Source organism: Ruditapes philippinarum, unplaced genomic scaffold (genome assembly GCF_026571515.1).
Source record: "Ruditapes philippinarum isolate M1 unplaced genomic scaffold, ASM2657151v2 ctg71_1_1_1_1, whole genome shotgun sequence".
In the NCBI taxonomy this organism is placed as follows: Eukaryota; Metazoa; Mollusca; class Bivalvia; order Venerida; family Veneridae; genus Ruditapes; species Ruditapes philippinarum.
Window position 1 is genome coordinate 28,172 of NW_026863691.1, and position 127,786 is coordinate 155,957.

General features: G+C 33.1%; 3 protein-coding genes and 1 long non-coding RNA gene across 8 annotated transcripts; 2 read left to right on the forward strand and 2 right to left on the reverse strand.

Annotated features, from left to right (window-relative positions):
* The first annotated feature begins 2,803 nt into the window (after nt 1-2,803).
* On the forward strand, nt 2,804-72,435 carry LOC132723010 (FYVE, RhoGEF and PH domain-containing protein 6-like). Of its 5 annotated transcripts, none has more exons than XM_060707659.1 (22): nt 2,804-2,957; nt 21,136-21,178; nt 28,597-28,700; nt 31,430-34,776; nt 42,861-42,956; nt 44,123-44,274; nt 45,359-45,515; nt 45,885-45,972; nt 46,933-46,983; nt 47,980-48,038; nt 49,089-49,160; nt 49,413-49,481; nt 49,835-49,915; nt 50,466-50,648; nt 51,141-51,182; nt 55,894-56,031; nt 64,633-64,732; nt 65,393-65,562; nt 66,030-66,155; nt 67,147-67,206; nt 67,669-67,766; nt 68,212-72,435. In XM_060707659.1, the coding sequence occupies exons 1-22, from the start codon at nt 2,948-2,950 to the stop codon at nt 68,246-68,248; spliced, it is 5,283 nt and encodes a 1,760-aa protein (XP_060563642.1). In that variant the 5' UTR covers nt 2,804-2,947; the 3' UTR covers nt 68,249-72,435. The 5 variants fall into 5 exon arrangements, with proteins under 5 accessions (XP_060563642.1, XP_060563644.1, XP_060563641.1 ...); XM_060707658.1 differs by lacking the exons at nt 2,804-2,957; nt 51,141-51,182 and adding exons at nt 9,650-9,778; nt 51,583-51,600; XM_060707657.1 differs by lacking the exon at nt 2,804-2,957 and adding an exon at nt 9,651-9,778.
* Nucleotides 72,436-72,620: 185 nt separating this feature from the next.
* Nucleotides 72,621-98,421, reverse strand: LOC132723011 (guanine nucleotide-binding protein-like 3 homolog). The gene is made up of 17 exons (XM_060707662.1): nt 98,310-98,421; nt 95,070-95,122; nt 94,566-94,617; nt 92,553-92,635; nt 92,037-92,165; nt 91,623-91,706; nt 90,928-91,063; nt 89,743-89,846; nt 89,084-89,228; nt 88,580-88,667; nt 87,989-88,100; nt 86,986-87,051; nt 86,138-86,280; nt 85,535-85,665; nt 84,659-84,891; nt 73,886-74,078; nt 72,621-73,116 (listed from the first exon to the last, which is right to left on the reverse strand). The coding sequence occupies exons 1-17, from the start codon at nt 98,401-98,403 to the stop codon at nt 73,016-73,018; spliced, it is 1,947 nt and encodes a 648-aa protein (XP_060563645.1). The 5' UTR covers nt 98,404-98,421; the 3' UTR covers nt 72,621-73,015.
* A 5,208-nt stretch (nt 98,422-103,629) lies between these two features.
* Nucleotides 103,630-104,489, forward strand: LOC132723013 (uncharacterized). Its single transcript, XR_009624687.1, has 2 exons — nt 103,630-103,744; nt 104,051-104,489. It is a non-coding gene; the product is annotated as an uncharacterized LOC132723013 (long non-coding RNA).
* A 2,611-nt stretch (nt 104,490-107,100) lies between these two features.
* Nucleotides 107,101-123,610, reverse strand: LOC132723014 (coatomer subunit gamma-2-like). The gene is made up of 18 exons (XM_060707663.1): nt 123,452-123,610; nt 120,687-120,736; nt 119,826-119,981; nt 119,046-119,125; nt 117,517-117,592; nt 116,823-116,915; nt 116,337-116,423; nt 115,862-115,978; nt 115,236-115,478; nt 114,690-114,800; nt 113,704-114,301; nt 113,268-113,399; nt 112,699-112,773; nt 111,105-111,247; nt 110,731-110,899; nt 109,961-110,058; nt 109,317-109,455; nt 107,101-107,801 (listed from the first exon to the last, which is right to left on the reverse strand). Exons 1-18 carry the CDS (start codon nt 123,489-123,491, stop codon nt 107,569-107,571), a joined length of 2,640 nt encoding a protein of 879 aa, XP_060563646.1. The 5' UTR covers nt 123,492-123,610; the 3' UTR covers nt 107,101-107,568.
* Between the last annotated feature and the right edge of the window lie 4,176 nt (nt 123,611-127,786).

Consider the following 127,786-nt stretch of genomic DNA (forward strand, 5'->3'; position numbering starts at 1 on the left):
CTATATGCCAAATTATTATAAAATCCATCAATGCACTTTTATGAAAAAATTCATATTATGAATTTGAAATACAACTATGACCTTGACCTTTGAGGTAGGGACCTGATTCTTGCATGTGACACTTCATCATTATGTCCAACACATTTATGTGTAATAATTTTTAAAACCATGGAGGAATGACAGATTTGTTGACCGGACACTAATATCAGTGTACTTTTATAAAAACTCATATCATGACTCTTGATATACATGTATGACCTTAAATGACAAAATTCATATGGAAGGACTGATGGTAGCATGATAGCTCATGCAGTTGGTTAGACCACTGGCTGTCACACCTGAGGTCCAGGGTTCGATCCTTGGTTACACCCTTGGGATTTTTCAGAGACACTTTCAGTGTTTCCCACATACATTTTTGTAAAGTTCTAGAAGTAACTAGAGGTGTACTGGTAAGAAATCCAGGTAATCATTGCATGTCTCAGTGCTATACACTGGGGAATTAGTAACGATTCGCCACACTAACGATTCGCCACATAACGATTCGCCACAGAGTAATAACGATTCGCCACAGTTAAATAACGATTCGCCACAGTATGATTATAGATCTAACAATGATTTTTTTAGTTATCAACAAACTTTTTCCTTTTGTTTTAATAATTTGACAATGGCAATAATTTAATAATGTTTCTTAATACAAGTAACATGAACTTAAAGCCCCCATCGCGGATTTTCAATTTATCAAAGTAACATTATTACAGGAGTACATTTACAAGAAAGTAATTTTATATGTTGATTAATCATAAACATAAAATTAATGTCAATAAATATAAGAAGAAGAGAAGAAATAGTTTATTTTGGTAACTTATACATTTACAGTATCTCGTTACATGCAATAATTACAAATATAATAATTCTATGGTCACATGACAAAAGCAAAGAAAAAAAGATAAGAAAAACATAAAAAGTTTAAACTAATGACATTCCTACGGAGAACAGACAGCTGCAAATAAAGGAACAAAGAACATCACAATATCATTATCATTCATAGAAATAAATATATATTTCATATATTATATATATGTCAAATATTAAAAAAAAATATTGCAAAAACATGTGAACATTACGAAAATTGATTTACGATAATTGATTAAAGAACGCATATCTAAAACATTTGTCACACCTTTTATTTTAACAAGCCAATCACCTTAAATTGTATAAATATTTAATTGACACCGAAATAATCCTTTAATTATCTGACAATGTGAGCAGATTTCAAAACAATGCGGCAATTTTTATGTATGTAAATTTTGTAATAAAATATGTTAGTTATATAAATAACTTATCTAAATTGTGTACATGTAGTAATGTAATTTTGGTAATAATATATATTTATTTTCATTTATTCAATTAAAGCTGTTTTCTTTTAATTTTCCAGTTTATATAAATAACGAAGTTTAACTTATAGATCTACAATGTGTAATGTAATTTTGGTAATAAAATATTCATGTGTCTTTATTCAATAAAAGCTGTTTTCGTATAATTTTCCAGTTTATATAAATAACGAAGTTTTTCTCATCTACAATGTGTGATGTAATTTTGGTAAAAATAAAATATTTATTTTCATGTGTTTTAATTTATTCTATAAATGTTTGTTATTATATTTTTCCAGTTTATAAATAACGAAGTTATAAAATGTGTTATGTAATTTTGTTAATAAAATATTTATTTCATGTGTTTTTATTTTATAAAAGTTGTTAGTATATTTTTCCAGTTTATATCAATAACGAAGTTATAAAATGTGTTTTGTAATTTTGTTAATAAAATATTTGGTTTCCGTGTTTTTTATTCAATAAAAGCTTTATTCAGTGTAATTAATTTATGTAATTAACAAATAAAATATAAAATGGAAAAAAGTTTTCCATCAACAATTTGAAAACAGGTGTGAAAAAGTTTGTATTTGAACACGTGGCGAATCGTTATTTAACTGTGGCGAATCGTTATTACTCTGTGTCGAATCGTTATGTGGCGAATCGTTAGTGTGGCGAATCGTTACATTACCACACTGGCAATGTAAAAGATCATGTGGTATATTCAATAAGAGCTAGGGACAGGTTCTCTGATTCCCTTGTATCTCATAGCTGTCTCTGGAGTGACTAGTCTAGAGTCATGTCTACATCCCCATGAGGGGTTCAACATTAAGGGAAGATAGATAGATGTCTGACCAAAGGATGGACACTACAAAGACTATATGCCACCCCATTTTTTTTTTTTTGGGGGGGGGGGGGGCTTTAAGTAAAGAGGGGGGGGGCGGGCCTTTAAGTAAAGAAGTATCTGGCAATAGTGCCAGCTAAAAACTCAAGCCCTATGTTAGTCATAATATAAACAGGGAATTCCTAACGGTGACAGGTCTGGACTATAATCACTAGCTGTTAATTGGTCTTTTGAAAGTGACGATTACTAATTTTAACATCGAGAAATTAAGAAAATGTGCTATAAACAACTTCTGTGATGTATGCATAAATGGAATTCATTTTATCAGTATGAAGATAAAATAAAGTTACAAAGTTGAAATAAAAACCACAAAAAAACTTTGAATAAAAATAGGTCGCGAAAAAATGTGTCAAATGATAAATGACAGTAATGGTCATTGTCATTGGAAGCTGTCAGAGGATATACATAATTGGATCATTTCAAAACCAAAGCTGTAATTCAAGTTTAACTTAGTCAACAACAAAATCTAGAGTACCTTCTAAAGTAAGCCTATGTGGCAGCCATTTGTAAACAATCTGTATCCTGATGACATCATCACAATTTTTGTCACGTGATACTCCCGGAAATGCTAAAATTATGAAAATAAAAGTTAAGAGACAGAGGTTCTTGCAAATGTAAGGATTTTCAGGTCCGGATAATCACTTTTAAATCAATTAAACATCAATGACAACAAAACATGGAGCAAGGTAACTAATATTTATTTATTAATCAGTCACATACGCAAAAACATTATACAATCGGTGTGTATTTCTAAATCGAATTCAGCAGTTCACTCTGTAAGTCTGTTCAGCAGATGAGGTAGACTTGTCATAGATGTATGGTGACAATTTAAAGTAGTTTCTTTAGAAGAAACAAAACCAAATTTTAAGGAAATATGTCATTGACAGAATTTTAATAGTTTTTTATATATAGATCTATAATATAAGATAAACCTTTCTCAATATTTCGAAATTTTACAAACTGATATTACATAGCTGTGATGGGTGACCATCTTTGATATAATATACATAGATATCAGTCTTTACTGTGAAGGGCTACCATTGCCTATATAATAAAAAGCCCTGGCGCACAATTTGTTGGGCTAGATTAACCAGTTAACCCTTTAAATTACCTCATTTATAGGCGAAACAACGCACTTTCGACCCCCCCCCTTTTTAGGCCTGAAATAGTGAAAAAATGTCCTATTTGGGCCCCAAACACATGTTTTCGTTTGAGAAATGTTGCTAAAAAAAGTGAGCCAATTTTTTTTTGAAAAGCCTTTGACTCTATCTCAATCCCTTGAGAAGTTGCAGCACTTTGAAATAAATTTTGATGGAAAAAATCGAGGCAAAATAGTGACTTTTGGCAATTTTGAGATGTCCCCTCGTTGCCATGGTAACAGGAAATTTAAGACTGAGCATATCGTTACAAAGGCAATAGTCCAGTCAACATTTGTGCCAAGTTTGATTAGTATTGAAGCATTTTTCATAGTTTCATAGCAGTTTGAACTTGTAAGAGGAGGCTTTTCAGTGAAAATGGCCATTTTTCACAATATGCTCATGGGGGAAAGGGTTAACTGATCGTTATTAAATTGATAAATATAAATTCATTAAATTGATAGTTTTTTACCAATCGTCAAAAGTAGTTATGTACATTTTTGGCCATTTATAAATGTGTCTAAGCTATACTGACTGGAAAAATCACTGAAAATCACTTCTTTCTAAAGACCATGAGTTTAAAATGAAAGGTAGATTAATGCTTGCATTTTACTCTCTTGTTGAATTCCTTAAGGGGATCACACTCCATACCTCTTTATGTGGACAATCAGCCCTCTCACCAAATATCTACTCCAACAGGTCCGCATGTTAAAAGCCATGTTTGTAGTCTCAATATTTTGACTGCAAGACCTACCAATTTTACAAACTAATATTACATAGATGTTGTAAAGTGTGACAATCGTACATATAATGAAAAACCCTGGGACACAATTTGTTGGGATAGCGTCTCAACAAGTTGATATATTACATTGATTATTTGACCTAAATCTGTTCGAAATTAAGGAGTTTGTCGGAATAATTCTCTAAATTTGACCCCTCTATGTGTCAAGTTATCCAGGTCACAAAATTTGAGAAAGGAAATCTCAAAATCTCTATTGAAGCCCAGCTAGAATTGGTTAGCAAAACACCTAGGCAATAATTGGATATTTGGCATAACCTGTCATGTGATGCTCAAAATCTCGGTCCATAAAGTCCAGACATTACCGTAATGCATCATTAGGCCTCACCATTAATATGGTTTTAAAATAAATAAAATGGAATTTCCTGAAAGTTCAACCTTTTGGATCAAGAAAGATTATAAATGCCTTTGATGATATACTCCACTCAACCCAAGGGCAAGGCTGTTGGTACCGTAGTGGCCTGAATGTAAGAGCACCAATTTTTATTCAAGGCTTCAAGATCCTTCTACAGTGAATCAAGAGCATTATTCTTTGGAAACTTTAACACCTTTTGCCATAACTTTCCGTGAATGAAGCATGCGCTGTTCAGCTTTCAGAAGAGTATAACTGCTTATTGAATTCATTCTTTAGAAAAGACACATTGGTATATTTTTCATCAATTTGTCTATAAAGTCACAGTATATTTTAAATATTTGGGAAAAAATCTCAAACCCGGTAAGATTTTATGTTAAGTATATTAACTAATAAGTAAAATTGTATTGATGCAAACTTTGATTGCTTTAGCAAAGTCTCTAAATTATAATGTTTATGTGTTGAAAATTTGAGGTTCTTTTGAGATAAATTTGTAGTGCCCTAGTTTTCAAGTTTTGTTTACATAAATCATTGTACAACTTCTTTCTAAAGTTCATGAGTTTAAAATTAAAGGTAAATTAATGCTTGCATTTTACTCTTGTTGAAGTCTGAGCAAAAAAAAATAAATGAGCCGTGTCACGACAAAACCAACATAATGGCTTTGCGACCAGCATGGATCCAGACCAGCCTGCGCATCCGCCCAGTCTGATCAGGATCCATGCTGTTTGCTTACAAATTCTATAACAAGTAGAGAAACTGATAGCGACCAGCATGGATCCTGATCAGACTGGGCAGATGCGCAGGCTGGTCTGGATCCATGCTGGTCGCAAAGCCATTATGTTGGTTTTGTCGTGATACGGCTCAAATTGATTTCATTTTATAAAAATAAATAATTTTTTTGAGCTTTATAATTGATTCAATTACTTATTACTTAAAGTTATTAAAATGATGGCTATATACTTATACTTACTGACTATATAATCATTCAAATGATCTTGTTATTCAGTTATGTGGTTTCCTGTTTAATTGTTTCACATATTTGTTAAAGAGATTAAAAGTGACTAGATTTAAATCAAGGAATAAAAATTAGCTTTATGTGCATAGTCTTATGATATTGCACAGTCCTGGTTTAGATGTGCATGCAAAGTAGCTTAATTGCTAAGGCCAGAGTTTATTGAAAAAAAAATTTGTTTGTTGGTTGAACTACATTCAAAGGAGAAGTCCCAGTAATTGATCTAACGTCATTTTGTAGTATTGATGTAAAATGATATTGTATATTTATGCACACTTTAGATCTTAGTCATTGTTGACTATTGAAATAATGTGAATCATGTTTAGAATGATTATGTTTTGTATCTGTTGAAAAAATTGAACAGTTTAAAAATGAAACTTAGACTGTGTCTTCTACCTGTAGGTCTTCACTCTCCGTGCCTGAAAGGGCGGATGTGTCCTAATTAAGCTAAGAACACAAACACACATCTCCTGATACCTGTGCCAGGACATTAAAAAAGCCTTAATTTTTAAAAAAAAATATTTATCTGTCCATATTTTGTATTTCTCTATGTTATTCGCATGGACTTTTATCTGCATTGTATTTTGTTAATTTCTGGCAACCCAAGTCATAATAATACAAGAGACTGAATAGTTCCTATAGAAATCAGAATCTTTAGTTCACTGAGTGGATGATATTGCTGTCTGATTAGACATTAATACAGTGGTGTAAGGCTACTTAGCTTGTCAATATTGAATCATTGTGATTACATGTACATATTTGGTTCCAATCAGAATGCTTCACAATTTAACCAATCCACCTGTTTAAATTTTTGACTAGGAAGTTTACAGGTGCATGTCATAAATATATTGTGATAAGAATGCCAAACTCTGAAAGTTATTTTACCACAACAAGTGTTCTATTTTTAGTATAAACCACATTGTACAAAGAAGTACAGTAATCTTATTCTTAGTATTTGAAAGGCCGACTAATAAAACAGGTTGTAAAATAGATCATTTCTTCTAATACTAAATAAATTCTTGTAAATTAGATCATTTCATTCTTATACTAAATAAATTCTTGTAAATTAGATCATTTAGTCATATACTAAAAAAATTCTAGTTAATTTATACTAAATAAATTCTTGTAAATTAGATCATTATACGCCCGTTTGAAAAACGGGACGTATTAATTATGGGAACGCCCCTGCGGGCGGGCGGGCTGCGTCCAATTTTGTCCGGAGCATAATTATCTCCTACATGTATGGAGGGATTTTAATGAAACTTCATAGAAATGTTCACCACTATAAGGAGCAGTGTCGCGCACATGAACCAGGTCTCTAGGTCAAAGGTCAAGGTCACACTTAGAGCTCATTGAAATATGCTTGTCCGGAGCAAAACTTCCACATGTATAGAGGGATTTCAATTTTACTTGGCACAAATGTTCACCATTGTGAGGCGGAGTGTCGCGCGCAAGATTCAGGTCCTTGCGGCCAAGGTCAAGGTCACACATAGAGGTCAAAGTTCAGATAAAAATATGAAGATGTGTATATGGACCATTTAGTCATCATTTATTGAGGGATTGTAACACAAATGGTCATTATCAAGACTATGGCTGTGATACATATAATTTAGGTCAATATATACAAGGTCAAGGTCACTTGAGATGATGAAATATCCAGATTTTGTCCGGAGCATATCTCCTTCACGCATGTAGGGATTTTAATGAAATTTCATAGAAATGTTCACCATTATGAGAAGCCATGTCACGCACATGAACTAGGTCTCTAGGTCAAAGGTCAAGGTCACACTTAGAGCTCATTGAAAAACGCTTGTCCGGAGCAAAACTTCCACATGCATAGAGGGATTTAACTTGGCACAAATGTTCACCATTGTGAGGCGGAGTGTCGCGCACAAAATTCAGGTCCCTGCAGCCAAGGTCAAGGTCACACATAGAGGTCAAAGTTTAGATAAAAATATGAAGATGTGTATAGGGACGATTTAATCATCATTTATTGAGGGATTGTAACACAAATGGTCATTATCATGACTACGGCTGTGACACATGTACTTTAGGTCAATATATGCAAGGTCAAGGTCACTAAAGATGGTGAAATATCCAGATTTTGTCTGGAGCATATCTCCTACAAGTATGGAAGAATTTTTATAATACTTTATGGAAATGTTCACCACCATGATATGTATTGCTCCATGCATGATCCAGGTCTCCAGGTCAAAGGTCAAGGTCACACTTAGAGCTCATTGAAAAACGCTTGTCGGGAGCAAAACTTCTACATTCATAGGGGGATTTCAATATAACTTGGCACAAATGTTCACCATTGTGAGGCTGAGTGTCGCACGCAAAATTCAGATCCCTGCGACCAAAGTCAAGGTTACACATAGAGGTCAAAGTTCAGATAAAAATTTGAAGATGTGTATAGGGACCATTTAGTCATCATTTATTGATGGATTGTAGCACAAATGGTAACTATCATAACTACAGGTGTGACACATTTAATTTAGGTTAATATTTGCAAGGTCAAGGGCACTGGAGATGATTAAATATCCAGATGTTGTCCGGAGCATATTTTCTACATGCATGGAGGAATTTTAATGTTACTTTATAGAATTGTTCACCACCATGAGACGTAGTGCCCTGCACATGAACCAAGTCTCTAGGTCAAAGGTGAAGGTCACAGTTAGAGCTCATAGAAAAAGGCTTGTCTGGAGCAAAACTTCTACATGCATAGAGGGATTTCAATATAATTTGGCACAAATGTTCATCATTGTGAGGCTGAGTGCCGTGCATAAAATTCGGGTCCCTTTGATCAAGGTCAAGGTCACACATCCTGTGCATATCTTCCCTACTGATTTGTTTTAAGGTTCATTTAACAACACAGTGCCAAGAATAAAAACTTGCTTGCTTGATAACACTTATCCATAATGCCCCCATCTCCGTAAACGGGCGTATTTTGTGACTATGGCACCCTTGTTTAGTCTTATTATAATAGATAAATGAATTCTACATTTAAGTATGCATACTGTTATAATTTCTTTACTTTGTAATTCCACATACTTGTATAAAATACTCAAAACTGTTCTTTCAGTATTTTAATAATTAAATTTACAGAGTTTTTCTTCCTCACACATGATTGACTAGTCACTGAGAACTAACTCTCTAGCTCTTAAAATCTCACACTTGAATAGATCTTTAATCTAAAATCTTGAATCTTAAATGCACTCCAGAAAATCTTGTACCAGTATTTATATGAAATACCTTATCTCTCCATATTTGGAGGTTACCCTAGTGTTAATTGACAAATATAAGCCTTCTATATTTATGACGACAAGTGTTGACCAAGTTACCATACCAGAAACAAACAGACAGACTGATTCCTGGAATATATATGATTGTTACCAATGATTGAGTTTCCTAAACACAACAATTGCGGGCCTCTTGTCCAGAATTTATGAAGGTAACCGTTGACAGAGTTACCATACTAAAATCTCCCAGTGGAAGTTTTGAAGTCATTTACTCTTTGATATTGGCTGTGACTTCCAAGATTTTATGATTTTCCTTCTTACCTATATTAAAGTGTGACATCCAATGTTAGTTATTTTGCACTTTATTACTTCCAAATTTTGGAACTTAATGGAAGCCCTAATGTACATGTTTACTGATTGTTAATGTACCTGTTTAGCTAATGATTTTTGTTGTAACTGTTTAAAATAAAAGCAGATAAGCTGCAGATAAGATATTCTCAGAATTTGCACATGTCATGTTTATTTTTCATTTTTGGTATGATGACTATGCCCAGTATGTCATTGACCCTGAGAAAAAAATATAATAGTGATGTAAATTGATGACTAATGATTCAAAATACAAATTCAGAGGACATTAGCAGCAGTTCAAGTGTCTATTATTAAGTTTATGACAGTCCATCAGACAATGACTGACGTAGTGGTTGTATACTTAATACATACTGTTTGAACTATGTCTTTTTACGGTAGTGTAACAATATCATATATTGAGTCAGTGCAGATATTTACATGTAGGGGAATAGAATAGTAACTGTTGTTGATTGATTATAAATCAGAATTGAGATTATCTTATTGATAAGAAATTTGATTGCAAAATTTAGGTTTGTGTTTTTGTAAGAATAAAGGGATTTTATGGTACAAAAATGCTGTTTGATGTAAGCTCTGGAACTATAGAAGCTGTTTATAAAGGTAATTAATGTTTTATTACAGATTCAAGTATAATATAAAAATATGCTATACAGTTATGATTAAAGGAGCTCCACTAGGTTTAAAAGTCTTAGAAATACATAAAATTTGAAATTTTTACATAGATCAAATGAAGCTATTTAAAATGTAAAAATATGCAAAGGATAATATAGAAATATAGTTAGAATTAGATTAAAAATTTGATATAAAATGCAGTTCTTAGCCTGATTTGAGTGAAAAGCCTTGCTACTCTTTACATTTCTGCATCATTTTGCATTATAAAAATGAGAATTCTGCAAAATAAAAGGGAATGAACTGAAAATTTACTCACAAACTATTGGTTCAGACCTACATAAAATGATACACAAATCTCGAAAAAAAATATTTACAGTCCCTTCATGTCAATAAATCTCAGTGGAGTCCCTTTAAGTTACACTGCCTGGTATTATAAAAATTAAGATTATTGCAATCTGATCAAGCTATCTTTAGGAAGCTGCATTTACATGTTTGTTAGACGAAGGTTACAGCTGTAAAGAGGTTCATTTGCTACAGCATTGAATTACTAATTGGAAGAAGGTGTTTGCTTCTCAGATTTATTGTTAGATAAAATTGTACATTGATTTTACCAATCTGCACATGTAATCCTACCTTGGTTTAATGAAGTCAAAATATTTACTTCTGTATACATGCATTTTCTTTTAATTACAACACAGTCCATTCCAAGGTTACTAAAGGTCAAGGACAATTACATGTTCTGTTATATACCATTTCGATACAGAAATACTCAACACATTTGTATATTGTTTGATCTTGCCTGAAATGTAAATATAAAATAACCATAGTCTTAAAATCTCCCAGGAAATGTCAGACATTAGATGAAGACCTTGCATACATGTAATATCAAGACTATCATACATGTAAATAGAATTGATTCTGAAACCAGGAAATTATTTGCGAGCAATAGCGAAACAAAAGAAAGAAATTGAATCCCTGTTTGAAGTAACAAGATCATAAGCTATGATTCATACACATATTTAAAGAACCATCAGGATACTCATTTCCATGTATGTTGTTATTAAAATGTATGCCATGAATGGCAGCATTGACTGATACAGATGTAACTTCTGCAATTCTGTTCAATCAAACTGTTTTCAATTTTGTCGTTTTAGGCATTCTGTAGGAATTCCATTTTTTTCTGCTACCCTCTTTTTATTGTTGACATTGACAGACTTTTGCTAGACCAATCTGCACAACTCTGCATTCTATTTTAGATTCTTTTAGTCTTTAATTACTGTAAACTTTTTATATTGAAATTCTGTTTACACCTCCCATTCTGCAGGACTCGGCCTCTTTTACTTATAACACTTTGATATTGAAATTATGTGAACCAACATTTTAGCTCACCTACTTAAGTTACCTGACTCAGACTCTTTTACTGGATTAATCTTTACTAGTCTACAATGCTTTGATATTTGAACATTTTAGCTCACTCATGTAACTGCTAATTTGTTTAACCTAAGGCTCTCAAGTATTTGGCTTTAGGCTGCATAATGATTAAACTTTAAACTAATAAGGGGAGAAAAGTTGATCATATAGTAACTGTCAAGATATACTGTTAAGTTGCTTTTTAAATTTTAATCAGACTGCACTTTTGGATTGGTAAAAATTCTCTCAACTTGGCTTGTCAAGTTATGGAATAGGAAGTTTAGAATGTAGGGACCTTGTATATGTATTACGTACTTGATCTTTCTATTTAGAGATGATAATATAGAAAAACTTAGACCTGTAACCTTTTTCTGCCCACATAAAAATATGTTATAAACATTGTCTTTATTGGTATACCTCAGGTTGATGACAGCTCTACAAACTTTTATTTACATTTACATAGTTGATAAAATCGGAATTTAAAAAATTAGCTAATAACTTCATGTTTTGTTATTAAGTTGTATTGATTATTGAATTTAATAATTTATTGGTTTTAAAATGCTTCTAAATGAGCGTGGTATATTGTATAAGTACTAAATATATATTTTTTCATTTCAAAAACAAACAAATGCATTCTTTAATTTATGATTGCTGATCCAGGGTTTTCAATGGCCCTCCACTGTCCTCTTCCAGTCCACTTTTTGCGTTGCATGTCCTTGAATCTGTGACCTAAGAGATCGAAAAATTCCACTCGTCCGCTGGTAATTACGAGTAGAGTTAACAGAACTCAATGCTGGATGAGTAAAAAAAAAGTTGCCTGCATATTGGATTTAGAGGCTACTCATCCTGCAGGATAAGTGACTCTGAAAATATTTTTTGATGCCTGCACCCTGCTCAAGCCGAAACCACCTGTACTCATACTGCACTAATACCACTCTTAAACAAGCAGGTAAAATAGATGTTTGACTCCATTTATATTGTTAATGAAGGAAATTAAATGAGTATTTTTCACTATCTTTCAAAATTAATCTTCAAATGACTAAACTTGTTATTGTTTTCTTTTCGTGAGAAGAATGTTTTAAGATAAATAAAGGAGGAAGGTAAATAGACAAGGTTTGTCAGACAACAAAGAATGAGGGCTGGTGTGTGCATATTTTCTGCTGAAACTGAAACATTTAACAACTATCTAAAAATAATGTACAACATTACAACTTAAATATTAAAATAGAAATGAAGGTAATATCTATATTGTAATAGGAATGATGTATGGTACAATCTATTTTTAAGGCCCTGTCACACTAGTCTGTACAATCACTGCCTTTGAACAGCGTTGTTAAATTTTAGTGCCTGAACTCACAAGAAAAATGAGAATTTTTGATGACATGGACACTTGTCTGCATTCGGACTGCACTTCTACTGTGTCTTTTTGTGCTTCCACTGCTCTTTCACGGCACTCACATGACGCTCACACTACACTGAAAGGGTAAATCTCCGTACAAGCGCCACACACACATAGTATAAGAGTGGTAGAGACGCCACACAATCTCTGTACAAGCGCCGTGGATTTGGCAATTCTTCTGCGATTCACAGCGCTCCTGTTGCGTTGTAGGAGATGCTTAGACTGAGTTGCTACGGCGTCCTTATTGCGATCCCCCTGCGCATGCTCAGAACAAATGCATCACTCAGGGTCCCATGCGATGCCACTGCGAAATTGCTGTAGTGATGCTTGCGAACTTACTGCACTCACCTCAGTATTCTGAATTTTCTTTAGATGCCGTGAGAACACCCCCTTGTGTGACATGGGTTTAATGAATCAAGTTTGAGGCTTGCATCCACTAAATATTGATGGTGCTGACCTTAACCTGCTGAAATTCTGAAATGGAATTGTCCAGCTTCAATACAAATGTATTTGGAACTATCCATTATCAATTTAGGGGATATCAAGATGAAAATGTAAAGATTGTCAGCCATCAGTATAGAGCCTGGTCAGACTGCAGGTATGTGCAGGTATGTGCAAACTGACCTGGCTCTGTGTTGATGGTAAAGTTTTATCATTCTTGGTTTTTGCATGTTATGGGTTTAGGGAATTCAATATCAAATTATGAGTATAAAAAATTGATAAGCAAGCAGCAGGTGTTTCATTATATTTTAGTTTCATTATATTTTAAAGACCCTGGATCATTCCAGCCAGAAAGGAATGTAAAAGAAGATTTTATAACCTATAGTAATGTATTTTTGTGGCCAATAACCAGTTATTGAGGGTTTTTTTCTACTCACATCATGATGAAAGTTTAATGATAGGCAAGGTTTGCCTTGATGTTAACTGGCATGCACATGGCATAGGTTTGCCAGAATCACTGTTATTACAATGGTTAACACCTGGGTAAATTTACTTGACAAGATGGAAACTAAGAAAAAACAACTTTTGCAATAAATTATTTGGAGTTCAGTGACTTTTGAAAAGATAAAAAAAGGCTTGAGAATAGGCCTTTTCCCAATTATCAAAATTGTTTTTTAAAAATCCCAATTTAATCATGAAAAGTACGAAACATTTGAAGCAATTTTCCCAAATACATGTAAGTTCAATTTTAAGAAATTAATGGCCCTGGCTTGTTAAGAAAAGCATCATTTATATAAGTGCATAATAAAATCATCTGAGAGAAAGTGAAGATAAGGTTTGTTATATTTTCCCATGATTTTCATATGGTTGAAATATGCTTAAATTTTCAAATTTTAAAGCCATTTAAAGGTATTGGTTGTGTATGCAAAACAGGAATACAATTTCTAAAGTTCTGATGTTGGTGGTATCGGTAGTTTTCACTCCGGGTCATGGCAGTAACTCATATTGTATTTACCAAAGTGCAGTTCAGCCACCACATTCTGGAGTACTCTTAAACCCCAGTCACACTAGGGCTTAAGATTACTTGCAAGCACCGGCGACTTGTAAAACTGACGATCATCAGCGATTGTCTGCGACCAAAACCATTTTTGCACGTATAAATTTACTTCTGCGACTATCGTAAGACCAGTCATCATTGACAATCGCACGACAGGTCATAAGCAAACGTACGATGGTCTCAAGATTGTGTGGGATTACTTACGACTAACCGTGACCTGTCATGAGATCACCTACAACTAGTCGTACAACCATCACACGATTACTAAGACTACTCAAGATTATCAGTGACTAGTGGCAATTTGTAAAGACTGTCGTAAGATTGTCGCACTTCTGAACGACCATCGTGCGACAGCCTAAGACCTTATAAGATCACTAGCGACCTGTTTGATCGCAAGGAGGTTTTTGTGCAAGCTCAAAAACCTCTCTACGACTGAAATTGGTCGTGGGACCTAAATAAGATAACCTGCGACTGTCAAAGATCACCGATGACCGTCGTAAGACGTTTAAAAGATTGTCCGCGACCAGAGGTCACTGGTGATCGTGAACTGGTCTTTACTGGTCGTAAGCTCTAATGTGACTGGGGCTTTAAATACATATAAGACAGTGATAAGGTTGAAGGTTACATTAGCATTCATAAGATCACAATTGCCAATTAAACCGAGCAGCTGAAATAAACTGAGCGTTGCACCAAATTTTACTCTTACCACCTTGGGAAAAATTATATCTAGTAAAAAATACAGCCAAAACGATATGAGAACTTTTTTTCCAGTCTTTGTAATAATTCCTTAGAGGAAATAAGGAAAAAAATGCTAGGGCCTGGGGCATTTTGAAGTGCTTTCTAAATCATTTTTAAAAAAAGGATATGTTTAAACCCACATCAAATTTTATTTTGGGTTTTCCCTGATTTTTCCCGCAATTTTGAAAAAATGCATTCCGATTGTTTGTAATAAAATTTCACTTTGGGGGGGAAAAAGTGAATTTTTTAAGGGGGGAAACTTAATGGGAATTTTTTGTTTTATATTATTGGGGGGATTAAGATTTTGTATGTTTGGTGGTTTTTTTTTTTCTTTTGGGGTTTGAAGGGAAAATTTAAAAAAATGAAAAAACATTTTTTTTTCTTGATTTTCTTAAGGGCGGGGATCTGAGAAAAAAAATTTTTTTTATGTACTTTAAATGGTATTTTTAAAAAGGATTCCTTTTTTTTATACCCCCACAAACGAAGTTTAGGGGGGGTATATAGGAGTCAGCTTGTCGGTCGTCGGTCGTCGGTTGGTCGGTCGGTCGGTCCGTCGGTCGGTCCACATCATGGTTTCCGGACGATAACTAGAGTTTGGAATGAGGTATTGTAATTAAACTTGGTATATAGCAACCTTATGTGGAAACTCCGGTTGGTATTGCATTTGGAACCCCTGGGGTCAAGGTCAAGGTCACCGTTACTAAAAATAGAAAAATGGTTTCCGGACAATAACTAGAGTTAGGAATGAGATATTGTTATCAAACTTGGTGTATAGCTAGCTTATATGAAGACCTGGCTTGGTATTGCATTTGGGCCCCCTGGGGTCAAGGTCACCATCACTAAAAATATAAAAATGGTTTCCAGACAATAACTTGACTTAGGAATGAGGTACTGTAATCAAACTTGGTGTATAGCAAGCTTATATGAAGACCTGGGTTGGTATTGCATTTGGACCCTCTAGGGTCAAGGTCAAGGTCACTGTTACTAAAAATAGAAAAATGGTTTCCAGACAATAACTCCGTCGGTCGGTCCACATCATGGTTTCCGGACGATAACTAGAGTTTGGAATGAGGTATTGTAATTAAACTTGGTATATAGCAACCTTATGTGGAAACTCCGGTTGGTATTGCATTTGGAACCCCTGGGGTCAAGGTCAAGGTCACCGTTACTAAAAATAGAAAAATGGTTTCCGGACAATAACTAGAGTTAGGAATGAGATATTGTTATCAAACTTGGTGTATAGCTAGCTTATATGAAGACCTGGGTTGGTATTGCATTTGGGCCCCCTGGGGTCAAGGTCACCATTACTAAAAATATAAAAATGGTTTCCAGACAATAACTTGACTTAGGAATGAGGTACTGTAATCAAACTTGGTGTATAGCAAGCTTATATGAAGACCTGGGTTGGTATTGCATTTGGACCCTCTAGGGTCAAGGTCAAGGTCACTGTTACTAAAAATAGAAAAATGGTTTCCAGACAATAACTAGAGTTAGAAATGAGATATTGTTATCAAACTTGGCGTATATCAAGCTTACATGAAAACCTGGGTTGGTATTGCATTTGGGCCCCTGGGGTCAAGGTCAAGGTCACTGTAAGGAAAAATAGAAAAATGGTTTTCGGACAATAACTAGAGTTAGGAATGAGATATTGTAATCTAATTTGGTGTAAAGGAAGCTTATATGATGACCTGGGTTGGTATTGCATTTGGACCCCCTAGGGTCAAGGTCACCGTTAACAGAGTTACTAAAAATAGAAAAATGGTTTCTGGACAATAACTAGAGTTAGGAATGAAATATTGTTATCAAACTTGGTGTATAGCAAGCTTATTTTGAGACCCCAGTTGGGATTACAATTAATTGAAATATTTCTTTGTACACAGTTGATAGTATGTGTTCAAATTTTTCTTCAGACTACGTTTTTTTCAAAAAGTCAAAGTTGCTGGTGGGGGTATTAATCACCTTCAGTGATAGGTCTAGTTTTGATCAGATTTTTGTTATATTTATTGGTTGTATATTAAATAATTTTTTATTAAAATAACATTAATTTTCAAGGTCACCTACAACTTTAGAATTATATTGATGATTATTGTTTTTATAATAATTTGCATTTTATGCTTTATTGTAAACAGAAAATGCTTCTTTTTTCAAATGCATTGCATTGAAGTCAAACATAACAATTACTCTTAAACTTCTGTATAAATATAGATATTTTCCAAAGATGGTTATAAACTTTGTCTTGTTCCTTTAAATGTTTCAAAATTCAAAATTTCATGTTAAATATTGAATTCTGCTGAAGCTAGTGCTAGGGGGCGCTTGCACTTTCCAGTACCATCCATGAACAGGCTCAAGCAAACATTTTTAATTTTACTGTTTTTTGGGCTCTTTAGGGATTCTATTTCAGTCTATTTTTTATTACTCTGTGAAGCAGTTTTGAAGTCTGCCTTGTTATCTGTTTTGCATGGGGGTAACTCCCTGTTCTCATAAGGAACAACCTGTTCTGAGTGGTAAACACATCAGACTAGTAATCTAATGATCTCTAGCCACATGGGTCAGAGGCAAGTCATTGTTTCCTTGAGCCAGAAACTTTTACACTCATTGCTCTGTACTGGTTGGTTCCAGGGATGGATTCGGAAGTGTGTCTATAAGCTTATAGCTTCCTACACAATTGAACTAAAATAAATTCTGTATAAACCAACAACCTGTTTTTGGAGAGAAGTTCATCTTAGAAATAAGATACAGTGGATCAATACAATACACTCAATATTGGCTATCAGGAGAATATCTTCAGTTTGAGAAATTATTACAGCTAATACACCAGCAATGCTCCCATAGAATATTTAACACAAACTTACTGAGATTATGTCTTTTTGGCAATAGAGTGTATATTCAATTTAATTTAATTTATTGCATATAACAATACATGGTAAAACATATTTGTAGCAAGTAATATATGAAATACAATGGAAAGATACACTGATTTCATAAAGTATTATGGTAATACATGTACATTGTATATAAAGCTGTCATATTTGTTACATAAATACAAAAGAGACTTCAAAAGCTCATTGCTTTAATAGATTTTTGCTTAAACATGAGACTAAAATGTGTATAATTTACATGTAGTAAGCTCATTTATTTAAAACCTTTGAATGTAATCAATAATGCCACCAGCATTGGGTTACGTCAGTCTGACCATGCTAACTCCATTCTACCCAAGTTGAGTATTTTGTTGCTGAAATACCTTTTATACTGGTAGCCTAAGAAATTGTGCAGGGCTCTTTATTATATTTACGATGGTCGCCATATGTTATATCAGTTTGTAAAATTGGTAGGTCTTGCAGTGGAAATATTGAGACTAACCTACTGGCAGCAGCAACTGCATGTAAACGAGTGTAGTGAAAATTTCTCTTAAAATGAAAAATAGGATTGTCCAGAATGAAAGATGGACAACTGATTATATATGAGCCGCGTCACGAAAAACCAACATAGTGCGTTTGAGACCAGCATGGATCCAGACCAGCCTGCACATCAGCGCAGTCTGATCAGGATCCATGCTGTTCGCTATCAGCTTCTCTACTTGTTATAGGGTTTGTAAGCGAACAGCATGGATCCTGATCAGACTGCGCCGATGTGCAGGCTGGTCTGGATCCATGCTGGTCACAAACGCACTATGTTGGTTTTGTCATGACGTGGCTCATATGATATTTTTTGCATGGGCTAAACTACTCTTATGGACTGATCCAAATTCAAAGCAGGCACTGATCCATTATACAAATTTAACTTTGTTGAGGTACAAGATCTATGGTAGAATTAGTCTAGAACTGAGACCAAAAAGTAATTTTTTTACAGCATTCTGGCATCCTGATACTCATGTTTAATGCTTCTGGATTGATAGATTTCTAACATGTTAACGTTTTGTTTTTCTTCTGCCAAGTAAACAGAATAAGAAAGAAATATAACTAAAAATAAAGAATTTAATGTCAAAATAATGTAGTTCCCTCATTAATTGAATTAAAATCAACTTAGTCATACAAAATATTAGATATATGTGTTTCAACAGTAGCATATTATAAAGCATATGTGACAATTGTTATGCATATAAACATTAAGCATGATGCTTGTAATACATGACTGTATCATGACAATATCGTTGTATTGTTTTTATTGACATGACTGATTAATGGTTGCGTGATTTTTCTTCTCACTATTATCTGACCACTGGTAGTCATCTGCATAATATTATACATGTTGTATTAATTGAACATCTTTCATATCAGTTACTCAGAACTTAACTTCCCTAAAGGCATTTTTTAGCTTTCTTTAATGTCACAATAAGAATTACTGTGCTCAAATCATTGCTTGTATTTAATTGGGATTTTTTAAAATATGGGTAAGTTATCATTTATATGTACTGTGAGAAAAAAGGATATTTTTGAGTGTGTAATATGTTTTGTGTTAAGTCAAGCCAACACTGCTAAGGTCATAATTGCAATTTTTTGGGTTAAATAGCGGAAAAAGACCTCAAGTACCCCTAAGGCAGAAGCGGGCCTTTGAGTAGAACAACCAATCATCTGTAAGCTGGCTTGAATGCATCCTCATATGATGAATGATGCCAAAGCCCGATTGGATTTGAACCCATTGAGAAACCTTAACTATTGGGTCATTGAGGCCTACTGAATATAATTATTTAAGGAAATATTTCTGACTTCTTAATTGAAGTTATTTTTCTATATGTTAATATATCCAGTATGCAGACAGCAGTAGGAAAATATGCAAAACTTATTTTTCTTTACTTTTTTGGGAAGTAGGGATTGGGATTGCTTTTTAAGACAAACTGATACAAGGTGTTATGCAGGTGTCTCTTCAGCTACATTGGAAGAGGTCTAAGAACTCTGATGCCTGTCTGTCTATGGATTATTTCAGGCCTGAGATTGTGAAAAGAACCAGACCTAGTCTTGCAGCTCATTGCTTGGCGACTTAACATAAAAGTTAAAAGTCCATTTCGATTTTTAAACCTCCTGCAGTCTTAAAAATTCTGACATTCCAATTATGTCATATGTTGGGTTTACATATTTTTTGAAGTTATTGAATTATTCATGAGATTTTGCCCAATTGATTGTAAAGGAATTTCACATATCACTGTCAGCTGACAATTTGTCCATACATATTTATCTGCATTAATACAAATTTTAGTATTTCAATATTAATGTTATTGTCCTGCATGCATTTGGCCTAAGGATTTATTGGTTAATATAACACCTTTCAATTGGTCATTTGGCATGTATACAATTAACAATGTAAACAAGAGAGCAGACAGTGGTGTTATTCAGTTCTAACTAATAGGGCAACAGTTTGATTCCAATTTTTAATCTAGGATTTCATTGTGACATAAATGGAGCTATTTAAAATCGAGTCATTACTCATTGCCCCATGTGGCGGAGGGGTTGTCTTTAATGGTTGAAGCATAAGAATTGCTGCCACCATTTATCCTTGCTTGATTGTAAAAGGCAACTTATAACTGGAGTGTAATAATAATGCATCTCCTCTTAGCTCCAGCAGGTGAGGTGGCTTTGACCCCTGGTGTTACTTTAAGTTTGTAACACCAGTGCTTTATTCATTATTATGATAAAATGTTTGTTGTCAATATTGTTAATGTGCAATAATTGAAATGTAATTGAATTGAAATTGATTATTATTGGATGTTTTACAGATGAATGTGACAAAAGCTATTTCTTTGATTAGTATTGGTGTTAATTAATTTAAAAAAGGATGACATTGTGCTATCCTCAGCCTGCAGATTTTATAATTATACACAATTGTTAAAAGCAGGCTCATTGTCCAGTAGTAACAACCAGGTTTATTTCCATTAACTTAAGTTTAACAGAGGACTAGATCTTGAAATTAAAACATCATGATCAAAGAATTACTTTGATGCTCTTTTCATATACATTGTAATACCTTTTGAGTGCAAGCTAGTTGTACATTTACATTGAAATTAATCATTAGACATACACAAAGCTCCATCAAAGGAACATCTTGTATGCAAATATCTTTCCTGGAGCCTTTTTACTAATGCACAGTCTTTCCTACTCATGAAAAAGTTTTGTGTTTGCTTGTTATCCAAATATTATATGCTGCATATATTATGTAGATGTACATCTTGTTGATGTTATATTGTGTATTTTAGCCGGTGGCCTAAAATTACATCACAATAAACTTGAAACTTTGTAAAAAAAAATTAATAATAATAATTACAATGTATAATATATCTGACATTAATTTTTTTTTGTGTATTTCCAGGTACTGACACACAGATGCATCCAAATGTGGCTCCTAAACCAAAGTAAGTTGCAATTAAATATTATTTATATAATTATAATAAAATTATTTGGATATTTATAAATCATTACACCCTCCTATGTATACTTTTTATAAACCTGTTTTAAAAAAGAACAGAACATGTAATAGATCTGTTTCTTGCGGGCTACATTCAGTTTTGCCCGAAGCATATCTTTTACATGCATCTTTTACATGCATGCAGGGATTTACATATCAGTTTTACTTAATGCAAATATTCAACACCATGAGATGTTGTGTTGCGTGCAAAAATCAGGGCTCGAGGTCAAAGATCAAGGTCACTCTGAGATGAAAAATAAAACTTATCCAGGAGCATAATGCCTAATATATATATCTAAATGCCTAAAGATATTAGATGAAAATATGAAAAATGTGTGTATGGATAATAAGGTATAAATTTGAATTGGGAATTTATATAAAAAAAATGTTCACATCTAGTCAACCTTATCTTTGTGAGTATATTGCAAGGCCAGGCCAACAGAGATGCTGAAATGTCTAGGTTTTGTTCAAAGCATTTCTTTCACATTAAATGATAGATTTTAGTATTACTTTATACAAATGTTAAAATGTTAACCATCATAAAACTTAGGGCTGTGCAAATGAAGCAGATCTGTAGGTCAAAGGACAATGTCATACTTAGAGGTCAGCAAGAATACTTGTCTGCATGCTTTGTGAGATTGTGAGGCAGACTTCAGGTCAGAAGACCAAGATCAGATTAGTCAAAATATATTGACCTGCCAAAACTATATTCTGATATATTTTTTGTTCTGGGTCAGAATCTCGCTTCTAGAGGCGAGATATTGACACAACGAAAATAGCACAATATCTTTGTTGCTCAGTACAATTTGTTGGACTTATGATCAGATAAGAAAACAAAAATGCAAGAATTGATCATTTAGTCATCATGAGTTGTGGGATTTTAAGATCAATGTTCATTTCTTGGAGATACCAAGCATTTGTAATGAGAATATTTTATGACAAATTGCCGATCTTTGTAATTTTAGGTTTGAATTTTTAAAAACTTGTATATGTATGAAAACATGCTATTATTTGGTACACGTTTTTATTCCATGTTTAAGATTGATTAACCTTTACTTAGCAAAATTTGTGTAATTGACATGCCTATTTTGAATTTTTTTTTAAGCACCTATTTGATATCAAAGTACTGAAATTAATTAAGCAACAAGTTAAGTGTCTACTGTAGCATTCATTCAGAGTTATAAGCACATGTTCTTATTTTGAGAAGGTGAGGAATGTATGATGTAGCTTATGATAATCATGTTGATGATTCTTCACATCTGCCAGCCCTGAAATAATACACATAAATAGTATAAACTGAAGAAACCCTCTTCTGAAAATCTGACTGATGCCATATGGCCAAAAAAAAGTGTTTTAGTGGCTTGAAACCCAACAAATCCAACAAATGAATTAATGTCCTCCTTGAAAATCTCTCCATGTCACTTTATTGTTTACCCTGTATGATAATACACACTTATATCCTGTAAATAATATACTAGATGTCATCCTCGACTGTGAGTAAGTAATTTAACAATTTAGTATGAATATTCCATTATCTTGTGATTATGTAGGGAATAGAACCCATTTGACACAATACAAGCTGTCTCAATATGATGGCAATATATGCTATAATGTGTTGGTGCATTAATCCTGAAAGTTATCCTAAAATAAATCATAGAGGAGAACTTCAACATTAACCCTTAAAAAGCTTGATGTTATAGACTTGTCGATCTTTTTATTTGGACAAAACCATTTATAATTTTTGATTAATTTCAATATATGTACACTTTTTAATTTAAGCAAAAACATTCATATTTTTTTTGTAAATTTTTAATACATGTATATGTATTGTCTGAATGGTGACCATTGCAGATCATAATCAGATGGGCTCATCTTGGTCTTTACTGGTTGTATGGGTAAATTTATTCACTACATGCTGGCTAAGAGTTAATGTTGGGAAGTAATGCTCTACAAGTGATGGTGTTAAAAATGGGATTTAACTCAATACAGGATTGGAGCTGTACCTCTAGACGCTTGCAGAAATCATGATCACAAAATAGACAAATATCGTTTTTTTCGCCGATTTTTACATTTTTCATTCATTATCATACATAAATCGGTGTGAAAAGATGAATTAGACCTATTTCAGTTCATTCCGTTGGGTAAAAAGGCAAGATTTTAGCATTTTATGATTCAAGCGCCTTGCCCGGTATGTACCGGAATACGGTATTTAGTGTGGTGCTCCAATCCTTTTTTTAGTCTCACTCTTAAAAATGTACTCAGGATAAAATAACCACTCAATTTTGTGTTTGGGAGGATTCTTTTAGTAACATTTAAGCCAAAATATTGCAATAAATACACAATTATAAGTGCATTTAGTAATAATAGAAAAGTACACTGTAGATAACTAGATATACAAAGTATGCTTGGTGTGTCTGGTATATTTCAAAGTCTTAAAAGGATTTATCTGAATCTTTAAAGGCAAAAAAAAATGTTTCTGGGGAAGAGAAATAAATTTCTTCTTAGATGTTGCTTTTCAGACTTTCCTGAAAACAAATTTGAAATTGTTTATTTAAGTTTTAGATAAACTGAGCTTCAATTGGTAGCCCGCAGTCACAGAATATTCATGAAATTGTTCCACTCTTATTGATTACAGAAACAAGTCATAAAATGTACAGAACATGTCCTCACCTTAGTGCAGTAACTGGTTAAATCCTTATATAATTTGATAGGAGTTAACTCATTTCTGCACAAAGGTGACGATTTGAGGTTATATAGCAGGGATAAACTTACGAAGAAAAAAAAATTAAGATGCAAAGAATTTCAAAATTAGATTAATTATTTGATTTTTGTGAATTACAGTATTTTAGATCTTAGTTTGCTTCAGGCTGGTAATAAACAGGTTTTTCCATTATCATTGTCAAGACAATACAAGTGTGATCAAAACTGCATTTCATGGAAATTTGAATTGCACAACATGTAAATTAAAGTGATTTCTGTATAGAATTGAACAGTTACTGATCACATATTTCTGTTGTAGTATTAAACAGTTATCAGTGTAAAATGATCACCTTGGATAAAATAAAATTTCTTTTCTTCTTTCAGATATGACTATTCATTTATTGATTGAGATTTAAGATTTGTTTAAAGAATGTAACTTGTATACATGTAGAGGCTAATAGTCGTGGGTCAAGGTCTATTTAACAGAGTTTTTTTCTCTACTGTTCAACAAAATTTATAATTGACAAACATTGTTTTGGCAAAACTTTTGCTTATTCTGATATTATTTTTGTGTAACAAATTGCTGAAAAGCTTCTTTTAATGCTGCATGCCTCCAGATGACCCAAAATATTTCAAGAAAATTAAACTTGGAAAAAACATACAAAAACTTTGAGAAAAGTGATCAAATTAAAGATTCAAGTGATAATTTATATCTTATGTGCAATTAATGACTGTATTTTGTCGTATTTATCACCATATTTCTACTGCGTTACTAACGCAGTAGGGGCTATTTATGCATATTTTGACCTCTTTTTGGTAATTTACGTGGATTTTAAGTGCCGATTGTAATGTGTCAAGTACTGTCTTTGTTCATTTCACAATATTTTACCTTTAAATACATTTTCAAAATTTTCATGAAAATTAGGATGAATCTGGAGGCGTGCTGCTTTAAATAGTAACGGAAGCCCAGGTTCTAGTAGGACAAGTTTTGAGAAATACATTTGTACAGTGATGTGTTAGCAGATCTATGGGTTAAGTTTATATTTGCATTTTTTTCCATCTTTTTAGCTCACCTGAGCTTGCTCAGGGTGAGCTCTTAGGATCGGTGAATGTCCGTCATCCGTCGTCCGTCCGTCCGTCGTCCGTCGTACGTCCACAATTGCTTGTGAACACTCTAGCGGTCACATTTTTGCCTCAATCATCATCAAACTTGGTCAGGATGCTTATCTAGTTGAAAGCTCGGATGAGTTCGAACATGGCGCATCTCGGATTAAAAACTAGGTCACAAGAGCTAAAAATAGAAAAACCTTGTGAACACTCTAGAGGTCACATTTTTGACCCAATCATCATCAAACTTGGTCAGGATGTTTGTCTAGGTGATAGCTCGGATGAGTTCGAACATGGGTCATCTCGGATGAAAAAGTAGGTCACAGGAGCTAAAAATAGAAAAACCTTGTGAACACTCTAGTGGTCACATTTTTGAACCAATCATCATCAAACTTGGTCAGAATGCTTGTCTAGTCAATTGCTTGGATGAGTTCGAACATGGGTCATCTCTGATGAAAAACTAGGTCACAGGAGCTAAAAATAGAAAAACCTTGTTAACACTCTAGTTGCTACTGTTTTGATCCAAGTATCCTGGAAATTGGTCTGAAAGTTTGTTTTGATGATTTCTAGGTCAAGTTTGAATATGTGTCACCTGGGTAAAAAACTAGGTCGCACTGCTCAAATATGGATAATCCTTGTTAACACTGTAGTGGTCACATTTTTGACTCACCTGTCATGAGACTTGGTCAGAATGCTTGTCTAGGTAATTGTTTGGATGAGTTTGATAATTCAGGTGAGCGATCTAGGGCCATCATGGCCCTCTTGTTTAACTTCACATACAATTCCCTGATGTTAATATCATACTTGCATGGCATATTTTTGGAATATTTTCTGAGACATTATTTATAATTTAATACTTAAAACTGAAATTCTTTTGCATATGTTGTAGTAGTTGAACAATAAACACATTGTCCCTTATGATTGCCAGGGGAGACCAAAAAACCACATTTCTTATCTTTTAATGTTTTATTATAACAATTGATGCATTATCATAGAGGGCGCCTGAAACCTTACAGAACAATAGTGCATTATAGTGTACAAAACGGCTGAATCCTATCAAAAATATATAATCAATGCTGCACTGCCTTAACTCAATGAGACAAAAAGAATAAGTTAGTGCCATTTTGCAATGAACTGTAAATTAATGAAGTTTGTTTTATCATTTTACAGATGGTTTTAAGCTGCTATACCTTCAAGCAATTTCTATTATATTTGTATAGGGATGAAAATTCCAAAATAAAATATTTATGAATATGGTGTCAAGTGTAGTCTGGCAGGAAGTTATAACAGAGCTTTACTGGAAATTTTGTTCTGTAGGAGGTATTAATATTGTAAATGACTCATTATCTATTCAAAGCCAATTTCCTGAGGGAGTGAATTTTCTGTATAACAGAATTATATTGCAGAATAAAAGATAGTTCCCGAATTTTACAGTATTTACCTCCCTTGTCAAAATTCACTGCCATTTTAGGGGTCAATATTCTCAAAAGTATAATTGACAAAGATGAAAATAAAAGAAAAATAATATAAACATCTCAAGTCAAATCAATATTTATTTATTGTCAGAAAGTGTGTAACAGTATAAAGTAAGCTTCCAACATGTGCAGCAAAATATTATTATAACACCAATATGTAATAGATTTTTGTCAGTTTTTATGAAGATGATTGGATTATGATGGATTTTTATCTAATGCTATGTGAAAAGCATCTATTGTCCAGAAGGTTTTTAAATCAATGAGTCTGTAATGAAATAACCTGTTAAATTTTAAAGTTTTCATTTTGCTGCTGTTACTGATTTTGTGTATTGAACAATTCTGGTTTTGCTTAGTGGTTAAGGTGTCTGCCTATCAACCCAGGGATTATGGGTTCGATTGATATAAGTTGCAAGAACTTGTTTTGCAATCCAGCTAAAATAAAAATGTTTGAAAACTAAACCATTCTGGTTTTGAATTGCCCTATACATGTATAGATTAAAACCATTTCAAAGTGGAAGAAAATATAAAGCGATTACACCATGGAACAAAAAGATTAAGTATATGAACCACTCATCACTTTTTATATGCCCGAAAGGGCATATTATGTTATACCCCAGGCGTCCGTCTGTCTGTCCGTCCGTCCGTTAGCAATTTGGTTTCCGGAGCATAACTTAAGTTCCATTTGGCCCACAATGTTCAAACTTCATAGGATGATTGTCCATATTGGGTAGAAGACCCCTATTGATTTTAGGGTCAAAAGGTCAAAGGTCAAGGTCACTATTACCTTAAAACTGAAAGCAGTTTCTGGAGCATAATTAAAGTTCCAATTGGCCCACAATATTCAAACTTCTTAGGATGATTGTCCATATAAGGTAGAAGACTCCTATTGATTTTGGGGTCACAAGGTCAAAGGTTAAGGTCATTATTAATCAACCTACAGCTGTGAAATTTTATAGGATGAACAGCTCATTCCCATGTCTTACAAATGCTTCATCCTTACTAAAAAATAAAACACTTTCGGGCATATAATGCTCCGCCTAGCGGTGCTCTTGTTATTTTTTGGGTCATTTTGCACAATGAAATTATCATTCAGGAGAAAGGGAGTGAAAGAATTATATAAAAAGTCATTGGTCTATACTTACTTTAAATGGTACACATAAATCTTGAAAAATATTTCCTGTCACTTCCTAGTAAAAAAAACATCAATGATCCAGTCCCTTTAAAATAGACTTTGGATCCAAGAGGCTTTAAAAGAGAAATTTTCTTGAGAAAATATGTCTTAAAATATAATCTACATGAGTTATTACCAGCATGGGCGGTATCTGAGTACTGTAATTTATTTCATCAGTTTACATCTAACAAGGCTTATCATATTGTAATGGGGCTTATCATACATAAAGATAACAGGGGGAGATATGCTTTATCATCTGCACAGAGCTTCATTCATGAATTATGCTAGATATGCCGCCATTTAAGCTTGATGGTGTTTAAATTGGATGGTTTATTCCCATTTAATAAGACCTACTGGGATAAAAGGAGAAAATAATAAATTAAATCAGACTGGGACTTCCCCTACTTGTAGTTTATTTTCAAAACTGTTTTTATACATCCGAAAGAATGTTGGGTATATTGTTTGAGAATTCATTTACATTGTCATTTTGATTCAGGTATTTAAACATTGCAAGATGCTTAGATGTTAATCATATACCGTACATATTTCTAAGTTTATTATGTACTAGTTGTTGATCAAATTCAGACCTAAATGTAATATACCAAATGATTCATCTTGGGAAATGGAAATCAAAAGATTGATCACAGATGCTAGTTTGATTCCCAAAAGGAGAGAATTATTTTATGTGAAGAAGCCAAGAAACCTTCTTTCACCAGAAAACTAGAAGCAGTCACTAAGACATGCCAAGTTATAAATGTAATAATTTAAAAATTATGTGATTGGGCCAGTAGAACTTCTGTAGATGGTAATTGGAGGAGCATTTTGTATTCTTATTGATTTGCAAAGTACTCTGTTTAATGGAAAGATAAAAAAAATATTTTCTGTTTGTTGAAAAATATTTTTTTTTTTCAGGCCACCTCCGCAGACTATGAAACCTAAACCCTCATTACCAAAGAAACCAGCAGTTGCCTCAAAACCTACTTCTAAGATTTTGGAGAAAAATCTCTCACAAAATGGTAAGTTACAAATGTTTGTTTTGTTTTGTCAGACACTGAAACTATTGATTTTCAGTGCATACAGGAGACTTTTATCTTCTAGACTTTTATTTTTTATTTAAAATCTTCAGAAAATTGTTCAACTTCTAGTTAAGTATTGAGCCTAAATGCTCAGAGATGAGCTTTTGTGATGGCTGTGTGTTCATTGTCAGTGGTCGTCTGAGTCTTCTGTCATTGGTCCACCTTTGTTTTCCACAGTTTCTTTAAACAACATCTCCTAATCTACTTTAAGGATTTTGACCAAACTTAATTGGAATGATCTTTAGGTGGTTATGAAAGTTAAATAAATGGTTACAGTCTGATTTATAAGTAGGGCACAGGAGTAGGGGTGTCACTTTTATCCATTTAAACGGGTATGGTTGATTTCCAGCTAAAAAACTGTTAGAAAATTCAATTACCCGTAACCAAGGTTAGTATTTAACTAAGTTTGTTTTGTTTGTTTGTTTCATTTTACGCCTTTTCCCAACAGTATTTCAGTCATATAGGCGGTTAGTTTCCTAACCATCATTCCTGGAGAGTTACACCAGTACTAGACTACCTTCCTCTGTGCTAAACTACCAAAGCATCTCCTCGGGATCGAACCCACGCCAGAGAGGTAACTTGATTAGAAGTCATCAACTCTAACCCCTAGACCACGGAGGCGGGTTGGAACAGTTTTAAATTGATTATGAATATAACCTTATTTTTATGACTAGATGTGACAATTGTTTGTATTTTAGTTGTACTCAACAATGAATTATTTTCAATCTGATCGAAAATGGTACGACCTTAGTGGAAAATAGATACTCCATATTCATTTTGAGTACAACAAAATATGAACAAAATGGCATATCTTGTCATAAAGAAGTTAATGTTGAAAATCTAAGGATTTTATATTTACAGTCGGTTAAACATTTAACACAGTTATTACGTCACCGTTTAAACGGTTAGCATTTTTTCTAACCGTGACATCCCTACACAGGAGATAGAATGTAGACTTTGAAATGTCTTATCAAAAACTACAATGCCCAGAGTTTTGATATTTAACATGTAGCATCACCTTGTGATCCTCAAAAGTTTTACAAATCATGTCCATGTAAAAAACGCTGAAAAAAATTTCTTCTCTGTAATTGTAATGCCAAGAGCCTTGTTACATTACCTTGTAGTCTTCTACAAATTTGTATAAATCATGCCCCTTGGGTCAAAATTAGCACAGCCCTTGGGTCACTTATTTTATATAGACTTGTATAGGAAAATACTTTTAATTCTTCTTTTGTGAAACTACATTGTCAAAAACTTAGATATTTAGCATGTAGCATTGCCCAGTGGACCTCAACAAAAGTTATATAAGTAATGCCCTTGGGGTCAAAATGGTCCTGCCCTGGGGGTCACTTATTTTACATAATCTTGTAAAGTAAAAATATCTCACTTATTTAACAGTTTATCAGTGTGAAAAAAGACAAACCTAAAGTGAACTCATTACTTGCTTAAATCTATTCTAGCAATGTATCTCAGGTGAGCTAACCAGGGACATCATGGCCATCTTGTTGTTTTTTTTTAAATAGATAATTAAGATGAGTATGACAAATGTGCTTGTAACTAATTTTCTAGATTTTATGTTTTAATAGTTCATTAATGGAACAAGTTGTTATAGGAGAATAGAATGTAGATTTCATCAATATATGTTTTTTCTTTATTTATCTGTTGTTAGCTTACCAGAACCGAAGGTTCAGTGTGAGCTGTTAGTATCAAATGGGGATACTCTGGTGTCCATTGTCATATGTCAACAATCATCTTCTTCTCTGAAACTGATGGGCAGATATACCTCAAATTTGGTCTGTGGCATCCTTTTGACAGTCACGCTTAAATTTGCTCATGTCATTTCAATTGGCCCCTTTTCGGGGTCAACAGAGCTAAAAATAGAAAAACCTTTATACATCTACTACAAAATTAAATGATGTATGATCACCAAAATTTGTCTGTAGCATTCTTAGATTGTTTTGTATCAAATTTGCTCATTTTAATTTTATTGGCCCCTTTTAGGGGCCCATGGCCTCTAAAGCTAAAAATAGATAAACCTTTGAACATCATCTCCAACTGAAATTATTGATGGATGATCATCAAACTTTTATCAAGTTTGCTCATATTAATTTGATTGTCCCCTTTTAGGTGCTGCTAATGCTAAAGGTAGAAAAACCTTTGAACAACATCTACTGAAATAATTGATGGTTGGTCACTAAATTTTGTCTGTAGCATTCTTAGGTAGTGTTTCATCAAGTTTGCTCATATTAATTTGATTTTAGGGGCCGCTTAAGCCCTAAAAATAAAAAAATTTGAACATCATCTTTTACTGAAATAATTGATGGATGATCACCAAACTTTGTCTGTAGCATTCTTAGGTAGTGTTTTATCAAGTTTGCTCATACTAATTTGACTGGCTCCTTTTAGGGGGACTTTAAAGCTAAAAATAGAAATTTCTTTAAAGGTCTGCTTCTACAGAACTAATTGATGGATGATCACCAAACTTTGTCATGAAAAGCAGTTGTTTCTGGTGAGCGACTCAGGGCCATCATGGCCGTCTTGTTTATTTAACCTCCTAGATATGCACTTCAACACAGTATAATTGCACAATCTTATTTTAAGAACTCTCTTTGTTTTGCTTTCTTTGCTTTCTATTACAAAACACAATATTATCCCATGTAATGTTTCAGGGTCAGACATATCAGAATCACAAACCCATAAACCAGATGTCCCAGAGAAAGTTGCATCTGCAGACCAATCTTCCCCTTCACAGAAGGCAGCTGCCCTACGGCCCAAAGAACCACCACCACCTTTACCTAAAACAGCACCTAAAGGATCAGTTGTACACAAAACTCCACCCACCATTCACAAGACTCCACCTCCAGATCGCAAAACTTCAAACCCAGTTCACAAAACCCCTCCTCCCTTACCTAAAACCACTCCACGATCATCAGTTAAACTTAAAGAGGGTTCACCTGATTTAAAAAAGAAGAATGACAAATCAAGATCATCTAACATTGGAACAAATTCTGATGCTGTTGAAAATATTCAAATTAACAATGCTGAAATAGTTTCTGGAGAAGAATCTAAACATGAAAAAGAGGATTTTACTTTTAGTAATTTGAAATCAAAATTTATTAACTCAAGTGAAAATATTGCAAAAGTTGCTCCTAAAGTTGCAACAAAGCCAAAACCTGTACCTAAAGGTAAACAAAAAGCTATTTCAGATACTAAAAGTGTAAACCAGACTGAAGATGAAAAACCTGTAAACAAGAATGGGTTAAATATAAAATCAGGAAACAGTAAATCAAAATGGTTTGTTAGTGATAGTTCTGCAGATAATGAAAATGATTTGCATCAAACAGCTGAAAACAGTGAATCAGCAATACAGTTCTTGAAAGGTAACAAAAGTTTTTCAGATTCAACTGTTTGGTTTAATAAGTCAGATGAATCTCCCAAACACTCTCCAAAACATTCCCCAGTTGTACCTCGTAAACCTCCACCTAGGACACCACCAAAACCAAGTTTATCACATTCTAAAGAGGATATAAGCATTTCAAATGAAAATTTCAGTTCTTCCAGTGATAATAGTCCAATAAAACAGCAAGAAAAACTTTTTGATACAAGGGGAAGTTCTACCCCACCAAAACTAAATTTAACACATTCTAGAGAGGATATAAGCAATGCCAATGAAATTTTTAGCTCTTCTTGTGACAATAGTCCAATAAAACAGCAAGAAAAACTTGTTGATACTAGAGGAAAATCTACCCCACCAAAACCAAATTTAACACATTCTAGAGAGGATATAAGCAATGCCATTGAAAGTTTTAGCTCTTCTGGTGATAAAAGTCCAATAAAACAGCAAGATTCAAGGGGGAAAGGAAATACTGAAGACAAATGTACATTCCAAAAACAATCTGAAGTTGATGTAGATAATGAGGATAATGACAAATGTGTACTAGGCTCTGAAGAAAATACAAAACCTGAGATTCAGAATATACAAAACATAGAATCTTCGGAAGATAAACCAAAGTGTAAAGGGAGTCCAAAACCTCCTCCGAAACCTGTACCTAGGAGACCAACCCCATCTGTAAGGCCAAGGCCAACTCCTAGAAAAAGATTGTCTATAAATAGACTGTCTGGGTCAGATGAAACATTTGGAACGGATTCTGAAAATAGTGAAAAGTATTCTGATGGAAATAGAATTACAGATGATGAGATAACAGACAAAAATGAGCTTGAGATTAATGAAGGTATAAAAAATAATAGTGATATTAAAAAAGACCATCTTGGCCAAGATAAAGAAAATAATGTTAATGTTGATCTTAGTGACAGAAATGATTCTGATGTGACACTGAGGCGCTTTGTTGATGATTCTGGTGAAGAGCAGCACTACAGGGCAATAGATAAAAGAAAGACAAAATCTCATATCACAGAACTTGAAAATGAAACAGATGAAAATACAGTTATTCTGAGAGAGAAAATTACGCGGGAGGAAAGTATAAGTGAAGAAATTACAATGGAACAACTTAAAAGCATTGAACATTTATTGGAAGCTTCTGATGATGAAGATGATACTCATAAATTTGTGCCAAAAGTTGACTTGCCTGTTACTGATTTAGGGCAGAAGAAAACTGAAAAACTTGAAGTGATGGATGGAAAAAATAAAAGACAGGCTTATGAAGTTGCATCAGACGATTCAGATGAACTAGATGACAAAGCTCTTCTAGAGCCATCATCTTTGTTGAATGAAATTGAAGACATTCTTACAAGGAGTTTTAAACATTCATCTTTGACAAGGTCAGGGTCATCACCAGAGAAAAAATCTTCACCATACCTACAAACTGACAGTGAAGCACTCGGTAGAACAGAAAGATCAATGTCAGTTGATGCTGACACACCGATGAGGCCACCAAGGCCTAAAAAGGAGCAGAAAAAAATGCGATCCATGAGTCAAGTTACTAGTATGTATGATTCTTGTGGAAGTGACACTGAATCATTACCAGATATGTCTAGAAATAGAGATTTGTCCTTTTGTTCAAATGATGCAAATGTTTCATTAACACTTGGAAAAGCAAAGCCTCATCCACCTAAACCTAAAAGAAACAAATTATTGAAAGTTCAAAGAAGTCAGTCTGATATTACAGCAATGAAGTCAGTAGTAGATTCAAAATCACCAAATAGAGAACGAATGGTGTCAGAAAAGCATAATACCAAAAACAAAAATGATTCACCAAAGAAAGGAGATGGATCACCTAGACAAGTTTCATGGAGGAAGAATCGTCCAACTCGTAAGGCACCCCCACCTCCTCAAAAAGTACCACCTCTAAAAGTAACACCGGCTTCACCTGGGATTACATTGGATTCTGTCGTTCCTCTTGATTCTAGAGTGAAATCTATGCAAATTACAAAAACCTCTAATAGTGCAAAAGATAAAACAGCATTCCATAATTCAGTAGGACCATTCTACCACTCAATAGATGATGGGGAAGTAGGATTATCTGACGGGGAACATGATTATCAAGATATTCCAGATGATAATGATAAAAACAGTAACATTAAGTATGGAGAAATGGTAAAAGGGAACATGAGCCAACGTGAAAAATCAGCATCTCCTCCAAAACTACCTCCAAGGAACTTGAGTAACTCTCATTCTTTTGATAATTCAAGTATGTCATCTGCTGGACATGAATTTGATAGTGCAATAACTGGAGGAGCAAGCTCAACTGAGGACATGTCTATTTCAAGCGGATGTTTTGAACAAGATGTTACTTCACCTGGATTTAAAAATCATCACATCATGAAATCATTATACCCTAAAACTTCAAGCCCTTGTGTTAAAAATAGACAGCATACAGGAAGTGATGAAAATATGCTTTCCTCTGGACTGGGTCCAAGTAATTCCTCTCTTTCTGATAGCACAGAAGATAAGAAAAGACGACCAGTCAGTGGATGTAGTATACAGTCTGACAGTTGGTCTGGAAGTCATGAAGCAGAACAGTCATCTTCAGATTCTGACTTAGATGATGAGGAAAAGGTAAATAATCACTTTTTTTTATAAAGTATTAAACCATCAATGAGATTTTCACTTTGAAAAGTATACTGTGAATGACATAATGACTGTTTGAAGGGACTTAACCTGTTACAATTGTTGTGTTTTGTCATGCAATATTTATTCCCCTTTAATCTTTATGTTCAATATCCATGTTAAATTAAGGAAATTTATGTGTGACTTGTTGTTTTACACAAGCAATTGTTTTTGAACTTATTTGTAGTATCATTTTAAAATGTTTAGTAATAATGATTAATTGTTTTTGATGAGAATAAATCAGTTTTGCTCTGTAATTGGTTTAACCCATTACTTCATAAGCATTTTGTGAAAAATTGCTGTTTTCATTGAAAAGTCTCCCGTTACAAGTTCAAATTGCTATAATACTATAAAAACTGCTTCAACACTAATCAAACTTGGCACAAATGTTGACTGGACCATTGCCCTTGCAACAACATGCTCAGGCTTAAATTTTCTGTTGCCATGGCAACGAGGGGACATCTCAAAATTGCCAAAAATCACTATTTTGCGTTGATTTTTTCCATCAAAATTGATTTCAAACTGCTGCAACTTCTCAATGGATTGAGATAGAGTCAAATGCTTTTCAGCGTTGGTTACACGTTACCTTATGATCAATCTGGGGTCATTTATAGCCTCTCACAAGTCCAAAATTTTCTTGGCGATGAGGGGGACTCCGCCCCCCTTCAAACCCCCCCAAACAGAAGGGGGCACATCCCCCTTCTGGCAACCCCCTGATGTACTTTTTGGTTGGGGGGCCGCGCCGAAAAAGAGGTCACTTTTTTTAACAACATTTCTCAAACAAAAACAAGTGTTTGGGGCCTAAATAAGGCATTTTTTCATCATTTGAGACAACAAAAAGGGGGGGGGGTGAAAAAGGCGTTAAAAGGCGTGTATATGAAGTAATGGGTTAATAGTAATATCAGAATGGGAATATCAAACGGTATTATCTTTGGACCCATGTGCTACAGCACCTAATGATTGTAGGTTTTTAGGCTGTATAAAGGTGAAGAACAATAAATTCATTTTCAATACAGCAGAAAAATTGGTCATAACAAAAGTAATGGCTGAAAACTAGTCTTCTAATGAATCTTAGCATAAATGTATATACATATATGCCCCGTAAATCTCACAATATGGCAACAAAGTCAAATTTTGGGTTTTGAATTGTGTCAGTTTATTACTTACAAAATGTTTTTCATGTTTTTTTTTGTTTTTAAGCCCCCACAGAGTGGGAGCATATAGCGTTGCACTTGTCCGTCCGAGTGTCCGACCGTCACGCCGTACGTCCGTCCGTCTGTCCGTACGTCCCGAAATCTTGTGAACGCAACTCCTCTCAAACCGGATGGCAGATTTTGCTTAAACTTCCAGTGATGAACAACCTTAATGTGTAGATGGTAGTAAAGGAAGGAATTTTTGCTGCGACCAAATTTAACAGAATTATGGCCCTTTGTTGATTTTTTCACTATATACTATGTAGAAATTTTGTGAACGCAACTCATCTTAAACCGGATGGCAGATTTTGCTTAAACTTCCAGGGATGAACAACCTTAATGTGTAGATGGTAGTAAAGGAAGGAATTTTTGCTGTGACCAAATTTAACAGAATCATGGCCCTTTGTTGATTTTTAACCAGGTTTTCCGAAGGAAAAAACTGGTTATTAGATTGAGGTATGTCGGCGGGCGGGCGGGCGGATAGGCGGACGGGCAGGCGTAAACAATTTCTTCTGTGCGCAACTCCTCCTACATTTCTCAACGGATTTTGACCAAACTTTCACAGAAGCTTTGTCATCAAGTGCCCTGGCGCATATTGTCGGGTTTTGCGATTAGATAATATTTGACCTAATTATGGCCCTTTGTTTTTTTTCCTTATATAAAATATATAGTGAACAATTTCTTCTGTGCGCAACTCCTCCTACATTTCTCAACGGATTTTGACCAAACTTTCTCAGAAGCTTTGTCATCAAGTGCCCTGACACATATTGCCAGGGTTTTGCGATTGGTATATATTTGACCTAATTATGGCCCTTTGTTTTTTTTCCTTATATAGAATATATAGTGAACAATTTCTTCTGTGCGCAACTCCTCCTACATTTCTCAACGGATTTTTGACCAAACTTTCACAGAAGCTTTGTCATCAAGTGCCCTGGCGCATATTGTCGGGTTTTGCGATTAGATAATATTTGACCTAATTATGGCCCTTTGTTTTTTTTCCTTATATAAAATATATAGTGAACAATTTCTTCTGTGCGCAACTCCTCCTACATTTCTCAACGGATTTTGACCAAACTTTCTCAGAAGCTTTGTCATCAAGTGCCCTGACACATATTGCCAGGGTTTTGCGATTGGTATATATTTGACCTAATTATGGCCCTTTGTTTTTTTTCCTTATATAGAATATATAGTGAACAATTTCTTCTGTGCGCAACTCCTCCTACATTTCTCAACGGATTTTGACCAAACTTTCTTAGAAGCTTTGTTATCAAGTGCCTGGCACATATTGTCGGGGTTTTGTGATTGGATAATATTTGACCGAATAATGGCCCTTTGTATATTTTTTCCTTATACAGAATATATAGAGAACAATTTCTTCTGTGCTCAACTCCTCCTACATTTCTCAACAGATTTTGACCACACTTTCTTAGAAGCTTTGTTATCAAGTGCCTGGCACATATTGTCGGGGTTTTGTGATTGGATAATATTTGACCGAATTATGGCCCTTTGTATATTTTTTCCTTATACAGAATATATAGTGAACAATTTCTACAGTGCGCAACTTCTCCTACATTTCTCAATGGATTTTGACCAAACTTTCACAGAAGCTTTGTCATCAAGTGCCCTGGCGCTCACTAAATTCCCATGTTTCTTCCAAGACATCATTCAAGTATTTTTTTAAAATTGTGAACATACTTTTCTTGATATCGCACAAAACACCACACGCCAATATTGTTGACAAAAGAAAATGACAAGAGACGCAAAAATGTAAAAATTAAGCAAAAATAAAGTACTGTTTACCTTTCTAAAACATTTGGGAAAAAAAGGCGAATAGACAACATAAAATTTCTCAATCATTTTTGTTTGAGGAATATTAAAAAAGCCATAATTCCTCCTAAAAGTTCAATTAAAAACAAATGCCCCTTCATGACAAAGCTTCTGTGAAATATTTTGCTGAAAACCTGGTTGCATCGCATTGCGATGTTCCTTGTTTCACTATATACTATGTAGAAATTTTGTGAACGCAACTCCTCTTAAACCGGATGGCAGATTTTGCTTAAACTTCCAGGGATGAACAACCTTAATGTGTAGATGGTAGTAAAGGAAGGAATTTTTGCTGCGACCAAATTTAACAGAATTATGGCCCTTTGTTGATTTTGATTTTTCAATTTGTGGCACATGTAGTCCAAAAAATATTTGACCTAGAGTCATAAGATTGACAGAACAGTGGCGTGTGGGGGCATCTGTGTCCTATGGACACATTTCTAGTTTGTTTTTTAAATAGACCATTTTAAGACATATTCCTGAACAGGTTGATTAGATGATTATGAAACTCAGTATGACTTAATGTAAATGATATTTGGAACTGATGCTCATCAAATACTTTCAAAATTACTATTATTAAATCATGCCTCTAACTTCAAATAGAAATTTTTAAAAGAAAAACAAAATTTCACATTAAGTGAATGGCTATAAACGATAACTATAAACAGCTGTTTTATTTATATAGACTACTCTGTTCAAATTTATGGGCTTTATAGTGTCCTTTTAAGTCAAGATACCAAATTTATTTTTTCTCGTATTCTGTTGCACATTATAATACTGTCAAGCTTCAATCAAGTTACATGGTGGATATCTATTCAACTAATTTGTTTGTTATTTTTATCAAATCAATGCAATTTATTTCAGATAATTATTTAAACTTTGGACAAAAGGGAAAGCACTCAGTTCTTCTCATCTTTAAATTATAATTTTGTTTACTGTACATGTGTTAATTTGTTGTGTTTGGTAATGATAATATCAATTAATTAACATGGATAAGCATAGATATACATATACATATGATACTTAAAGAGATAGGAATATTCTGATCTTATCTTTAATTGTTTAGACCATAATTAACTTAATTGATTACAAATTTTGTTGATGCTATTAAGTATATACACTTATAGTACATGACATTAATGGTGTTTCGTGAACACTTTTGTAAATATTGATTGTGAAACTCTTAATCATGGATGTACTTGTTGGCTGTATCTAATTGAGGAAGAAAAAAAAAGTTTTGATATTGAAATAAACATGGTAGGAATCATCTCATTATAATAATGATAATAAGGATGACTTTATTTCCTCGAATTTTACTTCTACTTTTTATTTTGTAGAAAAAGAGGGCATTGATTGTAATTTTAAAGAAAGTAAGGATGACTTGTCTTGCTTACTTTCATGACATTTTTTGAACCGCCATGCAAAACAACTCTAGAGTTTATACCTCAGGAGTCATGGCTTCTCCGTACATGTATATATATATAGTGATAATTCTAATAATCTTCTTGTCTGAAAGTGCTAACGCTTAGATATTTGGCATGAAACATCATCTAATGGAGTTCAAATTATGTCCATTGGGTCAAAATTGGCCATGCCCTGTTGGGGGTCATGTGTTTTCTTTGTATGTATTTTAAGTAAAACCTTCAGATATATTCAAGCAAGATTTTCAAATTATTGTTCTGTTTTAAATATTGGCCAGGCCCCAGGGTCATGGTTTTTTCGCTTTATGAACATAGTTAACAATTAAAAAATCTTCTTCTCTACACCATGAGTTATAAGTTATATGATATAGTGTTTAGGTTAGTCTTGACTAGTAGATAACCGCTTTTGATTTTGAGGTCAAAGGTGAAGGTCACAGTGGCCTTGACCATTAAAGCATCTGTAAACATTGTGTTGTCCGGTGTAACAAAATCCTTACTTAAAAGGAGAACAAAATAAAATTACTATTTCAGAAATATTGTTTTGGGTTTCAAAATAACTTTAATATTTACACCAGATCAGTAAAAATATGTGAAATAAGTCCAAACAAGTTACAGAGGCATGCTTATTTGTAAAGCATTATTCGGTATTGCCAAGCAAGATGTAATAATTTTCTGGACAATTTTGAAACATGTCTATATGATTTACAATGTTTCAGTAACAAAATAGTAGTATCAGTTAAACTTAAATTAGACTTACAAGTGTGTGATTAGGTTACGTTTCATCTCATAAGACATAGTGTTAATCCTGACATGACTGAGAATTTATGAAAGTTGTCACAGTAAAAAAAGATAAAAAGATTAAACATTCTATATATGACCCTTGCAAACTGTTAATCCATACAAGTGCCCAATGCCATGTCATTTGGACAATTTATGATATGCAATAAAAGGACATGCTTGCAATAACACTTGAATTTTGCTTGTTTTATCAGCATGATTGTGGAGATAAAGGCCTTTTAAAGGCACCATATTCCTTAGAAACTAATAAATATTTCCTCTTTTTCAGTGAGGTCAAAAACAAGTTTTAGTTTTTTTAATAAGCTATTTTAGAGCATGTTACTAGTTGTTTATCACCTGAAGAAAGGAGTGATGAATGTAAAGTTATTTGTTACAAAAGTAGCAAAATGTAAACGAAGTAGTGTTTTGACTTCCGTACAAAATACTAAATTACTAGGATTATACTCCTTTCAAATGGCACCAGAAGCAAATGATAGTTTAGATAATTGGCCAACTATATAGTACACCAAATATAAAAAGCTTTTGAGAAAGCATTTCTGGGGCATAATGGGCCTTTATATAGAATTTGAAGAGGACCCTGTGTAGACTGAACCAAATTCAACAAAAAAAATAGGGGGGGGGGGTATTAATAAAAAGTTTCTTTTTAAACAATTATTCAAACTGGAATTTCATATTCCAATATTCTGTAGATTTCAAATATTTAAATAATCAATTATTCTTTCCATATCCCTAATATTGTTTATACAAATATGTATCAATGTATATTCTTATATGATGTAAGATTTTGTAAAATACTTCACTTAACAACAAATACAGTTTTAGAAAACTCACTGTGTATTACATTGGACAGACTAAAATAAAGTAATTAGTATAGAATAATTGATTATTTTGATAGTTAAAACCATTTAAATTCCCAACTGAGTCCTATGTGTCATTAAATCTTATAGTTTTACTCTTTTACTAATTGAACTTGATAAGTACTCTGTATGCTGTGCACTAGCATGCATATATTACTCAGATTATATTATATGATTAAATTCCCTTTTACGCAATGTCCACTTCATTTTCAAACTTTCAATTACAACAGTCATCTAACATTTATTAAACCATTAGTAGAAAAACAATATATTAAAATGATTTACGTCATTATTAATTTCTGAATCATTATGTTTAATAATTAGATATACTATTAGGTCATTGATGAAGATTTAAGTAGGGATGTGACTTCATATATAAGTGTTATTTTGAAATGATTAAAATAGTTCATAAAGGGTAATAAATGTTTTACAGGGGTGCTCACTCTTGTAATAACAATTAATGAGAATTATTTCCCTTTGGCACCAGATTAAAAAAAGTGTTGGGTGGCTTTATAAGTTTAGTATTTTGTCAGTTATTGCTATATTTATCAGTTGTAGACAATTTTATATTAAGATACAAATAAGATTATGATTGGCATGGATCATTAATTAATATTGTAACATTTAATTGACTCAAGGTTATATAATTATAAATATATTAATTATGTTAATAGGATTAAACAGAGGTTAAAATCCTGAAACTTTACTAAATAAATATACAGAACATAACAGGAAGTTTACATTATTACCGATACTCTTGATAAACATAAACGACCATTTTAAGTGATCTAGATGAATGACTTAAACAATATTAGACAGGAAATCGAGGGTTGACTGATTGAAATCTTTAATTGATATTAAACATTATATTAAGACACAAGTCATAATTAGCAAATAATTAGATACGTTTAAGTGATATTTATGTCGTGGAAGTGTATTTAATTTCTTTTTTGAGAATTATTTGACCATAGAACTAATGTAATATGATTAGGATTATTTTTTAATACTGTGACATATGAAATGAGTTATTCTTGAAAAGAATCCAAAATTTTACCCAGTGCACAAATTACCGAATTTTGCGCTGAATGAGATATTTGGAATAGAACCAGCATCGTGGATGTAAATGTTACGATACATTTTGTACATATATAGTTTATCCATATCAATAAGTTGATTAAAAAGTTTAGAAAAAAAATGAGTGTGAGAACAGAATCAATAAAGGATAAAGGGAATCAGTATATACAGAAATATCTTGAATGTGTTAATTCTGACAGTGTACCCATAGACAGATTTGGCAAGGTTTGATATTCTTTTTATGTTAAAAATATGTGAATTTTAATGTCATATGTGAATGTTTGTTGTCCTGTTTGATGAAAATCATACTGTCAGTCAAAAAATGACCTGTCTTTGTTAAAAAAAAAAAAACAAACATGATTTCCATGGTTACAAGTATAGATATTGTGTCCAAGGTATAATGATGTTGATCTGTTTATGATCGGATACAATAATAAAACAAATTTCAAAATGATTTTAGTCCAAATTAGTAACATACTCTTTTATTGAATGTGGTAAAAAAAATAAATTAAGAAATACAATGTTAGATGGTTAATAGAAAATAGTTGTTCATTTAAATTCCAAAATTTTATAAATAATTCACTGGTATATTCCTGAAAAGTGCAAAAACATAAAACTTAAAAAAACTTAAGAAAGTAGGTCAATATGTAAATTTATCCAATTTGAAAGTGTGCTCTACCCACAAAACATCAATGTGACTGTAATTTACAAGCCAAAAAGCTAAAAAATACAAAAGAAAACTTGATGTTAAGATTTTGTGCCATTGCTTATCACATCATTATATTTATAAAATTATTTTATTTTACTTATATTAGAGATAAGTTATTGGTTTATAATTAAAAGAATTCTGTTTTTTTTTTTCTCAGGTGACAAGAAAGAAAGAGAAGAAGTTGTTCTTAATTGCTCAAGAGATTGTCTCCTCCGAGAATGTATTTGTTGATGTCCTTAAGCTTCTTAATGTTGTAAGTTTACTTTTCAGTTGTTCAATGTAGCATTTTAATACATAAATATCATGTTCACACCCCTATGAGAGTGCCAGCCGGTTAGAGCGTTAGGCTTGTAAGCTAGACATTGTAGGTTCGATCCCTTCTCTGGCCAACTATAATAACTAAAGTCTTTCGTATGAGTCTTTAAATCCACGTCCCATGTCTAAGTCCTTAAACTCATGTAAAAGAAGCAGAAGAAGCTTCTGGAATTGGGACATCTACAAAAATTCTTTACCAGGAGCATAGAAGTATACTTCTGGATAATTTTAAAATACATTTTTAACACAAGGAAAAAAAATCACTTTTATTTTTTCTGATAATTTAATTGTGGATAAGCAGCTTTAAACTAAGATGGAGTGGTTTGTATGATCCAAAATGAAGGAGTTATCTTATCTTGAACTTATTGCCTAAATATTCGTATTTATATGTTTCATATAGATAACTAGCTTGACAATATGGCAATTTTCCAATCAGGGCCTTTTTCGGCTTATTTTGGGATGAATTGGGGAAAAAAATATTTGGCATTTTTGGAAATTTATGAAATTTTTAAAAGTACCGTAAATAAACTATGTTACACATGACTTTCAAGTTTTGAACTTATTAGTAATATCACTTTATTGATAAGAATCCAACAATTAGATTATTTTGGCTGCTGTTGGAAATTTTTTATTTGAAATTGGGAGAAGAGGCTATTTCGGATTGGGAATGGGGTCTTTAATATTATGTGTCCCTGGTGATAGGGTGAAAATGCCCTGACAACAACTCCTTCTTTAGTTATAGTATTTTGTATTTAGTTCTCCTTAATCACAAAGATAGGATTTTATCAAAACAGACATGTTAACTTGTTTTGAAAAACAGATGTGTACAAGATTGTCTGGACCTCTGATAGCTTAGCACTTTTTTGTGAAAAAGAAATCTGTAAGATAACTAAGGTAGCTTTCAAGCTCAAATTTTTGTTTGATTATATTTAACTTTAAAAGAATCTTTAACAAGTTTATTTGCTACTCTTGACAGTACATGGCAAAAAACTGAATAGAAATATGATCTGCTATCAACATAAAAGCTTTTGTGTAAGATATACATTTATTGCAGTATATAAAAATGTAGGTATGAATCATAAATGTAGACTGTAAATATTGTAGGATTTTCGACTACACATATCAAAGGCTACAGAGAAGATTGGACGACCTGTGATACCTAATGAAATTTTAAACAGAATATTAGACTATCTGCCACAACTACAGATCTTCAATGAGGGACTGTTGAAAGATTTAGAAGATAGACTTAAAACATGGTAAACAGAAACTTTTTTTTTTATTTTACGGCGCACCAACACAGTGTAGGTCATATGGTGACTTTCCAGCTTTACTGGGGGAGGAACACCTCATGTGCCCTTCTGTGCATTATTTTAGGCATGAATGGCCCATGGCAGTGAGGGGCAAGTGGTTTGAAGTCAATGAGCTTAATCACTCTGCCATGGACGCCCCTTAAACAGAAACAATATAAGTTTGATCACTTTTTAGCTTGAGTATAATTATGAAGAATAGAGACAGCTATTGTACTCACCCTACAGTAGCGTTGGTGTCGCTTTCACACTTTGGTTAAGATTTTGCATGCAAGTCAATGTCTAAAAAACTCATGAAGGGAATGGGTTGAAACTTCACACACTTGTTCTCTGTGATTATTTTACATGATGGGCATAGGTCCAATTACTCTGTGTTACATTTTTACAGAGTAATGCCCCTTTTCATACTGTAAACACGAAGAAAAGTCCAAAGCGCTGTCTTGTTACACTTATAAACTCATTACCTATATCACATCATATTCCTTCTCTTTTTCTGCAAAAATATTAAATGTGGAATTTTCAATTTTATACTATTTTTTTTCATTCACATTATGTACTGCAGTCATCGTACATATAATAATTGTTCTTTATTCAGTATGAATAAAGACAACTATACAAATTTCTTACAGTTGTGCCCGAGATACTTGATATAAACTAGTCATGTATTTAAAATTTATATATGAGATAATGACAATTTTTTAGAAGGAAATTTTATATGTGAAAATTTTATCGCACCATTTTCATTATTTATGACATATAATTATAAAGTAAAAGTAAATATTTAAAAAAAAAGTAAATTTCTTGAATGTTTATCGTGGATTCCCTTCAGAGATAACTTCATATATGATATTTTTAATGTTTTGTTAATAACATGTTAAAAAATATCATATACATGTGTATTCTCAGTTTAGGTGACATATAGGTCCAATGGGCCGGGTGTTCATCTTTGCATATTTTTGTCTATGTTGTAACACATGAGAATATAATAAAGAATTTACTTAGTACTTAATTATAACTGCTTGTTTATATGTAGGGAGGAGAGAAAGGGGATTGCAGATATATTTGTGAAGAAAGGACCATTTCTGAAGCTGTTTTCATCGTATATCAGAGATTTTGAGACCATTACAGCAACTTATGATGATGCTTTGAAAAAATACTCACAATTTCAAACTGCTACCAAAGAATTTGAGGTAAAGTTAAAAATATATTGTATAAAATTACAAATTTTTAAAATGAATAAACCCGTTCTACTTTCCTGAGATATTTTGACTTGGTAAAAAGCACATAAAGAAATAGCGCTGGTTTGTAATGGAAATGATTGTAAGAGTTGGCATTATAGACATGAAGAGAATTTGTAACAGCCAAGGTTAGCCAAAATCATCTTTCTTGTTTTGGCACCATATGACCTAAATTGTGTAGGTGCCCTGTTAAACCAAGCAAAATAAACAAAATTTAAGAGAAGAGAATCAAGTAAAAAAATACATTTCAATTTTGATTGAGTCTATGATTAACTAGTCTGTAGATTGACAAAAGTAAATCAACTTTTTATGCAATTTCAGTTAAGTCCTCGATGTGCCAGCCTGGCTTTAAAACACTACATGTTAAAACCTATACAGAGAATACCTCAATACAGGCTCCTACTTCAAGGTTTGTCATGATTTATTATTAGCATGATATCATAATAATTCTCTTACCACAATTGCATTACATCTAATAGGAATAAAGCCTTCATTGACCATATTTGTTTCCTGAAACTTCTTGATGATAATTAAAATCACTTAACTATTGAGATCATATCTACTTTTAATTGGAATTAAAATTGTTTGAATTAAGATTATATCTGATTTTAATAGACTTATTATGCTATGCAATCATATAATGAAACATTGTGTTTATGTTATGGTATTGTGTTGGAAAGTAACTTGATACACACTTTAAAGCTGCATGCCTCTAGAGTCATGAAAATTTTGAAAATGTATTTAAAAGTAAACTATTGTGAAGTGAACAAAGAATGTAATTTACATATTGCATACTGCACTTACAATCCACATAAATTAACCAAAAAAAGAGGTCAAATATGTTTTCTATTTCTTAAAATCGTATTAAAATTTTCTAAAGTTTGATATCCTTGAAATATTTTGGCTTATCTGGAAGCGTGCAGTTCTAATATTTCACTTATAGACATTTAGCTAACACTTTGATTTTACTTATAGACAGTAATGAATTTAAAATCTTCATGGGTTTCTCTCTCTTATAATAATTACTAGTGTGACCATTTACTGGTGCATATTTTATCATTAAGATATATGATTTGAAAAACAAGTTTTGACAGTATGTTTTTTTATAAAAACAATTTAAATCTTTCAAATTTGATGGCTTTTTGGAGAATATTTTAGGAATTGATGTAAGTCTTCATGCATTCTACTTCTAGTAATAACTATGCCATTAAACTGGTGCATATTTCATCATAAAATATATATATTACCAAAAAAATATGCCTAGTTTTGATAAAGGTATGCAGTCATATAAAAATATACAACATAAAAAAAAAGCTACAAAATTAGGCATCTCATTTTCATTGTCATATACATAATTTTTATTTTACAGATTACATGAAACATCTTCCACCAGACTGCCCAGAAATGAAGGATATGCAAAGTATGTATTGTGTTATACAGAATTTTAGTTCGATTGTATAGGTAGCTTTAAGCTTATAGACACTCTTTTCAATCAGTTGCTGGAACCAACCAGAACTGAGAAATGTGTGTAAAGTTTTTTGCTCAAGGAAACAAGAACTTGCTGACGGGGTTTGAACCCATGCGGCTAGCAATCATGAGATTACGAGTCTGACATGTTAACCACAAGGCCTTGCTGCCATATTAGTTCATAAAGCCTTATAAAGTATGTATTGTATAATGATAATATATCTATGTATGAAACATCCGATGTATCCAAAGATTTTTTATTGCCAGAACTTATTACTTAATTATACTGTTTCTGTTACATATTTTACTTTGGGTTAAACATACTTATTTTAGCTTGATATGTATGAAAGTTTGAAGCTTACATGTATGTGAACTACTCTTTAATCTACTTCCTGGATTTAACTGGTACTGGTGTTATATTAGGAAACATTATCATGACTCAAGTAGGGCTCGAACCAGTGATTTCTTGCTTCAGAGACTGACACTTTAACCACTTACGGCTATGCTCTTGTTCAGTATTTTGATATGTTTTACCCATAACATGCTGAATATCGTAAAAAGACCTTCCATTTTTGGAACTGTTCATTATGAATTTTGGGGATATCAAGATGAAAAATTTAAAGATGGTAGGCAGCAAACAGTATAGAGCTAAGTCTGACTTTGCCGCTGTGCAGGCTGGCCTTACTCAATACCGATGGTAAATGCGAAAGACTAACCACTTTGGGTTCCACCTGGTTAAGCCTTCATCATATTAATATCTGATTAATATAAGACCTTTAGTGTGTCAAATATTTATGATACTGTTATGTTATAACTTTTCAAACTTGCGTAAGATGAAATTAATAAAATCTAACTTTGATCTTTTTTCGTCAACATTGAATTGTTTTACATTTTTCTTCATGTAAATATACAGGAAAGAGATGTTAATTTATAATTATATGACTTTCAGCTGCCCTTGCGATTGTTAGTGAAGTTGCATTACATGCCAATGAAAACATGCGTCATGAGGTGAGTTAGTGTCTCCTATAAAGTCCTCTTGTCATATGCTTTGACTATTTCTTTAATCCTTGCTCTCTATATAGATTTAACATTTGATAAAACATTTACAAATGAAAAGCGGCAATTAAAATTTTTTTTCTTTTTAAATATTTGTTATGAATTGAACTAGGAAGTGTTGAAATATGAGAAGATAGGGTTTTCTTTTCATATAAAGAAAGACATTTTGCCTACTTTAAGTAGACTTCCTACAAATAATCAATACAATAACGTTTTTTTTTTCATAAATTCATAAAAAAATTCAAAAAGAAATACATTATCTGAAAATTAGGAAAGTTAAATTTTGAGTTTAAAATCTCTATGGCTATAAATTTGTCGTGTTTGCTATACCAGTCTTTATGTCAAATTTTAATAATTTAACTACAAGTGACAGTCTATGCTTACCAGTACAGATTACCTAGTCAGTCTGCATGTTGATGTTATCTGATTAAACTTTATACTATTTGCCACTAAATTTAGTATTTTTATACTGAAGTCCATTACCATGCTAATTTTCTTGAATGGACTTGTCCATCTCTTAAAATGGACAAAACCATTCATTATTTAAGGGGAATATTTCAAGATATATACTAACAGATTAACGAACAGTGCAGACCATGATCAGGTGGCATGGATGTGCCGGATGATCTTGGTCTGCACTGGCAGAATTTGTTGCTACAAGCAGAATGTTCTAGCTGATCTTGGTTTGGACTGGTCTGCACTGGCTGATCTTGGTCTGGACTGGTTTGCACTAGCTGATCTTGGTTTGGACTGGTCTGCACTGGCTGATCTTGGTTTGGACTGGTCTGCACTGGCTGATCTTGGTCTGCACTGGTTGCATGTGCAGAATCTGTTGCTACCAGCATACCAAGTGTAAAACAATGATCTGTTCTCAAGTAATAGCAGATTAATTCTGATACGCAAAACAAGCAAACAGTTAGAGGAAGATTCATAGATTCATGACTATAATAGCATGAGATAAAAAAAAAAGTGCTCACACATGTTTGATTGAAATTTTTCTAGGACTATGTTCAGAAGATGTTAGAGATACAGAGGTCTCTGATTGGTCAATTTGAAGTTATCAAACCAGGAAGGGTAAATTTTTTACTATATTTTTTAACAAATAAAGATATTTCTTGTATATTTAGAATTTATTGTTTTACTTTTACAAGCATTTGCTAAATGGAAATTTTAATGTTTACATAAGACTAGATGCCAGATTTATAATTCAAATAATTATGTATGACTTAATATATTTTTGTCAGGATCTTCTTTTAATGGAATTTCAATTAACAAATGAAGAGTTACAGTACAAAAAGATATTTACATGAGTTATATTTGTTTCAGATATTTCTAAAAGAAGGGGAGCTTATGAAGTTATCAAGGAAGGGAATGCAACCTAGATACTTCTTCTTGGTAAGTTGTTTATACTTGTTATTGTAATAAAAATGTTGTAATATAGAATAAACTTGACACTTTGATGTTGAACTTTGTATACATCAATGTTGAATTTAAAAAGTTGTTTAGATCATCAGAAACATTTAAATGAAGAAAAATGGACTTTTCATACAATACTAGTATACTTTGCCTCTCATTTTCAGGTATTAATTATTAGTTTTAAGAAATCTATAAAAGTGTATTGTAACAGAAGTATAAAACATGAAATTCCCATATTGATTAAAGAACTTTTCATACTTTAATAAGTTTTTTTTTGCACATTGAAACAATAAAATCAGTCATGTGCATTGCATATATATTTAATTTTACAGTTTAATGATGTATTGTTATATACAACTCCTGTTGCCACGGGATACAGACTCAATAATGTACTGCCATTAGCTGGAATGAAGGTAATGTTCTTAAATTTACATTTTGTGTTGATATCTATACAAAATTTTAGAATCATCTGTAACTAGCATTACTTCCCTGCTTGTGTTAAAGCCATGGATCTATCAGTAATTAACATCCAATCAATGTTAAGAAAACTGTCTAGCTAGCTTAAGAATGGAGACTGTTCTACCTAGATAATTGTTCTTACTTTAAGGTACCTTACCACCTCTTCCTCCAGTAAAATGAATAACGATCTCCACATGTCAATGAAAGGTTAATCTCAAATTCCATTAAAACACAATTAAATGAATGATGTCCTAATAGCAAACGTGTGAGGATGAATGAAGCTTCTTGCCTATGTATGTAATGTTTTATCACAGTTTCAACCCCAACAAACTAATTCATCCAGAATCTGGATTGTTAAAGAGAACTTAGTTATTTGACTTATACAGGAAGAGCTACCTGTGCTGTACCCTGTGAGTTCTTATTTTGACATATATTTAACACTTAATGCTACTAATGATTTAAATTCTGGCTGGCCTTCCATAAAATGAATTTTAATGATTCCAGGTATCAGTGGCTGCACAAGATGAGTATAAAATGGAGTTTAGTATAATATCTGTGCAGCGTTCATTCACGTTACATGGTTCTACCCTCGAGGAGCGGGATGACTGGGTAACGGCCCTCAATGCTGCTATAGAAGAAAATGCCCTCAAAAGGAACACCTTTGAGGCAGTGAGGGCAGGAGCTCAGGTATGTCTACACACAACATGTATCATGTAATCATGGTTATATAGAAGCATGTTTATGAATTGTTTAATCAAGATTTATTTTATTTTTGTATTCAGAATTTTTTTGTTAGTATTTCTACTTACAAAGATTCACTTGCTGTGAGTGATATAGGACCATGAGGTCCATTCTGTTTGTATCTTTTATGACTCAAGTTGCACATTTGTTGAGGGAATGTATTTTATATTTTAATTTTATTTCTTCTTTTTAACCCTACAACATGATTTCTGACCTCATTATTTTACAACATTTAGTTAAATAACTTTGTTGAATGTTTTACAAAAACTGTGATATCAGAAGAATAAAAAATATTTGTTAGTATTTTGTGTAATAATATAACTTACAGGAAAATTATTTTCTAAAATCTGTATAACAACAAAGATTTCAGAAATTAGACTGATATAATTTAATAGTTTGAATGTATTCCTTATGATCTTTATGAACTTTGTTATATAGTTCTGGGAGGAACATTTACAAAAGTCCTGGGATACGTATCAGGTGACCAATACTGAATGAAAATATTTGTATTCTGTGAATGATAATTATCTCTTTCTGCTCAAGAATGAAATTTTCTGAGTATAAATAATCACCATTCTTTGAATGTGACTATAGAAATTTTTATTATTATTCCTAGAAAATGATGTTATAGCAATGAGCCCAAAACGTAATACTATGTTATGTTTTTCATAATTATTTGTAATTGAGTTAATTCAGAACTCTAAATGATAAGGGCACAAATGATTTACCCCTGCCTCAGAAATAATGAAAGTTAAATGATCAAGGGTACATGAGTATAATACATACAAAATGTAATACAAATAAATTACCATGAAGCAAGATTTAATACACATCTTTGTGAAATTTTGAGTAATTTCATAAAAAATATATTTCTTATCAGGATTTTGACAAATTCAAGGTATATATTTTCAATCTTATTACGATTTGTAATCCTGACATCGAGGTTATAAAATATTTTCTTAGATTTGTCTCAAATCTCAGGATTTTCATTTGTTAGTGCACATTCTGTACTGCTTTTTGTCCAATTAAATACCTGAGATCCGAGTTTGAGCTAAGAAAATTTATTTATTACCTTTGGCTTGTGTTTGGACTCAGAGAGGTTGGTTATGGGGCTTTTTGCCTGCAAAGAACTGAGCAAAGGGTCAAGGTGCATATAGGAAATGAAGGGTCATAATAATGGAATGAAAAGGGTAGAAAAAATATTTGCTTAAATAGTATGTGAAGGGAGTTTGGGGTTCTGTAAGGTTGATATGGAAGTGACAGAAATTTATTATAGTCAATTTAAATTTGCTGTCATAACGCAATAAACTTATTTTATAACAAAGAACATCTCATCAGGTGACCTAGTGGTTAAGATGTCCGTCTCTCAACCCAGGGATTGTGGGTTCAAGGCCTACTGGGGGCCACAACTATGATTCATATATCCATCAGTACTGGTAATTTCCAGGAAGTGGACTTGAGTGTTGTTTAGATAAGCTGAAAGCTTTCATCACAATCATGCTTACAAAAAAAAAGTTTAAAGTCACAAAATAATTGCGATAAATCTTTGAATTGTTAAAGCTATGAATAAAAAAATAGCAAAATAATAACTACCTACCTAAATATTATAAATTGGAAAATAAATCAATACTATAATAACTAGAAACATATGCATGTAAATAGGTAGATAATATTAATATATATATGTATAGGATTTTGGCTTGTGAATGAAGCATGAATTTATATGTAGCAGTAACTGACAATATTTTATTTTCTTGCATGTTTTAGTTTGATGAGGTGAGTTTATTTCACTGTGTCTATCTATATCTGTGCGTGTACATCTAACATCTGTGCCTTTAAAGGATATTGTAGGAGAGAAAAGCACTGCTAGTACTTTGATTGGCAATTCTTTGCAGCTGTTTCATGTTTTTATGCCCCCGCCATATAATTGCAGGGGCATATAGTGTTACCCTGTTCCGTCATTCCGTCATTCCATCCTTCCGTCATCATCAGTTTCCGTTCTTTATCTTAATAACCGTTGCACATATTGAACTCAAATTTGACATATAGATATGTCATGAAAAAATACAGGTCAAGTTTGAAATTGGTCATGGTTTGATGATTTTTGGCAGAGTTATGCCCCTTTTACTTTGAAAATATTATGAAATTTTCAGTTTCCGTTCATTATCTCCCCAATGGTACAACACATTCAACTCAAACTTGACATATGGATATGTCATGAGAAAATACAGGTCAAGGTCAATTTTGGTCAAGGTTCGATGATTTTTGGCAGAGTTATGCCCCTTTTACTTTGAAAATAATATGAAATTTTCAGTTTCCGTTTATTATCTCCCCAACAGTATTACACATTCAACTCAAATTTGACATATGGATACGTCAAAGGAATGCGCAGGTCAAATTTAAATTTGGTCATGGTTCGATGATTTTTGGCAGAGTTATGCCCCTTTCACTTTAAAAATAATATGAAATTTTCATTTTCCGTTTATTATCTCCCCAACAGTATTACACATTCAACTCAAATTTGACATATGGATATGTTTTTGGAATGCGCAGGCCAAGTTCGAATTTGGTCAAGGTTTAATGATTTTTGGCAGAGTAATGCCCCTTTCACTTTGAAAATGATATGAAATTTACAGTTTCTGTTCATTATCAACCCAACAGTGTTACATATTCAACTCAAAATTGACATATGGATATGTCAAAGGAATGCGCAAGTTGGAATTTGGTCATGGTTCGATGATTTTTTGGCAGAGTTATGTCCCTTTCACTTTGAAAAAAATATAGATACATCTTAGGAATAAGCAGTTTAAGTTTGAATTTGGTCGTGGTTCAATGATTTTGGACAAACTTATCTTTCCTGAATGTTGGAAAAATTTTGAACTTTCAGTTTCAGTTTCAGCACTCATACTTTTGTGGAAATGTATATAGCCATTATTTTGGCTACAAATATGCAATATGCTATTTTCAAAAGGTTAAGACTGAATAATTTCAGTGCCTTGAACATTGTATAAAAATGGTTTGTGTTAACATTGAAAAGTTTTAAGGGCTTTGAACTTAGAATGAAAAAAATAATTTGTGCAAACAAATTTGGAACTAAATATTATAACATTTGAAATTTTGGCTGCATGCGGGGGCATCCGTGGCATGATGACACATTTCTAGTTTTCTCTTAATTTAGAAAGAGAACACTTTAAGTTTTTCTACATAAAGAAGTGCTTATAAAAGATGAATTTTGTGGTAAAAGTAAAATGTTTGTAATGAATATTTAACTTGTTGAGGTCACATTGAATTTAAATGCATGTTTATAGCTTTGTTTTTTTGCAACTGATAGATTTTTACATGAACATGTAAGTCATTTATATGATTGATTTAATGATCATAATAATGATAATAATTGACTAATAAATTAAATCATGTTTTCATCAAATTCAAACTCATAAAACTCTGTACTCTGTTAATGGTTGTCACCTAGTCTTTGGCCATCAACAGAATGCAGAACATCACATTTGCTTTTTTCTGTCATTCTTAATATCTTTCACCACTATCTACCACAGGCATTCGGCACATTTGTCTTGCCAATAATGGTCAAATATCATAAAATAATCTCCGCTTGATCATCATGAACAAAATTACTATCCAGGACCTAATTACTATTATATAATACACATGAATACTGGTACTATATTTAGTAAATGACTGCTGGATAGTTGTTTTCTTCTTGTTGATCAAGAGTACATTGTATATTTTATGATAATTTGACCATTATTAGCAAGACAAATGTACCGAATGCCTGTGGTATCTATGACCATGTTGGACCAGAAATGGAGCATCAGCTCCCTGTGTACCAATGATTGAGATTATATGATTTGATGTTTGCTGCTGATGTGGTCAAAACTAAAATTTTGTGAATATTGAATAATTTATTCATCCAAGATTTTTTTATGATATGAATTCTTTATTGCTGGATTCATTTTCTTGAAGAAATATGTAGAAATATAATTTTAAATTTTCCTTTCCTAAGGAGGGTGGGGGTGGCACATATATTTGCCCGTGCCTACTTCATAGTCCTGCTGTCTGTCCATAAACTGACAAAATACTAGTAGTATAATATTTGGGCATTTGTGGACACATTTATAGTTTGCATTAACTTTAAAAGATTTCAATTTTTTAAAGCTGCTTAATACATATACATGTACTGGTAAACATGCTTAGAGATGTGGAAATATCACACACAACATTTAGCAGATTTTTCTTATATAGAGCACATATCTGTTACTTTCTTATTTCTAGGGTTATATGTACATTTTTTGTTTGCTTAGTCATTAGTGGTTGAAATATAATATATCTGTCATTTTACTCTCTCTGCTATCTTTTTTTTTTATCAAACAAAATTGATGAAATTCTGAATTTTCATTGTAAATTTTTTTATTATTATTATTTTTTTAATGAAATGTTGTTCATATAACACCTTATAGGAACACCTTTGTTTAGTGTTGAGTGCCCTTGACCTTGATTGCTTCATCCTTATCATTGTGTGTTTGATTTGTTAAAGATGTGACAGATTTCATGTTATGATATGTTATGTTTTATTTAAACAATGTATTTCGAAAGTGAAAAGTATTTCCACTAATGAACCCTGCTACTGATATGTGGCACAAAAAATTGAGGACAATTTAGGTTTTCCTTTAATAGGAGATCTTTATGGTTGTGATATTGATTTTGCTAATGTTACGTAGACCTCAAGAACTAAACACAGAGCTAACACTACTGCAGATTTATATCTTGCTGAAGAATGCTGAATTCTTAACTTTTAGTGCTTTTTTTTTTTCTTGTTTTTTTTTTTTTGCTTGGAAGTTCAGGAGATATTTTATGCCAGAAATTCTTAATATCATAGTGTTGCAGTGAAGTACATTAAGTTTTGCTTTGTATTATTGCTGTGCAAAATTTATTTTTGAACAGATGCGATATAAATTTGTTCATTAAATATACAATGTGTTATAAAGTCTATGGTAGAAGATGTATTTACTTACTTAATGATAGTTAACATGATAATGCACACAAATACTTCCCTAATATCAGTAGTAAGTAATGCTTCTAACAATTTATGTTAAAAGTAATTAAATGGGTCTGTTTGTGCGTATATATGTGTCTTATCTGAGCTTCTGTTTATTTTAATTCTTTACTATTTCAGGCATTATTAGATAAAGATTTTGTTTTGGGACACAAGGCACCATTATGGATCCCCGATGCACGTGTCACTATGTGTATGCTGTGCACATGTGAATTTACTGTGACCTGGAGACGTCATCACTGCAGGGCTTGTGGATGGGTAAATAGATTTTGTGTAAAAAAAAATATTACTTTATAAATTTTTTTTTTTAAATGGACCTGTGATACAATATGTATCAGTCTCAGTTGTGTTTATCGGCTATTTATCACCTATTTGGAGATTTGAAGCAAATGAATTGACCATGAAGGCCTGACTGGGTAATTTTTGGCATCACCATGACAAAACTGGTGTTAAATAGCCCATATGATATTATTTTAATTTTTACAAAACAAAACAAGGGTGATCAGTAACGCTATTTTTTATGGAGATTATTTTCGTAGCTGATAAAGCTCTTTTATTCTTTTATAGATATCTTTATTTTCAATAGATATTTATAAATTTTTCAACAATCAAAACTTACATATCAGACTTTTTAACATTGTTTTTCCTCAGTGCTATTTAAATCAATTTTCAACCCTAATCATTTGAAAATGACATTTTGAGAAAAGACTTCAATAAGCATTAGGTTGCTTCCAGTCTAATCCTTTTCTTGTATTGATTGTTAATATCATGTATGTAAGTATGTTTATTTGACAAATAAAATATGTTTAAACCAAAATGACATCATTCTGGCACCTTTATGATGTCATGTATTCTATAAGAAGTTTAATGCCTGTTAGGCCGTGTCTACACCTATTCAAGTTTCTTACATGTCACATTTAGATAAGCTAAATAAATGGCCCTTTCAACATTTTTTCAGGCACAATTTTTACTGAAATGTCTCATTAAGATAGCCCAGGATTTATACCTTTGTCTTTGCAAGACTATCATGTTTCTGTAAAATATGTGAAAAAAAAGCGGAAAAATGATGCAATTAGCTAAAACAATGGAGTAAATGAAATGCGTACATTCTTTTGAAAATTGAAAAATGTAACAAAAATTTATTTTGATGCAAATTCTTTATTTGATGAAAGTTATTCACTAAATGAACAAGATCATTTAAAATCCATGTTGACTCTACTTGAAAAAGAGCTCTTTTTATTTTTTTTACAATGTATTTATTTTTATTTATTTATTTATTTATTTATTTCGCTCTTCTGTGTATCAGCGTATTAATATGTTCCTTTGACCAAGACATTGTAAACATTTTCTGAAATTCAAAGGGCATGTACACTGAATCAACAACAAAAAGTCAGAAAATAATAAAATTAACAGCACTATCAAACCTTCGGGCACATGTTTTGTGTCAAACTGGTGTTATCAGTGTCTTGACAGCCAAAATCTTCATGGATGTCACATAATTTCTCATTAAAAACCATTCAAGTAGGGTGTCTACACTATCAAATACAAGAGAATATGATACTTGCATTCAAGACTTGGAAAGGTGTAGACAGGGCCTTATTTCTTTTTAGCTCACCTGTCACAAAGTGACAGGGTGAGCTTTTGTGATCGCTTTTCGTCCGTCGTCCGTCTGTCGTCCGTAAACTTTTACTTTAAATGACATCTCCTCATTAACCACTAAGCCAATTTCATCCAAACTTCATAGGAATGTTCCTTTGGTGGTCACCTTTGAAAATTGTTCAAAGAAATTAATTCCATGCAGAACTCTGGTTGCCATGGCAACCAAAAGAAAAAACTTTAAATATCTTCTTCTATAAAACCGAAAGAGCTAGAGCTTAGATATTTGGCATGAAACATCTTCTAGTGAGTGTCTACCAAGTTTGTTCAAATAAAAGGTCAAAATTGGCCCTGCCCCAGGGGGGTCATTGATTTTCCCTATATGCATATAGTAAAAACTTAAAAAATCTTCTTTTAAAGAAACCAAAGAGCTAGAGCTAAGATATTTAGCATGAAACATCTTCTAATGGGTGTCTACCAAGTTTGTTCAAATAAAATCCCTGGGGTCAAAATTGTCGCCGCCCCGGGGGTCATTCATTTTCCTTATATGTGTATAACAAAAACTTAAAAAATCTTTTTTGAAAAAACTCAAATAGCTAGAGTTTAGATATTAAGCAAAGAGCATCTTCTAGTGAGTGTCTACAAAGTCTGTTCAAATAAAATCCCTAGGGTCAAAATTGGCCCCGCCCCGGGGGATTTTCCTTATATGTGTATACATGGTATAGCAAAAACTTAAAAATCTTCTTTGAAAAAACCCGAATAGCTAGAGTTTAGATATTAAGTATGAAACATTTTCTAGTAAATGTCTACAAAGTTTGTTCAGATAAAAGCCCTTGGGTCAAAACTGGCCCTGCCCCAGGTGTGTCCTTGTTTTAAACTATACGTTTAAAGAAAAAAAATGACAAGCTAGACCTTAGATGTTAAGCATGAAACATCTTCTAATGGGTGTCTACCAAGTTTGTTCAAATAAAAGCCCTGGGGTTTAAACTGGCCCCTCTCCGGGGGCCTATATACAGGTGAGCGACTTCAGGGCCATCATGGCCCTCTTGTTTTGTACATTCTGCAGTTGACTTTAACATTATTCTTATTGACCCAAGACAATGATGGCTGCTGACTGCATTAAACAGGGTCATGTAATTATACAGGGTACATTATATTTAATGAAAACAAGACTATATTATTCAGGGTAAATTTAATAAAGGACAAAACTATATATACAAGGCACATATATTAAATAAGAACAAGACTATATGTATATACATATAACAAGACTTTTAATAAATAATTATTGCCAACACTAGAAGTTATATTTATATAGGTGACAGCTAAAACAGTTTTGACTTCTGTGTAAATAAAGATTGGGGAAAAAATCATCATCATATAAACAGAAATTTGAAATTGATCTTCATGAGCAATATTGTCCTCTTCACAAGAGGCTCTTATCTCTTAATTATCTGTCAATTATCTCTCAAATGTAAAAATAGAAAGCCATTGAAGTTGGATTCATTCTTTCAATTTAACATGATTAATGCTATTTCAAAATAAAATGTGATAAAAAGAATGATGACAGGTCTGTATTTTAACATTTGAATCAGTCTGATAGAGACAATCAGTATATGATCATTGATAGTGATACAGTAAACTTCACTTATAGCGAACACGGTTATAGCGAACTTCCGGTTACAGGGAACAATCCATTGCAAACTGCAAAGTACGCTTGATTTAAATGAAAAGAAATCTATATCTTACATTAGTAACAGTCACCCTTAAATTATAAAAGAGGATACTGTATTCAATATAAAAGGAAGGAAAAATTGAAAATCTTGTTTATTCTAAATAATGGAAAGAAAACGAAAAGAGTTTAGAAACAAAATATTATATTTTATGTGAAATTGAGATAGGGAGTAAAACTAAAACTGAAATAGCAATGATTTTCAAATTCCAAAAAGTACGCTCTCGGGTATTGTGTCTAAAATATAAATAAATGACTAATTTTCTATTTCTTAATCAACTGCTCTTCAAAAATGGCGGTCAATGGTAAACAATCAGTTCGTTATATGTAAATCTGTTCGCTATAAAAAAACTCGTGATACAAGGAACTAATTCGCTATATGCTTACAAGGAACTCCGGATATAAGGAACAGGTTTTGAATGTCCCAGTGAGTTCGTTTTAAGCGGAGTTTACTGTACTTCATACTGTCTGTTTTGACCCCATTTCATTGCCTATTCAATATGTTGGAAAGGAGTTTACATATATGGATGATTGCTACATTGTTTCTTGCCCTTTGCTGAAGAGAAAGCAGGTAGCAGTTTAATGCATGTTGAGGTCTGTTTTCTTGTTCCATACATTGTCCTAAAATGTTGAGAGCTGTTTCTCTATGTTCAAGATTTCTATCTGTAACTATGGTTATTATTAGATTATTAAGTGCTTCTTTTTGATCTTGATGCCTTTGTAGATGCCTGTAGATCTTGTATTGTAGGAAGTGCAAGAAAGGTAGAGAATCAACAACAGCCCAGTCCATCCAACAGTCTATAAACTCCTGTCTGTGTATCATGTCATCTTGTGTAGATCTAAACATTTCATATTGTAGTTCATGAGGAACACAGTTGATCTCTTCCTTTATAAATCTGACACAAAATGCTGTAATGTGTTTAATATAGTCCTCACTTTGTTCACCACATATCCTCTTGTATTCTGCTGTTACTGCTGGTGGAGGCTTCTTCCGGCAGTGACAGATAGGTGCAACAGGATAAGAGTAATATTGTTGTTCAGTGTGTCTCAGAATTAGTTCAGCTTTTTCCATATCTCCTGTACTGTAGAACACTGAAGCCAATTTAAGTCTGCCAGATGAGTTATCTGAGTTTAAACCAGCTGATAGCCAAACCAATGATTCAGGTGACACTTGATTATTTTCTACAATGCTTGATGATGCTAGGATAGATCCATATGTGGTAAAAACAAAAGGTGCTAGAAGCTTTACTGCAGCCTGTTCTAATCTGTTACCATTATCACAAAAGGACATTAGTTTACCTACATATTGCTTTATTGTTCTTATGTTTTTGTTGTGTAAATGTTCTAAATATTGCTTATGCTGTTCACATATCTCTTTTGCAATATTTATATATTGCTGGGTCAAGATATTTTCATAAATTTGAAGAGAAGACTTAAAATAGTAAACTCCATGTGGTGCCATGTTCAGTTTAACTTGAAGTCTATGACCAAGATCATCAATATCAATACTAAGTAACTGGTGTCTATCATTCTGTAAAAGTTCACAAATATTTTTTGAAAGTTCATGCTTTGTGTCAGCTGTAAATTGCCCTGCCATCAAATTATTTTCTGGTATAATGAAATGTGAACAACAGTCATTTTGAACAAAACTGTGTAATTGCAATAAGCAGTATGTTAAACATGTAAATAAATTGTTTTCTTTCCATATCTGTGACTCTGTGTTTTCTATACAATGTAATAGAACTGTTTTACACATAAAACTTGAAATATTGATTTCCCCTTGAGGATTAAGGAAAGATTTAAGGATCATTTTCAACAACACATAGCACCTTATTTGTGTTATATTTAGATTCATCATCAGGCATCTTTCTGCCATTGATGTAGATATTCTCCATTCCAGTTCAGGATATTCACTGACCCTACTCCCAGTTGCAACAACGAAACACCCAGTACTGGCTGCATATCTTCTCATTTTTTGTGTTGGCCATCTGCCAATACCCTGTCTATCTAACCAACCTGATGCTGATTGAGGCCATGATTTACATGGTAAAGCAATAACAAGGTCTCTATCACAGAATCCAGGTTGTCCTTCTTCAGCAATAGATGGTCCATGCTGCTGACCAGCACTTGCAAACATATTATTTATGATTGTGTTTTTATACAATATTCTTCCTCTTCTATCAGTAATATAGTGTTCATTGGGAGTGACAGTAAGAGGAAGAGGTACATTATCTCTGAGCTTTTGTAAGAAACAATAACCTCTTGTAGTGTTCTTATCCTGTATCATGAGATAGTTTTTCTTGCCATGCTCCCACTCTGACCAGTCTTGTATTATATTGAAATCATGATAACACATTAGTATATCAACGTCTGAATTAAGTCCCAAAGTAGTTGTCCCTTCACACTGACTCCCAAGAAGATATTCAGTCATGTTTTCATCAGCTAACCTCCACCTGATATTCCTCATAGTTTCTATCAGCATGAAATGTCTTCTCCTTCTCATCACCATTCTTTCATTGACACCAATGTCATTTAAAACCTCTGATAACATCAATGATAGGTTTTCTCTGTAATCAGGTTCTTGAAACATTCTGTAATATATTGGTAAAATGGAAAATTGTTTAAGTCAGCCACCAAATTATTTTTATCACATACTTCTACTTGTTCCTTATTTGTCCTTTATGTCCTAGAACAGATCAGAACAAAAGAGTCAATATGGACATTATGAAACATAAGATAGTTACCTCTCTGGCGTGGGTTCGATCCCATTATGAAACATAAGATAGTTACCTCTCTGGCGTGGGTTCGATCCCATTATGAAACATAAGATAGTTACCTCTCTGACGTGGGTTCGATCCCCGGGAGATGCTTTGGTAGTTTAGCGCGGAGGGAGGTAGTCTAGTACTGGTGTAACTCTCCAGGAATGATGGTTAGGAAACTACCCGCCAAATATGACTGAAATACTGTTGGAAAAAGGCGTAAAATGAAACAAACAAACAAACAAACGAAACATAAGATAAATAAGTTAAGGTAGTTATCAATTGATTAAGAATATTGATTTTTTTTCTTTTTGGTTGTGGTATTTTTCTTCTATTATGTATATTTGAAAAATTGTTTTCTGAATTTGATATAAGAGAGACAATAAAATTAAACACTTGTTCGAGTATATTCCAAGTAACACTTTCATACATGTAAATTCATTCAACATAATTTTGACATTGTGTCTATAAAATAAAGTTTTAAACTTACTTTGAATGTTGGATTTAATAGAATTTCATAGAAATAATCAAGAAAAAAAATAGTTCTTTTTATTTGACCAGATATGTGGAATTTAACATATAACACCACAATAAATTACATGATAATATAAAATTTTATATTGTATATTTCGTAATTCATAATTAATTGAAACAAATATGTAATTTTTAGATTGAAAAAAGGGAGACACAAAAATTAAAAACACTGTCTGAAATATCACCTGAACTACTTTCCTACATAATTCATTCTATATAAATGTGAAATTGTGTATATAATTTAAAGTTTTACACTTACTTTGAATGTTGTAGTTAAAAGTGTTTCATAGAAATAATCATGAAAAACTGTTTCTTTCCTTTTGACAAGATTAATGGAAATTTTGCTATTTTTATTTCCTTGAAATGAAAGGGAAATAACTTTCTTCCTTTTGCTTAGAGTTGTTATAAGAGTCAATTGAAAAATGTATGTTTTAGATTTTTAGCTCACCTGAGCATATGCTCAGGGTGAGCTATTAGGATCACTCTTCATCCGTCGTCTGTCGTACATCGTCCGTTCACACTTTTAAAACGACATCTCCTCTGAAACCATAAGGCAGATCATAATGAAACTTAACAGGGATGTTCCTTTGGTGGTCACCTTTAAAAATTGTTCAATTAATGTAATTCCATGCAGAACTCTGGTTGCCATGGCAACCGAAAGAAAAAACTTTAAATATCTTCTTTTAAAAAACCCAAAGAGGTAGAGCTTAGATATTTGGCATGAAACATCTTCTAGTGAGTTTCTACAAAAGTTTGTTCAGATAAAAGCCCAGGGGTCAAAATTGGCCCCGCCCCAGGGGGTCATTGATTTTCCCTATATGCATATAGTAAAAACTTTAAAAATCTTCTTTTAAAGAACCCAAAGAGCTAGAGCTAAGATATTTAGCTTGAAACATCTTCTAATGAGTGTCTACCAAGTTTGTTCAAATAAAAGCCCTAGGGTCAAAATTGGCCCCGCGCCAGGGGGTCATTCCCTATATGCATATAGTAAAAACTTAAAAAATCTTCTTTTAAAGAACCCAAAGAGCTAGAGCTAAGATATTTAGCTTGAAACATCTTCTTATGAGTGTCTACCAAGTTTGTTCAAATAAAAGCCCTGGGGTCAAAATTGGCCCCGCCCCAGGGGTCATTGATTTTCCTTATATATGTATGGCAAAAACTTGAAAAAACCCAAATAGCTAGAGTTTAGATATTAAGCATGAAACATCTTCTAGTAAGTATCTACAATGTTTGTTCAAATAAAAGCCTTGGGGTCAAAACTGGCCCCGCCCCAGTGGTGTCATTGTTTTTAACTATAAGTGTATAGTAAAAACTTAAAAAATCTTCTTTTAAAAAACCCAATGAGCTAGAGGTTAGATTTTAAGCAGGAAACATCTTTTTGTTGGTGTCTACCAAGTTTGTTCAAATAAAAGCCCTTGGGTTAAAACTGGCCCCGCCCCAGTGGTGTCATTGTTTTTAACTATAAGTGTATAGTAAAAACTTAAAAAATCTTCTTTTAAAAAACCCAATGAGCTAGAGGTTAGATTTTAAGCAGGAAACATCTTTTTGTTGGTGTCTACCAAGTTTGTTCAAATAAAAGCCCTTGGGTTAAAACTGGCCCCGCCCCAGTGGTGTCATTGTTTTTAACTATAAGTGTATAGTAAAAACTTAAAAAATCTTCTTTTAAAAAACCCAATGAGCTAGAGGTTAGATTTTTAGCATGAAACATCTTCTTGTTGGTGTCTACCAAGTTTGTTCAAATAAAAGCCCTTGGGTTTAAATTGGCCCTGCCAGGGGTGGGGGCAAAGGTCTTGTATTTCATTATATGTGTGTAGTAAAAACTTAACATCATGAAACATCTTCTAAGTGGTGTGTTCCAAGTTTGTTCAAATAAAAGCCCTGGGGTTTAAACTGGGGCCGCTCTGGGGGCCTATATATACAGGTGAGCGACCTCAGGGCCATCATGGCCCTCTTGTTTTGTGTATAGTGACAAAATCACAGTCATGTTAGAATTGGCAACAAAGTGCTCTACTGGGCTTCGGCAATAAATGGAAACATCTTTTAACAATAAAATCTAAACATTTTCTGATTTTATCAATGAACAAATTTATGGTACATTGTATAATTATAATGTATATAACTTCAAAAGAAATGCTTTGTGTTTAAAAACTTATATTTCCTATATAGTACATATAAAGTAAAATGATTTTAATATTAAATTAAATAAATTATAAGATAAAATTATATGAATTATTGCAGGTTGTGTGTGGAAATTGTTCTGATTGTAAAGCTCCTCTGAGATATCTCAAATATAAATCTGTCAGAGTGTGTGATAAATGCTACAAAACATTAAAAGCTGGTAAGAAATCTCTATTTTCTTCTTACACATTACTTTATAATATAATATGTCACGTCTCTAATATGTAAACCTGATTTACTTTCTTTCTGTCTAATTTATTATTGAATTTGATTAATTGGGTTAACACATGGCTGTAGTGAATAAAATTATAAAGTTATGATATAGAGGATATTGAATGAGTGTAAGTTCATTACTAAATTTATTGAACAAGTTGTATAAAATTATATTTTATTGAACAAGTTCAATAAATTTAGTAACAAACCAACACAAATATAATATTTAATTTATGACATACCCAATATAAGAACGATTTATGTAAAAAGGATAAATTTTTTATTGGCCTGCCTATAGTGTAACACTAACTCTAGCACACATAATGCTACTTTGTCTAACAAATGATGTGATATTGCATCATTGTTGTATATTACATACCTGTCCCATAATTTATGTGATAAATTATTTTATCAAACACAGAAACTGACATTGTTCTGTTGTATTCAGTCTTTAATTGTCAGAATTGAATTCTACATTTTGAACCTTCAACCTTTCAAGTGTTAAATTGAATATTGTATTGAAATCTACTTTCTTGATCTAACAGTGTTGAATTGAATGAATGTTGTAATTATTGAACACTCAAACAAACTCTATATGTTTATACAGCTGCTGAGAGTGATGCTAAATCTCCCGAGAAACAGGAAGAACTCGAGAAAGTGGAAGAAGAAGGTGGTAACTTACTTAGTCTGAACGGACTGTTCGAGAGGTTCCAGAAAATACGACGTAGTGGACGAACGGAAAAGAAAATGGGCGTTCGTCCTGAGAGATTAAAAGAGGTAATGAATTTGATTCTCGCAGGGGACACAGTAAAGAATGTAATTTACTGGATAAAAGCTAAAACTTAAGTGTTACTTTTGCTTATCAGTTATATTCCTATATTGTAAAGTTGTTGTTGTGGGTCTTTTTTGTGATCACTCAGCATTGTGAGTAAATTTTTAAATAGTTTGGAATTATTTCACATCAGAAGGTTATACAACTTGTCTATGGAGGGTTTGGTGGTACTACCCGGTTATTGGGGGAAAAAATCAGCAAGGGGCATAAACATAATTTCTACCTCTCTGATTACACTATTCAGAGAGCTACATAAGATTTATGTTTTCAACCTTTCTGTGACTGAAATGATTGAACGTTTCCTTAATGACCTGAACAGTGTTGATATTACTTAAATTAAAAAAAAATTAAGAAATTACTGTTAGTAACTTTGTTACAGTCCTTATAATATATAGTTACAACTTATCAACAGGTAGCAGCAAATGACCAGGGTGCATCTATGAGTGGCTATCTACAAAGGTGGCATAAAAACAAAAAATGGAAGAGAAAATGGTACCTCATTAAAGATATGGTCCTGTATTCGTTTAAAGCTACACAGGTAGGTAGTTTGACAACTTGCATATAAACTTTGTTTTATGCTGTTTTCTTGTCAGTGGTTATCATAAGGAAAATAAAGCTAAAACAATGTATTCAGAAGAATTTTTATGCCCCCACAAAGTGGGGTGCATATAGCGTTGCACTTGTCCGTCCGTCCGTCAGTTCGTACGTCCCAAAATCTTGTGAACGCAACTCCCCTTAAACCGGATGGCAGATTTTGCTTAAACTTCCAGGGATGAACAACCTTAATGTGTAGATGGTAGTAAGGAAGGAATTTTTTCTGTGACTGTATTTAACAGAATTATTGCCCTTTGTTGATTTTTTCACTATATACTATGTAGAAATGTTGTGAACGCAACTCCTCTTAAACCAGATAGCAGATTTTGCTATAACTTCCAGGGATGAACAACCTTAATGTGTAGATGGTAGTAAAGGAAGGAATTTTTGCTGTGACCAAATTTAAAAGAATTATGGCCCTTTGTTGATTTTTTCACTATATACTATGTAGAAATTTTGTGAACGCAACTCCTCTTAAACCGGATGGCAGATTTTGCTTAAACTTCCAGGGATGAACAACCTTAATGTGTAGATGGAAGTAAAGGAAGGAAATTTTGCTGCGACCAAATTTAACAGAATTATGGCCCTTTGTTGATTTTTCACTATATACCATATATATGTTGTCAGTGGGGGCATCCGTGTCCTTTGGACACAGTTCTAGTTTTAATGAGTCTCTACCCAAATTGAAAAATTCATACAAATTTGCATTCAGTGTATATTGAGCTCTTGTTAAATACATGTAAAGAACATTTTGTCACACACATGTACTATTGTATGGTTTAAAATGTTTAGGCATACACATTGAAAAAAGACGTATCTGTCTAAATAAAATTGATTCGAAATGCAATAGTAATCAGAATGAAAATATGAGCCAAAATGCTTAAAATCATTAAAATATTTTCTAGGCTGATACTTTAATATATTTCTATTTTTAGGACACTGCAGCAGCTGACAGCATGGTGTTGCTAGGTTACGAGGTCAGCAGGTTCACCGATGTAAGTGCAATATTGTTTCACGAATAGAGCAGATTTAGTGGCCGTGTGTGATTACATGTTTAAGAAAGATAACAAGTGATATGAAGTTATTGAAATACTTCAATTTATACTTTGGTGTGGATATGCCTAGTTTTGATTACTCAAACAAATTTACATTCAAGGCAATATTGTCCCGCCTTTGTGGTGCTCTTGTTTATTGAGTAAAATCTGCTCTGTGCAAAAAGTTAGTTTTATTTCATTTCATTTTAAAACTTTTATTTCATAACTTCGTATAACATAACTTGCAGTCAAAACATTAATGTGTTATTGTTGTTGTGTTTTTGCAACCTTGTGCAATAGTTTCTTTCTGATTTATTCTGAATCTTTTATAGGAACTCAAAGTTCAGAATGAGACTTTATGCTGTTTCTTTTTGTGTTGAAAAATGGATACAAATCTGACAATGTAAAATTTTATAATTTCAGTATTTTGAGGGTGTAGAAGCAGACTTACTATTCCAGCTATCTCATGCTAATACAGATCCAATTGTGTTCAGAACTGACAGTGCCACGGCCACAGAAAAGTAATTTATTTCTCTTAACTTTCAAGTTTTATTTAGAAATGATGGATGACCAGTTAATTGTACTAGTGATGTGATTAACATAAATAGTTGCATTTTAATTTGAAAGCGTTATTTTTTATTTTATAATTTTATATTTTTATAATAAAGATCAAGCTTTTGCTTTGCAAGTATTAAAAATAGTTATTTATATTAGTTAGGCAATGTGAAATGCAGCTATGTCTCATTTAATATCATTTAAATATTGTTATTTTGATGAAAACTTGAAGCGTATTTGAACCACTTTAAAAGGGGGCTTCCTTGAACTAACCAGTACTGAATACTGATGTCATATGATGTGTTAAGAGCCAGACACCATATTAACCAGTCAGCCGTCCCGTAACTCATTAAGTAATAAGATGATCAAAATATAAATGATTTATTAATAGTTGACCATTGTTTGTTGTAGATGGGTAACAGTGATGAGAGAGGCAACAGTTGCTTGACAACAATAATCAACAGACAGTTACCTGGTTACAATTAACAGTAGGCAGTTGCCTAGCAACAAGGTATAACAGACCTCAGTTTTGTGACATTAAAAAACAGGAATTGGCTTTGCAACAATAAAGTAAGGAAGAACAGTTGCTTGGCAACAATAATAATGTTCAGCATGGTAGTTTATTGACTAGAAATAAGTAGCAGTAATGCACCAGTTATTTGGCAGCAATGCCATACAAGTGCTTTTTGAACATGTTGAAGGAATTTTTTTATGACTGTTTTGTAAGAAATGAGATAACAAGATATTCGGCTGTAAACAATGAAAAGTGATAGCCTGAAGTTGTTTCATGATTATGACAGCGGTAGATGCTGTAAAACTAGAAAACCAGATTGATGTTATAGCAGTTTAAAATATTATATACATGTACATGTATGATTACAATAACCTTTTATCTTAACTAACCTAAATAAAGTGTTCCATATGTGCTTCACAACAAATCACAGGTTGTTTTACAAGAAATAATTAGACAACAATGTTTCCTTTGCTATAACCAGTGAAACAATCAACTGTATATGGCAATTATCATGAAATGGATTTAGAAACATGGCATATCCTTTGTGAACTTGTTAAACATTAAAACACTAAGTGTTTAGTGACGTTGACATGTTTGGTGTTCCATAACTTGGAAATAAGTACAATATATAGCAAATGAAGGACTGAGGTAGGATAATAAAGACAACATACTTATCTATTATATAATATTTCCAAGTTTGATGCTCTTATATTTTATAAATGGGCATTTTATAAACTATTGAAACAAAGCCTGGGAATCATTTTGTCAGTTATGAAAAATATACCACTGTTGTAAGGATATTTGAATGATGCATGGTGTTATTTACTAGGGGTATGATGGCAGGAGATTATTTGCCATAAATTAGAATCATTATTTATGTGTTAAGTATGACTTGGAAACACAAATGTTTACCAACCATATATACTATTGTTATATCTTTTATTGATTGTAAATAAATTTAGGTTGAATACATCTTCATGTACATATATTATGATTATTACACAAGTCAAAAGTTCATATATTAAAGTGTACTTTTATACAAAAGGAGTATATTTCAACAAGCATGTAACTTTGTGTGTATATATTTTTTTTCTATGGAGTACTTAATGAATAATGAAGTTAACTGTTAAGGCATTGAGGTCACATCTGAACTTTTGTATGATCTCCTACTTGCTTGAGATATGATTATAATAATTAAATTATATTGGGAAATTTCAAAATGTATGTACATTAACAAAGCAATATAGTATATAGCAGAGAGATATTTGTTAATATATTTGTATAATTTATATATTGTTTTGTTAAGATTTAATATTTCAATAATAATTTATGTAAGAGTTTCGACTTTTAGGGCTTGCATTAATCCAGAATAATCTGCCCTATTAAATGGCCTATAACTACACAAAAATGTTCAACAGGACCACATTGACTAGAAAAAGAGATGGTAGGAAATTTTTGGCAGCAATATTTTGAAGAACTTTAAGTGTTGGAAAAAATGGCAAAAATACCAATTGTTAATATTTAGGGAATCCTAGGTGTTTGTTAAGGGGATCCTAAAGGGTATTTAGAACTGTTTCTTCTGAGAATGTTCTGTTTTTGTAGTAATACGATCTGTTGCATTGAATAAACAATCACAGTTAAATTTGTATTCAGATTTTGTCACAATCAATTTAAATTCTATTTATTTTTTCACAAGTTTCTAAGAAGCTATAATGGTTGTGAAACAAAATGTGTGAATATTTTTCTGAATATTTTTCTTATTATAGTCATAAACTTAACCACATGAATTTTTTCATCATTATTAACTTTTTCTTAATAAAATGTCAATGCATGCATGCTTTCATAACAATGTAATAGTAAAAATACTCTACAATTTCAAAAATAAAATATACCTGTATAACAGCATATATAACCTAGGCCTAACCAAAAAGCGTCAGATATATATACATGTATATTTGAAATTTTTTCCACACATAACCATTCATTTTGTATAGTTTCTAATTTTCTTGAAGCATTTTTTTTCTTGTGTCTCACTCCATTCCAGTGATGTCAATTATTCTGCATAATTCATGTTTATATACATTTGTCATATACAGCATTTCAATGTTAAAACAACAAACAGCTATGTTTTATAGTGTGTGTATATATTTTGAGATACATGTATACAATGTAAAATTGTGAACAGATTACACACCCTGTGATATTGTCAAATGCTCTATTTATCCACTCTCATTTGTTCGTTCAGTTGACAAAAAAATCTTGCACCAAAAATTTCAAATTCTCAACTGCCTATATCTTTCGAAAGAAAGTAAATAGTTTTTGTTCTTGAAATCAGAATGTTAATCAGTGCAAGTGCTAGATTATGTGTACTATATACATTATAGAAAAAGAGCAATAAATGCATTGTCTTAAGTTATGTCAAACCACACTTAAGTTCTCTGCATATATACAGAGTTCAGTTGTTTAATATCAAGAAGATTTTTGTCCTGTTCAAAAAGATTTCTATGTTTTTTGGGGGGATTTTTTGTGGTATTGAGAAACTTTGTATTTGGATCAAGTTGTACATGTATTTTGTGTTAAATTTCTTAATAGTGCCATGTAGAAAATATGCCATCAGTCTGTTGGCCCTATTGATTGATACACAGTCTGTTGGCCTAATTGATTGATATACAGTTTGATGGCCTAATTGATTGATACAGTGTGTTGGCCTAATTGATTGATACAGTGTGTTGGCCTAATTGATTGATACAGTCTTTTGGCCTAATTGATTGATACAGTGTTTTGGCCTCATTAATTGATACCAAGTCTGTTGGCCTTCTTGATTGATACAGTCTGTTGGCATAATTAACTGATAAAATATTTTGATAAATTTTCTAATCCATTCCATTTAAAGCAATTCTTTCGTTTTTATGCGTGTACATCATAATGTTAACCTTGACATTTGCTCCTCTATGCAGTTTTATGTTTATGCTTGTATTTAGCTACATCACTGCTTGTAATGCATTAAATTAATTAGATTTTTATATGCTTTTTGTATTACAATTGTGATTGCTTGTAGTTTTGTTGATATATTTTTATAGAAAATTATGGAGACAAAATTGATACACAAAATGTCAAGCTTTTATATATATTTTTTTGTCACTTGGCCAAATTTTGGTGAAAGAGATGAAGCCTAAAATTTGATTTCTGACATTCTCAAAATAAGCTTATCATTGCATACCTCTTTATATTTTGAGGAATTTGATATTAGTAAGATCTACATTTGATTTCTGTGAAATGGTTCTACTACTTGGGGGCTTAGTGTGAAAAGGTCAAACAGTTTGAGGGCAGTGTGAATTATTCAAACCATTAAGGCCATGGACTGAAAAAATTAATCCATTTGAGGGAAATGTGTGAAAAGGTCAAACCATTTGAGGGCAGTGTGAACATATCAAACTATTTGAGGGCAAAGTGATAAAAGATCAAAATATGTTAGGGCAAAGTGTGAAAAAGTCTAACCATTTAAGGGCAAAGTGTGAAAATGTGAAAGCATTCAATGGCATATGGTGAAGAGTTCAAACCATTTGAGGGCAAAGTGTGAAAAGGTCAAACCATACGAGGGCGATTAATGAAAAAGTCAAACCATTAGAGGGTTAAGTGTGAAAAGGTCAAACCATTTGAGGGAATATAGTAAAATGTTCAAACCACTTGAGGGAAAGTGTAAAAAGGGCAAGCATTTGAGGGCTTGTTGTGATATGGTAGTACTTCCTTTTGGTTTTCTGTCCCACCTATAAACATTTTATATACTTATTTGGACATTTGTACCATTTTCTGAACTTTTGTAAATCTATATACATGTATACTTTGACTTCCATTTATGTAAATCTTTATTTTTTCCATGTTTATAAAATGAACATCCATTTTCCATATGTAAATAAATTTGCATTTATTTTTTTACATATGTTAATTTGTCATAGTGCAATATGTGTAAACTTTTGTTACTGTATAAACTTGTATAGATATATTGTTATTATATAAAAATTTGACCTTTGTATTTCTTCACCTTGTTAAAAACTCATTTTACACATTATCAGATTGGAGCTTCCACATTATAGATGAAATAAAAGGTATAATAGAGCAGATATTTCTTGTTTCGTTTTATTATTGCTTTTGTATTAAAACGCTCATCAAGAAAATATAACAAGAACAGGGCATTGACTGAGCATATTTGCCCTGAATGCAACTTTGGTCCCCTGATAAAGGTATTGTTTGTTCCAAATTGTATACATGTAATTGTTAGGTAAAGTAGCCAAATAACAAAGCTATATTCTAAAATTAATTTTTTATTTCAATACATGAACAACTTTCTAAATTGCCAAAAAATGTAATGATTTAATACGAAATTCATAAATCACATATAATATTATAATGATTACTATAATTACTGTCCACAGCAAAATATTTAAAAATTCTATGTATCAGCAAGAACTCAAAGTATTCTGCAGTTTCTCAACTTTGTGAGATTTCTTTTATCCTGAAACTTAGCTTCTAACATGTTTGTATATAAATGTGTTAGTTTCTTTAATGATAATCCTTAATATTTATTTTGGGCAGTACATTTATTAAATTTCAAATAAGCATTGTGACTGGAAACCTCAACCATATAATCCTATCAATATTTCCACAAGATATTCAATAATTGTTCTCCAGAATAAAATGATGTTAGAAATGCTCGTCAAAATTGTAAGAATCACCACCTGCATCATTATTGTCCATTGAAAAAGCAGACGTCAATGCATCTGATAATTCCCCGGCAACACGATCTGAAACAACAACAAACCAGGTTACAGCAAATAACTTGAACGAATACATGTTACCTTGGAAACTTAAGACCTATTATGTTGGTATCACAATTTAACATTTAGCTTATATAGAATTTATTTTAATAAAATAAAAATTAAGAAATACAACACATCAATACCATTGCAATAATTGAATAGTCAACTGGTTTTGGTTCTTACAAACTTTCATCTGGATAAACATTTTACAAAATATTCGAGTTTTAGAATTTTAGTTCCCTTGTTTAGGAAACTATAAGCTTTTAAACACACTCTTGAATCCATTTCTGGAACAAATCAGTACTAAGCAATGAATGTAAAGTTTCTTGCTTAAGGGCACAATGGCTTGCCCTTGATAGGGTTTAAACCCACATAGCTAGCGATCCTTAGATTACTAGTTTGATGTGTTAACCACTTGGTCATGCCACCACTCTATTTAATAAGTTTAATCAATTACATTTTCTTTGAATCAGATCACCTGCCATGGTTAAGCTTTAGAATTAACCAATCATTTCCATAGACTGAATAGGTGTAGAGGACTTTTCAAACTTAGAATTTCAAACTTTCCATTCCTTAAATTAAACAATAAACTTGATCATTATAGTCAGACAATTTAGAAGTTCAGGCTGATAGATCTTTGTAATGTAAAATCATGCCAGTCTTTATTTTTACACAGCAAATAGCATTTTAACAAAGATTGGCTTCTTCAATATACATGTGTATATAAATGTATAATTTATTTTCCTACACTTACCCCTCCTTCGCCTTTGTTTCTTCATCTTCTTAAAGTCCATTTTCTTTGCTTTATTTAATTGTGGTAAACCAGGGTTAAGATTACTAGACTTTGTGCTTGCAGTTGTTGATGTTTTACTTGATGTTGTACTACTGTCTGTATTCTTACGAGATCTCGGTGCACTTTTTGGTAGAGAAACAGTAACTGTTTCCATCTGCAAGACAGTAGGGAAAATTCAATATTCTTAAACTTGTCAAGGAAAAGAATAACATAAACACATTTCTATAATCTTGTTTCAGACTCATAAATAAAAACATTTTCAGTGTCAAAGCTATCAAGGATTATCTAATCTTGTTCAGACTCATAAATAAACAAGAACGTGTTTGTTAAACACAAATGCCCCCGGCTCAGATTCTTGTCAGTAGCAATACTTCAAAAAATGTTTACCCATTCACTCAGTTATGGACAGAAAAATCGCCAAAATATTGTAAACACAAGTTTTATAGCTTGACAAAGTCATGGCATTTTGTAATTGTGAAAAAAATATAAGTTTGCCAAGTCATTGCTCTGAACTTGTGAAGTTGAAAAATATTCAACTTCATGCAAGTTATCTTTTCCTACCAAATATGAAATACATCTGTCATTAAATAAAGGCTGTATGGGCAAAAGTGTAAAAATCTATTTTTGAGCACTGGTGACCTTGACCAAACTGACCCCTGACTCTATCCAAAAGAAGAATACCATGTAAGTTATCTTCCTACCAAATATGAAATACATCTGTCAACAAGATATGTTTGTAAAACATGTATGCCCCCTATCAGTAGCCAATTAGTCATGTGATAAGGTTATTATGCATGACTTCTGACCCAGTGATCAAACAATTAATAAGGGTTATCAAGTATCTACTGTCATGACCTTAACCTTTGACCCCTTGACCCAAAACTCAAATAGGGGTCATCTGCTGGTCACGACAAATCATCATTACAAAGTTTTGAAGTTCCTAGGCCTAAGCGTTTTTAGGTTAATTGATCAGAAACCGTTTTTTACCTACAAGGTCAATGTGACCTTAACCTTTGACCCCTTGACCCCAAAATCAATAGGTCCTCTGCTGGTCATGACCAATCACCATACCAAGTTTGAAGTTCCTAGGCCTAAGGATTCTTTAGTTATTGATCGGAAAGCGTTTTAACATACAAGGTCAATGTGACCTTGACCTTTGACCCCAAAATCAATAGGGGTCATCTGCTGCTCATGACCAATCACCATGCCAAGTTTGAAGTTCCTAGGCCGAAGCGTTCTTTAGTTATTGATCAGAAACCGTTTTTACTTTACAATGTCAATGTGACCTTGACCTTTGACCCCTTTGATCCCAAAATCAATAGGAGTAATCTGCTGGTCATGACAAATCACCATACCAAGTTTGAAGTTCCTAGGCCTAAGCGTTCTTAAGTTATTGATCAGAAAACCGTTTTTAACTTACAAGGTCAATGTGACCTTGACCTTTGAACCCCTTGACCCAAAACTCAATAGGGGTCATCTGCTGGTCACGACCAATCATCATACAAAGTTTTGAAAGTCCTAGGCCTAAGCGTTTTTAGTTAATTGATCGGAAACCGTTTTTACCATTACAAGGTCAATGTGACCTTGACCTTTGACCCCTTGACCCCAAAATCAATAGGTCATCTGCTGGTCATGACCAATCACCATACCAAGTTTGAAGTTCCTTGGCCTAAGGGTTCTTAAGTTATTGATTGGAAAGCATTTTTACCTTTCCAAGGTCAAAGTGACCTTGCCCCCTTTTACCATTTTCCCAAATATCAAAAGGGGGGCCCTCTTTTGGGCATGACCAATCACTTTTTAAACCCAAATTTTTAAAATTTTTTAAAGGGCTAAGGGGTTTTTTTAGTTTATTTGGGGGTCGGGGAAAAAATTTTTTTACCTAAAAAAGGTCAATGTTTACCTTGACCTTTTACCCCCTTTACCCCCAAAAACTATAGGGGTCCCCCTCTACTGAAAACATGACCAAAACACCATTATCAAGTTTTTAAATCCCCAGGCCTAAGGGTTCTTTCTTATTGTTTGGAAAAACCCTTTTTTAAAACCCCAAGAGGTCAATTTTGACCCTTTAGCTTTGGAACCCCCCTTTAAACCCCCAAAAAAAATAGCGGGTTATTCTACCCCGAAACATTTACCCAAACAATAACCAAAATTTAAGTTCCTAGGCCTTAAAGTTCTTTAGTTATTGATCGGAAACCGTTTTTTGCTTACCAAGGTCAAATGTGATCTTGACCTTTGACCCCTTGACCCCAAAATCAATAGGGGACATCTACTGATCATGACCAATCACCATACCAAGTTTGAAGTTCCTAGGCCTTAAAGTTCTTTAGTTATTGATCTGAAACCGTTTTTGCTTACAAGGTCAATGTGACCTTGACCTTTGACCCCTTGACCCCAAAATCAATAGGGTTCATCTACTGGTCATGACCAATCACCATACCAAGTTTGAAGTTCCTAGGCCTAAGGGTTCTTTAGTTATCACTCGGAAACCATTTGGTCTACGGACCGACGGACCGACAGACCGACGGACCGACAAGTGCAAAGCAATATACCCCCTTTTCTTCGAAATGGGGGCATAATAAATAAAGGCTGTAAGGGCAAAAGTGTAAAAATATATTTTTAGCACTTGTGACCTTGACCCAACTGACCCCTTACTCCATCCAAAGGTAGAATACCATGCAAGTTATCTTCCTACCAAATATGAAATACAACTGTCAATAAATAAAAGCTGTATGGGCAAAAGTGTAAAAATCTATTTTTAGCACAAGTGACCTGGACCCACTGATCCCTACCCCAATCAAAAGGATGAAAACCATGCAAGTTATCTTCCTACCAAATATAAAATATATCTGTCACTTAATAAAGGCTGTATGAGCAAATGTGTAAAAATCTATTTTTAGCACTGGTGACCTTGACCCAACTGACCACTAACTCCATCAAAGTTTATGTTTCTATCAATTATAAATAACATCTGTCTATAGAATAAGGTCAATACACCTGTAACAAGAGCCACCGCCGGGCGGGGGCAACGCTCGACTTTTTACTTTTTCTAAACGCAAACATAGAAAGGTTTGAACATATCTTAACGTTTCCTTTTTATAAATTAAGTTGGTCTGTCTTGTCACATTAGTTTTATTTATCTATTTTGTACATATATATATATGTGAATAGAAACACTCAATTCTATAAATAGAAACACACAACTCTATAAATAGTAACAAGCAATTCTATAAATAGAAACACGCAATTCTAAAAATAGTAACACGCAATTCTATAAATAGTAACACGCAATTCTATGAATAGGAACACGCAATTCTATAAATAGAAACACGCAATTCTAAAAATAGTAACACCCAATTCTATAAATAGAACACGCAATTCTAAAAATAGAAACACTCAATTCTATAAATAGAAACATGCAATTCTAAAAATAGTAACACGCAATTCTATAAATAGTAACACGCAATTCTATAAATAGAAACACGCAATTCTATAAATAGAAACACGCAATTCTAAAAATAGTAACACGCAATTCTAAAAAATAGAAACATGCAATTCTAAAAATAGTAACACGCAATTCTAAAAAAATAGAAACACGCAATTCTAAAAATAGTAACACGCAATTTCTAAAAAAAGTAACACGTTATTCTAAAAATAGAAACACGCAATTCTAAAAATAGAAACACGCAATTCTATAAATAGAAACAAGCAATTCTATAAATAGAAACACGCAATTCTAAAAATAGTAACACGCAATTCTATAAATAGTAACACGCAATTCTATAAATAGAAACACGCAATTCTAAAAATAGTAACACGCAATTCTAAAAATAGTAACACGCAATTCTAAAAATAGTAACACGCAATTTCTAAAAATAGTAACACGCAATTCTAAAAATAGAAACACGCAATTCTAAAAATAGAAACACGCAATTCTAAAAATAGAAACACGCAATTCTATAAATAGAAACACGCAATTCTAAAAATAGAAACACGCAATTCTATAAATAGTAACACGCAATTCTAAAAATAGTAACACGCAATTCTAAAAATAGTAACACGCAATTCTAAAAATAGTAACACGCAATTCTATAAATAGTAACACGCAATTCTAACTAGAACTGCCACTATCTTGGCGTGAATACCCCCGCATACCACTTTGTCAGAATCAACAGTGGCCATTTAGAGCGCAAGGACAACCTCCCTGCCAAATCTGAGGTTACTAAGCCAGTGCATTGCTAAGTTATGTATTCTACATGCTTCAAATGTGAAAATGTCAAAATCAATACATTGCAGACAGGACATTCTTTAGCAATTGAGAAGAAAAGCTTTTTTTTTTGTCAAGGTCCCTGTGACCTTGAACTTTGACCCAGTGACCTCAAAATCAATAGGGGTCACCTTATAGTCATGATCAACATCCATGCCAAATTTGAAGACTGTGGGTCAAAGGAATCTTAAGTTAATGGGTGGACAAACTTTTTGAAGTCAAAGTCCCTATGACCTTGACCTTTGATCCAGTGACCTCAAAATCAAAAGGGGTCATCTACTAATCATGACTAACCTCCATTCCAAATATGAAGACTGTGGGTCATAGGAATCTTAAGTTATTGGGCGGAACAAGCTTTTTGAAGTCAAGGCCCCTGTGACCTTGACCTTTGACCTGGTGACCTCAAATCAATAGGGTCATCTACTAATCATGACTAAACCTCCATGCCAAATATAACGACTGTGGGTCAAAGGAATCTTAAGTTATTGGGCGGACAAACTTTTTGAAGTCAAAGCCCTGTGACCTTGACCTTTGACCTAGTGACCTCAAAATCAATAGGGGTCATCTACTAATCATGACTAACCTCCATGCCAAATATGACGACTGTAGGTCAAAGGAATCTAAGTTATTGGGGCGGACAAGCTTTTAAAGTCAAGGCCCCTGTGACCTTGACCTTTGACCTAGTGACCTCAAAATCAATAGGGGTCATCTACTTATCATGACTAACCTCCATGCCAAATATGACGACTGTAGGTCAAAGGAATCTTAAGTTATTGGGGCGGACAAGCTTTTTGAAGTCAAGGCCCCTGTGACCTTGACCTTTTTGACCTAGTGACCTCAAAATCAATAGGGGTCATCTACTAATCATGACTAACCTCCATGCCAAATATGAAGACTAAGGGTCAAAGGAATCTTAAGTTATTGGGCGGACAAGAAAAAACCGACGGACGGCCGGACGGCCGGACGGACGGACAGCCGGACGGACGGACGGACGGACAAGCTGATTCCAGTATACCCCCCTTACAACTTTGTTGTGCGGGGGTATAAAAATAGAAACACGCAATTCTAAAAATAGAAACACGCAATTCTATAAATAGAAACAAGCAATTCTAAAAATAGTAACACGCAATTCTATAAATAGTAACACACAATTCTATAAATAGAAACACGCAATTCTAAAAATAGTAACACGCAATTCTATAAATAGTAACACACAATGTCTAAAAATAGAAACACGCAATTCTAAAAATAGAAACACGCAATTCTAAAAATAGAAACATGCAATTCTATAAATAGAAACAAGCAATTTTATAAATAGAAACATGCAATTCTATAAATAGAAACACGCAATTCTAAAAATAGAAACATGTTGTTGTTGTTGTTGTTGATGATGATGATGATGATGATGATGACACACACATTCCAATAAATATATAATTATGGTCATTTAATGCACAAATCTGAAAAAATTCAGTAATTTAACCTTCAAGGTCAAGGTCATTAAAGAGCCCAAGCAAATTTGGGTTTGATAAACAACAATGTTCTGTTATAATAAAAATTATGAAGTTGATCCCTTCAATTATAGCAAAGTTACAGTCAGTTACAGCCAAAACAATGAAAATTTCAATAATTTGACCTTCAAAGACAATGTCATTAATGAGTGAAGGTCAAGATCTTTCAGTATATTTTTAAGAGTTATCCTTGAAGATTATTATGTTCAAGTTTCAAGACAATCCATTCAAAAATAACAAAGTTACAGCCAATAATACATGTAATAGCCAAAAAAATGAATATTTCAATAATTTGACCTTCAAAGTCAAGGTCATTTACAAGTGAAGGTCAAGGTCTGTCTAGTTATTTTTAAGGGATATCCATGAAGATAATTATGTTCAAGTTTTGAAGACAATCCATTCAAAAATAACAAAGTTACAGCCAATAATAGCCAAAGAAATGAAATTTCAATAATTTGACCTTCAAAAGTCAAGGTCATTTTTGAGTGAAGGTCAAGGTCTGGCTGGTTATTTTTTAAGGGATATCCTTGAAGACTATTATGTTCAAGTTTTGAAGACAATCCATTCAAAAAATAAAGTTACAGCCAATAACAGCCAATGAACAAGCAAAAATTGGACTTTTAACCTTGAAGGTCAAGGTCAATTTATGGAATGAAGGTCAAGGTTAGTGTGGTTCTACTGAAAGGTCTTGTCCCAAGGGTTTGTTGTGGCTAAGTATGAAGACAATACACCAAGAAATAAACAAGAGGGCCATGATGGCCCTAGATCGCTCACCTGACTTATCAAACTCATCCAAACAATTACCAAGACAAGCATTCTGACCAAATCTCATGACAGGTGAGTCAAAAATGTGACCACTACACGTGTTAACAAGGATTATCCATATTTGAGCAGTGTGACCTAGTTTTTTACCCAGGTGACACATATTTCAAACTTGACCCTAGAAATCATCAAAACAAACTTTCAGACCAATTTCCAGGATACTTGTATCAAAACAGTAGCAACTAGAGTGTTAACAAGATTTTTCTATTTTTAGCTCCGGTGACCTAGTTTCACATGCGATTTCGAACTCATCCAAACAATTACCCAGACAAGCATCCTAACCAAGTTTGATGATAATTGAGTTGAAAATGTGACCCCTAGAATGTTAACAAGGTTTTTCCATATTTGGGCGGTGTGACCTAGTTTTTCATCCAAGATGACCCATGTTCGATCTTGACTTAGAAAATCATCAAAACAAACTTTCAGACCAATTAACAGAATATTTGGATCAAAACAGTAGCAACTAGAGTGTTAACAAGATTTTTCTATTTTTAGCTCCTGTGACCTAGTTTTTCATCCGAGATGTCCCATGTTCGATTTATTCCCAGCAATGACCTAGACAAGTTTCCTGACCAAGTTTGATGACAATTGAGTCAAAATTGTGACCACTAGAGTGTTAACAAGGTTTTTCTATTTTTAGCTCCGGTGACCTACTTTTTCATCCGAGATGACCCATGTTCAAACTCATCCAAGCTATCACCTAAACAAACATCCTGACCAAGTTTGATGATGATTGAGGCAAAATTGTGACCTCTAGTGTGTTAACATGGTTTTTCTATTTTTAGCTCCTGTGACCTAGTTTTTCATCCGAGATGACCCATGTTCGAACTCATCCAAGCTTTCACCTGGACAAGCATCTTGACCAAGTTTGATGATGACTGATGCAAAAATGTGACCGCTAGAGTGTTAACAAGGTTTTTCTATTTTTAGCTCCGGTGACCTACTTTTTCATCCGAGATGACCCATGTTCGAAATCATCCGAGCTATCACCTAGACAAGCATCTTGACCAAGTTTGATGATGACTGATGCAAAAATGTGACCGCTAGAGTGTTAACAAGGTTTTTCTATTTTTAGCTCCGGTGACCTACTTTTTCATTCGAGATGACCCATGTTCGAACTCATCCGAGCTTTCAACAAGATAAGCATCCTGACCAAGTTTGATGATGATTGATGCAAAAATGTGACCCCTAGAGTGTTAACAAGGTTTTTCTATTTTTAGCTCCGGTGACCTACTTTTTCATCCGAGATGACCCATGTTCAAACTCATCCGAGCTATCACCTAGACAAGCATCTTGACCAAGTTTGATGATGATTGATGCAAAAATGTGACCTCTAGAGTGTTAACAAGGTTTTTCTATTTTTAGCTCTGGTGACCTACTTTTTCATCTGAGATGACCCATGTTCGAACTCATCCGAGCTATCAAATAGATAAGCATCCTGTCCAAGTTTGATGATGATTGATGCAAAAATGTGACCGCTAGAGTGTTAACAAGGTTTTTCTATGTTTAGCTCTGGTGACCTACTTTTTCATTCGAGATGACCCATGTTCGAACTCATCCGAGCTATCACCTAGACAAACATCCTGAACAAGTATGATGATGATTGAGGCAAAAATGTGACCTCTAGAGTGTTAACAAGGTTTTTCTATTTTTAGCTCTTGTGACCTAGTTTCTCATCCGAGATGACCCATGTTAGAACTCATTCGAGCTATCAACTAGATAAGCACCCTGACCAAGTTTGATGATGATTGAGGCAAAAATGCGACCGCTAGAGTGTTAACAACTAAATGTGAACGGACGACGGACAATCATCGATCCTTAAAGCTCACCCTGAGCATGCTCAGGTGAGCTAAAAAGTTATGATCCAGGTACAAGTTTGCGGACGGGAACGGCAACGGCAACTGCAACGCCGACCCGACTATAACAATACCTCTACTTTTTTTTTCAAAAAAAAAAAGTCGAGCTAAAAATGTAAAAATCTATTTTTAACATTGGTGACCTTGACATTGGTAACATTGACCTTGACCCAAATGACCCCATACTACACCCAAAGAAGGAGGTGTTTGTATTAAACTAAGACATCAACTAAACAAATGGGCCATGATGGCCCTGAAGTCGCTCACCTGTATATAGGCCCACAGAGCGAGGCCAGTTTAAACCCCAGGGCTTTTATTTGAACAAAATTGTTAAACACCCATTAGAAGATGTTTCATGCTAAACATCTAAGGTCTAGGTCGTTGAGTTTTTAAAAAAAAGATTTTTTAAGTTTTTACTATACACATATAGTTAAAAGCAATGACATCCCTAGGGCGGGGCCAGTTTTGACCCCAGGGCTTTTATTTGAACAAACTTTGAAGACACTCACTAGAAGGTGTTTCATGCTTAATATCTAAACTCTAGTTATTTGTTTTTATTCAAAGAAGATTTTTAAGTTTTTGCTATACACATATAAGGAAAATTAATGTCCCCCGGGGCAGGGCCAATTTTGTTTGAAGATGTTTCATGCTTAATATCTTAACTCTGGCTATTTGGGTTTTTTCAAAGAAGATTTTTTTAAAAAGCTTTTGCAATACACATATTAGGAAAATCAATGACCCCCGGGACAGGGCCAATTTTAACCCCAGGGCTCTTATTTGAACAAATTTGGTAGACACCCATTAGAACATCTTTCATGCTAAGTATCTTAGCTCTAGCTCTTTGGGTTCTCTAAAAGAAGTTTTTTTAAGTTTTTACTATATGCATATAGGGAAAATCAATGACCCCCTGGGGCGGGGCCAATTTTGACCCCAGGGCTTTTATTTGAACAAACTTGATAGACACTCATTAGAAGATGTTTCATGCTAAATATCTTAGCTCTAGCTCTTTGGGTTCTTTAAAAGAAGATGTTATAAGTTTTTACTATATGCATATAGGGAAAATCAATGACCCCCTGGGGCGGGGCCAATTTTGACCCCAGGGCTTTTATTTGAACAAACTTGATAGGCACTCACTAGAAGATGTTTCATGCCAAATATCTAAGCTCTACCTCTTTGGGTTTTTTAAAAGAAGATATTTTAAGTTTTTTCTATTGGTTGCCATGGCAACCAGAGTTCTGCATGGAATTAAATTTTTTGAACAATTTTTAAAGGTGACCACCAAAGGAACATACCTGTGAAGTTTGAATGAAATTGGCTCAGCGGTTTATGAGGAGATGTCATTTAAAGTAAAAGTTGACGGACGCCGGACGGACGGACGACGGACGAAAAGCGATCACAAAAGCTCACCCTGTCACTTTGTGACAGGTGAGCTAAAAATAAAGGCTGTATGAGCAAAAAGGTTTATATTTATTTTTTAAACCAGTGACCTTGACCCTAGAGACCGCTTACTCCGAAAAAATTAGAGGACCATCAAAGGTATCCACCTACAAAATATGAAAGATATCAGTAAAGAAATTAAGCAATTAGGAGAAATTTAAGATAAATCCAACTTGCCGAAATAGGTTAACCAGACAAGGCCCTATTTTCAAAGTGAAAAAAGGGAAATAACTGGGAAATATGGATGACACAGTTATATAACTTGGCAATATCGTGTGCTTTGTATTGATAAGTAAGTGTGGAAATTATAAAGCCATTAGTATAGATAGAACTTAAGATATTTCCAACTTGCCGTTTTAGGTTAACCATTATTCATTTTCTAAGTGCTGAAAAGGGCAATAACTTGGTAAATATGAAAGCCAGAGTTATGAAACTTGCCCAGATCATGTACTTTGTATTGAATAGTAAGTGTGTAAACTTAGAAGCCATTGGTACAGGTAGAACTTAAGAAAAATCCAACTTGCCGTTCTAGGTTAACCTCGTACGGACAGACGGACGGACGGTTCAATTACTATATGCCCGGGGGCATAAAAAATCTTCAGTGTCGAAGCTATCAAGGAATATCTGAGCTTATGACAAAATTTAAATGCACTTAGAATAGAATATCTGATGTGATTTCATGCTATAAATAGAATATTTGATGTGATTTCATGCTATAAATAGAATATCTGATGTGATTTCATGCTATAAATAGAATATTTGATGTGATTTCATGCTATAAATAGAATATTTGATGTGATTTCATGCTATAAATAGAATATTGGTTTCAGAACTAGGAAAGTACCTCTTCATCTTCATCACCTTCCATCTCTTCTCCACTTTGTTCTTCCTCTTCACTTTCCACCTCATCCATTTCTTCATCATCATCTTCTTCTTCTTCATCATCATCTTCCTCCTCCTCATTATCGTCATCTCCAGTTTCCATGGTTACCTTGTTAACATCTTCAACATTCATAACAACTTTAGCAGGACCCATGGACTCCACTAACATATGTTTTGTACTTTTCTTATCTAAAGCTGAAAAAGTAATGTAATACATATGCAAATTATTGGACATATACTAAAAAGAAAAATTTTTGTCATATTTTTATGATGTAAATAATTGTGAATGGATACCGATATTAAGGTATACATGCAGCATTTTATTGTGCCTACTGGTATGTGAAAGATTCCCTTTGATGAGATTAAGTATTAGACTTGTCTTGATTTAACAAGTTTGTAACACTTTTAAAATCATGATAATACTAACCAACTTTTCCAAACTTATCCAAAAAGAATTATTTCAACAAGTGATGGAGTAAAAATGGCATCAGACATATGCTGTACTGGATCAATCACAGAAAAACATGTAATCTACTGGAATCTTATTTTACTGGTATGACGCCCTGCAAAACTAAGTTCTTCCTAACTTATCTATATGCTTGTTTTATGTTAGCCATAAAAATAAGAAAAAAATTGTGAAGACTGGTAAATTCATCATATTTGGTTATTAGAGATATCTATCTCTATATAGAGGCTAGATCTATTCTGCAGGGTACTGAACTAGGTCAAGATATTATACCTATATATATTCAAGTATATATATTGTGTTTGATAAATATGAAAACATAATACATTCCATTTTTCTATTTTACAAATCCAGTCTTTAATAAGTACTTACTATCAATAATTTTTTGTTGATCTGAGAGTAAACTATCCATGTCAAACTCCTTCCCCATCTGTGTAACTATTTCTGAACTCACTTGTGATTCTGACTTCTCAGGAGGATGAGTGTAATAATTTATTTTGCCCCTGAAAATAGCCACACATCAATTAGTGAAAACAGCTAAATTATCAGGTCTCTTAAAGTGTACTCAATACATTCAAAGAGCCAATTACAGCCATAAATCAATATACTAGAAAATACAAACTAAAATACTGCAATAAGCACACATTATTAAGAAGTTTCATTTTTCTTGATTGAATTTTAAGTGACATCAAACCTAGTTAATGTCATATGGCATCATTCTGGCTTTGAACATTTGAAGAAGAGCCCCAAATGATTCTCTGTATATTATTTCAGACATTTACCAAGTACCTGTGTAGTACAACATACTCCTGAAAGCTAGCTGGTGTATGTATTGTAAAAATCTGTTCTTTTATTCCTTTAATTCATACCACTATGAAAATTTTTTAACATTGTCAGTCACATATTCTAAAACCTATCATTTGAAAGTATCACAGAATTGGAATTTTCTATAGTTATGATGACTTGAAGACTTACATATTCCAGTGCTGTAACACAGTTCTTGCTGCTCTAGTAACATCAGGTACACCTCCTTTCTTTAATCTTCCTAATCTAACAGCCAGCAATGATAGGAACTCATTCACGTCTTTATACTCTGTTATACAATAATGTAACATCATCTGTAATATAACAAATAACATAGTCATTAAAATGTTAAAATGACCCTGTAAATGCTTTGTTGAATGATATGTATTTTCACTGAATACTGAAACAATATCAAGTTGTTCAAAGCCAATAAATGTAACAAAGAATTAACAAAGAACAAATACAATTTACATTTTTCACTGAATACTGAAACACAAAAACATACTCCAAAGCTATTAAATGAATCACTGAATAACAAAGTGAGATCTGATTTATATCACTCATTGTACAGTGAATATCCCTGGTTCTAAAAATGTACAAAATAATCATTAAAAAAGAACTAAAAGATAAAATTAATAACTTCTATGTCTTCCCTGTATTATATAATCTGACAATTAATGTTGTTACATTTTTTTGTGTATTTTAAATATCTTCAAAGTTACATGTGCCCACTTTTTAAAAACATTATCCCTAATCAACACGACAAAGTATTGATATTCCTAACAGAGAGCAGATGACTTTATCTGGCACTCACAATATGAATGGTGCCTTTTTGCAACCCCCGCCCCCAGACTTTTCTAAATATTTTTCTTTCAGTGGAATTCAAATACCAGTTCTTATTTTCCTTTTATTTCAATTCTATGTTTTTTTCATGTGTTTAAAATTCCAATTTTCTCAAACATTTAAAATCAAAGACACGGTACTTGACTACAATTATATATGACCTGATATAAAATTACCTGTTGCTTATTGCATCTTCTGAGAATAGCTTCTACAGGGGTTGTTGGATCTTGCAGACTTTCAAGCTGAAGGAACAAAAAAAAAATCTCTTATCCAAAGAAAATGTAATTCATACTCGCCCTGTACAAGCATGTATTACATACAGTATATACTTTGAATAGTCAAATGAGGGACTTCAATGGGCTATTTCCACCCCCCATCCCCATGTCTGATTACTGTCTGTACTTCATGGCATGTTATTTACATGTACAGTGTATATTACAAATGGAAATTGAAGCAGTGATTTGAATATGAATCTAATAAATCTGTTTAATTTGATTTTATACAAAAACTGTCAGTGAAAGAATGTGTATAATTATATAATTTTAAAATAACATGCAACTGATTTTTCCTTATATCTATAGTTAGTATACAGTATAGGCTTATTTATTCCATTCCCATATCATAAGTCTACCTTTATCTTACATTTAAAGCAAAAAAAAAGAACTTTTCATTTGGCTGATTTTCTGATGCATTTTTTTTTGGCTGTTAATTAGAAGTTCAAAACATTGTTCAAAGCTTGTTTTCATTCTCATCTATTCCTGCATTTCTATGGTTGTTTTTTTTTTTACATTGCAACAACACAGTAAAGGTCATATGGCAACTTTGCACCCTTACTGGTGGAGGTGCACCTCTGTGCATTATTTCAGACCAGAGCAAGTAAAACAATAGATGTTCCATAAGCTAGCTTTGATAGATTCCACATATGTAGAATCCGAAGTTCATGGAACGAATAAAACTCACAGTGGTGTGAATTAAATGTCATTCACTTGGCCACAGACATCTCTCCTGCATTAATATGATATGAATAAACGGTATGTAAGCAATGTACGGAAATAAAAATACATCTTTAAATGTTTTGACACAGGTTTCATCAGCATAATGTTTTACCTTGTCTCTACTTCTGAGAAAGACAGCAATTATCTTATCACAAATTTCATAATGTAATTATCATCTATTTACCTGGACACAATTTCTGAGAATAACAGATGTGTCAGACTTGTCTGTTGCCATAACAACCCCAGGACTATCTAGAAGTCGTATATGTTTGTCCAACTGGACTTCCTGCATTTGTCTATAAAAGAATAAATTAGACTTCTTATATCAAGTGACTGCAAAGCTAATCTTTCAAACCTAAGTTTAACAGTTGTTATCAAAGGGACTTGTAATAACAAAATCATGTTAATCACTTTCAAAGCACATTTAAGAGTCTACTACATGCATTTCTTAACAGCTAAATTTCTGCCTGGATTTATCATTCAGTACAAGCTCGAAATTTTCAATTAGCAGAATAACACTCATATATTCAAGAAAATGGATGAATATTCAAACATGGTCTAGTCTTCCATCCTTGCTAAAATAATGATATAAAATTAAGTACAGAATAAATATTTACAAAGCATGATATTTTTAGTAGATATGGTTGCCGATTAATTTTTTAAAAGCATCTTATACTTATCAAGATTATTCTCAGTAAGAATTTCTATGTTACTTCATCAGTATCAACCAAACAATGCCACAATTAAATATATAGTTAAGCTAATAGTAACTTACTTTGTTATTCCAGGTGTAGCCCCTACACTACATGCTTTTCCTCTCTTCAAACTGTTGATAATACTACTCTTTCCTGTATTTGGTAAACCTGCAACAAAATTAACTTTTATAATGATTTTCAAGAGTTTTTCTAAGTAAGGATTGTTTTCATTTTTTATGTAACAATTTCTTCTTTTTTTAAGTAACGATTTTTTTCATTTTGTTAAGTAACCACTTTGTCCGTTCACTTTCCAAAATAATGAGAAAAAACAAAAATGCCCCGATTTGTTAATAAGTAGTTAAGAATTTGATTACTTTATTTCTGTTGTGTAATATAAATTAAAAAGACAATGAAGTGATTTTCATTAAAATTATCCCATTGCTATGACCTAATTTTTACATTTATTTTACGCCAGGATTTTTTTTTCAGCAGTGTAATGAATCAAAATCTATTTCCTTTATATATTTGCTACATTAAAAACACAAGGAAAGAGCGACAATCATTGATAACATGTACAGACTTACCAACAACTCCAACCCTTATCACAGTTTTAATATCTTTACTCCTACAGTAGTTTCCTAGAAGTTTCATCAACGTATCGGCACCCAAACAACTGCTTGTCTTTATCAAATCCTCATTGGCTTTTTGAAATTCTAATTTTTTCCGACCCTAAATAAATGATATAAAAAGTTTAAAAAAGACAATCGTTTATAATCATTTTCACTAAAAACAGACTTTAGATGACCTTCGATGAAATAATACAATAAATAATGAAATTAAAACTATTTAACTTTAACGTTACACATGGAACTTAATGGAACATTAGAACAGCTTTAGCCTTTGACTGGAAGAAGCAATCATTATATGAAATTTACTAATAAAATGCTGTGTTGTGTTGAGTACAACATATACTATAGAGGTCATAAAGTACATTGTAAATGTTCGATTTCATTAAATACAAATTAACACTCGAGGGTGCCCCTCTTCACACTATTTTTAGTCTCTTACTTGCAAGAAAGGCTTGCTTACTCAACAAACATATAAAGTATAACAAATATTATCATTATCAGCATTATCAACACAATTATCATACACTTAATTTCGGTAATTCAAAATTAAAACAGACTATTAAACCGCATTCACCATTAAAAAAACGCTCAAACAGCCAAAAGCAAGAACTTACTAGATTTTCATTCTGTGTTTGAGTGGACGCTTTAAAAGCAATCACTGGGTACTGGTTCTTTAAATATTTCAACCATGCTTCAACATTCTCTTTTGGTACTAAATCTGAAACAGTAAATGATCTTAATAAGTTATTAAGAATTATAGTAATTTAATGAACTCCTAATAATAAGTTTATCATAATGGCATAAGAAAGCATTTCCCAGTCAGTATTGTTTATGGTATTAAAATGTAAAATTATGCATCTCTTACCATCTTAGCTGTAGGCAAATTTAAAAACCATGAAAGTAACAAATTATACTACATAAAGTATAGGCTTATTTAAAGTAACTTAAATGAACATCCACTTTGAAGAGTGAGTGTGTTTTACAATAAGACAAATTAGGCCATCCTTAAAAATATGTTTGTTTGCAGTAACCCGACCCAGAATTTTCAAGGTGGGTAGGTAGGTCGATTTTTTTTTTTTTATTGAACTGTACTCCCAAAAAACATTGAATTTCAAAATGCAGGACAATATATGCTTTGATAATCTGGTAACAATTAATAAATTGATAACTGAATTCTAATTTAATAAGAACTACATTTTATTTCTACTATCAACCTTTAAAAGAACGAAAACAAAGCACAAGGCATAACTTTCTGATTCAAAAAAAGTATTTTTTTATCCAGACCATGAAAAAAAAATTTGAGTAGGGGCAAATTTTGTGAGTCGGTCTTGTTACTGCAAACAAACATTTTTTTAAGGATGGCCTTATATATATTCTGCAGTGATATAAACCAGCTAACAAAATTTCTTCCTACAAGTATATTATTTTTAGGTAAAATTTTAAATTATATACTGACTGAATAGCAACCAGTGCAGACAATGATCAGACAAAACATGCCTGTTGGTCTTGGTTGCTGACAGTTTTCTCAGTCTTTTACAATTACAATTTTTTTTGGTATACAACAACTCTTTGATACAAAGTCTAAACAAGATCAGTAATAACATATGTCGCATCATGATAACAAATTGCATGTTGCAGCTACTGTGTAGCAGGAGACACAAAAATCATTAACCCAGCAAAAAGTGAGTTTTTTTATTCAAGGGCTATAACTCAGCCACAAATCATTCAACCGGAAAACCACTACTCTGTATAGGTGACACAAAATAATCTTTTTAACTCTTGATTGATGGACTATTTACCTATTTTATTGAGAATGAGGACCAAGCGTTTGTTGGTTCCTGCTCCAATGACAGCCTCTTCCATCTGTTGACACCGGGAACCAAGTGGATCTCTAGCATCAAGAACTTCTAACACAACGTCTGCAGCATCAACAACCTAGTTAAGATAAAAAGATGACATTTATATGCATAGAATTTCTGGAAAACACATTTTTTCATATTCTTGAAATATGACATAAAAGATGATATTTATATGCACTGAATTTGTGGAAAACACATCATTTAACTTCTTTGAATGAAGTTTGCAACTTGAATTTGTGCTCATTAAAAAAGTAATCATTCATATATTGTCACTTTAGTGTAACAAATGGTTATCTCCTATTAAATTTAAAAGGACATAACATGTTACTGCACTAAGGTGACAATATGTAGATTATTCATTTATTTCTATTATTATCATGTCTATTATATTCCACCATCACAATCTCTCATGTTTTTTAAATTAAAAAAAAACAACATATTTTTCATAAAATTCATATGTCTAGTAAACATCATTTTAAATACTTGTAAAACCATTCATTTGACACAATCCTAAGCATCAAGTACGTGTAAATGTTTATAAGTGATGCTACCATATGATAAAGATGCTACCATAGCCATGTCTGTAGCTTTATCTAAGCACAAAATGTCTACACAAAAAAAAAATGGTTTTCTACCTTTCTGAATTCTTTATAGAACGTCTTTAATGATGATTCCACTTTCTTTGACTTCATCTGGTCAGATGGCCCCTTTGAGTTTTGCTGCAAGTATGATGTTTAATATTGTTACATCTTAAATTCAAACAAAAAAAACAATTAACTGCTTGCAAATATGCAGACAACATATTTGAATATTTAGTTTCAAAATGAAACATCAGATAAGTCAGAAGAAATGAAAATTCATTCAAATATGACAAATACAGAAAACAAACCAACTCAACTAGACACATTACTAAAGACTGTATAAATTTATCCAAAAAATTGCTTAACACTTGCAAACAATATAAAGAACTATCGTAAACTTTAAAATGTTTAACCACATAAAAACTGACTTAAATCTAGAAGTATACTGCAAATTGATAGAAAGGTTACCTTTTTCTCAAAGTCATTAGCTCTTTTCAGAGCATCTTTAACCATACCATCCAGTCCTCTCTTCTTGTCCAGCATTTTCTGTTTCTCTTTCTTCCTTCTTTCTTTCTGCTTCTGTCTTTCCTCTTCCAGCTATAGCAATAAACAAAATGTGTTCAAATAATATACTATGCCCCTTGAATCCTTAAAATAGAAATTTTAATAACTTGACCTTGAAGACTAAGTTCATTCTGATACAGATCTTGTCAAAATTCAGCAGCGCAAAAAAACTTTTTCAACTCCCGAGACAAACTGATCTGTTTTAACATATTTCTTAAATGAAGTGACAGGTTATATCAATAAAGACATGTATTAGTTTCCATGCTTCTTGAAATAACTCAAATTTCCAAAAAAAATGTAAAATATTTTTTCCCAATTAATGCCAGGGGCTTTTCCCCAAAATATCTTAAAAAGGCCTGTATACCTTTTCACATCCTAAAATATTCTGCACTTTATTTCAAAGACAAGACATCAACTTACTTGTCTTTTCCTATCCTCAGCTTCCTTCAAGATATTTTCCTTGAATGGTAAGCTGTTTGGCACTCCAGGATCTTTCCTTTTCTCTGTGAAAAGTATAAACAATAATCAATATGTTGAAAAGAAAGATACATATGTATGACTGTCAACCACTCAAAAATTACATCTTTATGCAACCATGTTTATATTTAATTTATGAAATAGAGGCCTCTGTTTAAATCTTTTGTTATTATCAGCTCTCTGTTGAGACATAAACTTGCATTATAACTGTCATAAACTGTACTGAACAATGAAAAACCCCACAGCTACATTCATACAATGCTGTTTCAATCGCAACTACAACTAGAACTGCCACTATCATGGCGTGAATACCCCCGCATACCACTTTGTCAGAATCAACAGTGGCCATTTAGAGCTCAAGGACAACCTCCCTGCCAAATCTGAGGTTACTAAGCCAGTGCATTGCTAAGTTATGTATTCTACATTCTTCAAATGAAAATGTCAAAATCAATACATTGCGGACAGGACATTCTTTAGCTATTAAGAAGAAAAGCTTTTTTTTGTCAAGGTCCCTGTGACCTTGACCTTTGACCCAGTGACCTCAAAATCAATAGGGGTCACCTTATAGTCATGATCAACATCCATGCCAAATATGAAGACTGCGGGTCAAAGGAATCTTAAGTTAATGGGTGAACAAACTTTTTGAAGTCAAAGTCCCTATGACCTTGACCTTTGATCCAGTGACCTCAAAATCAAAAGGGGTCATCTACTAATCATGATCAACATCCATGCCAAATATGAAGACTGTCGGTCAAAGGAATCTAAAGTTATTGGGCAGACAAACTTTTTGAAGTCAAAGTCCCTGTGACCTTTGACCTGGTGACCTCAAAATTAATAGGGGTCATCTACTAATCATGACTAACCTCCATTCCAAATATGAAGACTGTGGGTCAAAGGAATCTTAAGTTATTGGGCGAACAAGCTTTTTGAAGTCAAGGCCCCTGTGACCTTGACCTTTGACCTGGTGACCTCAAAATCAATAGGGGTCATCTACTAATCATGACTAACCTCCATGCCAAATATGAAGACTGTGGGTCAAAGGAATCTTAAGTTATAGGACGGAAAAGCTTTTTGAAGTCAAGGCCCCTGTGACCTGGTGACCTCAAAGTCAATAGGGGTCATCTACTAATCATGACTAACCTCCATGCCAAATATGAAGACTGTGGGTCAAAGGAATCTTAAGTTATTGGGCGGACAAGCTTTTAGAAGTCATGGCCCCTGTGACTTTGACCTGGTGACCTCAAAATCAATAGGGGTCATCTACTAATCATGACTAACCTCCATGCCAAATATGAAGACTAAAGGTCAAAGGAATCTTAAGTTATTGGGCGGACAGCTTTTTGAAGTCAAGGCCCCTGTGACCTTGACCTTTAACCTGGTGACCTCAAAATCATTAGGGGTCATCTACTAATTATGACTAACCTCCATGCCAAATATGAAGACTGTAGGTCACAGGAATCTTAAGTTATTGGGCGGAAAAGCTTTTTGAAGTCAAGGCCCCTGTGACCTTTGACCTAGTGACCTCAAAATCAATAGGGGTCATCTACTAATCATGACTAACCTCCATGCCAAATATGAAGACTAAGGGTCAAAGGAATCTTAAGTTATTGGGCGGACAAGAAAAAACCGACGGACAGCCGGACGGACAAGCTGATTCCAGTATACCCCCTTACAACTTTGTTGTGCAGGGGTATAATAAAGAACTAATTTTGAAATAAACGATTGACAGACAAAAAAGTGATCCAAACTAAATTTTATATGAGCTGCGTCACCATATAAGTGCGTTTGTGACCAGCATGGATCCAGACCAGCATGCACATCCGAAAAGTCTGATCAGGATCCATGCTGTTGGCTATCAGTTTCTCTACTTGTAATAGGATTGGAAAGCAAACAGCATGGATCCTATGCACTATGTTGGTTTTGTCTTGACGCGGCTCATATCAAATTATAACTTACTGGTAGGGTGCTTCTTTGAATCTCTTTTCTGTTTTCTCTTATGCTCCCTCACCTGAAGAATGTAAAAGTTAACAAACTTTATTTCTCTGTGGTGTAGAGCTACATGTACATTGAGCAGTCAGTAATTAACAAAATACTGGTTTTATTGTGATTAGAAACATACCAAAGTACATTTGTCAATTTAAAGACTGCCTGGTTTTTCATTCCAATTTTTAGTACATTTTTGTTGTATCTTGGCAACTGGTCGGCATAAACAGATTTCCCTGATAAGATACTTATTGCCAACTTCTCCACAAGTGACTAACCTCTAACCACACATTTTGTGAGAGACAAAGGACCATTTAATTTTATAGCATTTAAAAGTCTGATAAGTTAACAAAAGCAAAATAAATAAAATATATCAATCATTATAACTCAACATTTAATGAAGTTATAGTATAACATAACATCATCATATTGTTTATAAATTTCTATCCTAATTTGATCAAAAATACAAAACAGTACCTTTTTCTCAATTTTAGCCCTAAGTCTTGTGGTTTGCCTCTTACTTTTCTTATCTGGAAATTATAAACATGAAACTTTATTCTTAATTGTATTTACAAATATTTAATTAAACAAAAATAAAGATACAGTTATAGCAATGATCATGACTTTTCAAAGCAGAAATAAGTCATACATATGTAAAATTGGGATGTGACCATTTTTTACCAAATGGTCATGATTCAAAATGATATAACTATATACAAGTTCAATAAGCAATGCCAAATATCTAACTTCTACAAGGCCGATGTAGTTTGTACATAAAGCGGGGATTTACCAGCCCTTTTTATATTAGGGGTCCTTGGATGCAGGATCTTTAAAAACAGGGGTCCACCACAAAATTTGAGGGGTCCACTTTTAGACAATTTTTTGAAATTGCTGACTTTGCTCACAGAAGAAGTACAATATGATTATATATGAATATAAATATGAATGACTGTATTGTAAACAACAAAAAGATCTTTTCTAGATTTATTTCTTAAACAAAAACAAAAAACACCTGTTTAGTATTTTGACTACAAACATTGTTTGTCCCGTAGCTCTAATCACTTGCATCTATCTTACCAGATATGTCTATATTAACTATATAATTGTTACCCAATGGCATATGGCTAGTCATCCTAGTCAAATATCTAGGCAAAGAGCCAACTGTAGTCTCTGAAGATCAGAATTTTAAACATTTCACTTTTTAATAGCTCTTGCGACCTACTTCGTCAACAGTCTGGAAATTTACTTTTGTCGACTTAAATGTCATTGGCTTGTCAGCACTAGTCCTGCCAGATTGCTTAAACTATTAACAAATCCCTCTACATTTTCCAAGGTTTATTTTAAGCACTAAAGCAGATATGTTTACTTATCTCATTTACGACTTTGTCTACTTTCAGTATACGATTTCATAATTTATGTTCACCTCATCAGGGCCCTCGATCAACCAAATCTGCGGCCGATATTCGGCCGCAGTCCCCCACCAAAATAGTATGTTTTTTTCCCCCTAACAGAGGTAAAAATTCCCCCTCAAAACATATAGAGTGTTAAAGAGAAAAATTAAAACTAATGTTGTTTTTGAAAATTAAAATCTATCTATTTGACGTCTATTTTGTAAGCGAGATATCGTACAGTACATGTCTGCACGTTTCCGTTTGTTTTTTCCCCAAAAATCTACCGTCACATATTGGCCTTTCATCCTGTAAAAATGCTAAAATTTCAACAGAAATATGCAGAAAAAAATCACAATTCCCATCAACAATTTGATTTCAAATTGTTTATTCATGAAATCATTTTTTTTGTCTTCAAAATGTTACATCAACCAAGGTAAATTTTGCCGTGAATTACAAACTTGTAAGTTTTGTTTTCATGATACTTTATAAAATAACTGATGAAAAACAATATTATAATAAACAATCAATTTAATTTTATATAATTTACATCAGAAACAACTAGAATTGTTGATGTGTAAACAGAAAACAAACAAATTTTCATTTGTCACATATTTTCGCGATGCCGATTTTTACGAATGTTTTACAAAGTCAAGAAAAGGAAGCTTTGTCTTATTAAAAGATGTGTTAGAACACTAGAAATGTAGTTTATGAATAGAATTTACTTTAGGTCCATGTATTGTTCATATTAGTGGAAATGGAGACATTTGTCTGAATGTGTTTCTAAAAAATGATTGGGGTGGGGGGGGGATCATGAAGAAAGCTAAGCAGCATAAAGATCTGATGGTGTAAGGTGTTAAAAACTTTTCTTCAAATCTTATCAATCACTTCTGAACAGTTTAGTGTTACCTATTATGGATTTTTTTTAAAAAATAATATGCATGTAAATAAAAACAGCTGATATTTAAATAAGTGTATTTGATAATAAAAGAAAAGAGAAAAATTCCCCCCATACACTAAAATTCCCCATGCTGAGGGTAGCGACCCACTTCCCCCAAATTGGATTGAGGGCCCTGCTCATTCAAAAACAAATGATTTATGATCTGAATACATTAGGTAGCACACAACAGTAATGTAAGCCACAGCTTCGAATGGCCAGGGAGGATTTCTTGGATATAGAGCATATTCTGGATTCAAATGACTGGTTGTCTTTAAAGTGTATTTTCAGCATGAAATTTGTTTTAGTGACATCTAATACAGGGAAGTCAAAGACCGGGCCCGCGAAGCGGGTCCGGGCTTTGGCTTGCCTGGCTATTGACTACACGTGTATATTTAAAAGAAAATCAAATAAAAAAAACAATTAAAAAGTATATAAAATTCTATACCTATCAATGAAATTTTCAGTGTCAGTTATAGTCGGGCGCCGCTATTTACAATGTAACTCAATTATAATAGGCGGGGTATTCCGATAACAGAACAAATCTCAACTTTTCGGATTAATAATAATCCCCAAGTGTTCCAAGTGAAAACGGAAGCGATGCTTTAAATACCGAATGACACCATTAAAACGGAAAGAATGAAAATAAATTGTTTAACGACTTCCCTGTTCATAGGCTTTCCCTAATTTCATATTATGATCACTGGCAAATTCCAAAACATGGCCAGAAAAAATGAGAAATCACATGTTGTTGATTATAGATGTCAAGGCTGCCATTTTTTGAAAACATTGCTTTTGGTAAAAACGAGTCATTTTACAGGGGGGTACAAACTTTTAGCAGTAGCAAAAAATCTACAAGGTTGAGCAGCAGTTTCTTTGTGAGATTTTGCATTATAGGGAGTTGCTAAAGCAGAGACGATGTTCCTTTAACCTGTATATTTGCAGATATTTTTTGCCAGAGGGACAAAATGTGTTGATTTGGGCCTCGGGCAACTGTAGATTTTGGGCTTCAACGGAATGAATTGCAACTTTTTTGACTGCCTGCCTATTGCAGATCATGCCAGATGGGATAATTTCTTTGTAGATTTGCAATCTCAACATATGTTCTCAACAAAATGTGTTTTCTTTTTCAAGGTTGTGTAGTTTGGTATCAGAGTTATTAGACGTATTGCTTGTAGGACATTGACGGCAGGAACTTGAAATTAACTGTGGAGTGCTATCTTATTCATAAATAACAAGATTGCTAGAGACCAGAAGTCGCGAATTCTAATGACATTTACATAACCTACAATGCTGTGCAATTTTCTCTCATTACGAGTTCTTTTTATGTTTAAGTATATTATAAACTTTAAATTTTTATGATTTTATATTTCATCGAAGTTGATAACTCACTTAATTTAACCATTTTTCTTGTACACGTGAGATTTGTTTTGACCGGAAGTTCCAAAAACGGTGACTGCGTAAAAATAATTTTGCTGTGATACATTAAAACATTGAGATAGGAAGAAGAAGGAAAGATGGAAAGAACTTTAGATAAACATCTTGATGACACGTAAGACTGTGTATATGTACATACACATTAAAAAAATGTTTATGATTAACATTCATAAATTAAAATTGCCACAATGATAGATTTTCTCTTAAATTAAACTGTGAATTTGGTTGAAAATGAAATCACATGATTTTTTGACTCAAACCATGTAGACACTTGCTGACTTGGGCCAGTTAAGTCAGAGTCATACCCTGTCCCCCGGCTTGAACCGCAACTGTAAACTGTCAGTTAAAAGTTTTTTACATTTAGACACAAATGGAGCATCATAATTAAATTTGTTTTAAAAAACATTGCCACTCTAATAAAACCAAATGCCAATTTTTAATGTCACTACTACTAGAGTGGGTGGACCAACGCTCGACGTAAAAATACTATATTTGATATGTCAAATTCAAATCAACGTCCACAAACCTCAATGTTATATGTCCATTTTCAAGACCGATGATATTGTTTTAAATAGCCATTGTGTAAAATTCGCTAATCACATAATGATGTGCATGGCTGGAGCTATAGATAGTCTGGATAAACCAGAGTGGTTTGCGTGAAATTGTACCATAGCTCGGCGTACAATACTACATGATGCAGGATTGTTTTTCGAATAAAATCTCTTTTTTATCTTATGAAGAAAACATATTGAATAAATTGTAACAACCAAATTAGGTTCATACATTTACAAGTACCCAACATTTAGTTTAAATTTTACAGCCCCAGAACTCAAGTGTTAAAAGATTTTAATAATTTATATGTTGCAGATTACATACAGTTGTTCGTCTGCTATTAGCATTGTCACGTGACTTTACCAGCAGTGAACCACACCAGGATAAAATGGTGAAAGATATAAATAAAAGCACCAGTGACCTAAATCGGAGATAACTCGAGGCATTTTCAGATATTCTAAAAAAATTAATATTTTTTACGCCGAGCATTGGTATGCGCCGAGCATTGGTCCAACCACTCTAGTCAAGATAGAGATAGCAGACTCCAAAATCAAAGTATATAAACCAGATTACTTCCTGTACTCGCAAGAAAAATACAAGTTAAGTTATATAGGCTCCCAAGAAGGGTACAGTGATTGGAAGTACATGTGCTTGTACTCGCAAGATAGGGTACATATTGAATTGTATAGGCTCGCAAGACAGGATACAGTGATTTGGTTTATATACTGTGAAAATGTAAACACAAATTCCTGGTCCAACAAATAGGCAAAGAGTTCTCGGCTTAATGTTTGTGCTGCTGTTTCTCTTTCTGAGCCAGGATTCACTCTATAATTTGCGTGTATACTGTGTTAAGCACGAAGCCAGGAACTCTTCTTATTCCTTGGACCTGACACTAAGTTTACTTTCGAAATTAATTTTTTTTTGGTATTAAAATGTGATTTATAATTGTTGATTCTTAGTGCATCTGAAAGGGAACTTGATAAACTGCATTCTTTGCTTTTTGTAACTTGATAGTATTTTTGATTTTTTTTATTCTTGTGGAAATGGTTTAAAAACAAGTTTAAGTATAGGTTATAAGTTATATACAAAGTTTTAAGAAATTAATTTTCGAGGGAACGAAGTGAAGCGAGAAAATTAGTTTCTTAAAACTCTGTATATAAACTATAACCGACTTACAGTTAGCCCCGCCCATTAAAATCGAGTGCATTATGTCAATAGGGGGATTCCATTAAATAGACATATTTAACATATAAATTTAATACATACAGTTGAGTTACAGCACTGTATGGTAAATATTTCGGCAAAATTTAAACAAAATAGAGCGATTTCATTGGCAGAGAAACTTTGGCGAACTGTAATGATAAAGACAGATGCAGGCAGCCTTATTAGTGTTTAAATGTTAAAAGTTTCAGGTGCAAATCAACCCCAAGGACAGAGTCAGACCCCCCAAGTGTCTGTGATTCAAACATCGACATAATCAAGTTAAGCTTACCAAAATTCCTTAAAGGGAAACACAAGATATTAATATGGTTATTAACAGAATTCCAAGTAGAGGAGCTGGAAGAAGATTTATCTTTAAAAATAAATACTTATAATAGCTTAGTAGAGTTCTTGGAAACAAAATGCTGTAGGTGTTGAATTTCTAATAAATATCCCTCAGTGCCAAATGTAGATGTGCATACATTATTCTGACTTGCCAGATATTGATTAATTAAAGAATATCATATTGACTTTATCCACCAACTATGCATAACCCTTGTTAAGTAAAATTGTCCACACATGCATGTCTCAGACCAATAGTGTTGTCAAACTGTTGATTCATGCTTCTATATAAGCGACGCTCTGATGGGCTTATGACAGCCAGCACCCCCACATATGGGCAGATACAACTCTCCATTGTGCAATAGTTGCTTAATATCTTTTTTAACGACATTGACTTTTTTTTTTATTTTTCGAAAGAGCGAATTGGAGATACACAGCAGAAAATTTGTCAGACCTGTACAGTATTCAACATTGTACAAAATGTATTGAAAAAAGATAGTAATTAATCATATTGGCAACTTGAATATAGGGTATTGTAAAGCAAGTACAAGTATCACTGTTTAAATAGTATTGTTTCAATTTTAAGCAAAAATGTAAACCTTATCAAAAATTTGTAAACATACAGTCTTAATCAGAGTGTTTCAAATTTAAAAGACCCAGTCTGTATTATGCAATTACTGTTAAGTGTGAACTTTAAAAAAAATGTCCTCATTGCAGTAAAATAACAACTTAATTTTCATCTGTGCAACTGATATATTAATAGCTATGAAGGAAGATAATTATACTGAAATATATTATTGTTATTTCAGATCCCCCCCAAAGAAAAAACCTGGCGTTTCGGTATGTAAATTTGTACAGATGGAACAATGGGCTTTGTCTAGGAGGTAAGAAATTTAAAAATGAAATAATCAGACTTTTAGATATATACTTCATTGATAATTTAGAAAGCAAGCTGCTGGAAAGGAGGTGAACCCTTTACAATGCCTTAACCGTAAACAATCTAATTATAATGAAATTAGGAACCTAAGTCCGTTTTTCAATCTGGGTAAAAATTCATTCAATTATTTGTACTTTAAATTGTAAATAAGTGCCATGAGCCAATACCTTATTTTTTATAATGAAAAGGCAAAATTTTCAAATAGAAATTGCTGTTTAAAAAAATATCATTATAAAAAAACTAGAAGTGCCACTCCCCTTTGGTTGGTGAAAAAACCAAACCGCATTTAGACCACTTTGTCAGAAATAACAGTGGCCCCATTTATAGAGCTCAGGAAAAAAACCTTCCCTGCCAAATCTGAAGGTTTAAACTAATAAGCCAGGTATTGATAATTTAGTATTCTAACAGCTTCAAATGTCGGAAAAATGTCACAACAATGTCCTCTCTCCGGACAGGCATTCTTAAGCATTTGAAGCAGACAAGCTTATTAAAGTAAAAAATTCCTGTGACCTTGACCTTTGACACAGTCACCTAAAAATCAATTGGGGTCATCTACTAGCCATAAACAACCTCAATACCAAAATATGAAAGACTGTTGACCATAAGCATTCCCCTTAAGCAGTTGTTGCTGACACAACCGGTTTTTTTTTAGTCAAGGCCCCTGTGAACCTTGACCTTTGACGCCAGTGACTTCATAATCAATAGGGGTCACCTAAGGTCCCATGATCCAACCTCCATGCCAAATTTGAAGACTGGTGGGTCAAAAGGTTTCTTAAGTTATTTTGGCGGACAAACTTTTTTTAAGTCAAGGTCTCCCTGTGACCTTGACCTTTGACTCCAGTGACCTCAAAAATCAATAAGGGGTCATTCCTACTTATCTTTACTTAACCTCCATGCCAAAAAATTGAAGACTGTGGTCAAATGAAAATTTATGTTAAATTGGGGGCAGATAAGCCTTATTTTATGTAAAAAGGCCTCTGTGAACTTGACCTTTGACCCAGTAACTCTCAAAATCAATTTAGGGGTCATCTAGTTAGTCCCTTAAACAACCTCTCCATTAATGGGGTCACAAAAGAATCTAAGTTATTGGGCGAACAAGCTTTTTTTAGTCAAGGCCCCTGACCTTTGACCTGGTGACCTTAAAATCAATAGGAATCATCTACTAATCATGACCAATCGAAATACCAAATATGAAGACTGTGGGTCAAAGAAATTTAAGTTATTGGGCGGACAAGGAAAAACTGACGGACGAACAAGCTGATTCCAGCATACCCCCCTTACAATTTCGTTGTGCGGGGATATAAAAAATAAAAAATGCATGCATATAGTTTAGTTTTTTCAGAATTTATTTTAGTTTAATTAGGTAGGGAGCTTTTAAGCTTCTAGATACACACTCTAAATTGTTCCCGGAATAAAGGTAACCGTAATTGTTTCCATTTATCGCCCCCCGGGGCGTTGCAAAAAAACGGAAAATGGGGGGCGTTAATTAGAAGCACATTTGCATAAAAATGAAAATCAATTTTATGTTTTAAAAATATCTAAAAAATCTTCCCAACTATTTTCGTCCTATAAATCCCTTGTTCACGTACGATAAAATAAGCAGCACACAAAATTATTGTAGACAATACGGTAGTCCCACTGACCGAGATAAACTTGTCAAAGTAATTGATTTTTCCTGCTCTGGCGGGAAAAATTATGAAGTAACACACATCAGTTTTACCTGTTGTTGAAAAAAAACTTGATTTAATGATTTAATCAATACACAATGGAAGGTTGCACTTCTAAGAAAACGTACAGCGAATGCATTCAAACTGGAAGTTGAATGTTTACTTTGGAATTACAACAGTTAGTTTTTTTTTTCTTTTTATTTTTTTTAAATACACTTCGGGGATATTAAAATTTTTCAAGTCAGGTAAGAATTTTTTTTTTCATTTTTCACCCCGGGGCGCTAATTAGAAGGGGGGCTATAATTAGAAACAATACGGTATGTTATAATGTATATGTGAATGTTTCTGCTGGAACATACCAGTACTTACCAATGAATGTATAAGCTTGTTGCTTAAGGAAACAGCAGCTTGCTCCTGGTGGGGGTTTGAACCCACTTGGTTAGCAGTCCTTAGATTACTAGTTTGACATGTTATCCACTTGGCTATGCTGTCACTTGTAAATAAATTTGTGATAATTTGTTGTAATTACTTGAAGAATGACATATGTTGTTAAAGAACTTCTATGATATATTTTCAGTTAAAGGAGTAGCTACTAGAGAATCAGCTGGTCATATAGCCAACATTGCTGAACATGCTGCCAGACTTAACCCTAACATGCCAAATCCTGTAATATGTATAGAGGGAGAGGGAGGGTAATTGTTTTTGTGAAAATTTTCACCAAACTTTTTAGGTAGTTTTAAGATTTTGATAAGCATAAATCAATAGTTCATTGCGACTCCATTATCATTAAATCTATACAACTTCCTATAGTCCATGAAAATTTCCACTACATGTGTATTTTCTTATAAACCAATAAAATGTTTTTTTTTTTTTTGTACATGTACTTTTATGTTTATAATGCATAGACTGTAATAGAGTGTAAAGCTGTAGCTTAGGAAATATGATATGCAAATTAAAACAAAAAATCAGATTGTGAATGTTATCAATTTATTTTTCAGGAGTATTTTGATAAAAAAGGAAAACAACATTACCATGGGGATATACAAATCACCTAATTAATCATGTAGTTATACAAGTAGCTGAGACAATACAAGATGCATAGTAGCTGTAACGTAGACTTTAGTTGGTTCAAACTAAAAACTGATGGGCTTTGATATAGATTTATTGTTGCGGAAAGTATGTTCATCAATGACGGAAAATATGTTCATCAACGTTGCATATAATGGAGATTTTGATTGACATTTTGAATAATAAATTAAATAAAATTACATCTGACAGTGATAATTATGTAAAATGAGTGGCATACTGATTCCAACAGCAAAAAGAGACATGTAAAAATCAAATATTAAAAGTGTATTGTTTTAATTGCTTCAATTTCAGTTTATAAATATCTTTTATGTGCAATAAATACTATTAAATATATATTTTGTATAAGAATCTCTGTTATACTGTTGTTGCACCTTTAACACATGTAACAATCTTTGTCAGTGCAGTTATATGCGGTGTTAAATACTTTATATACAGTAAGTGAAAACAAGTGATACCTAGGGGCAGCCCAAAAATAAATAATGTAAGTTTTAAACCAAAAAAAGATAAACAAATATAAAATTTCTGAAGTCAAAAGGCCTTTTTGGTCCGACAAGAACCCTTGAGGGGCTTTACTTTCAAAATTTTATAAAACCCTTACACCTACTAGAAATTTGCAGGGCTATTACCCGACCAAAAAACATTGTAACAGGGAAAAAATCCATGTAAAAGAACAAATTTAAGGCACTAATGTCCCAAAAATCCCCAAAAAATTGGTGCTTTAAACCTTTTTGAGACTTAAAAATTATCAATTTTTCCCCATTTTTGGATCTAATTTGGGATTTTAAAGAATCATTTGTCCCTAAGGGGGACAGATCTACTAGTGAGCAATATTATGAAAACTTTTGTCCAAATCAAAAAAAAAGGTAAAACTTGGGTTTTTTCCCTCAGAACACAAGTTTTGGGGGCCACTTGCCAGCAATTAATTCTAAAAGCACACAAAATAACATACAACCAACACAAAATAACTTCACTTGGAGGTTAATCAAAAGGTTTTTCATTCTTACTCTCTCTGCAAAAATTAATCTTTAAATGGATTTCTTACCATCTTCCAGTCGGGAACAAAATAATTTACTATTTTGGAGATAAAATTTCAAAAATATTACTGACTGAATAACGAAACAAAGTGCGAAAACGATTGATCAGACCCGAGTTTAAAATGTTGCCGGCCTGAATCTTTTCTGCACTGTTCATATGGGTAGAATATGTTTTGGGGAGTTCCACATTCTGTCAATCTGTTTTAATCTTAATCAGCCTAGAATGTTTCCAACTTGTACTGGCAAATAAACATATCAATATTGATGCATTTGAAAAACAGATGTACAATGTAATATGAAATTCTGTATTTTCTTAAATTTCAAGTCATGTATAAAAGATCTTACATTTACCTTCAAAATTGCATTAATCATAAAAGTGAAATCAGTGTGATCAGTGTGATGTGAAAATGTTGAAACTGTTGAATTTGTTAAGTGACATATTCAAAGTGGCACAGATCTATATCTCTAGTGACACATAAAAATTTTTTTTTACTCTTGTGATATTGCACATATTATATATTAGGTAAGTGATTTCCGAGGATAAAACAATAAGAAATGCATCCTAATTTAGCAAACATGGAAGGCTGTAGTAGTCTTGTTCTTGTCTGCAATTTCTCAACCATGTATTTAATTTCAGAAGGACAGTTTAATTTCCAATTCAGAATATCCAATAAATCAGTAGTAAATTTAGAACTTTTTAAGAGAGGAATTCCTTTTAAGATTTTGTTTCAAACCGAGTTTTTATTCTTCAAAAATATAATGTACATAAATTGTAATACTAAAGTTTTTTAAGAAATAAATACAGACCTAACAGACTTATATCAAAACCTGTAATAAAAATCAATACTAAGATTAAAAGAAATACAGTTTTTAAAAATATCTTCTATTGAATTGCAGTTTTAAATTTTTTCAAGCCAAATTTATTGTGGGAAGTAAAAAAATAAATTAGTCGCGGGAAGGGCGAGCATGCCCATAATTTTCTTTGTTTAAAATTTCATAACAGTTGCTTTCTATGTGGGATTGGTGACTCGTTACTTAATATAGGAGACAACTCATGCTCATCAGGGCTTTCCATTTGGGGATTTTGGGATTCTTTACTCCCTGATTTTGGCTTGTACTTCCAAAAAATCTTATATTTTCCTTCTTTAAACCTATAAATGTACTTTTCCAAACTCCCAGAATTTTGCAGTAATCCAAATTTTTGGAACTTAGTTGAAAGCCCCAGTCTCATCACTATTTTGTGTAAACGGCTGCCTCTTTTACCTTGGTAAGAAACACAAAATAAAATTAATGCCCGTAACTTGTAATTGTAAAGTTAATTGTGGGCACATTGCTGTTTTGGTAACTTTGAAAAAAAAATGGAGTACCTTTAGGTCAGATAGTAACCTTTGTCGAAAACCGGCTTAGGTCGGTTTTTCAAATTGTTTATCATTGCACATGGTTTGTGTTTTTTAAAGGCAACAACTGTCTTAATATATGCATGTATTACCAATATCCATCGCAGGTAACGTGGGTAAATTTGGAAAACAGTACACAGCCTTTCAAAAGTGTAGTGTGAACTAGGTTTTTGCCCTTAAGTGTAGTGTAATTCCTTGTTTCACGGAGTCGGGTATGAATAGCATCCTATGTACATTACATTTGTAATTACAAACATCATGCGCATGCTTGCTCATCCTCAAGCTGACTAGTCTAGGTTCAGTCAGGGTTAAATACAGCACCTGGCCAATACTGCCATTACTTTAATATATATTTTATAAATTGTATCGATTTAAAACTTTATGCTGAACGTCCATTGTAACATGTAAGTTTGAAATAAGTCTGAATAAATTCTGTTAAACGTTTATTGTGTTTTGCTTCTTACAGTCATAAAATACAAATGTAACTCCATTGTAATTGCAGTTAAAAAGATAAATAAGAACTCTGAATAATTTCAAGATTTTTATTTTCAGTAAGAATTTCAATAGTTCAAGATCTTATATAAACATTTTTATATTTATAGTTAGAAATAATGATAATTGATGCACAACACTAGAAAAATTTATGTTTCAACCCTAGATAAGCTAACACTTGGATAAAGAAGGATGACAATATAAATAAATATAATTATTATGTAAAGTTCATTTTCCCATATTGAACAAAACCTTAGGTTTACAAGACTTTGAACAGAACAAAATTACAATAACATATCTATAGATAAAACAAAGTTATCATAAATAAATAAAAGTAGCCATACAATGTACTGTTTCTATGCATGTGTTCTTTTTATAATTCAAGACAAAGATGAAATAAACATAAGGAATATTTATAAGTATATACTTTGTTCAAAACATTATATCCAAAAAATGTTTCCTTTTTTTTTCTTTTTTTCAAGAATAATACATAAAATGTAAATTTTAACCGATGGCAGTAACTAACACTTCAGACACATTAGGATCTGTAGAGCGCACAGTTAACTGCATGGTCACGCCAGAATCAGCCATAGCTAGCTTGGCTCGTACTAGGGCGTCATGTCCGCCCCTGAAAACTCCCGCTAAGTACAATGTATGAGAGCTCTTCCCTTCTGGTACTTTGTCTGACCTCTCACAAGGTTGTAGGCCCAAATATTGTATAATATTTTTCACAGCATCTGAATAAGAGAAATCTTTAATCAGTCACTGAATATCACAAACATACTTGATAATGAACAGAAACTTTGTAGAAGTATTTTTCGGAATTTATTAACCTAGATAATAGTTTATTGTAATATAAAATTTGAAAAAAAACTAGAAATGTGTCCATAGGACACGGATGCCCCCACACACCACTGTTCTGTCAATCTTATGACTCTAGGTCAAATATTTTTTGGACTACATGTGCCACAAGTTGAAAACTAAAAATCAACAAAGGGCCATAATTCTGTTAAATTTGGTCGCAGCAAAAATTCCTACCTTTACTAATATCTACACATTAAGGTTGTTAATCCCTGGAAGTTTAAGCAAAATCTGCCATCTGGTTTAAGAGGAGTTGCATTCACAAAATTTCTACATAGTCAGTGATTTTTCTCATTTCATTGGGAAGAGGCCTTTGCCTCTTGATTTTGGGAAAAATCATCGCTAAAATTGTTGATTTGGGAAGTAAAAAAGCTGGTTTAAGTTCAGATTTTTGGGAAAACTGCATGATTTTAAAGAAAATTTCAATTGGGAAGAGGCCTTTTTTCGGAGTCTGTTATATAAGTAGGAAAATCACTGATAGTATATAATGAAAAAAACAACAAAGGGCCATAATTCTGTTAAATTTGGTTGCAGCGAAAATTCCTTCCTTTACTGCCATCTACACATAAAGGTTGTTCATCCTTGGAAGTTTAAGCAAAATCTGCCATCCGGTTTAAGAGGAGTTGCATTCACAAAATTTCTATATAGTATATAGTGAAAAAATCAACAAAGGGCCATAATTCTGTAAAGTTTGGTCGCAGCAAAAATTCCTTCCTTTACTACCATCTTCACCTAAAGGTTGTTCATCCCTGTAAGTTTAAGCAAAATCTGCCATGCGGTTTAAGAGGAGTTGCGTTCACAAAATTTCTACATAGTATATAGTGAAAAAATCAACAAAGGGCCATAATTCTGTTAAATTTGGTCCCAGCAAAAATTCCTTCCTTTACTACCATCTACACATTAAGGTTGTTCATCCCTGTAAGTTTGAGCAAAATCTGCCATGCGGTTTAAGAGGAGTTGCGTTCACAAAATTTCTTCATAGTATCTAGTGAAAAAATCAACAAAGGGCCATAATTCTGTTAAATTTGGTCGCAGCGAAAATTCCTTCCTTTACTACCATCTACACATTAAGGTTGTTCATCCCTGTAAGTTTAAGCAAAATCTGCCATCCGGTTTAAGAGGAGTTGCGTTCACAAGATTTCGGGACGTACGGACGGACTGACGGACTGACACTCGGACGGACAAGTGCAACGCTATATGCTCCCACTCTGTGGGGGCATAAAAATAATTCTGAAGTCTAAAAAAAATAATTCTGAAGTAGACATCAAATCTGCCTGCATACAAAAAAGATTTCACCAAGTTTGATTACCAATTTACGACAATATTCAAATTTTTGTACTACTGAAAATGTACACATCAAGATGATTTTATAGCCTGTAAGACAAGAATACCTTCTAAAGTTTTCATTGTAGACAGGGCATAGGTATCTTCTAACTCATTGTCTGGGCCAACTTCTTCCCAAGATGCACCAAAGTTTGGTTTCATCACTTTCTGTACATGGTCAGCAACAGCAACTTCTACATCTTCCAACTGTATTACATCATTATACATATATTACATAATCATCAAGCTTTGTAATTAAGCAAAATGTGTCTTTTTTATAAAATGTGCTTTCATTAATCTCTTTATCATCCACCTTAAAAGATTTTCCTTTAGATTAGATTAATTATTAACAAAATTAATGTGCATGTCAGGTTTTTTCTCTCTCCCTTTTACTAAATCAATGTGATAAGTTTTTTAAATTCAAAGAATTAAACTTATTACATCTCCATGAAAAATAAACGTTGACTTTTTATAATAGCTAACTAATGAAAGGCAATATATGCACAGCTTAATTTAGTAAATAAGATCATTTCAAAATTTTACAATTAAGTTGACAAATAAGCATTTGTGAACAAAGCGATGATAATAATAGCCAGATAAGGTTGCAAGGTCACACAAATGTTCTCATACATGTATATATTTCCATTTTCTTAAATGATTACTAAATTTTCATATAAAATGGCATCTTTGATAATTCATATAATAAACATACCACATATTCATCATCATAACCTTCATCATCAGCTTCTCCTGTGTTAGGATCACAGTCCTTTACTGTAAACTTCAATGTACAGCTGAATGTTCCAGTCACTGAAATTATAATACCATATATCATGCTGAATTAGAATGCCATCCATAGAAAATGTTGCACTGATATATCGAAAGCTGGATATTGATGACATTATCAAATTAAATAGCTAGTACATTGGAAAAAAATTTTAGTACATAAAAATATGCCAGATATAGATCAAATATATCATATCAATGAACTAGCTAGTACATTGTAAACTATTCAAATAAATGATATAAACTGTCGCCATAGTATAATGCATGTTAGGAATCACATATACATCATACTTAAGGAAATTATAACTGTTGATCATTCATTTTTACCTCTGACAATTAAATTAAGGGTTCAAGCTAGCCAAGAAAAAAAAACAAAAGAAAAGAAATTTTACCTCCATTCAAACAAAATACATAGACTTTTTTACAAAACTGGAAAAATGGGTTTTTAATGGTATTGATAATTTAAATTGTTAAGTGATACTGGCTAATCAATGTTTCGCATCCATGACAACAATATCCTTGTTTTCTTTATGCATCTGTCGGTTATCCCTACCCTTAGTTATATTCATTAAAGAATGAATAGTGAACTTTTCAATCATTTCAGATAAGAAATTAAAAGAATATCGCATGACTCTCATGGATAACTGAGTAAAAGTCAAGAGAAATAGAACAATGTATCATAAAATGTAATCTTACCCATCGTAGGATCTTCAGGAAGTCTGACGAGGGTATATGCTGTGCCAGGTGTATCATATGGTAGACTTGCACAAGGTATATACTTGATGACCTCAAACCCATCTACTGGTTCCATGCTTACAGTAACCTTCTCCAATACTTGATCGTTCAACGTGTTCGTACAGTCAAACTAGAGTGAAATAATATACAAAATGCAAATAACTTAAATTTGCTGTTTTGCATAGGAAAAGAAACAGAAACATTTTTTAAGTTAAGAACTGCCTATAGCTTCAACAAGTCAAGAAATTAGTAAACAAAAGTATACAAAACTGTTCAATCCGTCTTACAAGAAGAAAATAACTACTAATAATACTGCTATATAATATGAGGTTTACCTGGAACACAATGTATCTAGAGTAGGTATGCTTGACACAGCGCACCACATATTCGGTCTCCGACTCAGTAAGCTCAACAGGTAAGCTTGAAGACTTGAATAGGGACCCAAGATTTGCAAAGTCTGGTATTGCAGCAAGTTGCTCTGTAAAACATATACACATCTCATATGAAATTTCCACAACTGACAATTTCTCAACAAGAGCCCGGTTTGAGCCGGGTGATGCTCCCCGAATAGGTTTTGGACACAGAAAGTACACCTCTTGTAGTTTCAGAGTTATGTCCCTGGCAAAAGTTCAAAGTGCAATAATTCCAAAATTAGGCAAGGCAGAGTAACTGTTCTTTGCACTGCACTTCTAATCAATGTGATCTATCAACCTACAAAGTTTCTTGATGATATCTCTTATGATTTCCGAGTTATGTCCCTGACAATTTCAAAAAGTAAAAATAAACAAAGGGCAATAACTCCAGAATTAGGCAAGGCAGAGTTATGATTCTTGTGCACTGCACATCTACCCATTGAGATATATCTACCTACAAAGTTTCATGTTGATATCTCTTATAGTTTTACAGCTATGTCCTGGACAAGATTTTTCTAAAAGGGGAGATAATTCAAAAATGAGGCTTAACAGAGTTATGGTTCTTTTGCACTGCACCTCTTCTCAATGAGATCTATCTACCTACAATGTTTCATCTTGATATCTCTTATAGTTTTAGAGTTATGTTCCGGACAAAGTTCAAAGTGTTAAATAAACAAAGGGCAATAACTCCAAAATAAGGACAAAAAGAGTTATTGTTCTTATGCACTGCACATCTACCCATTGAGATCTATTCACCTACAAAGTTTCATGTTGATATCTCTTATAGTTTTAGAGTTATGCCCCGGACAAGATTTTTCTATAAGGGGAAATAATTCAAAAACCGGGCAAAATAGAGTTATGGTTCTTTGACACTGCACTCCCCCTCAATGCCCTCTACCACTGTATGAAGTTTCAACAAATTATCTCCAAGGGTTTTCAACTTATGCTCCGGACAAGACAACGGACGGACAGACGGAAGGGCGGACAGACGGATGTTCTAACAGGAGAGTAATAATGTGGCTACTCTATTGTTCTCTCTATTGTTCTTTTAAGCCACACAAAAGAAAATAGCCACATAAAAGCATTACGGAATGAATGACATCAAAGAGAAAGAACAGTTACCTATTGTCCCTCTAGCCACATAATTACTGTCCTGTGAGTGCAGAAGGACGGACAGACGGACAAGGCGCCGACTATATGCTCCCCCGAAATTTTTCGGGGAGCATAAAAACACACTGCCAAGGAATAAATATTACTTCATTTTTCTACTTTGTCATTTAAAACAATAAAGTCATAGAATTTTAATTTTACTTCAGATTTTTTATTACTATCACTTTGTATTTTGCAAACACATGTAACTAACTTTGCTATTGACTGTCTGTTTCCCCCAATGAAGAATCTCCCAAATATCATGGTACATGAAAGCTCATTTTTGTAAGGTCATTGAAGTAAACAAACCCGTTTTTGAGAACAGACAAATTATTTTACAAAGAATTCAATTTAAATCAGTACATACCAGCATACACATCCTGTCTGGAAGAGGCCACTTTATCTGTAGGTTTAGCAGTCATTGTGTCTCCTGCTTCCTTACCTATAAAAGTAATGGAAGTCATTATTTCATCAGAAATCTATTGCTAAGAAATATTCATATGCTATACCCTCATTACTTTTATTCACATAAACACATTAATATAATTAAATATGAAAATGTACATATGTTTCATAACACACCATATGACACAGTCTGTGTATGAATTACAAACCTCAAACAAGCATAGGTTAGGTCATCATATTAAACGTTCAAACTGTAATTTCACAACATAATGGTAAAAATCAGCACCAACACTGATAAAATATATGACTTAAATAACAAATTTATAGTGATCTTTAATGCAAGGTTTAGGATTGCAGATGTTATAGAATAGGAATACATTGTTTTACTTCAGAACCGATGTGTATCAATATGTAAAATAGTTAAGGTACCAACGCCTTCCAGCTCCACAGACACAGAAAGACCAATGATGCCGCTTAGGCTGAATTATTTCCAGCACATTCAATTGACAATTATAAGGGAACAATAATTACCAGGTAGAGATCTGGTGTCAGTGATAGGTTGAGTGGCAAGTGGAACAGTCTTCATATCAAATGGTTTCTCAGACGGTTCCAGGGTGTACTGATGCAAGGCACGTTCCAATCCAACCACAGAAACTTGTAAACCTGTAATACAGAAATACACTGCTCAAGAAGAGATACAAACATTAAATTTTTTACTTAGAAAAATATCAATACATGTATTGGTATCTAAATTTGTGAAATTACCCCTTCACTGTAAAACACAAGATCTTATTGACAGAAAAATGTATGTTTACATGTAAATTACTCTTTTCTTGCCATTATAGTATAAATTAAATATGACATAGCAAAACAGATATACTGATTAAAGAATCACTAAACAATGAAAGTTTGCTTGAAGTTTAACACAAATTCTTTGCATTTTATGCAGGATTTGTAATATCTTTACCATTAAGAATGTATGCAGAATTGAGGGCCTTCTGCCTCTCTCTAAGAACTCTAACATAGAAGGTTGCCCTGTCCCTGACCTCATCATCTGAGTCTAGTTCACATCTCTCCAGCAATACAACACAGCTATCCAATAACTCGTCACAATGAGCACCGAACTTTGCCATGGCTGTCACAGCAGCTGCTCTTACAGCTGCATTCTCCAGAATCACTCGGTTGTAAATGAACCGGATATACTTAGATGGAGTTGGTGTCCTCGGCCCCTCTCTACCGAGCAGGTGAAGAATTCTTGTAGCAAGGACAGTGTGCTCACAATCTTCGATAAATTCGCACAGATGTGCCAGACCAGCTTCTTTAGCCTCGGAGTTATCCTCAATGATGGTAATTATGCTGTCTACAATAGCCTTCTTGTAATCAAAGCCACCTTCCTCACGAAGCATGGAGGAGAGAAAGTTCATCATGACACCGTGTTTACGGGGATATTTCAGGCATAGAGATTGTATGGCCTGTACAACTACAATCTTGAATTCATCGGAGATTTCCGACATGAACGAGGAGATCTGCTTCATTAGTCTGTCTACACTGCTCTCACTACCAGTCTGAAATGTTGCAAATTGTATCATGGTAAATAATTTGTTTATAACTGGTTTCAAAGTAATCCTTAATCCACGAGGCCTATTTCAACAAATTTGAGGTATTTTTGGTACTTTAATTTACCTATTGCATCTAAATAAAGACAGATTATTGCATTCCAAGCTTTAACAAGTATATTTTCAATGAATTCTAAGGTCCACCTATAAGTATTTGTGAATGTGCAAGTGTTACAGCATAAGTTACATTTTACATATTTATTGTTATACAAGCATATATTTAGTCACATCGCATTAAAATTTAACATGAAATCAGCCTAATTCTGTATGCAAACATGTTACAATTATGATCAATACTAAGGCTTTCTTAAGTTGATTCAATACAAACTTTCTTTACCTTAAGCAGAGTGGTAATTGCCAATGTTGCTATGCTACGGTTACTATCGGTGATCAGATTCTCAAGGTCAAGGTTACATGCTGTAACAGCAGCTGGATGTTTCATGGCAACCTGAATAAATTAGATAAATGTTCTAATTTCACATAAATCTATATCAGCAAATTACATTTAAAAAAAGCATTACTTTAATTTTATCAAGTTACTTTGATCTTTTATTTTTTTATTAATCATGATACCTAAGAAACAACTTGACTTAAAGAATTCTAATAAAATATTTATCATCTCACATATGTTACATGATAATTATTCTAAATTTTTTCGGTATCTGATTTGCAATTTTCTGAATATACATTTGCTTTAACATTTACTAAGAGCTGATGTCTGAGATTACCTTAACATATTTGATAGCGCTCGTAAATAGAAATCATTCAGAACAAAAAAATAACAAGAATCAAACCAAAATCTATATTTATTTATGACAGACCTTTCCTCTCTCGACTTATATTTAAGTAATGTTTCAATAATTATATGTTAACTGAGACATACCCTATTCAGAGTCCTCACTGCTGCAAATCTAAGTGTTGGTTTGGGAGAGCTACAGAACAACTGTAGGACAGATACAGCAGGCGCGAGCTCCTTGGCGGTGATACCCTTCATGTTTACCATGGCGTGGGCCGCCTCGTAGATCACTATCTCACTCTTATGACGGAGACAACTTTCAATAAAGTCAAACATCTGGGAGCTGTTTGCAGCATCGTCATCCTCATACAGTTTACTTGCTATGCGGATCTAAATATTTGAAAATAAAACCAATTTAATACTGCAATGTTTAATTCATTTTATGCATGTCTTTGAAAAGTTTCCGATAATAAATCAGTAACATTTCTAAAATATATTCCATAACTAAAAATTCTACATCAAAAACATTATCAACACCTTAAATTAAAGACTCCTTGAATACTTCTAGTGTTTTTTTGTTGCATTGGTTATTTTTTTCATGAGGTATTATGGTTTAGCCAGTAAAATTCTTTTCAATGATTATGCAAAATATTGAAATTTGAAAGGATAAATCAGTTTCCAATATTTACAAAAATTTTGATTTATTAACTATTACAGATATAGACTTACTTAAAGTATTTAGTATATTAAATATACATAAAGTGAGTCCTTACCAAAAGACAGTAAGCATATGGTGACTTGAGAGAATGTTTGCTGAACTTGCTAACAAGCTTCGTGACAGCAAGTTTATCATGCTTCCTGATGTGGTACAATAATCCAAGAGCATGATACTGAAATTATATGAAACATATAATTATAACACTGTGAAATGACACAGCCAAGTAATTACTTTAAACATATTTTATTTATTTAAGCTGGATAGCAAAACAAGTTCTTGCAACTAATATTAATCACTTCTGAATCCTGTTTCATGGATCTGACCAGTACAGCTGTCATTTGAATAGATAAAATAATTAAAGTTAGTTTGCATTTTTTCCCCCCCAAAAAATGAATTTCGAAATATCGAAATAGCATCTTAGCTTAAATCTTTAGTACCTTTAGTATATATCAATGAACATATCTATAAAGCTACCACAATGATTTTTATCTTAGGTGTCACTAAAACATTCTGAAGAAATAAGATTTTACCTGGACCATGACATTATCACTAGAAACAGCCTCCTGTGCCTCATTCACCCAACGTTTTGTCACATCTTGACTTCCTTTGCTCAAATGCTAAAAGTCAAACATAGTTATATTTACAACTACATCATGTTTTTAGATAAAATACAACACTTAAAAATTAGATATGATTTTACAAATTAAATTTTATCTTTAAATATCTATAATCTATTATATATACAAATTTTTACAATATCTTTGATCATGGGATTTCATTTAAAGCACCACAAATATAAAACTTTTAATGCCATTTCACCTAATGGATCGAGTCCAAAGAACTTGGGTTGCATTTTGAATTTGGAAATGTTAAATGTTAACCCGAGGCATTTCATTATCTGAACATCTAGGTATGAGTAAACCATCAGACCAGGTCCTGTACTTGTGTCATAGACATAACTTTATAGCCAGTAGCACTCAAAATGTTTGATTTTAATTCTATAAATAGAAACTTACCAGTGACGAGACGAGAGCTGCACTAGACACGGCATGATTTTTATCTACAATTGCCTGCTTCATATATCTCTCTATACTCTGTAACATTGTTGTCTGAAATAAAAGACAAATTCCAATAATAGTAATATTATGTTTAAAACTTCAATACAGAACAACTGCATTCTTAGTTTTCTGATAAAATTGTTTAACAAACAAGCCACACAAATACGAACAATCAGTAATTATTCATTGCAGACTGCAGATGTTACGGCTAGATGCCTTCATCAGTTGTTTTGTTGTATTTTTTTATAAAACTGTTCTGCACTTTCCTTGAATCATCCATGATTTTTATCCATGACTTTTACAAGAACAAATTTTTCATATACATTCACAGATAATAAATCATTAGATCAGTGAGGTAGCTTTTAATTAAGTGACAGATTTGAAATAACATTTTATTTTATTTTAGTGTATCATCAGAGTGCCTATTTCTGTAGCAAATAACAGAATGAAAATGAGAATATAATACAATCAAACAAGAGTTATCAAACTAGTGCAACATTATTTCCATCCAACAAAATGGTAATGATTAATTATTGATTAAATGCTATGCAGTTATGCTATCATACTAAATATGTGTATTTCTTTAAACCTTATCCTTGTTTGTAAAAAAACACAAAAAACAAACAAAATAGCACTATATAATATTCCTTACATCAGTGATAGAGCAAAGGGCTCGTATGGCAGGTCCACGGAATTGATCATCTTTTCCCGTCATATCCTTCATCAAACTGAAAAATTAAATATAACATCTATAATTGTTTTGCTGTGATTCCAATACATTATAGTTATACTAGAAATATGCTATTTGGAGAAAGCCAAACTTCTTTCTTTTCTTTGCCAAGTCACTTCAACACATTGTGATTCACAGTAATAAATGTTTAAGCCTAACATAAATGTTTCAAAGTGTATGTTTTCAGGTAAAAGTAGTTGTTTTTGAACCAGCAACCTACCACACTCTGGCTGAATCCCCCTCCCCCCCCCAAGTCAGAAGGGAAATTGATTAATATGGGAATCACACTAGCAACAATATACAGCTACAGATTTTAAGTCAGTAACTTATTCATTAAGTCATGGAAGTTCCTGGTAAGTCTGGTACAAATAACTATAACAATCTTGAAAACTTCAGAAGTTCCCTGTGATCTATTTTTATACTCAAAAAACCAATTAGCATATACTGTGAAATCATTATTATTCGTGGGGCACGAATTTTCGTGGTTTTCGTGGATAGGTCAATCCACGAATTTAAGACCCGACGAAATTTTATCTCAACAAATACTTTTTACCATTTCTCTGTTCCATTTATCACAACATGCGTCGGCGCTTTTCCGGCCGATTCTTGTGGTACACGTTTGAATGTATACTAATAATCAGGTCAGTGACAAATTAGATCCATAAAAATTTTAATTAAGTTTTGCAAAATTTAAGAAACTTGAAAAAAAATCGATTGTATATCTTCAATTTGCTGTCATAAATGTTCGTCGCATATAAACATCCGGGGGACTACTAGTACTTGATCGCTATAGGCTACTTGATTGTATTAGCTAGAATACTTTGCATAATCGAGTAAATATGGGAACCCAGTGCATTAAATAGCACCTATAAAACTTTACACGACTAGTGTTTATATTATCCATTTAAATAAATTTCAATATGAATTTGTGTGACTGCTACTCCGAAAATATCAAAGAAGCCGTCGTCTTTTTACTAGATACACACATACATATCTAACTGTATTTAGGCACTTATTCTGATTAATTTATATGCATATAAATTTACACAGTCGATGTGACGTAGTGTGTAGTTTTGGACCGATTCGCTGGTTAAAAAGTGGCAGATATCGTATAATTTAGGCGATGTTTACATTGGCGAATTATAGGGGCAGTGTTACCGATGGAGCTGCATATCATGTCACACAAACGTGTTAATTGCCGTCAATTATCGGCAGTAACCGTGTTATTGCCAAAGGCAAGGATTAAAATAATTGACACGAGCTGTGTTATATACACGCGGTAATTAAAACAGCCCGGTGATTAAGTGAAAGATTACTTTCCATTGCTTTTTTTTTACAAGAAAATGAAAATCCACGAATTTAAGAACCCCTTGAAAATGCCAGTTTTGATAAAACCACGAAATTTCATGCCCACGAATACAAATGATTTCACAGTATGTTCAAGATATTACCTGCTGGTTACAATGATGACATCATTTGCTATTTTAGACATGTCCTTGATACCCATGTACATCAAACGCCTCAATGTTGGCTGTCAAAACAAATAGGAATAAGTTGGAATATATTGGTATACATATCTGATATGTTACAAACTAAGGTCAAAGTAATCCCTCTAAAACAAAGTTTGACTTAATGTGTTCATTAAAATATTCATTGCTGCCTTTTAACCATCAGTTTCTTTTACGAAATGCATAGGAATTTCATTATGAAGAAGAGAGTCTGAGAGATTAAATTATAAACAATAACCATTAAAAGCGTCTTATTTATGCTTAAACAATTCATACTGATTCATACACATAGCATGATACCTTTATTTTTTAAAGTTGAATTCTTAAAAATCTTTCATGCCACACTGGTCATTTACGATGAATAGTAATGATGACATACCATTTATTCCGTATATTTTAAAGTCCAATATCTGCTAATTGCCCTTGCCTAAAAAGCTCTTTTTTCCCCCTTAAAAATGCTCTACATTTCCCTACACATTTGTCACCATTTGTGATCATACTTTACAGCAGCATGCTTAAATAAGCTTGTTGATAAATGACTTCGGACAAAAAGACAGATTACTATAGATAGCCTGGGCTATGTAACTTGCATGTTTATGTGTGTCTTTGTCACATTCTAAATTTCAATCTTATTCCCTTTTCTGATTTACCAAGCTACCTTTACCCCTTCAGAAAGCAACAGCTATATTCTTTACATTATGTTTTTTAGAGATAAATACTCACATCTTTAGATTGGAAGAGCTTGGTCATGGCAAAGAAAGCTTCTGTGGCCTCTGTAGCACCAATAGCCTGATCTCCTTGATTGATCATATACAGAACCTTTGTCAAGATCATACCACATTTTCTTGGGTTTATTGGCGTCTCGTTGAATGTTCTGGCCTACAAAGAATGTATCCAAATATTCATGATAGGTGTATTTCAAAACCAACAAATTTTCATGTAAATGAAAGTTGTTACCATTGTTACTGATGAAATGCATTTTCTCAGTCATTTATGTTACACTCAACAATTATATTATTTCATATCAATATGAAAAACTAGGTAAATACAATTTATTTTTCAAATCAAAGTTTTTTCAAACCTTTAAATGAAAGATATGTTTTTGAAAATCAAAATTGTCTTTTAAAGCCATGCATTAATATGTTAATATATATCATAACAGTGTTCGAAATTAGCAGTAGACCTATAGCCCCAGACTACTAAATTTCTCCTTGGGCTACCAACTTTTCACAGTAACACGCCCCACCAGGCTACTGTATTTTCAGAGGCAATATAAACAACTGTTTTGAACAAATGAATCATGCTAGTGAATTGTCTTTTGGGCTAGTGAATATTCCGATCTGGTTGTCAGACCAGCCTAGTTGATTCAAATCCTAATTTCTTACACTGTCATAACATCCTGGACATCCGGGACTGTCCCACACTATCATGGAGGTGTCCCGGAGACGATTTATGTCCCCGTAATGTCAGACATTCAATTGTCCATTCTAAACATAGCTTTGTGCTATTCTCTTACAGATTGAATTTACAAACCCTTAGGTTATGTCATAATATTTGCAGGTTGTAAATATGCATGATGCTTACCTCTTGTAAAACTGTTGTCTTGTCAAGGTTATGAAATGGGTTACCTCCTCCTGCAATGAATATCAAAGCTTTATTTCACATAGAACATTGTTTATATACTTTAAAATTGTTTGTCAATGCATGTCAAGAAAATTATTGGAAGTGTGAGCTGCATCTGCTTGTAAATTCTTGTAAGTTCCAAATAATGTGCCTGACATAATAACTCATATTTTTAAAACTTAAGAAATGGCTTTTTTAAATTTAATGCATGTTTTCAGACAATATTTTGAGACAGGCCACCCTGCCTTAAAATATGGTTATATTTAAGAGGATTGATCAAAAAGTTCTTGGCTCGATGTAGCAGCCATCGCAACTTGTGAGCTGGTGCATTGTCGTGCAAGAGCAGAACGCCTCAAGTCAGTTTGCCCCTCCTTTTAAGCGCGATTTCTTGACGTAGACATCTCAATTCGTCTGCTTAGTATGTACCGTTTATGGTACAACCTTGCTCAAGATAGTCAATCATGATTATCACCTGATAATCTTCAATAAGATATCGGTATCAACGTATCATATATAAATGTCAGTGTAGTGGCTAGAAGTATATCAGGCCAATAACGTTTTGATCATTCCTCATATTTTTTGTTATCAAATGTATAATGTCTTGCAGGGCTTGGCTCAATGGAAGATTAGCCATGGGGTCATGGGTACATAATTAACACTGAACATCAATCTGATTTACTAATAGTAATTTACAAGAGGGCCATGATGGCCCTAGATCGCTCACCTGACCTGTCAAACTCATCCGAACAATTACCTAGACAAGCGTTCTGACCAAGTTTCATGACAGGTGTGTCAAAAATGTGACCACTAGTGTTAACAAGGATTATCCATATTTGAACAGTGTGACCTAGTTTTTGACCCCAGGTGACCCATATTTGAGCTTGACATTCGAGCAATTTCCTAGACAAGCATCCTGACCAAGTTTGATGATAATTGAGTCAAAAATGTGACACTAGAGTGTTCACAAGGTTTTTCTATTTTTAGCTCCTGTGACCTAGTTTTCCATCCGAGATAAATCATGTTCAAACTTATCCAAGCATCGACTAGACAAGCATTCTGACAAAGTTTGATGATGATTGGGTCAAAAATGTGACCACTAGACTGTTCGCAAGGTTTTTCTATTTTTAGCTCCTGTGACCTAGTTTTCCACCCGAGATGACCCATGTTCGAACTCATCCAAACAATTGACTAAACAAGCATCCTGACAAGGTTTCTTAATAATTGGGTCAAAAATGTGACCACTAGAGTGTTCACAAGGTTTTTTCTATTTATAGCTCCTGTGACCTAGTTTTTCATCGGAGATAAACCATGTGCAAACTCATCAAAGCAATTATCTAAACAAGCATCCTGACAAAGTTTGATCATGATTAGGTAAAAAATGTGACCACTAGAGTGTTCAAAAGGTTTTTCTATTTTTAGCTCTTGTGACCTAGTTTTTCATCAGAGATGACCCATATTCAAACTCATCTGAGCAATTGACTAGACAAGCATCCACACTAAGTTTGATGATGATTGGGTAAAAAATGTGACCACTAGAGTGTTCACAAGGTTTTTCTATTTATAGCTCCTGTGACCTAGTTTTTCATCAGAGATGACCCATATTCGAACTCATCTGCGCAATTATCTAAACAAGCATCCTGACAAAGTTTGATGATAGTGACCACTAGAGTGTTCACAAGGTTTTTCTATTTTTAGCTCCGGTGACCTACTTTTTCATCAGAGATGACCCATGTTCGAACTCATCCAAGCAATTGACTAGACAAGCATTCTGACCAAGTTTGATGATGATTGGTTCAAAAATGTGACCACTAGAGTGTTCACAAGGTTTTTCTATTTATAGCTCCTGTGACCTAGATATTCATCGGAGATGACCCATGTTCGAACTCATCCAAGCAATAATCTAAACAAGCATTCTGACAAAGGTTGATGATGATTGGGTCAAAAATGTGACCACTAGAGTGTTCACAAGGTTTCTCTATTTTTAGCTCCTTTGACCTACTTTTCCATCCGAATGACCCAGTTTCGAACTCACCTGAGCAATTGACTAAACAAGCATCCTGACAAAGTTTGATGATGATTGAGTCATAAGTGTGACCACTAGTGTGGTGGACGTACGACAGACATTCACCGATCCTAATAGCTCACCCTGAGCAAGCTCAGGTGAGCTAAAAAGTCATTAACAAAAAGTGAAATTCCCTTTCGTAATTCACTTTTATTAAATTTAAAGTCTATTTTAGTATATCATAATAAGTCTTAGAAAATTTTGGTATACAAAGGGAGTGAAAAGTCTTGGTGTGAACCGTCTTTTAAAGTGAAACATCCTCCCACTACAAATTAGTTGAATATCATAACTTACCAATTAAAAAAAATATTCCATAACAGTTTCAATTTAAATAAATGAATTATATGTTTCATAACAACGGTGAATCGTCACATAAGAGTGGCAAATCTTCCAAAGACGTCAAGTGGGTCGACCCGATGTGGGTCGACCCGTCTTGGGACGAATCGTCAGTGTTACGAACAGACAATTCCATATTATATACAGTGTGTTTCCTCTTGAGAGTGGAACGTCTGCTGCACCAGATGGACAAAGTAGTCCTATTTTAGACACAATAAAATCTTTAGTTGATATGACAAAACTTTTGATAAGTATGAAGATTTTTGGCAGGACACTTTTCGGCGTAATATTTTGATACGAAGATTAGACCATACAAAACTCAAATTACCCTCTTCTTCCTCTTTCTTGTCCCTTCTTAGCATATGCATTTTTCTCGTCGCTTTTTCTTTTAATTTAAGTATAAAACGGGTCTAATGTTCGCCTAAATTTTATCTTTTTCTCCACGTCAAGAGCACCTGTTTATGCAAACGTCAACAGTTTCCGGTTTAAGAAAAGCGAACTGAATTGCTTTTTCACGAAATGACCACAACGCTTATGCAGACAATAATTATAGTATTAAAACGCAGACAATATAAATATCGAGTGAATTCACAAAACGCAGACAAAATATAACAAGAAGGTGTAAATTAGACACGTAAAAGCTGTTTAGGTTAATGTTTTAGATATTTGAGATTTACAGGAATTAACATTTGATCATAAATTAGAATTTTAAAGATTATAAATATTTTATTCATGATTTTTTAGTATGATAGTATCAATAAATAAAAATAGTAATATAAAAAAGTATTTTTGACATGTATACTTTACTTGATTTGAATTAACTTTTATTTAACTTAAAATGTCTAATATAAGTTATATATTTTTATACTTCACAACAGCAGGTGTCAAGTGCTGTGTGGCAGCTGTACAGACTCAATCAAACCGAGTCTGCAATTCTTATGTAATTTTGTTGTGATTAATGCTTCCGAGGGATCACTTTGTTTCCAAATTTTGTAATGTTGGTAAATGACCTGGTCACCTCAGTATATGAGAAAAAACAAGTAGATCTGTTACTTTTAGATTTCAGTAAGGCTTTCGACAAGGTTAGCCATGAGAATGTACTACTGAAAATACATGACTATGGAATCAGAGGTCAAACTTTAAAATGGGTCAAAAGTTTTCTTGATAACAGGCAGCAGACTGTTGTGCTCAATGGCAGCTGCTCAAACCCCATCCCCATCCTCAGGTGTCCCCCAAGGCTCTGCCCTAAGACCTCTCCTGTTTCTCACCTATACAAATGACCTCCCGCATAACATAAATTCTCAGGTCCGCTTGTTTGCAGACGATACTGCAATATACATTGCTCTGACATCTGCACACCAATCAGTCAAACTTCAAAATGACCTAAATCGATTAGAAAAGTTGGAGTTGGAGTGGCTTTGACTTTGTTTGATTGACTTTGTTTCCAGATTTTTATACTTCACAACAGCAGGTGTCAAATGCTGTGTGGCAGCTGTAAAAAGTTGCCCCGTACTTCACTTCAGTGTTGTTATATTTTTCTGGTCCTTCGGGATCATTGATGCCAGCACTATAAAGTGTTGAGAGTTGGGTACCGCTCAAGCCGGTGCTAGGGGGCGTGAGGGATGTTGCACCTATTCATTATTCCTCATGTACAGACTCAATCAAAAAATATGATAAACCGAGTCTGCAATTCTTATGTTATTTTGTTGTGATTAATGCTTCCGAGGGATCACTTTGTTTCCAGATTTTTTTATTTTTAATCCCCCCCCCCACATTTATATCTGCTAATCAAATGATCATAGTATACATGTCAAAAATCCTTTTTTATATCACTATTTATTATTATGTCTCCTAACATTTTTGGGAAACATATTGTTTTTGCCCTCGCCGTCTGTCTGTCCGTCCGTCCGCATTAAGCTTGTCCGCCCTTCACAGGTCAAACTACTGATGAGATTTCAACCAAACCTTACAGAAGTGATCAGTACCATCCATAGTTGTGCACATCACAGGCACGTTCCGCTTCGCTGTACAAAATGGCCGCCAGGGCCTAAAAATAGAAAAAATCTTGCCAGGCCTTCACAGGTCAAACTACTATTGGGATTTCAACCAAACTTTACAGGAGCGATCAGTACCATCCCTAGTTGTGCACATCACCGGCACGTTTCGCTTCGCTGCACAAAATGGCCGCCCGAGCTAAAAATAGAAACATTTTGTCCGGCCTTCATAGGTCAAACTACTGGTGGGATTCAACCAAACTATACAGGAGTGATCAGTACCATCCCTAGTTGTGCACATCACCGGCACGTTTCGCTTCGCTTCACAAAATGGCCGCCAGAGCTAAAAATAGAAAAAATCTTGTCCGGCCTTCATAGGTCAAACTACTGGTGGGATTCAACCAAACTATACAGGAGTGATCAGTACCATCCCTAGTTGTGCACATAATGGCACGTTCCGCCTGGCTGCACAAAATGACCGCCAGAGCTAAAAATAGAAAATTCTTGTCCAGCCTTCATGTCAAACTACTGGTGGGATTTCAACCAAACTTTACAGGAGTGATCGGTACCATCCATAGCTGTGCACATCACCGGCACGTTCCGCCTGGCTGCACACAATGGCCATCATAGCTGTAAATAGAAAAATCTTTTCCGGCTTTCACAGGTAAAGCTTCTGGTGGGATTTCAACGAAATTTCACATGAGTGACCATACATAGTTTTTGGAGACATATGTTTTTGTGACAAAAACCCTTCTAATTTCTTGATATTATCATACTAAAAAGTCATAAACAAAATATTTCTTTTCTTTAAAATTCATATTTATTATCAAATATTAATACATACAATACATATAAATCTCTAATATCTTAAAATCTTGAAATACAAATCTAAACAGCTTTTACATGTCTAATTTACACCTCTTCTTCTATAGTGTCTGCGTTTTGTGAAAACACTCTATATCTATATTGTCTGCGTCTACGTATATTGTCTGCATAACTAAGCATCTGCGTTTTAGACCGATCCCACGAAATGTCTACAGTTGATAAAAAATCAAACTACAAATGTCGTATAACAAAAGAAGGAAGCTGGTAAAATAAAATTTAGCTACTTTTAGTGAGATGACCACCGTTGCTTCAGTGCCTTATTCACGAATTCGGCGTTACCTCGTAAAAATGGTATCAATTACGTTTTATCTGCTAAATTACGTATAACATGACACGAATAGATTGGAAAATGTCTCAGGTACACCGAATATAAAAAATCATAAAGTATTATGTACGTTATTGTATTTAAAAAAAACAATGAAACTCAACATCGCCATCAATATGCTAGTCAAGTCTTTTTTACGAATGATCTTGAAAAATAAACATTTTCATAAAAAATATTTTTGATGAGGTTTATAAAGTATAATGTCTTAGCAACCGTATGCTTCCAATTTAATTAGTGTACAGTAACAATATTGATCTATTTACTTCTCACGGTGCTCGTTTTAGCCACTAAATCACACAATTCTGCGTTACTTTTGCAAAACAACCAATGAAAAAGGCTGTTTTATCCATTATTAAAATTTTTATTGTAAACAAAATGCTTCAAATTGAAAATCAGCGCTGGGGCCTTAATTTCATATTACATGTACTTATATTAAAAACATAATTATTGGCATTGTCAATTTATTTAAAAAATGCTTGTTTAATTGAACTAGGACGAATCAAACTAAGAAAATTATTGTTATAATCATACGTTGGTTAATCGTTATTTAATTGTGGCGAATCTTTTTTGATTGTAGCGAATCGTTATGTGGCGAATTGTTATTGTGGCGAATAGTTACTAATTCAGACACTTCAACCAAATTTGTGTTTAGTTTGTGTTTTACGCATAAATGTGAAAAATGATAAATTTAATCAATGGCATTGGTGATTCATGAGCATAAATTCATTCTATACAAGTATCATGAATTTAAATAACCCGAGAAAGTATAAATGAAATCATTAAAAACTCATGTCACAATCACAACCATTTTTGAAATGGCAAATAAGTATTAATATCTTATGTAATATGTGTGTGGGTTTTTTTTTAATTGTAATGAAAGTCTGACTTATTTCATTAACTCTTTTATATCAATCATTTTAAGTGGGTGTATCGATTTACTTTAAAAATGATTATACTCTTATCCTTTGCCGCTGCCTTGTTTTAATTGACTTCATCTTGATAGTTTAGGTAGAAAGTCAACCATTTAATAATTTGTCAGCAATTTCAAAAATTTCAATTAGTTATACTGACAATAAATAAAGTTTGACAACTTTACCCTACCAAAATTCGTTCTATGGCAACACTATTTTTCAAGAAATGGTAATAAATGGTTATAAACAGGAGTACAAGTAGAGGAGCAGGAAGCATATTTATCTTTAAAATATTGAATAATTAAGTTCTCGTATAGTATTATATATAGTATAGTATATAGTATTATATAACTTATAGTTATAATACAAAATAAATGTTGCTGATGTCGAGTCTTCGTTCTTTATTTATATCCTTCAGTGTGAAATTGCACTCAAATGTTATACTATTTATCAATGAAAATTTTTAATCCATGGTAGATCGCTATTATATAACAACAGTACGTTGTTTGCATTACTTCCGAAATGGGTTATATAAATGAGCAGACTAT

Excerpts from the sequence above, each read along its gene's own strand:
- LOC132723010 (XM_060707657.1), top strand. The coding sequence starts at position 9,733 with ATGCTGTTTGATGTAAGCTCTGGAACTATAGAAGCTGTTTATAAAG. Across the intron at positions 42,957-44,122 it reads TCCTTAAGCTTCTTAATGTT|GATTTTCGACTACACATATC; the intron begins GTAAGTTTACTT and ends TAAATATTGTAG. Across the intron at positions 45,973-46,932 it reads ATACAGGCTCCTACTTCAAG|ATTACATGAAACATCTTCCA; the intron begins GTTTGTCATGAT and ends TTTATTTTACAG.
- LOC132723011 (XM_060707662.1), bottom strand. The coding sequence starts at position 98,403 with ATGTATCACAGCAAAATTATTTTTACGCAGTCACCGTTTTTGGAACTT. Across the intron at positions 91,707-92,036 it reads CTAATGACTTTGAGAAAAAG|CAAAACTCAAAGGGGCCATC; the intron begins GTAACCTTTCTA and ends TCATACTTGCAG. Across the intron at positions 88,101-88,579 it reads GCTACACCTGGAATAACAAA|ACAAATGCAGGAAGTCCAGT; the intron begins GTAAGTTACTAT and ends ATTCTTTTATAG.
- LOC132723014 (XM_060707663.1), bottom strand. The coding sequence starts at position 123,491 with ATGCATATGCTAAGAAGGGACAAGAAAGAGGAAGAAGAGG. Across the intron at positions 116,424-116,822 it reads CAGCTCTCGTCTCGTCACTG|CATTTGAGCAAAGGAAGTCA; the intron begins GTAAGTTTCTAT and ends TTTGACTTTTAG. Across the intron at positions 115,479-115,861 it reads CATATGCTTACTGTCTTTTG|ATCCGCATAGCAAGTAAACT; the intron begins GTAAGGACTCAC and ends TCAAATATTTAG.